The sequence below is a fragment of the Castor canadensis genome, chromosome X (genome assembly GCF_047511655.1).
Source record: "Castor canadensis chromosome X, mCasCan1.hap1v2, whole genome shotgun sequence".
In the NCBI taxonomy this organism is placed as follows: domain Eukaryota; kingdom Metazoa; phylum Chordata; class Mammalia; order Rodentia; family Castoridae; genus Castor; species Castor canadensis.
The window spans coordinates 47,421,182-47,565,360 of NC_133405.1; the positions used below are offsets into that span (position 1 = coordinate 47,421,182).

The following is a 144,179-nucleotide window of genomic DNA, read 5'->3' on the forward strand; positions in this document are numbered from 1 at the left end:
GTTTTTCAAATTAAATTACTTTTGTTATGTAAAAATTTGCCTTGATCATAGCAAATAAGATTTTGCAAATAAAAGCTTTCTCTGAAAGTACCTTAAAGACTAGAGTATATCATTCAATTCAATGTTCAATTGTGTATGTTACTGTAAATTGCTTAAGGAAGGAGGACTGGGATTACAGACTTCTTTAAATATCATTGCTGGTATTGAACCAGGTCCACAGATACACTTATTTCTCCCAAATCCCACCTGCCTGGTGTTGTTTCTGCTACTATTCTCCTAGCTCAGAGAATTAGTGTTTACCAAGATGCTCAAGCTAAGAACCTGGGCATAATCTTACACTTCTTTCTCTCATTGCCTGTTTCCCCACCTCCACTCCCCCCTCCTACCTCCCTCTCTCTCAAAAGCCCATTCTATCCTCCCATTATGGTTTAAGTTAGCTATACTATTTTAATAACTTCCCAACACATCTGCCTGCTTCCACTCGGTTTTTTCATGTATCCAAATCATATATTTATGGAGCTGTTAATATACCACGTGGAGATGAGTAAAACCTCATTTATCCAGAGGTGAGTGTTTCAGCTAACCCAGTCTTTCAAATTATGGCCTCAAACACCTATGAAAAAAGGTATTCAGAAACCCCAAGTAGTGATTCCAAACCTTGTGCTATACAAAGGCTCAGGCTGTCATTCAGGCATTTACTGGCTTCTGATTTCAAATAATTTCACTAACTTAGTTTATACAGTCTGCAGCAGGTTTAGGTGCAGGAAGTTTCAAACTTGTGGAGTTCTGCTAAAGAGCATTTAAAGTTTTGCTACTCAAAGTATGGATTACAGACCAACAACGTCTGATCAATCTCCCAGGAGCTTATTAGAAATTCAGAATCTCATATGCTATATTAGAGCTTCTGAATCAGAATGAACATTTTAACAAGGTCCCCAGCTAACTTGTAGACACACTAAAGATTTAGATGTACTGATTTGAAGCAAATGAAATATTTGAAAATTAAACTACAACAAACTGGGGGTAATTAATCATATTTGCATTCAGACCCACATAGGCATCTTTTAAAAATAACCTGTTAATAAATTTGAGATGACTGTATTGATGTTTTTTAAGAAGTTTATATGAGGACATGTTCATTAAAATTTTCTAGGCTGTCATTGAGAACTAGGATGTCAGTTGGAATTATAGGTAGAAAGGGAAATTGCCATTAATCATCACCAAACTATCTATACTTTTTTCCTGTGTCTGAGTGTTTCAATTCATGAGATTTTGTTTACATGGAAATGAGTTGAGAACTACTGGGTAGTGATTTCAAAAATTAAAAGATAGATAGGGGGAGAAGGAATGTTTCTAGTACTCCAATTGTCTCTGTAAATATATTTTTCCTGGTGACCTGGGAACAATGTATATTTTTAAGGTAATACAACCTGAGTTCTACTAAATTTACAAATGCTCAAAAAACACACCCTTCTTAAGTTAGAGACTCTCATATAAATATTATTTACTGTCACTGTTAAAATTAGCTTATGTTTTGACTGTCACAGGAGTGTATAATATAAAGTCTGATGCTTAAGCTAAAGAATATTAAATGATAATAGCAGGAAGTAATAAAATTTATAAGTGGCATGGAATTCCTCTTCTTGATGTATACTCAAGAGAATCTAAAACATGCATCTACAGAAAGACTTGTGTGTGAATGTGTATAGCAGTATTATTCATAATGGCCAAAAATTGGACTATCCCCAGGGTTCATGAATTATTGAATAGACAACCAAATGTGGAATATCCATACAATGGAATATTACTGAGCAACATCAAGGAATGCATTACTGATATTGCTACAATATAGATGAAACTTGAATTATGCTAAGGGGAAGCCAGTCAGGAAAGGCCATGAATTGTACAATTGTATTTATATGAAATGTCCAGCATAGGCAAATCTATAGAGACAGAAAGCAGATTGGTGATTGTGTGGGGCATGGCTGGGAATGGGAACAGGAATTGACTTCCAATGCACTTGGTGGAATGTTTTGGGATAATGGAATGATCTAAAACTGGATTATGATCATAGTTGTACAACTCTAAATGTTTGCTAAATATCATCCAGCTGTACATTTACAATGAGCAAATTGTTACAGAGATTATACTTTAATATAGCTGTTAATTTAAAAAGTTTAAAATGCTTTCCCAAAAGAACCCCCACAAAACTTGAAATAAAATTAACTCTCTAAGAATATAGTCATCATACTCATCCTCCTGGGATTTTGTCACATAAGACTTGTATACATCTACTCAGGAGGTGGAGACAGGAGGATCTGGCTTGAGGCCAGCCCAAACTGAAACAAAACAATACAAATAAACAAAAACAAATGTTATAAAGACACTATCTTCAGATGGTAGAGTGGCTCAAGTGGTAGAGCAAAGGTCCTGAGATCAAACACCCGTACCACCAAAAAATAAAAAGGTAAAAGACATGTACAGCTGGTTTGATAATTATGGTTCTGAGGTGCTCTAGGCATCTGTGTATTCTTCATGTTTGACAAAAGAAAGAGATGCACTTAACTCATTAACATCATCCTAACAATCCTACTGCCAAACAGATAACTGGAGGAAAACTCATGCCATGGATAGTATGACCCTATATTTTATTACTGATCAACTTCATTATTTACTTTAATGACATAAAATAATTCATGATCAGTTCCCTAGAACCAAATGGCAGCACTTCCTTTCTATATAATGTTATATGAAGATATATATCGTACTAAAAGTTTTAATTCTCTTTGGTATTACAGGGTTTGAACTCAGGGCTTTGCACTTACTTGGCATGTACTCTACCACTTGAGCCACACCTCTTGCCCTAAACTTTTGATTTTTATTGATCAAATACATCAATGACCATTTACATCCAATTATTTTTACCTCTCAAACACAAGAATATTATGTATATGAACAGTTAGCATATCCTAGCTAAATTAAACACCAGATGTAAACTTTAATTGGAATATTTTATTTACATTTTATATTTAAAGAGAATCAATACAAATTGGGACATATTTACAGCATTTCAAATCAGTGTACAAGAATGCAATGGTTTCATTCTGCAGTCAACAAACAAAAATACTTGTCTGTTCTACTTTTTTCTAAATTCTGCTAGAATTTGCACTGGAAACAAAACTAAAAGAGAAGCCACATAGAATACAAATAAAGTGCATTTTTAAATAGCTCTATTTAACTTTGGTGGATGAAGCTTCAAACTTTATATTAAGGCACCTGGAATTCTCCCCCCCACCCCAATTCTTTTTCAAACACCAAGAAAATGCATTCACAAAATTATAGCTACATGGACAGAATTTTAGTTTAATGTAATTTTAGCCCACTTGGGCCAAATGTAAACTCAATTTTCAAAGTCAACTTTGGAAAACATTTTCTACAGACAAATTTTACAGAACATTTTCTGTAGACTAATTCATACACAAAGATCAATTACCAATTTTTGTGATTTCCTTTGTCTTTACCATTTGCAAATGGTATGGCAGTTTATATCCTGTGCTTTTGAAAATCTCACAAGTTTGAGAAATAGTTGTACAGTATTTTTCTGAGAAAACTTTTTGTCTATAATCTTGTGTTAAATCGGTGTCACTAATATACCAATATCAATCAATTCAGTCCACAGTCTCTGATAAACTATGCTCAACACTCATATGAGTACATTTAGCCTAATTTTAAAAAGAAGAGAAAGTTAAAATGAATATTTTGCTTTATTTTGTTCTATCAACTTAATGTAGTTTAAGTAGACATTTCATGAAGTACTAATCTAAGTTTGCATTGCTTTTTACATTATAATTCCAGATCAATATAAGCACCTGGAGAAAAACCCTGACACATATAGCCCAAGCTAAAATAGTATTATTTTTAATTAAAATACTACTATAAAATAAATCGATTCCAGCTACTCCACATTTTAAAAGCAACATGTTTTATAAGAAAGTTGTTATAAATGAAAAGCCATGACTACTTGAAGATAGTTTTGAATGTTTAAAAATGTTGCCATCACTATTGAGAGGAAACTTGCCTATGAAAAACATTGTAATGAGTTTGTGGAAAAAAGTTAATAGGTTAACTATTTAAGCCATTTAACTATAGTTTAATATTAGTCATCTCAGCACTTTCAGTATCATTCTTATTTTATTAAGTTTACCCAGTTCATTAAGTAAAGTAGGCCCTGATTGGCAGACCCGTTATTACTATAGTTCCAAGGTTTCTATTGACACAGATTTTATGATTTAATTTCTCGAACAGCAGTGTCTTGATCAGGAATTTCATCTTCTTCAAAGGTTGGGTTGTCAACATGAGGAACGACATCCACTGCCACAGAACTTGCTTCATGGTTTACCAGCTGTAGATTTTCATCTTTAAAAAGAAACGGTAATTTTAGGATGATTTCACCTTTCTCTCATTTAAGACAACATTCACCATTCATTTCCAAGAAGTTTCTTACTTAATTCTATTATTCTGTTGTTATTACACTCACTGTCTGTTCTTTAATAATCATGTGATTATTGGTATGTTCTACAAAAAGTATGTATGGCATTATACTGATTTATGATTACTTTTTTTTGATTCATGGATGTGTGCTTATGTCCACTTAGATTTTAGCCCTCTTATAAGCAAATTTACATCTTTTACTTCTCTACACTAAATATGACAGTTCTTTTTTTTTTGGTGGCACTAGGGTTTGAACTCAGGACCTCATGCTTGCTAGGCAGGCACTCTACAACTTGAGCCACTCCGCCACTCCTAAATATAACAATTCTTATACCTGGCTGCACATTGCTATCACCAGGGCACTTTCAACATTACCAGTGCTTCTTTATACACATAAACTAATATAGATTGACAGACTTAAAAAAATCAACCAGTAAGTTGAGGGTGCCCCAAATGGAACATAAACAGTAACAAATGAACCTAATTATATCATAAATGAAATATATAACCATCCTAAAGAGCGTGGGTTAAGAAAAGAACTAAACCCAAATAACTTTGTAAAACAGAAAGATTTTACTTTATCCTATAAGGCTAAAAAGAATTGTATATTAGTTAGTGAAATTGTTTTGAACAGGGGTATGAGTTAGTAGCACTGAATCTATTTTATTTGCATTGTTGAATCGAACAATTAAATGTTTATACTTTGGATAACCAAAGCCTTTCTCCCTTCACTGTCAGAAAAATGAGTTAAAAGTTAACGAAAGGGGAAGTCTAGAATAAATCCTGTGGTGTTTGGATTGGAATCATATGCACTGGTATGACCTCACTGTTTTTCATGTGTGTGTGTGTGTGTGTGTGTGTGTGTGTGACAGAGAGACAGCGAGAGAGAGAGAGAGAGAGAGAGAGAGAGAGAGAGAGAGAGACAGAGAGACAGAGAGAAAATATTTGTGTGACTAAGTACATATTTTTCTTAGCCTCGTTCTTTGAAAAGGCTGATAGCAATGACATCCCAGTAGGAATAAATGCCTAGTGCCCAGATCTTGGTTTTGATATAAAATTCTCCAATAAAGGCTCCCTGAATAAGTGGCTGATTTTAGGATAGGGTTATAAGTATAACCTGAATTCTAACTTAAGGGCCATCAAACTACAGTCCACCAAGCCAAACCCACAGCTAAGAGTGGTTTTCATGTTTTTAAAAGGTTGAAATACAAACCAATCCCTCCCCCCAAGAATACATAAAAGAATATGTAACAGAGGCAGAGACTTATGGCCTTTAAAGCCTAAAATATTCACTATCTGACCCTTTATAGAAAAAATTTTGCCAATCCCAGTCCTAGAATATCTTGTGGTGTCAGAAAGTAAAGAAGAATATCTCAATGACAATTTGAGCAATAGAAAAAATCATGAGAATGATATAAAATGGAAGAAATATCTATAATCTCATACTACTATAAATAAATAATTGAATACATGACTATAAAATGAATAGCTCTTCCTTACAGTAGAAGGTTAATTAATAAATGTGGAAAGAATGAAAGAAATAGAAAAATCACTATTTGGCAAACACTTCAGAATTCTAACATGAAGCATCAATGCTTGCTAAAATTGGCAGGTAAAGGATCATGAGAAATAAGACATATGCCTAGTCTCCAAATGTCTTTCCATAAGATATTTAATAATTACAAAGGGAAAATAATAACTTTAAATGTAGAAATTTGGCAGGTCTACTCTTGACCAAGAGAGCAAAGTTAAAATCCTTCATAGTAAGGTAAGAACATTGCATACTTCATAATACGGCTATTGAGAAGGATGCAAGGGCTGGTGGAGTGGCTGGAGCAGTAAGAGCACCTGACTAGCAAGCATGAGGCCCTGAATTCAAACCTCAGTACTGACAGAAAAAAAAAACCTAATTAGAGAAGGATGCACCATCTTTTCTCTGCTATTCTTACCAGAAATGGGCAATGAATTTAACCACCAGAAAATAGCAGACAGGCCTAAACAGAGGGACATTCTACAAAATAACTGATAGGTAGTCTTCAAAAGTGTCAGTATCACAAAGTCTGAGGAACTATTTCAGATTGGAGATTAAGGAGACATGACAGTTGAATGAAATGTGGAATCTCGTAACATAAAAAGGATCTGTTTTGGAGAAATTTGAATAAAGTTCATAGTTAATATTTTATTATTTAATTTCTTGAATATGATCATTGCATATGGTTATATGAGATATTAACATTTGTAGAAACTGGGCAAAGGGTACTTTGAAATACTATTTTTGGAACATTCTATCAGTCAATCTGAAATTATTTCAAAGCTAAAGTTAAAAAATACCTGTTTGGGGGTTCCATTCCTCATGGATTCTGACTTAATTGCTTTGAGGTAGAGCCTGGCATCAGTAATGTTGAAAATTTCTCCAAGTGATTCTGACACACAGTCAGGGTTGATAACTAGGGGCCTTGTTTAATAGTTCTCAAAATGTGGTCCCTGGACCAGCACTATCAGTGTCACCTTGAAACTTCCTAGAAACACACATTTTTGTGCCCCACTCCAGATCCGCTAAATCAGCAACTCTGATGTTGGTTCCTGTTTATTGAACCTTCCAGGTGAGTTGATGAGTGCTTAAATTTGAAGATCAGTATTCTGATAGAGCTTATCCCAGTGATGTGACACATAGACATGAACTAATTGTTGTGTCTACAAGTTATGCAAATCAAGTATCACTGTAAGAATCACTGGCTAATATGCAAGATCCCCAAACTAGTAATATAAAATCATAGACAAAATTGAATCTCTTCTAAGTGGTCATTTATTCATTATTCTCTATCTTCACTGACTTTTATTACCACATAATTATGGGAACACAAGATCATGTGCAGCAAAAACAATGATCACTAGTATAGGTAGAATAATCCACAGATAATTAAGGTTCTTGTGACTACCTTATATTCAAAGAAATGTCTAGTGATTAGATTACAAGAAATACAAAGCTTCTTTTATATGGTTCTGTTCCCCATGACATCTTCAGAAATGGTATCTGTGGCCCTGATAGTCCTAGGGAGGGCAAAAGTTATGTCAGAGGAAGCTGAAACTTTCACAAATGAGGATTAAGAAAAAAATTTTCAAACCAAAAAAACATGGGGAAGTTTGAGGTTACAGAAAGGGAAAAGGATTTTAATAGTGGTTTTGTTTTTACAGGGAAAAAGTAACAAAATTCCCTAAAATTGCTCCAAATTCACATGAGTTCTGAAAGTAATATATCCAATTTTAGTTTCTAGCAATTTATTCATTTCATGACAAGTAATCAACAGGTGGCAGCATATACATTCTTAATTCCAGTTTCCTGTCTGCAAAAGATGGGTTCTTGAGAAGTTGGACATGAATCAAGCTTTTGTAAATAAAATTCTATTTTATCATCTTAGGACTCTTTTATTTTACTTTCTGATATTTCTTCAGTAAACAATGGCTTTTAGAAAAGTTTGAAGTTTCTCCTTAGCCTTGGTAAATAATTAGTAAGCCAAACATATAAATGGGTATTCTTTTGTGACTAATCCCCACTCCTGATGCATTTCATCTATTTCAGATACAATACACATTAAGGCAGTGGTGCATCATTCATGGCATCATTTTAAGTAGAAAATAGCTGAAATGTTTTAATGGATGAATGGAACAACTGCTAAAAAGCAGGAGTCCATGGAAGGACGCATATTTCACAGTGGATCGTTTGTGTGGCACTCATTGCTGTTCAGTGTGGTGCTTACTTGCTGACTGCACATGTTCCTCCAGAGGCGGTTCATCTGCTCCCTGAACCGAAGCATATCCAGATGATGCAGTCTCACTGCGATTATCCTCTTCATGGGGAGAGGCACTATTGGATGTGTCATTGGATGCAGGGACTTGTAAAGACACCGATCCATCTTCAACATCCACCTTTGGAAAGCATTTGAACAAATCAAGACTCTCAAAGTACATGCTTTTCTTTAATATCATTATAAAGTTTCTTCACCTGTGACTCATTAGAACAATGTTTCTTAACCTTTTCAACCTATTATCCCAGAAGGGTGTGGTAGTTCATGCCTGTAATCCCAGCACTTGGGAGGCTGAGGCAGACGGATTTCATGTTTGAAGTCAGCCTGAGACATATAACAAGACCCTGTCTCAAAACAAAACAAAACAACAATTCAAAAACTCTATAATCTCTTTTGATGCCCACAAAAATCTCTTGCTGGCCCCAGTGAGAGCAGTTAGAGCAGTGATTGGGTCCATCAATGGGCTGCATATCTGCTATGTTCATTTGGGTGATACTGTCAACTCGTCACATAATGCCTGCTATGAGGTAGGCACTCAGAAATATGTGTCATGCTGTTCCATAGGAGGATTGAGAATCATTGTTGTCTCTGTATCTGTGCAAGTCATGAAGAGTTGAGTTTGATATCTGTTTTATCTTAAAATAAGTTGGTTTTCATATGCCCAATATAAAATTATAATTCAATATGTATTATGCTTTCTCAAAGTATATATTCCCATTTAACTACAAGATTGTCACTAGGAAAACAGTAAAAACAAAAAGGGAGGTGACAAGTTGGCAGTTTATATGGTCACCACTTAATTCTGACCAAATAATAAGTACCTTTAAGGAGACGGAGGGAGAAAGAAGGAAAATGGAGATGGTCCAAGACAGTACTTTACTGTGTCTATGGTATAATATGTCTAGTTTTAGGTATAAACTGTAAGTCTGGCACATTAAATAGCTAGAAAAAATAAGGATGTTATTTTATTTTCCTGAATGTCCAGGTATATAAATAACACACTGCTTAAGTTCCTTCATATAAATAATATGACAATGTTTACCTCAATTCCCAAAGCTTTGAGAATGTCACATTTGCACATGGGGCAAGTCCTGTGTTCTAACAGCCATGGGTCAACACATGTCTTATGGAAAATATGGCTAATGAAAGAGGAAACACATAATTTAGTTCTCAGATGTGAAACAGCAACAACACTTGCCTGTTATATAGTAGCATGTTACCCCATAACATAACTTAGTCTTTGAATGGATGCCTCTTTTTCTTTTAAATGTATCAATAATACAAATAAGTCACAAAAACAAATCTTGGAAATTTCATAATGAAGTACTTTTAAATATAGAAACCTCATTGCTGTAGCTGTATTTTCAGGGCTAGTAGAGTGGCTTAAGTGATAGAGCATCTGCCCTGCAAGCACAAGACACTGAGTTCAAAGACCAGTTCCATCAAAAAAATTCTCAGTGTTCTACCATGGTGAAGATGTTGGTGCTTACTTGGCCACTTACCTAAACACAAATATTTTCAGTACTTGCTACTTGAAAATAGTTAAGATACCACCTGACTTAAGGCTGTTCAGTATTTCAAATGTAACACATTTGAAATTGTCAATTCCCTAACTCCAAAATGTATAATCTTTCTCAATAACACGCTATAATGTAGTACTGAGTACAACACAATACTGATGCTTTAGGCAATGTGATATGTTCCAAGAACACCACTACTTAAAATCTAAAAGACATACTGTTAAGATTATTAAGAATAGTTGGGCATGGTAATGTACATGTATAATTCCAGCTACACAGGAGGTGGAGATGGGAGGATCGTGGTTCAAGGCCAGCCCAGGCAAAAAAGGTAGTGAGACCCTGTTTCAAAAAACAAACTGGGCATGGTGGTACATTTCTGTAATCCCAGATACTTGGGAGGTAGAGGTAGGAAGATCATGGTCTGAAGCTGGCCCCAAGTGAAAAGCGTAGGACCCTACCTAAAAAATAAGCTAAAGTAAAAAGGATTGGGGGCATGGCTCAAATAGTAGAGTGCTTACCTAGCAAGTGCAAGGTCCAATACCACCAAAAAAGTGTTAAGGATAACCTTCAGGAGAAGCGAACTAAAAAACTAGGATGAAGACTTCCAAATAGGTACTCATTAAGTATATTGTATTTTTTTCTCATTGGGATTGTTAGAATTAGTTTAAATCAATCCTGTTACCTTTATATATGTAGTTCTGCTGGCAAGGTTCTCAGTTTTCTACAGAGTTAGCATAGTACAAGTTGTACTGGTTATGGAATCTATACAATTAAGCTTTTAACAATTTTTGTGTGAATAAAACAGTATTCTATATTTAAATGAAAATAAGTTCAATATAGACATTTTATCAACATCAATTTGGAAACATTCAAAATAGTTTCCCCCATCATCATAGTTTTTGTGAGCCATCTATCTTTATTGATGATATAAAAGAAAATCCAACTTACTTGCAGGTTAAGATGCGCACCAAATCATTTGGTTTATATAGTTCAATACACACAGCACAACTATCTCCATCAGGGCCAATTTCCTATAAGCAAATAGTTAATATTACTCTCTGCTAGAGAAGAAGAAATAAACTTTGGAGAAAGCATAAATTCCTGTAGAAGGAGGAGCATCTTGTTTCTAAGTGACTGTGTAGCTGTAAAATTTTAGTAGGTGATGTAACTTTATTTAGAATTTTAAAAGATAAATGAATCCAGTCAACAAAAAGGGGAAAATATAAAAGAGAATCATTTAGCACTGACTTAAATTCCTTTTCCTGATTTTAGAATTCATGAAATGTCATTGGTACAAGTTCTATAGCTAAGTTTTCCCATTTTAAAAAATCAAGGCATAATTCACATACAATAAAATTCACTCTTAATGTACAATTATGCATGTTTTAAAAACCTAGATAGCAACTTAACCCCCACCATAATTAAGGTATACAATAGTGCCATTTCCTCAACTGTCTTCCACACCCTTTTGGTAGTTAACACTTCCTCTCACTCTCACTGCCAGGACATTCCTTTGTGTTTTGTGTTCCTATAGTTTTGGCTTTTCCAGAATGCCATATAAATGCACTGTCTAACCTTTGAGTGTCACTTCTTTCACTTAACATAATGTATTTGGGGTTTACCCATATTGTTGTATCTGTCAGTAGGGTTCCCTCACCATTTTATTACTAAGTAGTATTCCATCATAGGGATGTACCACAGTTTATCTGTTCACTAGGTGAAGAGAATTCATGTTCTTTCAAGTTTTGGGGAATTACTAATAAAGCTGCATGAACAACTGTTTTATGAGAAGATAGGGGTTTGCTACCCTTTATTGTAAATATCTAGTATGGTAAGTGTACTTTTAATTTCATAAGGAATTGCCAAACTATTTGTCAAAGAGGCTATGCCATGTCGTGTGAGTTCCAATTGCTCCACATATTGGCCAAGTCTTAGTGTTTCCAGGTGTATTAATTTTAGTCATTCTAACCAATGCCTAGTGGCATCTCATTATGGTTTTAATTTTGCATTTGCCTAATGACCAATGATGCTGAGCATATTTTTATGTGCTTATCATCCATATATTTTCTTTGAAGTGTTTGTTATGTGTGTATTTTTTATTGTTTTCATACTATTCAGTTGAGAGCTCTTTATATTTTCTGGGTATGGACCTTTAAGAAATAATGTGATTTGCAAATATTTCCTCACAGTACGTAGTTTGTCTTTTTCTTCTCTTAACATTTTTTTTTAAAAAAACAGAAATCCTTAATTTTGACAGTCAAATTTTTTTCATTTTTTTCTGTTATGGACTTATTTTTGGTGTTATATTTTAAAAATATTTGTGTATTCCACAGCATGAAGTTATTTTTCTTCAAAGTCGTCTTCTAAAAGTTTCATATTTCTAGGTTTTATATTTAAGCCTCTCATTCATTTGGAGTTAATTTTTACATATGGTATGGAGAATGGATCTTGGTTTTTTTTTTCATATAGATATTCATTGTTCCATTAGGCTCTCTTTTCTTAGTTCAAGACCTCTTCTTTAATTGCTTCAACTTCTTGCTTCCCTTGTGACATCTCCTACTGTACCATAGTCAAGTCTCCCTCTTCCTCCATCTTATAAAGACATTGTGATTACATTTAGGACCTATCTGGATAATCAAGGGTAATCACCCTATCTAAATTTCTTTAACTTTCCATATTTGCAAAGTCCTTTCTTTCAGGCAAGGGATTACAACCTAGATATCTTTGGGGGCCATTATTAAGCCTACTTCCAGCATCAAATAGATTGTTAAAAAGCCAAAAAGGTTTATAACTGCCAGAGAAAATGAGAAGCATATCAGAAGGATATTTAGTTTGAACAATGGCTTGGTAGTATTGCCTTAAAACAACTAGCATTTAAAAGTAATAAAAGCACCTTGTCTCCTTGTTTCAGTGTGCGTAGCTGAAGTCTTCCAATAGCTTTTTTAGCATCTGCCTTTAGTTGTCTCTGTAAGAGAAAAAAAAGCAGGTATTAGAAAATGCATTTTTAAAAGAAACATAGAGAAAAAGGTAGAGTATCTTTAATATTATGATTATTATAATTATTAATTATTAATGATAAATATTTATCAGGTAAAAGTCAATGTATAAATGAATTTTAAAAGATAAAATTTAATAAACCATAGTAAATATCCCATTTACTTGATTAACAGGCAGCATTTTTCAAATTACAGAAACTTTTACTTACTGTGTTTCCCTGCTTTCTTAAATAGCATTTTTGGGACCATAATGGTAAAGCTATATGTTTCTATTCCAAATGTACTCAAATGCTATGAATTTCAAAGCAATTTTCCTATTTTTAAGCTCTTTTGCAGTTTTTTAAAAAAATGTATCCTGTTTGGTGGAAAGTGCACAGGATTTGGATTCAAATGAAGCTAGACTCAAAATCTAATTTTGTCACCTACTAAAGGAATCACTCTAGACAAGTTAGTATTTTTCCATACATGCACATATTCTACTTTGATCAAATTCATCCCTCTATGGCTTTTTCTTATCCCCTGTCCCTCTCTCCCCTTTTTATAGTTTTAGTAGGTTTAAATATGCTATTTTCACACATAACTAAAATGTACTTCAATCATATTCACCCCCTCCCATTAACCTCTCCTTTCCATTTCCTCTCCACAAATGGTCCTACTTTTATATTCATGTCATTTTTTTAAGATCTACATTCCACACATGAGAGAAAATGTGATATTTGTCTATCTGAGTCTGGCAATTTTGCTTGACATGATGACCTCCAGTTCCATCCATTTTCCTGCAAATGACATAATTTCATTCTTCTTTATGGATTAATATTTTCCTATCTCCAATATTCTTTATTCATTCATTGATTGTGGGCACACAGATATATTCCATAGTTTGGCTATTGTGAATAGTCTTGCTATAAACAGGGTGCGCAGGTGTCTATCATATGCAAATCATTTAATTCTTTGAGCTTATTAACTCATCTATAAAGTGAGGAAAATATCAATCTTTACAATAATTGATATCAGGAAAAATTACTTTTTATCACTACCATTGACTAATAAGGAGGATGGGTTCTGAGAGTAGTTGAATTTTTTTTTGTTTCACCTAGCATATATTTTGATGAGTCTGGATATTCAGAGTGAAGGCCAAGGCTCATTCAGGGAACAGGGATTAAGACATGTATAATTGAATTAGAAGTGAAGTTGAGGTATGGGAGGAACCTATAGGGAAAGAAAGATTACAGGAAGAATTATTGAGAGACTGTCCTTCTTCTTATGTGGCATGCACTAGCTAGAGGAAAAAAATCCCAGGTGGTATGAGATGCTTGATGTTAACTTGGTGTAATACTGTAAAATAAAATCAACTTTTCCTTTCACAAAAGGCTATTACATTTAACAATGCATCAAGTGAATATAATATATGTGTAAATTGAAGTAGAGGCTAGGTTTCACACCTGGATGGATGCTGGAAAGATAGCATGTATAGCGTGGCAAAATGATAAGAAACCTTATTTTGAACTGGAAAATGATGGACTTACCCGAAAATCAGTAAAAAGTAGGTGCTCAGAACCAGAAGTAATTGTCAGAATGTCAATAGCTTCCTCATTTCTCTTTATGTATCCCACTTCCTAGCAGGGTCCCCAGCTGACATAATGCAAGCAAAATATCTCATATAGTTCCTGGCATACAGCAAACTCTCATTAAAATGTTCACTAAATAAAAAATTAATATTCATTAATGGGTAATCATAACGTGTGTATATTATGTGTGTGTGTGTATGTGTGTGTGTGTGTGTGTGTGTGTGTAAGTAAATGTTTTTGGATGGGAGTAATCCATACTATAGATATATAAGAAATCTTCTTAATGCCCAAAGTTGTCTCCTATATATCATTTTGTGAAAAGTATTTGGCTTAAAGATAAGTAAAATTACTAGCCAAACTATTTGCTATCTCAGGAAATGCAAAAATCTCTCAGATTATTACCTGAACAGCAAATATAGCTTAATAAAAATAGTTAATGAGTACCTAGAGTATAAGAAGGAAAGAGATGCTAATGAAAGTTCTTTTGTTCTTGTTTTGGGACTTATGAGTTAAAAGGGTGATTCTATGATCAGTCTCTTCTTATTAACGTAAATATCTTCCCTTCTATTTTGTTACTTGCATTGTAAATACAGAGTGATGGTAAACAGAGGACACCTAGCCCAACACCTAATCTGACAGATAAGAAAACTGATGTCCAAAGAGGAGAAAATGTTTTGAACAAAATATCAGAGTTGGTTAGTGTCAACTCCAGTGAAGCCCAGTGTTACATCAAGGCAGCCTGTGGCTTGGCACAGGAAGCTACTACTATGATGCCCTTATATTTATACAGTTGTTATACAGTGTTATACAGTTTTAAAGATCTTTTAAAATTTGAGACAGGGTCTTGCTATGTAGCCCAGGCTGGCCATGAACTCACCATCATCCTGTGTCAGCCTCCCAAATGCTGGGATTAAAGATGTGTGCCATCATGCCTTGCTTTAAAAAATCTTTTGTTTTGCAGTGGAGGGGGGGGCAGTGCTAGGCAAACACTACCATTTGAGCTATGCCTCCAGCCATAAAAATTATTTTTGATATCCATTATTTCATTTAATCCTCATGACAACCCTCCAAAAGAGGTAATGCCTCTACTTGAAGATGAACAAATGGAAGTTTAGGAAATTACAATAACTTGTTCAAAAGCGCATGCAACCTCTAAATGATAGAGCTGTTATTGGAACTCTGATGTTCATACCCCAAGAGTTCATTATAGTATAAACGTTCATGACTCAGCTACCTTTTGCTGATTTGCCAGTTTCTCAAGTCTATGGGCAATCAAACCATGGCAGTCCTTTCAGTGAACAACCAGGACCCACCCCACAGGGTCCTCTTGGTCCTGGCAAAGATTTTCAGAGTTTACTACTTTCATGTCACATACGTTATGAGCTACTCAGACATGTGAGGAGAAAAATACATGCAAGAAAAAACAAAGTCAACAAGGGAAAATGGGGAGGAAGGGAAAACAGTAGTGTACTTGGTAATATGTCTTTAACAGTAATTTTGCAATTAGTCTTTAAAGCACTTCCAATTTAGGTTTAAGAAATAAGCTCTATAAACCAATTGGGGGAAATGCACTCATAAGGAAGTGATGCTTCTCTACGGTGTTTACTTGACTAAGTCCATATAGTCTGGTTTCTCATTCTAAAATGTTCAATACAATACAAATGCCTAAATCTCTAGTGCTAATGCTTAGCAATTTATTAGGAATGAATGACAAATATGCAACATCCTTAGTTATAGCTAAGATTGTAATGCAAATTAATTTGAATGTGAAAAACTATAATTTTGTTGTAATTATCTTCTTCCTTTGAGAATATAAGTAATGCTAAAAATGAAACAGACTGTGGAAAAAATAATGTATGTCTGCTAAAAATGGATCATATAAATGAAAATAGACTAAAAATTAATTTGAAGTATAGGCTCAATGGCAAACTTTGTATTAATCACTAAGTCTATTCCCAAGAAAACCGCAGAATTTACATTAAGACCAATGTTAAAAATGGTGGTGGTAAGGGAAAATACACAAAACATAAAGGCAAAATCCAAGATACTAAAAGACACTAAAAAACAAGAGACTTGATTATAAGGGATATCTAAAGATTTGCAATATTTAAAGACAATATGCACCAATTCAAATGGTAATTTATACTTTATTCCTTAAAATCAGAACCTGAAGAACATATCTACATAGTCATAAAAATTACATTGGAGACTTCCAATGTCTTGGCACCATATCAAAATTCCCTTCTATGCTATAAATTCTAGTAGCACATTTTTCCAACCTATATCATGTTCTGCAACTGTGTTACTCATTTGTTTTTCTCTCCTATTGGATTATGAGTAGTTGAGAGCCTTAGTATTTTTAAAACAATTCCCATAGTAGCTAGTAGTGCTTAAAGAATGTTTTCTGAATTTAGAAAATATAAACAGGCTTTCATTGTTTTTTCATTCAAGACACTTCTCAGTTTAACTTACTAAAAGCCTCTATTCCAGTAAATTTGAGAAAAGAAAGGTTTAAAAAGCATTTACTGTCCCTTACCATATATTAGGTTCAACCCTAAGATTTTTACATGTGTCATCATGTGTAATCATTAACAACCTTGTGAAATAGGTATTTTAATATCCAAGTTTTTATAGACAAGGAAAGTAAGGTTCTGAAGCTTGACTAAAGTCCAGGCAGCTGGTTAGTTGTAGGGCTGTGATTCAATTAAACTTCAGGTTATATCTGACTTTAAAGCCCAAGATCTCTTTACTACAATATACTGCCTCCATTGTGTAATAGCAAAGAAGTCTTTAAAAGGTTTCACATTTCTTGTGAAGATAAATGAAAAAAATAAAGGGGGAACCCCTCAAAGTCAGCTTTTATCCAATATTAAAATTGTTTTTAAATTACTTATTGTGATTTGGGAAAAAATTTAAAACAGGTGTATTATACCAATAGTCTCTCCCCTCTTCCTCATTAATCCCAGTGATACCTGTCTAAGAATGTTTGGCATTAGAACTGAAGGCTGATTTAAAAAATTGTTGTGATCTGAATATGAAATGTTCCCAACAGGTTCATGTATTAAAGTTCCCAGTTAGTGGCACTCTTTGGGGGGAGTTGGGGCCTAATTGGAGGAAGTGGGTTACTGAGGAATGGGTCCTTGAGGGTATCTTGTCACTAGTCCCTTCCTATTTCTCTCTTGACTTCCTGTCTGCTGTGAGGTGAAGAGCTGTCCTCTGCCACATGCTCCCACCACTGTGATGCTCTGCCTAAGCATATGGAGCCAAGTGACCAGAACTGAGCCCTTGAAACCTTGAGCCAAAGTATTTCCTCTTTTAAGTTGTTCTCTCAGGTATTTTGGTCACAACAATGAGAAAAGTAACCAATACAAAAACACTGGTTGTTGGCCAGTTTGCTTAACAGAAGCTAACTGTCACTGCTCTGACTAATCAAAAGCTTCAACACTCTAGTTACTTAAGAGCTCAGTCACACAGTTTCTTTTATTATGAGTGGAATTTTTTGGAACTGAAAATGAAAAGTCAGACCAATTCTTATTGTTTATTACAATGTTCAATTTAAAAATTACAGTGAATGCAAAGATATTCTACTTAGCTCATTTGTATATTTATATCCAATTAGGATATAAAATATATGTTTCATTCTGGTGATTTGTCAGCCTGGTTTTTGGTCACAGGACATTTAGCTTACAGCTTAACTAAAATGCACATGAATAACATTACGTTGTAGTCAAACCTAATTACTTCATGGGGGCAGTATATGCAAAAGCAAGAAAGGAGGGGGGTAGGTAGAAGAAGCAAACTAGATTTTTCTACAATTAAATCACTGCCTTTTTATTTATTTATTTATTTATTTATTTTAATTTTTTTTTCATTTTTCTTTTATTATTCATATGTGCATACAAGGCTTGGTTCATTTCTCCCCCCTGCCCCCACCCCCTCCCTTACCACCCACTCCACCCCCTCCCACTCCCCCCCCTCAATACCCAGCAGAAACTATTTTGCCCTTATCTCTAATTTTGTTGTAGAGAGAGTATAAGCAATAATAGGAAGAAACAAGAGGTTTTGCTGGTTGAGATAAGGATAGCTATACAGGGCATTGACTCACATTGATTTCCTGTGCGTGGGTGTTACCTTCTAGGTTAATTCTTTTTGATCTAACCTTTTCTCTAGTTCCTGGTCCCCTTTTCCTATTGGCCTCAGTTGCTTTAAGGTATCTGCTTTAGTTTCTCTGCATTAAGGGCAACAAATGCTAGCTAGTTTTTTAGGTGTCTTACCTATCCTCACCCCTCCCTTGTGTGCTCTCGCTTTTATCATGTGCAAAACACTTTCATAAGTTTGTCTCAGAGGTTTTTAAAACAAGATACTTAAATTCAAGAATTATAGTAAGAGGATTCTTTCCCTCATATATAGTGCCATGAATAAAGTAATGTCTGAGCTATGTGACAATTGAAGTATATGAAAACATGAAAGAAATCTGTCTCATTCAATAAAAACATGAATACATCAATAAAAGTACTCTTGCAGTTAAGAGGAGGTGCAGGTTATAAAACAGCTGCTATAAATCTATAGAACCTCAAGATGGGCATAAAAGGGGTACAACCATTTTCATAAAGATAATTGTCAAGAGCAATGCAGGAAAATGCACTGCAAGGAAGAACTGTGTGAAACAGGTAATTTGACTGTAGATAGAGTTACTAAGATTACAACTTTTCTCCTCTAAATGCTTGTATAGGGTATTTTGTCACAGTGACAGAAAGCTGGCTAAAATATTAACATAGTGAGACCTTGTCTCAAAAAAAGTAATCAGTGATATAAATGTAAAATTAGAGTAAGCAAATGTATTAAAAATTCTGAGACTCAGTATTTGAGTTTGCTTCTGACCAGTGAGAAAGTCAGAAGAAAGACTGTAAAGCTCAGTTCACTTAGGCAGGTATTTACTTAATCTGCTCTATGTAAGAGCCAAAATTCTCATAGTTTTATAAAAGGCCCTGAACAATTCTCAAATTTAGGCAAGGTATGCAAACATACCACCTACAAATGTATATATGTTGATAATGGTACAAGATGCAGATACCTGATGAATCTTCCAGTTAATTTCATGTAATTCTGGAGTAGATAAAACTTAATGTAACTAAATATTCCAGATAACTTTTAATAATATTATAAGCTCAATGATGAATTTTATGATATTAATGTAGCATAGCCCTTCCTCATCTGAGAGCACAGAGTAGTGCTCTTTTGGGCAGCAAACTACAGGGACATGTGTGGACCCAACAATGAAGCCAGGTGAATATCATCTATCTTGATTGTTGTTTGAAAGAAACCTTGACAAGCTGGTACAACATGGTTCATTGCTCCATGTGTATATAATAATATCGTTAATCACCAACATAAAGAACACTTTGAGAGCCACATTCCCAGGGTTGGCTAAAGGCCCAATTGTGGTGACCTTTGGGTCATGCAAGAAGTAAGTAACTATTTCTGCTGTTACCACTTTTCTCACAATCCATCCCCTTGCCCCTGGTAAAGACCCTTTTACAATAACACCATCAGTTAGCGCAGTAAGCATTAGTACAATGTTTATATTTAATTACTATAGTTAGGACAATATCCATATTTATGTATAATATAAATATATTTATGGTTATATATATGTAGTATTCATTGAGTAAAGTATTTATAGATACATGTTACTCATTTATTCTCTTGACCTATGGCCACTTGAATTTTGTGATAAACTTGTGCAGAGCTCTTTAAAATAGTAATGAACTAAGTCATTTTCCTCAGGCCAGCCACTATCCATTGGGATTACATCCAGAGGAAGTTTTAGTTGAATTTCCCAATACATTTGTACTATATGATTTATTTATATAAGGTACTTGAATCTTACCAGCAATACCAGTATTATACCATAGTATGGCTATGATATAGTTTGGTTTAATTACAAAATGAATCAGGAAGTATCACAGAAGTGTTTATTAAACCTTCCTAGAAGAATTACCCCTGTTATTTCTAGGTTTCTTGTTACTTGGGGACAAATAATTTATCTCAGTTCACATTATTATACAGTTACAAGTTCCCATTAACTGTTTCACAGCAAGGTCATCTCCTTTCCTTGGGCAGTACATGGGGTATTGGTTCTATTCCTACTAGGTAGTCTTGTTTTTTTTATTAGTAATAATTATACAATTAATATTAATTGAACAAAATGTAATGAGTTTCATTATGACATTTCCATATATGCATATAATGTACTTTCCCTCTTCCCTTCCCACGTCCCTAATAGTCTCCTTTTATTTTCATGTCCTCTCTTGTTTTTGTGAGTCTGGTAGTCTTACTTTGGTCCATCCTTTGGTCAAGACCAGTCAGCAATCAGTAATATAGGTTACAATCCCTCCTCAATTTCCATAAAATTGGGAATCTGTATATGTCTCAAGGATTCTCTCCCTGAATTTCCACATCTTATAAATGGAAGGCTACTACCCATGGCTACTTTTAAGTAAAATTATTTTTTAAGTAAAATTATTAACAGACCCCGTTGTGTCAGAGTTTATATGCTTAGTCCCATTTTTGAGTCCTAGAATTCTGTAGCATTATGTGTTAGGTCTGTTTGACCATTTTATCAAAGCTTTATTATCTTTTCAAATGGATTTCCTTCTTCCCCCCTACTCCTGGAAGATAATTCATTCCAATCTGTCTATTTTATTGAATATATCTTTTTCTTTCTTAGAGTCACTGCTAATTAAAAGTAAGTTCTGCTTTTCTCACTATACCTGGGTCAGTCTTTATTTCACCTAGAGCCCATTTTTGTTTTACTGGACAGTGTTTAATCTAGTACATGACTTGCTATTGAGTATCAACTGCTTGAATACATGTACTGTATCCCAAAAATGTTGAGTACTTCATGCTAGAGTCAAGTGTTATAGTACACTCCCACACGTCATTTAGTTTGAGTGCCATAAGCATTCCCATAATATTCTTTGTCTCAGGTTACGGTTGTTCTCAGTGGGGACATTAATCCAATTTATAATGCCTAATAAATTATTTTCATTCATAGCCTGCTGTCACTGTTTATCCTGTTTAAAATTTCTCCACCCACAGAAACAGGGATGATGTGTATTCTTAGATATCTTCAATGACAGGTCAAGTCCATTACATCTGGGGGCTTATATGAGCAGTCATTAAAACATATGGTTACACAGTTTTCAGTATGCTTGACATTATATATTATGCATCATAATCCTCAGAAGAAATTTTTGGGTAATTATTTCCCCCAATATTTTAATTAAGGAGAGTTTCCACAACTCAGCTTCATCACCATTTTACCAGTAAAATGCAGATGACGCAGCTAAATGTCCAGTGATAGTTATAAACATCACTTATGTTTGAAAAATAATCATATGTTATGAAAATTAAGTATATAAATGGCCTTACAGCACTCCCAAATATTTAAAAGCAAAAGGAATTACAGGCTATATATTTAATCTTTTTGTCCCAAATGGATAAAGTGATATAATCCACTAAAGAGTAAAAGATGTCCTTTAAAAGTTTCTCTAATAGATTAGAAGTTTTAAGTCATTCTTGAAAAATTCTACAGAGGTTAATTTTCATAAAATATATTACAAACTGTGACAATTACTTAAATGATGAGATCAGAGCTAAATGTCCAATGAAGCTTGTGCAACACTAACATTCTTTATAAACCTATTATTTGCTGACAGAGTCTATAGATTTACTATAGCACTTAGAATACAGAAATGTATGTTCTAATGTGAATATATACAAATGAAACACTCTTGTCCTTGTAACTATAATCTTTGAACTAGTTAGTCATACTAGATGGCAATTTCTTCCCAACCTCAGAGATAAAGACAGCATGATACACAAATGTCAAATATTAACACACTGTGAAGCTATTGAGTGGCCTGGCATAGGAATTCTAAACATCTTTTGATCACAGTTAGTAACAGAGTGAACCTGCCACCAATGTGATAAGCAGTTTCTTTGAGGAGGAGGACAGAGTCAATTAACTTTAAACACTGAGATAAAATCCTCATTTATTATAATATGCCAGTCTCTAATCTTTTATTGAGTTTTTATAATAAAATTTCAATTTTCCATCTATTCCTTAATCCAGTTAACTTTCTTGCTATATAGAAATCCTCACTGTTCCTCTCTCTCCCAAATAAATTGGGTTTCTCTTTGCTTTATGAAGAGTAAATGAAGTGGCCAGAGATCCACTGCCTCTTGAGAAACTTCTCCGTATTTAAAAAAATATTCTATTCTATATTGTCTCTACTATAAGATCATCTGAAAGCATTAACTCTCTACTGAACATTCTGGAGAAGTGGAACACCATTCTGTTGTGTTGAGAATATTTGAAGGGAGGAGGAGGTCCTGGTAGCATGGACCAGGGCAGAAGCAATGGAAGTAGTACAAAATAATCAGATTCTGCAAATATAATGAATGTAGAACCAATAGGATATATTGATGGAAGTTATGTGGGAAGTAAGAAAAAAGAAGAATAAAGAATAATTCAATATTCTTGGACAGGGCTCAAGAAAAATTCTTTTGAAAATGGGTACAATAATGGCATATTTTTGTCTTGATGGGAAAGATCTAGAGGAAAGGGAGGCATTGCTAAAAATAGGAGAGTGAGAGAGAAAATTACTAGAGAGATGTTCTTGAGTATACAAAAAACAAAAAGAATTCTGTACACTAGGGAAAGAATTGGCCATCACAAGGGAACAGTTCAACCATAGTAACAGTACAAGGCAGAGGAGTAGAATATAGACTCAGATGCAGATAGATAGATAGGTAGATGTGAAAGCCCTCTTTGGATAGCTTCAATTTTTCAGTGGAATAAGATACAAGTTGACAGTAGAGTTTGAGGAGGAGTCTGAAGTTTAGGGAACTTGTATAATTAATAATCTAGGAAAGTAGGAGAGTAAATAGCTAAGAAAACATAGTACAATTAATGGGCAGCATTAAGGGTCCACTCTGAGACTGTGGTCATGAATTTAAAGTGCGATCAGTATAGCTATAAATTTTTCCCCTGCTAATTCAGTTATGCAAGGTTCAGGCACAAAGTTACTAGAGAAGTAAGATCTAACCAGAGCTGGATTTTGCCAGCAAGTATATCCAGCCTCCCATATCCATAGTTTCTGCATGCATGAATTCAATTAATCTTGGATTGAAAATATTCAGAATAAAAATCTCCTCAACATGTACAAGCTTTTTTCTTGCAATTTATCCCCCACACAATACAGTGTAAGAACTACTGACATAACATTTACATTGTATTAGGTATTGTAAGTTATCTAGAGATTATTTAAAGTGTCTGGGAAGATTATATAGGTTATATGCAAAAGCCATACCATTTTATATAGTGAACTTGTGCATCTGCAGATTTTGATATCCATGGGGGAGATTCTGGAACAATCCCCCATGGATACTGAAGGAATGACTATAACAAAGAGAGTGAAGGGTCAAGAGCATGGAAGATATATGTATAAGAGTGGCCATGGAATTTAAGCCAACTAAGAGAAGTGAGGATATTGTGGGGTTAGAGGTATGAGGTTGGTGAGGGATAGTTTAAAGATGTCAGGATCAATGCTACAGAATTATAGGTACATCCCTGTTCAATAATGCTTTGGTGGTTTTGCTCTATTATTTAGAAACTTTGTACCTTTTAATAGATGAGTGTTAAAATATAACAGAAATTTTTAATATGTGAGTTAGCTTAGCACTACATCATGTGCAATTAGATCTTTAAACCTGCCTTGTCATGAAATTCAGCCTAGTCTCTTTTCTCAACCCAAACATGCAAATACATACACAAGTAAAACAAGAATGGTTACTTTTGGGCAGTGACAATAGTTACTTTGTTATATTGGTTTTTTATGAAGGTTACTTCCTCAGTACTTTCTAATTTCTGAATTTTCTTTATTAAGTATGAAATGCTTTTATAATTTAGGAAAATGTTTATTTAAAATAACATATGTATTTACACCTATTTATAATTAAGTGCTGGCCATACTCCCAAATGAGGTTGTTAAAGACTTAATCAGGTAGAATTAAATTTCTTGACAAATGATAGAAAATAAAAGATTTGAGAAGATGGAAGATGACATACTTTTTAAAATGATTATATTTCATAAAACATATGCCTCAGATCTTTGTCTAGCAACTACAGTATTTTAAAATGCAAGATAATGAAATTATAATTGAAATAGTAAAAATAATTTAAAATTGGAAGAAAGGAGAATTACAGACCTGCTTCCTGCTTTGAGCTCTTGCATTCCGTAATCTTCGAGCAGAATAAAAGATAAAATACCCCACAGTTGCTGCCGTAATAATAAAAAAGGACACAGACACGAAGAAAATTGAATAGTGGTTCACCCAAGGACCATGTTTTTTCCCTACTTCGATGACCATTGTTACTTGTATGCCTCTTTGAATAGAATGAAGAATTTTTGTTCCTTTCAGATTGCCAATCATGATTGCAACAATGTCTCCTGCACCTATAAAAGAAAATAATGAATTCAGTTTTAGTTTGGTATTTTTGTATAAAATTCAATAGCCAAAAATGATTCAAAATGAGACAAAAGAAGGCTATGCTTTCATTCAATTCACATTTATCAAACACCTGCTATCAGGGATATAAACATGCATGAGACTTGGTTACTGATTCTAAGGATATCATAGTTTAGCAAGGAAGTTATTTTATACAATAGATACCTCCCTCATCTTCAGATTAATTACCTGTAATTCAACAGTATTGCCTTTGGAGTCTACTTTGCATCTTATGTGAAGGCTTGCTTAATGACAAATAGTCCCCTGGCTGGTAGAAAATAGAGCTCACATACTAAGGAATCTGAGATTTGGGAAGTAGAAAAACATTTAACTATATACTTTCCAATTTATAAGGTGACAGATAATCATATGCACTCACTACTAACATGTATAAGTATTTACATATCAGGATAGTAATCTGAGACAAATAATGTTTATAAACCCAAATGTACAACCTATGCATATGTCCATGATGTGCCATTTTTCCATACCATCAAAAGCAATATAAAAGTTGTTCAAGCTATTTGGCAAGAGGAAGGGGACCCATGAAGGGAGAGGGTGGCTAAGAAAGGGGAGTGGGGGTGAATACGATCAAAGTATATTATAAAACATGTATGAAAATGTCATAATGAAACCTATTATTTTGTAGAATTAACATATGCTAATAAAATTAAGGAAAAAAAGGAAAAGGTGTCCAAGGTCTTCTAAGGTTTTGCATGGACCTGATTATATTAGCAATGAAGATAGCACATAGAATTGATAGAAATGAATGTTTCTGGCTGGGGATATAGAGCTCAGTGGTAGAGTACTTGCTTAGTATGTGAAAGGCTCTTCTTGGTACGATTCCTAGCACTCCAAACAAACAAACAAAAGATATTTATGTTTCTATTCAGCACCAATTATGGATAAGCCTGAAATTAAACTACTCTTATTACTACAGGCCCAATATTTATAATAACCTGTCTCTACTCCCAAATATATGTTTTGTTGGAAAAGGACAAACATTATCTTTGCCAATGTTCTGAGAATAACATGTTCATTGCATTACAATGGTTATCAAGGTTTATATTCCTCCTAGTTTATATTACCTGAGATCAATAATCTTAAGCCAAAAAATAAAGTTCTTTGAATGTTAAGGTATTGCCAACCACAGAAATCTTTCACTGATACTAGGTTAAGGTACTAGTCTAGGTTAATGATCAAACTCCAATCTGGAATAAACAACCACACACAAACAAGACTCTAAAAAAGACCTTTAGACTAGAATTTAAACATGAAAGTACAATACTAAAGTAGTATTCATACTTTATATGATCAAATTAAGGGTATAAACCTTAAATGGCTATGTGTATTATAGAATTTTTACACAAGTAATTCCTGAAATTTATACTTCCCAGTAGCCAAAGTCTTCAAAAGATCAGGGCACACAGAAATACCTCACAGTACACTAGTTATGACCCTCTCTTTATTTGAAGTTATTAATTCAAATATATATTTAAAGGATATCACTACAGATCCTTAAAGTTCGAAAAGACACTATTTTTAGATGTTATGGCAATTTAGTTAAACTTTTTTATAACTCTACTGACTAATGCATGATCACTCATTCTGATAGAGGTTAGTGACTCACTCTGTTCTCATTTACATGGGGAAAATCTCAAAAGCAATGGGAAATGGAGTGTGAAATAAAGATACCTTCTGGTGTGTCTTCCAAAATGAATATATGACCCAAATATACCTTATGGGGAGAACTGGTAAGAGAATGGCTCTTTTCTCTATTTGTGGGCATTAAATTTCTAGATATGACACTAAAACCACAGACATTGTCTTTTCTCTATAAGCCACTCTTAGAAAAAAAAGTCTAGTTATAAAGGTTTGATTTAATTATATAACCTAGCATTTATTTCTGATGTTGTATCCTGTATAATAATTGAAAACATAGTAATTTTAAAAATCAGGCTTTGGAACATATTGTATCTTAAAGATTTCTATTAAAATCACAGATATGGCCTTCTAATATGGTTTTGACTAATGGAAATAAGTTTTTATTGTTTTAGAAGATAGAAGTGGGTGGGTGGCTCAGGAACATACTGTCTATTGTGGTCACATGGAGATTAAACCAAGGAAAGTCAAGAAATGTACATTGTTTCCATATCAGGAACAATGCTGTGTTTCATTTCCCACAATCCATATTCATACATGCTATATGTAGTCTCACAATAAAAATCACCAGATAAGCTTTCTATTCCTATAAAAGACTTATTTCTAAGTGGTAGTATATATCGCCTCCTCCTTAAACCCTTGCAGCTATCTAAAACCTGCTCCACTTTCAGTGTTCCTAATCACAATTAATGGCATCACAATCCTTCTGGTCACCTACTTTTTTACACACAGAATCATGTTTGAGTCTCTGCTGTTCACCTAGCCAATCATATAGATCCTACTTACTTTCTTGCTATCTACCATTATCAGATCCTTCTTTCTACTCCTGTTGTGTTAGTAAAGACCTTCATAATTCCCTTGCCTAAACTATTTTCAGTAACCTCCTAATTGGTCACCCCATATCCAGCATCCTTGAAGTTAAGTTTATCCAGTATCCTTAAAGTATAGTATTTTTAATGAAATCCTTTTAAAGTTTCAACAGAGTTCACTTTCCAGTTTGCCTTTTGCCATCACTTGATTGGATCATGTCTTGTCCTTGTTCAGAAATCTCCAGTGGTTCATTGTTACTCATTAAAGTCTGACTCTTTGACCTAGAATGTCAAGCTTTGTATGATCTGGTCTCAACTGCTTTTTCCAGTTTGATGTACCTTTACTACATCCCCACCTCATGAATCCTATGATTCAGCCACATGTGATTGACTATTGTCATTTACTATTCATTAACACTTTCTTTTTTCCTCCTACTCCCTCAGTCTAACATGGCCTATATCTGCTCTGACATTCCCCCCTTTTTTGCTTGTCTATTACTCAAGATCCAGTTCAAATGTTGTGGCTAGATCATCTTCCCAAGTTCCAAGTGAGGAAGCAACTGCTCACTCTTTGTTCCCCTATCACTTGACTTTTAACCCCTATCTAGTACTTTATTTTGCTTTGTACTTCAGTCATCATGCTTTACTCCCTCTCTAAATTAAGAACCATTTTAAGGGAAGAGGGAATCCCTTAATTAACTACAGTAATGCCTTCCTTTATGTGGTATTGTCAGGAAATTAGATGTTTCACGTAAGTAAAATTTACACGTGACAGCTTTATGCAAATAGTTAATTTTAACAATTTTTATGCAAGCAAAATTTTAATAACAAAGATACTATTTTTAACATGATCAAATATACTTGGCTAAGTCTGTATCTTTAAAAATCTATGTAGCCCAATAGTACAATCAGTTTTGTATGGAATATTTCTCAAAGCAACAGAAACTACATTTAAACACACAAAGAAAAAATATTTAAAGAGAATCTGTAAGTTTTATTTTATTTCTGCACAAAAGTGTATTTTATGCTGATTAAATATTTACAAGTACTTTTCCATTACAAAAATAACATATGTTCCTAATAGAGTTAATGACTGGGTTAATCTTTTACTCCAATTTGATTGATTTATAACCTAACTCTTACAACCATAAAAATGTTTTATTTGTATTAAGAGGTTACCAATTTGTGCAAAATGCTAAAAATATATTTCAAAGAAAAACTAGCAACACATTTTTATAATATAGTCTGATAGTTTTATTGATTGTGAAGTCTATTCTATTAAAAACTGATGATTGCTTTTATGTTGCCTATATACAAAATAGCAGCAGACCACTGGTACAAGCTCTTTTCTCTTTTGTTGAGACAGGGAATTAGTCCAGGTTGGCCTCAAACTTGCTATGTAGCCCAATCTAGCCTCAAATTCATGATCTCCTACTTCCATCTCTCAAGTGCTGGGATTAGAGATGTGTACCACTATGCCCAGCTTATGATACATGCTGTGGATTTTGAAGCACAGCTTCATAAGGACACTTAGACTTTGACCTGCATTCTAAAAAACATAGCATAAGAAAACCACCCCAAACTGTTTGGTTAATTCCATTATATTCTTAATATGTGGAACCCTTTTTTTTAACTGTTGTGCTGGGTGGGGGTACATTGTAGCATTTACAAAAGTTCTTACAATATATCAAATATATCATACTTGAACTCTTGTTCCAGTGGACCACTGTATGGATGTTTTTTATTCTATGAAGTGCTATAATAACTAATAATTTTGGATAGACATTTAAAAAATAATCTAATACTGCCATTATTTTCATAACTAGGATATACTGATTATGATTTATTGTCAGTGGATCATCTTTATAAGCCATTATTTAACATAGTAGTAATATTATTTGTCTCCAAACTGTTGAAATTTTTCACCAACATCATGCATCTTTGAAGCTGGAACTGACCTTAAGGAACATTCAGTGTGACTCATTTTTGAATTCTCACATTGGGCAATTTTCCTTGAGGGAGAAAGATTCTCACTAACTTGTTGCTTCTAGCAGCAGCTCTTCTCTCTAATTTTATGCTTTTAATCTGCTATTGACTCAGAAAAGACAATCAAGCTTGGGTCTACAGAAAGAGTAAAATGGGCTTCTACAGTGAGCTTGAGAGGGCTTCAGTACAAGTACCCTTACACATTTATAATGGTTGCTCAGTGACATTTTTGTTTACTTCCTGAATTGTGGCTATGTTCTGGATAACTGAGGTTGTTTGGTAAGATTTAGCTATAAATCAGGCCCTTTGCATATTTAATCCTCACATCAATCTTGTAAAATAAGCATTGCTATTGTCCCCATTAAAGATAAAATTGGCTAACTGGCCTAGGATAATACAAGCTAGTAAGTGCTAGAACTGGTATTTGAACCCCAGATAGTTTGACTCTGGTGCCTCTGCTTTTCATTGCTATTTTATATTAGCTCTTTATCTTTGTTTGACTTTAAAATTGAAATTAAATAGGTACATGCAGGAGTGCAGTGGTAGAAGTTTAAAACCAGCTCTCAAGGTCAGTGGAAGCCACAGTTTGTAGTATATAACAATTTCTATGGTGGTAAATTCTCCCACCACGGGCATACAAATGTGGAGTTGGGAAGAAATGGTTCAAGTGACTTAAGCAATCTAGCTCCAACTCACTACTGGACACTACTGAGTCAAACTCAACTTATGTATATAAGTTCTAATAAATTCAAAATTTAACTTATAACAAATTTACTTTGCTTATTCTTTTCACTTAGTCATATCTACTTTTGGAGCCAAAGACTGTGTACAATTTCAACTTGTTTTTCTACTTACTATTCTGCTGAAAACCACAAAGTAAGATATGTATCCTGAAACATCAAAGAAGAACAGATTTCTTTTTGTGGAACATATTCCCCTGTCCCCTTTATGTGGTACTGGGATTTGATTTGAACGTAAGGTGTCATGAATGCTAGACAAGCACTAAGCCACACTCTAGCCCCCTAAAACCTTTTCATGATTACTGTGTGTATGTGTCTCTGTTGCTAAAGCAGACCTTGCTGAATTTTCTTCATTCTTAAGCTTTTCTATGACCTTAAAATATTTGAGATGGCTGTTATAATGCTTGATCTAAACCTTTCAAATTAAAAATAGTGACTTTGTAAAGTGATCTTTCTTTTTTTTTCTTTGGTGGTACTGGAGTTTGAACTCAGGGTCTCACATTTGTTAGGCAGGTTCTCTTCCACTTGAGCTACTCCACCAGCCCTTTTTTTGTGTTGGGTATTTTCGAGATAGGTTCTTGAGAACTGTTTGCCTGGGCTGGCCTCAAACTGCAATCCTCCCAATCTCTGCCTCCTGAGGAACTAGGATTAAGGGCATGAGCCACTGGCACCCAGATCTTTTCTTTATCTCTCTCTTTTTTTGTGGTGCTAGGGATTAAATCCAGGGTTTTGTACATGCTAGGCAAGTGGTCTACCATTGAAGTACATTCTCAGCCCTGTATGTGATTTTTTTTTTGCTCATAGCAATCATTTATTTGTACTTCCAAATACAATAATTGTCTCAAAGTAAGCCTTTTGGTAAAACATAATATAAAGAGGGGATTACAAAAAGCTATTCCGTACATGTCTGCAATATAGGTCACTGATGTGAGCATAAGAACATGACAGCTATTCTGTAAGTGATCTTTTTAAAGGATCACAAAACATTTGGTATGTGAAGTGAGCCAGTTATTATAAGCAATATAGATACAGTCATATTCAGAATTTATACTGAATATTTAGCCTTCCTGACTTGCAATGTACTGGGGGAAACTGAAGGCAACATTTAAAACATACACATACAAAGGCTAGAAACTGTTTTTACTTTAAACAAGACTTGGAAAATGTGCAGGACAGCATTTTTCAAAGGGAACACTAAAAATATAATCTTTGGTCCATTTGAAAGACTGCAATTGATCGTTGATGAGGGTACTTCAGAGCCTCAAGAAGAAAAGTCCAATTAACAGATAACAAACCTATATCACTGAATCTATGCCATTTGTTGCATAATTTTGCTTATCAGTGTGTTCTCTTAGAATAGAACATATTAAAAGGAAATCGTTTTATCATAGTCTGTAAAAGTATTGCTATTTCTTCAAAACATTCTTACAGTTGATCTTTAAAATCAATTTCAATATACCAATTTACATACTCTTGTACAAGTTCTATTCTAGGTCTATACACTTTTCTATTTGAAGCCTCACTGTAACAGCTATCTCCTTTGGAAAGTGCCATGCCAAATATCAGTTACATAGCTCAGATGATTAAATCAATGCCAATAAAATAATGACTACAGTTCAGTTAACCTTCTGGTGGACCAGTTATTCAGAAAACAAACAGTATTCCTAACCTCATTCTAAGTATTTTTGGAGTATCTACACACATGCTAGGCTGTGGTGCTACAGAAAAGAATAAAACGTAGTCCCTGTCCTCTATGCATCTGTGAATATATTCCATAGATTAGTTATTTACCATTAGAAAGAATATGATGTGAGCCAGTGAAATAAATTTTGCATATTTATTATCATGGCTAGTAGTAGAAAAATAATTTCCAAATCACTTGCCAAAATGATACATGATTAGTGGAATGTCTTCCTATATAAAAAATAAAATTTATTTTTCTTCAGTGTCCAATATTTATTAAATAACATTTTTGCATACCATGCTACTTTACTGATTTTATTTTTATTATTATTGTGCTGGGGGTACATTGTGACATTTACAAAAGTTCTTACAACATATCATTGTTGAATTCACCCCCTCCATCATTCTTCTTTATTCCCCCTTCCCCCATTCTGGAATAGTTTCAATAGGTCTCATTTTTGTATTTTCATACATGTGTAGACAGTATTTGTACCATATTCATCCTCCTATACCCTCTCCCCACATCCTCCCCCATCCTGTTACTACGCCCCCCCTCCGACAGGACCTGTTCTGCCCTCCTGTTCTCCGTTTTTGTAAAAAGCAAAAAAAAAAATGACATTTTTATTTGTTTGAGACAGTTATACGGGAAGTTTCCTTGTGACATTTCCATGTACATATGTATTATAACCTGAATTGGTTCATCCCCTCTATTTTTCTCTTTTCTACCTTACTCCCCTTCTTATTGTAATTTTAACAGGTTTAAAAGTTCTATGTTCATTCTTGTATAGGCAGTACATTAACCATATTCACCTTCTTCCTTCTTTTATTCTCCCTCTGTTGTATGTGACCCCCCCCTTAGTGTGACCCGTTTTTCATAAGACTGCTTGTATTTGTATTAGGTCTATATTCTACACAGGAGAGAAAACATGTGGCCTTTGGCTGTCTGAACCTAGCTAACTTCACTTAAGATGATATTCTCCAATTCCATCCATTTACCTGCAAATGACAAAATTTCATTATTCTTTATGGCTGAATAAAATTCCATTATATGTAAATACCACATTTTCTTAATCCATTCATCAGTAGTTGGGCATCTTGGCTGTTTCCATAGCCTGGCTATTGTGAATAATGCTGCAATAAACATGGGTGTGCAGGTGCCTTTATTGTAACCTGACTTACATTCCTTTGGGTATATATCCATAGGAGTGGTATTGCTGGATCATATGGCAGATCTATTTTTAGTTAAAATAACAAATTTCTTTGTACTTGTTTTGATAGTTTTCAAGTTGGTAATACTCTTCATTTAAATACTGGCTGGGAGTATTTAAAGGGAGCTGGGAGTAGTAGCTCACATGTGTAACCACAGCTACTTGGGAGGTAGAAGCAGGAGAATCATGAGTTCTAGGCCAGCCTGGGCAAAGGTAGGGAGACCCTTTCTCAAAAAAACCAAAAAATACAAACAAAAACTGGCAGTATTTAGTAGCACTTCAGGCCCTGGGTTTAATCCTAGTACTTCAAAACGAACAAAAAAGCAAGCAAACAAACAAACGAAACCTGGCAAGGGGAAGTAGCATAATGTAGCAAAAATAATAATGAAGTGAGAATCAGAAGATTGAGTTGCAGCTTCTGCCTGAAGGAGACAGTTGTTCTAGGTTTCTAAGATTCTATAATCAAATCTGGCAAAGGAACATAATTATATTCTTCAATCCTTATGGAATCTTCTAATTGACTATTAACTTCATTCTGCTTTCTAAAAAAAAACAGCAGCCATTTCAAAGAAAAAAGTCTTTAATTTGTCAGCAATGTCTGATGAAGAAAACTGACCACTAATTGTCAACAAACCATTAATGGCCTAAACCCTGATCACAGAACAACTATCATTTTAGTATTTCATCTCTCTGAATATGTACTGTGCTTCAAAGAAGACTGTGAGACCATTTACACCCTTTTCCTTTCTAGACAGTTAGGCTAATTTATCAAGACAACTATAGAAATTCTTCTTAAAGGCCTATCTGACTTACAGAAATAAACAGTTTATTCATATGCTAATGTGTTATATCTGATAAATACATATTCAGAGATGAATAACAAAAAAGCTGTCATTTTTATAATTGCTTTTTATAGTTAGTATTCACAATGTATAGAAATTTGATATAGGATCATGCTGGTGGCCAACCCCTTTCATTTTTTCAAAAAGCTAATTAAATTATGGTTTTGATATAACCTTATTTATTTGTGAAGATGAATTCATTGAACAAATTTTTATTGAGTACCAACCATGTAGTAAGTTCTATGCTTCTGGACCTTTTCTCCTTGCTTTTAATATCAACATGTGCCAAAATGTAAAATAAATTCTAAAACATTTTACAACATGTGAAATATTCTAAGTGTAATGATAGCATACTCACAGCACCTTGGCATTCAAACACAAAGCACAGGTAGATGAGGAAAGTACCTCTTTCAACCACTATTCTACTTTTAATATTGGGAAAGAAGAAGTATTCATAGTGAGTGACTTGTAAGAAATAAGGGCAACTGAAGGTCAAAAATAGTTACTCTAAAACTAAGCTCTCATCCCGCACTGCCCAGACATCCTGATAATACAATAGAGTCAGCACTTGGTAATTCACTGATATCTAGAATGAACAAGACCTAAATGTGAAGAGTTCCAACATAACAAACATTTCCACAATTAGAAAAATGTGGAACCAACGCAGGTAGACTTTTGAATGTTCATTTTGTTAACAGTAGCATTCAAATATTCAGTTTTTCCTTCTACAGCCCAAACTCTTTGGGCAGCGCAGGATGGCCAACTCTTTCAAAGAGGGATACCAAAGCTCCTAAGACCAAGAACCAAAAAGGTACTTCCATTACATGCTTGTAATACTAGCTACTCAGGAGGTGGAGACAAGATGATTGTGATTTAAGGCCAGCCTGGGCAAACTCATCAAGAGTCTATCTCAAAAACAAGCTGGTCATTGTGGCACATGCCTGTGGTCCCAGGTACTCAGGCGGTGGATGTAGAAGGATAACCATCTAGACCTTCCCAGGAAAAAGTGTGAGACAACTAAAAAGCAAAAGAACTGGGAATGTGGCTCAAGTGGCAGAATACTTGCCTGGAAACACAAGGCCCTGAATTCAATCTCCAGTATAGTAAATATGAAATCATGCTCCTAACTAGCCTTTAGTTAAAACCTAGTCTCTTGCAGAATAGACAAAGTACAGGTAAGCTGTTGTTCAAAGCAATGTTTTTAATGTTTTTTTACATAAAAAAATATATAAATCATCTTTTGGGGTTTGAAGAGGATGGTTTCAGGAAAGGCAACCAAATGCACTTTTTATCATTACCATCTTTTAAGCTAACAAATGAAACAGAGGCATATAAGCCACGTACAGTATAGCAAGTTGCCTTTCTGTCCTGCACTCCCAAATATTTCTATGTAGTTTCTGATGTAACTACTACATCAGGGAATGGATCACAAACTTGAGATAGCAGAAAAAGTCTCTTGCAGATAGAGTCTTCAGGAAGCAGCATATTAAAGGGAAATAGAAGCAACTCTGTTGAAAAGGTCAGATAATTTTTGCACATGTCACACTTAATGGTAAACAACTCTTGGAATTGTGAAAAATGTCTAGTCCTTCCTGAACTATTCTGATCTCCACTAGTGGTTATGTTTAGCATATCATCAAGAACTAGATCAGTAATTCTTCAATTTTCTGGTCTCAGGACCCTTTCACAACTCTTTAAAGTTATTGAAGACCTCAAAGAACTTTTGCTTATGTTGATTTTTCTATTGGTATTTGCCACAGTAGAAATTAATACTGAGGAATTTTTAAAATATTGATTGATTCTTTTTTGGTGGTACTGGGGTTTGAATTCAGGGCTTAGCTCTTGGGTAGTCAGGCACCCTATCAATTGAGACTCCAGTCCATGATCCATTCATTTAAAAATAACCATAAAAATAAGTAAGTATATTTCCCCAAAAATGAATTGTGGGTTACTGAGTTAGGTAGCTCTTCCAAATGGTTACTTTTACAAGGTCATATAATATCAAAAAATAAATCTGTTATAGTATCAACATTGATGTCATCAGAAAAGTGTAAGTATAGGAAGTTATCAAGCTTACATGATTGATAAAAGTTTTTCAAAATTCTAATTTTTGCCTGAAAACTTAAATCATATCATTGGCAACAAATACCATCAGTTATTTTCCTTGAAATGACAGGCTCACTTTTCATCTTCAAGAAAAGGGCTTAAGTTTGAATAACCATTGTTTGTCAGTAGGTCTTCAAGTTAAAAGGAGTTGTTTGAAGAAAGCAGTTCAGATGACAGCTGTTACATAAGTGCCTTTCCTTCAGACAAACATTTCATGTGTTGCAGAGGTGCTTTATGCCTGTTTCACATTTCAGCACACAGAAATATACATGTAAGTTGTGAAGGGTAGAGATTCAATAAATTATCTCATATTGATTCATCAGGGACATTCTTGTGTGAAACTGGCATTTTCTTTTTTCTATAATCCGTGAAGGGAAAAGAATATAAGTAACACAATTTGTTGTCCTTGTCTTAATGTGTTTTAAGATACCAGAAGTTTTGCTTGCACACCATGGCTTTAACATCATCTGTGTAAATATCAACATAGTGAATCAGGTAAACACTGTCTAAGAATTATTATGAAAGTACTTTTGACCTCGTAGGCCATGGAGAGACTCTCAGGGACCAGCAGTCCCAAGATTGTATTTTGAGAACTTTGGGTGAGATCAATGGTCCTCAAATTTTAATATGCAAGAGAATTGCTTGGGAGACTTGTTAAAACTTTGAGCTAGCTCCCTGAGCCCCATTTGTTAACTATGTCTGGGGTGAGGTGTGGAAACTACAGGTTTAACAAGTTCTGTGGGTTATTTTGCTGCATCTGGTCGATGGAACATACTTTGAGAAATACCGAGTTGGTGTTTGACTGATGTTAAGGTCAAGTAGTTTCAAGAAAGTGGTCCTGTCACTCTACCCAGAACAATACCAAAATTTTACCATGCATAGAAAAACTCTGTTAATACAATTATTTTGTCTCTTAATATATAGAAGCTTGAAAATCAGTCATGAAAGAGTCCCATTTCTTTCATGTTATTACACATCTCCATTGTCACCAGTATCACCTAAATTGCCATCAACAACCTTCTAACTGCTCTCACGGCTTCCAGAGAAAAAATACTCAGATTATTCTGAGTTTTTCAGCTTTATTTCACCTACAAAATAAAGTTCAACTTCCTTTTATAAGCTCCTGACCCATCTTGGTTAGATGTCCCAATTTACACTATGTAGTGCAGACTTCCCCTGAAGTTATCTGGTATACTCCTGCTTCACTAAACTATAAACTTCTTCAAGTTAGGGACTGAGTCTTTCATCATTGTATCTACAGCATCTAGCAGAGTAACTGGTATATAACACATGTCAAGTAAATGTTTCATGAATGTAACTTTTTTTGATGATGAATGTAATTTTAAGCACACTAATCCATTTACCCATGATTTCATTTTCTGCAGTTTTAATTTTCTGTAGTCCGAAAATATTGGATGGAAAATTTCAGAAATAAATGATTTATAAAATTTAAGTGATTTGTATTACAATATGTAGTAACAGTTGTTCTATTACTAGCTATTGCTGTTTATCTTTTATTGTGCCCAATTTATAAATTAAATTTAATCATATCTGTGTATCAAGAAACCATAGGATATATGGGGTTAAGTACTATTCATTGTTTCAGGCAACAGTGGAACATATCCCTTGAGTATGGGGGATGGCTACTGTATGCTATATTTAGTGATAATTTGAATCTTAATTCAATATAAAAAACAAATTTATCCTTTAAAGATAATTATAGTGAACAGAATGTAAGGTATATAGACTCCCTATGTACAAAGATGGCATATCTAGACAGGTCATGTCTGCACCCAGCAAGGACATGTGATGTATACGAAGTTAAAACCTAATCCTACTCTATAGATCTTGAGTTTAGTGTGGCGTTTACTATCACAGGCCTGATTCTGTTGAAATGATCATACTGCCAGTGCTCCTCTAATGGTGGCAATAATCTCCTTCCAACTTGGGGCTTGGCTACATCTCAGTTTCAGACTAATGTTCAGGTGATAGGAAACTGCCATTTTAGTCCTAAATTCAAGTTAAAATACTGTTATTCTTGTTTACTAGGAGACTGATGGTTATGGAACTTAGGTACAGAGAGCATAAAAGAAAGCCCTTGAAGCACGTGGAATAGGTTAAGTCTCTATACAACCTTAAATAGTGTTGATACTGAGGAAAAGAGAATAAGACTGTCACAAGACATATATGTTATTTAATTAATAAATAGGATATTCTTTAATTACATTAAATTTTTATGCTAACATTTTTATTGTCATAGTTTTTGTTTTATAGTGGCAAGGTTTCGAGAAACTAAATTCAGCATTTTCTATTGCTACTTATTAATGTTTTCTGGAAGAATGCTAGTCAGTAAACTCTACAGCATCAATGTATTCAATCCTTTGGGATAATAAATTGTGCAATATCCAGAGCTGTTCACAATCTGATAAGAACAGTTGATGGAACAGAGTGAAGCAACTACTAACAAAATATATACAAAGGCTAAAAATAATCAGAAAAATATTATTTGCTGCACAGTAAAAACAGTAAAACTGGGAGACAGGTTTCAGGGAAAGAAAACTTATACACATGAACATTTAAAATTGTGGCGATCCTTCTGTTCTCATATCCATCAGCTGTTTTTCTATATTATGATGTGACTTGGGAGGGGAATTCCACTGAACAAATTGTTGCTGTATCCAGGGAAAACACATGGGCACAAAATTAGGTCATAGTCTAGACTTACAATGAAATTGGCCTCCACCAATTGCCACTCTACTCTCAATCTTTCACCCAGGTGGAATTAGTACAAGAATGCACAGAAGATATATACACTCTCTACCTTAAATGCTACCTAACTCTAGACACTGTCAATTTTTTTGGCAATACTGGGGTTTGTTCTTGGGGCCTCATGCTTGCTAGGCAAGTAGAACCATGCTCCTAGGCCTTTTTGCTTTGTTTTCCAAAAGGGTCTCACGCTTTACTCCTGGGATAGCCTTGGCCCACAATTCTCCTACCTAAGTCTCCCATGTATCTGGGACTACAGGTATGTGCCATAGCACCTGACCCTACACAATGCCATTTTTGTATGGATCTGAAAGTTACATAAATTGGTTTTTGAGAGACAGACTGTGTTAGTTAGCTTTGTATAGCTGTGACAAAACACCTGATATTAAAAAAAATTAAAGGGGGAAAGGTTTGTTTTGGCTAATAGTTCAGTCTTCAGGCAAATGGTCACTTGGCCTGAATGCTTTGGGCCTGTGCCAAGGCAGAATATTATGGTGGGTAGCACATGGTGGAACAAAGCTACTCATTTCATGGTTAACTGGAAGCAATGAGATACAGGAGGAAGGGCCAAGAAACCAATATCCCCTTCAAGGACATGTCCCAGTGACCTTACTTCCTTCCACTAGACCCCACCTCCTGAAGGTCCCATTTCCCAATAGGCCACAGACTGGAGACCAAGCCTTCAACACATGAGCCCTTGGGAGACATTCCATATCCAAACTATAAAAGGCAAAAATATTATTAGCAAGACAAAATGCAATACAGCCTGCTCATTCTTCTCATCTTACCACAGCACTTCTCATCTAGCACAGTGCTGGTCATAAAACTTTGATTTTGGAACCTCTTTTTTTATACATTCTCTTCAGGAATAGTTTTTAATAGGAGATTAGGTTGGAAATTGCATTTATCATTAAAGTTAGGAAGAGTATATAGGGAGATAGGTTATATAGGTATATAGGTATATAGGTTCATTTTGACCTGGCCACAGGAACCCAAATGTACAAATGCTCCAGAAGTCCAACTAGTATTCCATTAGGTATCCAAATTGAAGACAAGGAGTATGTGGAATACCTCTTCATGACTTTTGGGTATCCTAAAAATTCATAATCAAGAACATTATACACCTGAGTATATTAAACTTTACCTGTATAAAGTATCAAAGAAGCTAGCTTCTGCACTATGGCCCATGCATTAATAATTAAAAAACACAAACCTATGTCACATATGTTTTTATCTTTTCACAATAAATTGCTTCTGAAAGTCAATAAAGAGAATAAATATCACCTGTAGATCTGTACTTTGAAACTAAAATAGCCTGATATACAAGATACAAACATACAACTAAGTGTTTGTCATCACAATTTAAAACATCCTGTTCTTAGTGAGGTTTAATCACTCCCTGACATTGACAAGACTTTGATTCGGTTACATTAAGAGGCTAGTATACAAACGAAACAAAAACAAACCTCAAAAACAGAGAGATGGGAGAAGTTGTCAAGTACATTTGACAATTTCAAATTATATTTCAGAGCTGGGTGCCAGTGGCTCACACATGTAATCCTAGCTACTCAGGAGGCAGAGATCAGGAGGATCGCAGTTTGAAGCCAGCCTGGGCAAATAGTTCTGAGAGACCCTATTTTGAAAAACCCTTCACAAAAATAGGGCTGGTGGAGTGGCTCAAGATGAAGGCCCTGAGTTCAAGCCCTAGTATCACACACAAAAAAAATAACCCCCCCAAAACATTACATTTCAGATGCTTAAGTATTTAGAGATAAAAGGGGTTTTACAGATAAATAAATTCAGAAAAATAATGCATTAAACAAAATTAAGCAGGGTTTCTTTAGCATATTAAAGACTCTGAGAAATGCCACAGTGATATACATTTCTAGTCTCAAGACTGGGCTATAGATGAGGGTGAGAAGGAACTGAAGCCATCCTTTATATACCAAGATGTACACTAGTTACCTATATTATCTAACTTATCCCTCATAATAACCTAATAAGGTAGATACAATTATCTTTCTCCCTTTCTACAGGGGAAAAGATTAAAGAGATTAATTTGGCAAAGGTTACAAAGCTATTCCATAATGTAGATGGTATTCATATAAAAATCCATCTGAGTCCTAAATCCCCTCTCTTTACACTGTGTCAGCAAAAGGACCATAGCCATTTCCATTTTGTTACAGCACAAAATCTTTTTCCTCTCTTTTTATTAGCATATATTCATTGAACAAAATGGTTTCATTGTGATATTTCCACACATGCATAAAATGCACTTTGATCAAATTCAACCTCTCTATTACTTATTAGACCACAATGATTTTAAGGTATTGCTGTTTCTTAAAATGAAAGGACACAGAAGAGAAAGAAGACAAGATAGTTGCTTCTATTTCTTGATTATGTGATTTTTTTCCCTGCATTTCTCAGGAATTGCACAGCAAAAATATCAATATGGATGTCACAGTACTTTTCTGCTTCTACATATAAAACAATTGCACATTTCAATCTTTGGTAGTGAATGGCTATAATAATCAAAGAAGAGTATCATGTTTAGTAGTAATAAAGTTGTTAGCAAAAAGTTTAAGAGAACTAACATTCTCTAATTGCTTGCACTATGCCAAACACTTAATTTACAACATAATGAGAAGCAGCCATTATTATGCCTCTTTTTATGAACAAGATAAACAAGGTCCAGGTTACCAACCTGCCCAATATCATGTTTTTATTCATTGGTAGAGCTGGAATTCAAGCCAAGCAATCTGAATCAAGGGCACCTGTTCTTGCTTTGTAATATGCAACCTCCCAATTTCAAATAGAACACACTCACCTTTGGTGTAATAGATTGAAACAAAAATAGAATAATCATGGAACTCTCCTTACAATCAAATGATAATCTGTTGGCTTTTAATTACATTACTCAAGGTACGCCAATTCCCTTGTCTTAGCCAGTTCAACCAAAAGGCATCAGCTAGATAGGAGCAGCAAAAAGGGAGGGGATTTAGGGGCTATGACCAGGGAGGTGAGTGCTGAATTTATACTACCCAGTTTCAGTCTATCTTATACATCTTTCCCTCTCGTCAAAATGAAACGGTGGTGGTGGAAAACAAGAATTTGATGGAAATACCCTCATGAAAAATACTTTCAAATAGTATTAGATATAGCTTGCTTACATATCTATGAAAGAAAACCTCACTCAAAATAAACACTTTCCTAGTTCTCATCCAAATGGCTGTTGAAATCCTCTAAAATGAGAAAAGATGTACTTGAAAATCTATCAATGGTTAGCTAATCACAAATCAAAGTGAAGATGTATCTGCAAAACTTTTAGAAACATTACAAATGCTATTAAAATAAACTAACATATTCTGAAATAATCACAGATTAGGAACACAAAGTAGAAACCTTCAGGTGAAACATGTGGAAAAGGTGAAGTAGAAACCTTGGGCAACATGACAAAGAAATGGAGTAAGTTGAGAAAGCTCTGTAAACCAGCATGGTAGGGAGTAATACCTTACAGTGCTATCATTATGAACAATAACCACAATAGAAACATTCGCGGGTTATGTTTCAAAAATTTATTTGTAAGCTAATTGTTTGGAACGAGAGGCAATACATTTTCCTTCCCATAGTAATATTGCTAAATGGTGTTTAGATTTCCAAAAGAGCCCACAGATTATTGCATGTGAAAATGCTTTGAGGATTAAAACTATGAAGCAAAGAGAAATTATTATTTAGCCCAAATCTGTAATAAAATTTTTCAGAAAACAGTATCACTATACTATCTAAAGCAAAACAAACAAAAACATTAAAAATTTTTCTTGAATACTTGAGCATGAGAAAATGTATATTGATTTTAGTTTTATTTTTTTATTATTATTGTTGTACTGGGGGTACATTGTGACATTTACCAAAGTGCTTATAATAGAAAATGTATATTTAATCAGGATGATTACATGACTGATTGGAGGTTTTTGTTAAGATTATGAGAGTGAGTTATAAACACATTCAAGGTCATTAGATATTGAGAGCACTGGCTTATTATAATGTTTAATGTCATTTCAAAAGAAGTAGAATCATATGGAAGGAAACATTTTTGAAAAGAAAAAAGGAGGAAGGGAACAGAATGTGTATGTATGTGGGTGTGTGGGGGTATAGGTGTACATGCAAAGGTACCTAAGGTAGTATTAACCAAGTTATGCAAGGCAGAGTAAGGGTGTAGAAAGGTAGGACATATAAAGCATTTTAAGAGGAAAAATAAGTGGTACCAAAGCAACCCTTGAATTTGATGGTTTCATATATGAACCAGAGTTTCATATAGCAGAATGTAATTTCAAGGGAAATTAACAAGTAATTCAAGTTTAATGAGCTTAAATGTTTTATATGACATTAATAAAGTGTAAAATAAGAACACCACAATTCCCCTCTGTTCCTATTCTAACAAGATTTCTTCCCCTTTTCTAGAGTGACAAAAGATATCATCATCAGAGAATCTAGTGTCTCATGGGTGAATTTTATCAATATATTGGATTCTTCATACTAGGCTGTTAAATTTAGCTCTAGTCTTGAAAGTATTGAATAGAATAGATAGTAAAGGGTACTACTGAGATTAAGCAGGCCTTTTCTGGGAAGAAAACAAAAATACAAAGAAAGGGGAGATATGTGTGTTTTTATGTGTGTGAAAAGAGGATAAAAAGAAAAGATACACAATAGTGATGCAATGGATTAAGAGAAAAGAAACTTTCCATTTTAAAACAGAAAGACTGAATCCTTAAAATTCTTTAGTGTTGAAGGCCCATCTTACGTATGAAGAAACCAATTAATGTTAACCAGAAAGGATTGTGCTAACAATCGTCTACATTATATGTAATCAAAAGACTAAATGAATTCTTAAATTCTCTCAATCTGTAAACTGTCTCTATGATCAGATATGCTTCGATCCTGTTGTTACTATAGTGACATTATTAACTCTCCCTTTAGGGTTTATCAACACTATTGTATTATTTGAGGTTTTAAATTTTTTTCTGATTATAAAAGTAAACTATATTCATACTAGGAAATTCAGAAAATAAAGAAATAACAATAAAGAGAAAAACAGTCATCTGTAATTTCACCAACAATGTTAATATTATGGTGTATTTTCTTTTTAAAAACTAGCAGATTGTTAGTTGCAGGCAGCCTTAAGCTATTTCCCATTTTGTCTGAAATGAAAAGTTAATGTCTAGAGATAACCATGAAACACACATCAACGAGTTCTACTATCATCATCTTTCAAAAAAGGTCAAAATAAATGGGGTTAACTCAAAAGTCATGCATTGGTACCTGACTTGATAATTCAAGTGTTAAAACCAAGTAATTCACAACTACAATCTGAGTCTCATAACCTCCATCAAGTCTGGTTTCCCATGGCTCAGCACGGATCACCAAACTTTCTCTCCCTAGGAAATCAATACTGTAGTAAGCCTATTGGTAAATTCAAGCAGTAACTATATACCATGGTGTATAGAAGGGTATATATTCACTTGAAAAAAACCCAAAAGAACAGGAAATGAAATAATAACAAAGAGCTTTTTTGTAGAGCTCCAAGGTGAGTGTTGTATTTGCAAAGTATGACAACTCTGAACTGTTTTAGTATTGGCACCAAGATATTCACAGACTCACCTATAGTATATAATATCTCCTCTGTAGTGTGGCCCCAGACCAGTGAGCAAGACTGTTTCTGTGGGTGACTGGGCTCCTAGCATATGCTATTAGAGGTTATTCCCTCAGGAGACAAAGTTGATAATTGTGCTGGATCAAAACTTTTTCACTTTGGGATGTGAGGCTGTCTTCTGGTTTGGTACTATTCTCTTTTCTGAGCTGGCTACACACATTTTCACTTTGTGAAAATTTACTGTGCCATAAACTAATGATGATTTTAATTTTTTGCCATACTAGAGTTTGAACTCAGGGCTTTGTGCTTGCTAAATAGGCACTCTATAACTTAAGCCATGCCTCCAGCCCTTTTTGCTCTGGTTGTTTTTGAGATAGGGTCTTGTTTCTTGCCCAAGCTGGCCTGGACCCGGATCCTCTTGTTTTATGCTTTCCACAGTAGCTGGGATGAAATGTGTGTGTCACTGCACCCAGCTATTGATTGAGATGGGTTCTCACTAACATTTTTCCCAGACTGGCCTTGAACTGCAATCCTACCAATCTCTGCCTCCTGAGCAGCTAGAATTATAGGCATGAGCCAATGGCACTAGTTGCCATGATAATTTTTTGAAAACCCACTTTAGTCAATGAGGTGCAAGTTACCAAGCAATAGGGAAACTGGAGGCAAAACTCAATTTTGAAAAAGATAGGAGCTATGGGAATATTGTGAGAGAACAGGAACTAAAGCACAAATGTTGATTAAATCCTTCAAAAGATCAAGACAACAGGTAATCCATAAGAGTTTAGACCAGACCACATTTATGGCTAGTAAATATAGTAGGTATATTTTAATGCAAATTTCTGTGGAGTATATTTTTGTTTTAAATGTCCCAATTCATAGCCCTCCCCATCAGACTATTGTACTTCCTTTCTGCTAGCTAATGGAAGACAGTTTCGGTCACCAACCTCTAGTTAATGGTCATGAACTCCAAATACAAAAGCACCCTTTTTCTAATTTTAATTAGATACAGAACACTTACAATAAAAAGTATTGGGATATAGTATTTATGGTATATAAGTACAGTTTTAAAAATTATATACACACATACACACATACAAGCAAAAGAAGAAATGACAAAACATTAAAATGCTAAAAACGCGTATATCTACAGGTTTGTAGATCTTTTAATTCTTCTGTATTTTCTTAATACTACATTAATACTCGTGAAAACTTAACCATTATGATAAGTAAAATACAAATCTATGCCTATGCATAGAAAAAGAGACAGAAAGAATATAATCTCTGTATTGTGGAATTATGGGTAACTTTAAAATTATTATTATACTTTTCTATATTTTACAATTTTTCCACAACCAGTATAATTAACTTTATAATTATACAGTGATTGAGAAAATGTTCTTGGTACTGACTTTTCTTTCCTCCATTGAAGACTCAGAACAACGACAAAAAGATGGGGACAACAGATTAAACATAACATTCTCTATGTAATAACACACATCTTCCAGAGACTAAAAGGAAAAAATGTTCTTTATGTGCTTAAAAAACAATTTGCTAATTAACCTATATTCCCTTTTTTTTAAAAAAAGGATTTTTTTATGTTATGAAATTCAATATTTGCCAACACATTTCAAGAAAGCATTTTAATTGGAGACGTGAATGCTGGTATAAGTTTTTAAACCATCAAAAACAGGACAGGGAAAACTCAATGTAAAAACTCTAAAAATACATTTGTCACTGTTTCCTTGCTACCTAGATCATTCTGCTATTAAAAATCTATATACCTGAGTGTGGTACACTCTGGTACACGCCTGTAATCCTGGCACTTGGGAAGCTGAGGCTGGAGGATCATGAGTTCCAGGTCAATCTGGGCTTCATATTGAGACTGTGTCTTAAAAATTGAGACAAAAATCCATACAACTTGTCCTGATGGTGATCACTATAGAAATTAGGGAACCCATCATCTTGAAGTATTCATATATTCTTATTGTATGTTCTTCTTACTTCTACCAGACTCTCCATTCCTTAACAGGGCAGGGACTTTACCTTAATTATTTTGTGTACTCAGACAAGAAGCACAGTACATAGCCATAGCTGAGAGTAGACCCTTGATAAATTCTTGGTACTCTTCCTGAGATACTATTTAGTGAGTCTGCTGACTCTCTGGCATTAGAACTCTTGGGTGTTTAAGGCAACTTAATAAGCATTTCTAGAGCACATCTGGCACAAAGGTTCCTATGAGGAATCTGAAGATGAACAAAACATTAAAATGATTACAATCCAGTAGGAAGGTAAAATATGTAAATGAATAACTCCCAAAAAATGCAGAAAGTACTAAAAGAGATGAACTGCTATGAGAACAAAAAGAATATTTTGTTTTGGGTGTGAGCCGGAGTGGGAAGAGGAAAAGAAAGAATTGTATAGAAACACCACATTGTACCCCATAAATGTATATAACCATTATGTGTTAATAAAAAAACTTAAATTTTAGAAAAGAGAAAAGACAGTTTTCAAAGATTAGGAAGCATTTGTATTGGATTCTGAAGGATAGGTGGGTTTTTAACCAGCAGAGCTGGATAGAAGTGGATATACAGGTAACAGCAGAAGTACAAGCAAACAAATGAGAATGGGAAAGGATAGAGAATGTGTAGGACTCAACCTGAGAGAAGAGGGATATAAAGCTTTGAAAGTAGTTTGGGACCAGATTATTAAGAGTGTTGTATGCCATAGTGAGCAATATAGTCTAAAATTTATAGTAATAGCATCTGTGTGATCAGAATGTGTTCCGGAGGCAACATGGAGGAAGACCAATAAGGAAGCTAAGTATTATTTGCCATGTGAAGACACAGGAACTGAAAGCAGGCTAATAATAGTTGCAAGGGAGAAGGGAACATATGTGAGAGTATTTAAAGTGATAGAATCAACTATGGGAGGCCAGGCATAGTGGCTCATGCCTGTAATCCTAGCTACCTGGTGGGTAGAGATGGAGGATTATGGTTTGAGGCCAGCTCCAGCAAAAATATTACCAAGACTCCATCTCAATCAATAAGCCAGGTGTGGTGGTTTGCACCTGTCATTCCAGCTATGAGGCAGACATGAGTAGGACTGGGGCCCGGCAAAAACATAGAACACCCTACCTGAAAAAATAACTAAGGTATAAAAGGGCAGGCGGTATGGCTCAAGTGGCAGTGTGACTGCTTAGCAAGTGCAAGACCCTGAGGTCAAACCCCAGTACTTAAAAAAAAAGAGTCAACTAGATGGGGCAGCTAGAGGGGGAAAAAGGTGAGCTTGGGATGCAAAGGAAAAGAATTGCTAGATGATGAATTAATGAAATAGCAGCGATAACTCAAAAATGAGGAGAAAAGCAAGAAACTGGAAGAGTTTTGAAGGAGTGGTCAACAATGTGAAATACAGTTCTGAAGAGATGACAAGAAGGATGCATCTGGAAATGGATTTGGGAATGGTATTTTACATAGGTAAATCATCACCACCCAATTCTGTTTTCAATCTCTTTCTCTACCTCAAAAAGGTTGTATTCAAAGTCAATGTCCTACCTAAAAAAGAATAAAAACTAAATGTAAAAGAGTTGAAAAGGGTTTGGGATGGTGATAGAGCGATTGCAAAATTCCTTGTGAATTGAAAGAAGATTGGTAGCTTGAGAGACAAGAAAGGAATAACAAACTTGAGGGCCAAAAGATCTTTTCCTTGTCAAAAAAATTCAGCCTATTCACCCTATTCCTAAAGAGTTCAAGTTAAGATTTTGGGTAATGTGGACTTTGAAGTACTGTAGACTCTTCGTTTTGAACTTATGTTGGTCAAACATAGGATTCAATTTTCATTTTGTAAAATACATTAGGTAGCTTAACTGTGATTAAAAAGATAATAGTAACTTCCTATATGCCCAACACTTTGTTCAACATTTTATTTTATCTACATTGTCTTATTTAATCCTAGTAACCTTATGAGGCAAGTTTATGGCCTTATTACATAGGAGAAAACTGAGAGAGGTAAAATATGTGGCCTAAGCGTTTAAAAATAATAGTGGCAGAGTCCAACCTTTTAACTAATATGCTCTACTGTCTTTTAACCATGTATACAAGAAACTGGTTTATATATCAAACTGTATCCCATTAGAGAACACCGAATCATTAACGTACACTGCTTTGTTCATTCGCTTTCTTTTTACAACCCTCAGGAATGATGCTTCCTCTGTCACCTCCTTGCCTATGTTTCAAGTTCTTATAAATGTGTGTCATAGATTATGAAGGTTGTAGCTCTGCAGGGGTCTTTCAATAAATTCATGTCTGCACATGTTGACTCAAGGACAATTGTACAAGCAAGTACATACACCACTTCAACCTGCAGGCTGTGCTCAATTAGACAGTAGGCAAGGCTTAGATCCATCTGCTAGGAGAAAGAACAGTTAGTTGTGCAATAGTGAGAGCAATCCAGAAAGCATGCTTAAGGTGGCTCATTGTGACAATCTACACTCTAGAAGGTTTTAGTGCTTACTCTGCTTTGGCTGCTTCTTATCTGATTTTCATATTTAAGATAGGGACTCTAAATAGGAATTAAACTCTGACACCAAAATTTCCTACTAATTTTCTCCCAGGTTTCTGGTTTCATTTGATTGGAATATGTATAGCCAGAGATTCCAAGGCACACTGTTAATAAACATCTATCATTTGTAGTTATTTATCTGTGTGAATCAGGTTTTTCTGGATACTTTGCAACCAAAATAAAATGTAGGCACAAATTGCATGAACTGAAGCTAGGCTACAAATATCTTTTGTGAAATTTTGGTATATAGCCTCGTTTTCCTAATTGATAGCTTTTATAAAGTGGAGTTTCTCTCTACCAAACAAAAAATTTAAAGCAACTGTTCTAAACCAATAGTTTCTATTACTTGAAACAAGTGTATCTTCATGGTCACAGGATTGTGGTAAGTGAACGTGTGGACACTCAGCACAAACTCCAACAAAAGACAAACAATTCAAGCGCAGGCCCCTATGAGAGTGGGTGAAGAGAGATTTTGTAAACAAACAAACAAAAGACAGCAATGGCTTTTCCGCATTTGGTGGCTTTTCCGCATTTGGTGGCCACCATGTAGTTCATGGCAATGTATAATGAATGAATCAACATTAAACCTCAGTCCTACCTCTCTGTCACTATAATCCAAGATAAATTTTTGACCACATATTAAAAGGAAGTCCTAGGGTTACTCTCAGGAGTGGGTAACGCAAACAACACAGAACTTTGCAAACAAATATTTAATAACATACACGAATGAAATGCAAACTGATTTCCCCCTATGTTGAAAAGTAGTCTCTCCAGGAATTTAAGGGAGAAATGTGACTTTTTTTTTTTTTTACCTAAGTACAGCTTGCTTTTTTGGCTAGTTAGCTTAATGGCAGTATTTGCTGCAGCCATCATCTTGGCTAATAATAAATTTTTAAAGTATCAAAATACCTTTCTAAATGTAGTGTAAGTGAACAGTATTTAGGGCTTTATTCCTATATGATATCCTGAAACACAATAGCCATAATTTGATTCCCAGTGTATTTGTGACTTCATATTGATAGTTAAATAACCATACATTTGTGCATTAATTTTTTGCATCTTGTTAGCATTGACCTATTATAATAACATATATATAATCCTTTATAATCACAGCAACATAAATATTATCTCCATCTTATTATTTCCATGGGGAAACTGAGACTCGGTGAAGTTAAAATAATCTGACCAAGGTCACAAATGTTTTGAATGATAAATCCAGAATTTGATCCTTAATCTTGACTACAAAGCTTGTGCATTTCCACTCAATAAATGCTAAGATGTATGTAGAATGCCTAGCACACAGTAGGAGCTCAACAAAAGTTGATTTTAGTGTCCCCTAAAACTATCAGATAAATGTCCTTAACAGAAGTACAATGGAAATGGTTTAAGTAGGGACGCTCTAATTAATGAATAATCTTCAAATATAAATCATTCATGCAAATGAATCTCATTTGGAAGAGACAAAGTCAAACCCTTGTATTTAGCCAACTGAAATGTAAAGACTAACATTTACTAAGCCTTATTATTCATTATTACTGGCCTTTAGAAACTAATTTCATTCTATTCAATGCATTATCAACCAAGAGAGATACAGCTTGCTACTTTAATCAATATGCTAAATCTAAGAATCACTGCATTTTGCAGCTGGGAGGGATCTTAGAGTTCATCTAGTTCACTTTTATCTCTGCATGCTCTGCCAACTTGGCATCCACTCTGCACACCTATATACTAGCATTTGACATAGAACTTGTGCAAGGTCACAAAGCTGATAGAAGCAAAGTAGGGGCTAAAAGAACTCCATTCTCTGGAGTTCCAGTTCAGTGCCCTTTCCATTATGCCACTCACCACTCAACATAAGTGTTCTCTAGGCAGGGCCAGTCATACTGCTTTAAGAAAAACACAAAACCTCTCATTAAATAGGGAGATTCATTTCTGCAGCGACTGAGTCCTACAAGACTAACCCGTATCTGCTAACCTTTACTTACACCATCCTGGACTCTTTAAGGCTTTATTTCATTTTACCCCCAAGGCAAACCTGTGGATAAGTTCCCTCTTATTATCCCTTCATATCTGACTGGCGAGGGCACTCAGGCTCCAAGACTTCAAATAAGTTACCCAAGGTCACAGGACTAGTAAGCAATGGAGCAGAAATTTGAGTCAAGGTCTGACTAGAGGCGGGGCTCATAACAACAACTACATACTGCTATTACAGGTCTCCTCTTTCTTCTCCCCCAATTCTTTTCTTTGTCCTTCAGGTCCTAAGATCACTATATGCATATGATATGGGGGTACCTACTCACAACTGAGGAGGTTTCTGGAAGGATAACGGAAGGAGGAAAACAGTAACCAGCTCAGCAAATTTAAGAACTACCTGGACTACTTTTGCAAAGTCTAGGCCTTTGCTACATTCATGCGTAATAAATTTCTTTCTTTTTCAGTAAGGATAATAACCTATTTGAGAACCCAATGACCTCAATCAGATTTTTCAGAGGCAAACAAAAACACTGATACCAATCACTTGGACCTGAGACCACTGGGCAGAGAAGAACCCAAGAGCTAAGCAAAGTTTATACCAAAATTGCAGTGAGGTTAACAGGGTACAGTAACACAATCTTGCACCTGATACCCAGGAAACATGGAGAGAAAAACGGGAAGAGGAGGGAAAAATCGGTTTTTATGCAGCAAAGAGTGAGAACGAGATTTCCAGACCATCTTCTTGCCAGTCTTTTAAAAGCCAATGCCCCCACCCCCACCCCCCAGACCCTCCACCCTGGTAATCGAAGACAAGGCACCCTTGTGAAACACCAGGAAAAGGCGACGCAAAAAGCCCTAGCAGTCCTGGATTTGCCAGCTTCTGCACTCAGTTTGTCTTACCCTTTTCCACCAGAGAGGCAAATTTTGAAGGATTTTTTTTTCTGCCCAACCCCCAAACCTGGAACATCTCGGTGGAGGACCTTGCCCCACTCAGTGGGGGCAGAAAGAAAAGGCACCCATTTTCCTTAGGAGCAAGGGGATAGAGAGAAGAGGGCACTGAGGAAAATAAGAGAAACTGGCCCTGACGGAGGTTTGAAGGGGCGCAATTTAGTAGCGGCACTCACCCGGGTGAGACATGGGGATGACCTCATTGCGGGTCCCCGGGAAGTTAAAGATGACGGCTCCAGACGCCCCTCTCTCATAAGCCAGATGGATCTTGTCTGCGAAGGTGCAGCCCCCGCCGCGCTGGATAAGGGCCAACCAGGAGACTTGCACAGTGCTTCCCCAAACCGTGGGCACCGTGAAATTGGTGTGCGGGTTACAGGCATTGAGCGCCCCGGGCCCGTCGGGCGGTACCAGGACCCCGGCCACAGGTTCCAGTGGCGAGTCCTGGCCGTACACGCCCTCCTCGCTCAGCTCCCACACAGTGCGGTTCACTCCGGTGTGCGGAACCCGCCAGGACACGTTGAGGTACGCGGTCCACACTGCTTCGGCCCCCCGCGAAGCGGGGGCAAGCGGACTGAGAGCCAGTAGGAAGCACCAGGCCAGCATTCGCGAGGAGCCACAGCCACCGCGGCTGGAGACCCCGACCCCGGGCGGCGGCCCCATGGCGCGCGCGCTCCGCGGTGCCCTACGGCCTCTGGCGCGCGCCCTGGCGCCGGTGGGCCGACCCCGGCCTGGACCAGGTGCGTGCCAGGTGGGCTCGGAGCCGGCGCGCGGGGAGCGAGCTTGGAGCCCAGAGGCACCGAGCGTCCGGAGAGAGGTCGCCGCAGACGCCGCTCCGGAAAGCGCCAGTCCTCCAGGCTAGGGCAGCTGCCGCGTTGGGCTCAGGGGCTTCAGCGTGAAGCTCCGCCCAACCGACTGGGGGTAGAGGTGGCGGGGAGGGAGGAAAGGACACTGCGGGATCCGCCTCTTAAAAGGATGGGAAGGCATTACAGTAGGTTCTGGGGTTGTGTGGCCAGGTGTGTCACGTCATTCCATGAAAAATGCACAGGCGAGGAACTGTAGACTCCAAGATCATCCAGCCTTTCTGGTTGGATTGGAGTCCGTTTGGAATTCCAAGAATACCTCGTCCCCTCCTGTCATTTGTCTAAAGGGCATCTCTTGCTTACAGTGGGAGAATGTGAAAGTACTTTTGAAAAGCAGCAGAGGCAAAGCGTCTGAGTTGTAGAGGAGAGACTTTGGGGAGGTGGGTGGTGCTGGGGGCAGGGAGTGTTTTACTGATTTCTCCAGTAAAAGTACAGGAAAAGGTATGTCATTAGCTTTTTTTTTTTTCCTAAACTGACGCCAAATGGCACCTTTCCCTTTTCCTGCTCCCAATAAGCGTCACAAGTATATGCGGTTTCTTCCTACCCTTATCCCAGGCTGAATAATATACTGCATCAGATGCCTCTTGCAAGTAATCTGGGTTCTCACAAAAGAATGACTATTTACATACACCTCAAAACCAATCCTTCTTTCTTTACCTTCCACAAACCAGGTTTAACCAAACGAATATTCCTGCACCATTCATGGCCTTAACTACATTTCCTTTCTCCATTTCCAACCAAGCCTGACCCACGTGGGCAATTCACCCATGCTACTATTGCATTACTTATTTTTGCTTAAATGTGTAATTTCTGTCTGTCCTGTCAATGGTTACATTTACTAGGCACTCTGTACATTGAAGTAAACTGAATACATCTGGTGTCTGGCAGTTACTAATAACTTGACCTTGAGAGACTGACTTCTTTGTGCCTTAGTTTCCTCCTTCTCTGTAAAGTGGAGATGATAAAAGTGCTTACCTCAGAGTTGTTCAGATGTTTAAATGAGTTCATACTTGTAAAACACTTAGGACAGTTCTTACCAGAATGTAAAACTTACGTTAAGCACTATTATTTTTAACAGGTTCAAGACAATACGAAAATAATCTTAAAGTTGTTACCTTGAGGCAATAATCAGAGAAAATGATGTTTAAGATGTCCAGTCTTAACCACTTTTTTGATTCAAAGAAATATACTCTACTTTATCCAGGCTAACACTTGTTAAATTCCCAATCACTCACTCCCCTCCATCTGTGGTCCTGCATTTACTTAACATTATTCCCAAAGATTAAGCATGGAACAATTCTGTACTTAATATTCTTATGGCCTATGAGAAACCTAGAGGAAAATTATTGCTCTATACCAAACAGCAACTAGAATATAAATAAATGGATAATTTTGTGAAACATGAACCCTGGATATTAATAGAAAGAGATTTTAGGAGTTCATGGGAAGTAGGTATATGAGGCCAGGAGAACAGTACCCCCAAATATTGGTGATATTAATCTTTGAGATTTAAGTTACCAAGAAGAAAACAAATGAGTAGGACCAGTTATCTTTAGGAAATGGTACAATTCCGGAAATTGTCTGGAATTTGTTGGTGAAGAGCACTCAAAAAATTCAAACAGTACTATTACTTAAATGAAAAGCAAATATGACAAAATGATAACTAAAATGCGGAATCTAGATAGTTGGAATATAGATGCTTATTAAACATTTTTCAAATTTCCCTTATATTTTATACTTTTTGTAATGAGTTTAAAATTGCAAATTTATGCAGAATCCAGTGGAACAAATTAATTATATGATTAGATCTAGGTTTAAATAGATCATCTAGATTGTATGAGGGCAGGATGGGTGATAGAGAAATTAGTGGGGAGGTTGACATCCCCTGATCTCTTCTGGAGTTCTAGCCCAATTTTCGAATGGAGGAATCAGACTACTATAGCTTGATGACATGAATTATTAAAATCATCCAATGAACTCCCCTTGTTCTGAGTTCATCCTCACCAAGCAACCTTCTTATTATCATTTAGCTCCTCATGTAAATATGCCTATAGGGAGATAAAGCACTAATCAGTAAACACTAGTATCTGGTCCATTTGGAAGTTATACTTCTCATTATAAATTAATAAACTGGCATTCTGGCTTATGTATTGGTCTCTTGTGAATTTGGTTAACTCTGAGTCAGTTCCCAGGAGCCCAGTCTTTGGTTATACTACCAATCAGATTTCAAAGCTAAGAACCAGATTGTAGATCATGATTACATCAAAGTCTTTCTTCTCTGGGTAACTTGCTGGCTTTCCCTACCATATCCTCTTGTCTTACTGTGAGATATTTTTGAACGACAGTAGAAGCTTTGCTACTAAGGGCCAGGTTTGTTGATCAGGGGTATTCTGCATTCATCTAGAAATGCAGAATCATGGGTCCACCCCAGACCAACTGAATCAGAACCTGCGTTTTAACAGGGTTCCCAGGTGATGTGTATACACATATCAGTTTGAGAAGCCTTGGAGTAGACTAGGGTAGTCCTGACAGACAGCCCGCAAATGGCCTTTGCTTGAACACTTCCAGTGGTGGAGCTCACCGCCTCACAAACCATTGAGCCCTGAGCAGCACTATGTTTGTTTTTCTTGTTGGAATGTTCATGTAAATGTAGTTTGACCTTGCTCCAGTCCCTCCTCTTCCTCCCACTCCCCACTTCTGACTCCAGGCTCTCAGAGTGTCCATGCTACTACTCCCTGGTTATATTAGTTTCCTTGTACCACACCTCACCTGATTCTTGACAAAACAAATTTACTAGTCCTAAATATATTCTCTCATGGCAGTACTCTCTCTAAGGCTGGTAATAGCTGCAGTTCATTGAACATTTACTATGTGTTTTACATACTTATCTCACATAATCCTCACCATCATCTATTATTAACCCCACTTTTGCAGATGAGAAGAAAGGCTCAGGGAGATCTAGCAACCTGTCTAAGTTCATAGCTAGAAACAGAAGCAGAATTCCAATGCAGTTCTGACTCTAAGTATTAATAGCTGATAAGGACTCTCTAGGTTCCCTCTTGAGAGTGGCATGCACATTTTAGCATTGCTTTATACCAAAGAAAGTTCAAGTGAGATATTTCTTGTATGCATTTCAAGCACTGTGACCATTGAGAGAGATATATTTGGGCCAGGAGCCTTTTTGAATTCCTCAAATCCTACCACAAAGGCCAACCCGGCCAAATATTTGAATCAGCAATACCAAACTGGAATGGCCCTGAGCAGTGCACTATCTGATGATGAACTGATAAACAGAGCAGCATCCTGCAGGAACAACAATGGGGCGCCACTGTGGCAGATTAAGTTTCCTATCACATTGAGTTTCTGCAGACGTGTAGAGATGGACGATAGTGTTCAGCCTTTAATATGTCTGAAAAAATGAGACATCGCACCTGGATTCTTACCATTACATAAATGACAAAGCACAATCTGGGACAACTAGAGCCCTGGCATCTCAGTGATGCTGTGGCCACACAACTCGACAACACAGATGAACAGAATGTATAGAGAAAGGGATGTCAATAAATTTCCAGGCAGCTGGTAGAGGGGAAGGAAGAAGAAAATGGTGAGAGTGTGGACAGAAGGAGCAGTCAAACAAAACAAAATGACAAAATGTAACACCCTAGCTTTCTTCCAAATGATATAATATCACTTGCAAATGCAGAAAAACCTGTCAGCTGACATTGGCGTACAGCCATTAGAAAATGGGATTTAAAAAACGCTTTCATGCATCCAAAGAGAGGACAGAGTTTCAGAGAGGAGCTTACACATAGTAGACATGCTGTATCTGAAAATAAGGACAGTCTTCTTATATCCAGCATTGATAACTAAAATTGAGAGCCAATGATGGGCCGGATACTTTATACCTGTAAGTGTTATATGCTATAGCTTGCAGAAGAAGAAACAGGCCTGGGTCAAGTAACTTGTCAAGCTCACCCATGGTAACCAAATGGCAGAATTGGAATTTGACCCCATGTCTAAGTATAAAATTACACTCTTCCTTTTTTTTATCACTTTCCACCCTATATGATACTGTGCTCAAAAATAAATGTAAAAGAGAGGTGGAATAAAGACTTATATTTATTGTGAACCTACTATGTGTTAGGCACTTTGTGAGAATTAATTATATCCTTTGGTTATCACAACAGACAATAATATCATATTATAATTTCCATTTTCAAATGAGGAAAATGAGGTACAGAAAGGTGAAGTATCTTCTTGAAGGTTACACAGCTCGTGAGTGGTAGAGTTGGAATTTCCACAAAGGTATGTATGACTCCCAGTTGCATGCTATTTTCATTCTGTTCTACTAGCTCCTGATATACAGAAAGTATAAAGAATGGGTGCTTTCCAGCCATATTCAGTGACACATTTTAATATACTAAGAACCCCTTCACCAGAGTGCCCTGATGTCCTGCTGAGCAGGCCCAGAAATCCCAGATAACAGAAACTGTGAGAGCACATCTAGTCAAGTGCTGGATAATTATTTATAAATTTCTACACATTCTACTGTACAAGCTCATTCACATAAGTGTGTGGAGAGGGGTGCCTAAACACGTGTTACATGTGGAAAGGCTATTTTGTGCTCACTGTTGGAAAACTGGCATAGCAAGTATATATTGCTGGAGGATATTGCAGAAAACTTGAGCTACATTGTGTGTACTTGGTTGCAACTGGGGAATCAGATTAGCTATGGTGAGTTTAGGGGGGTGATTAAGAGGATCACAGATTGCTGAAGAGAGAGTTAGCATGGGGAAGAGGTCAAGGTATAGGGGCGAGGAGTGGCCTGTAGGGAAAGTTGGGCAGAAGAGGCACTGAAAGGAGCTTTCCTATTCACTGTGGTATCAGGGAGACCTACTTGGGAAACTCAGGTGGTCTCCTGTACTCTGCTCTCATTCCTTTTCTGATTTCCAGAAAGAATTAAATCTATGACCATAGGAGGATTTATATGTGTGTTAGGAAAACAAAGAAAAACAATTACTTGGGGAAAATAGGTGAGGAAAATGCTTTTAATGAATCGTGTCCTACAAAAATGACCACATATTTGAGGTGTATTTCATATCCAACCATCAGATCCCAATGTACCACTTTGTAGTCTAGATGCACAGAACTCATTCTAGTCTCTTTTGTTTGTAACTTTGCCATCGACTGGTTATTTGATATCAAGGAAGTCTCGATTTCTTCTTAACTAAATTAAGGATGCTAATAATAAGGAATTGAAAAGATGTATTTTGAACCACTTGATATTTTATTAGATTAAAGCCTAACAAATCAGAAAGTCCAGTTATATCCTCCTTAGCTACAGGAATGCATTCTGAGAAATGCATCCTTATGCATTCATCATGGTGTAGACATCATAGCACATACTTACATGATGGTCTAGCCTACTACAAACCTAGGCTACATGATATAGCCTACTGCTTCTAGACTACAAGCTGTACAGCAAGTTACTGTACTGAATATCGTGGTCAGTTGTAACATAATGAAAAACATTTGTGTACCTAAACCTATTTAAACAGAAAAGGTACAGTAAATTTATGATACAAAAGATTTAAAAAATGGTATGCCTGTATAGGCCACTTAGTATGAATGGAGTTTGTAGGAATAGAAGCTTCTCAGGGTTAGTCTTTGAGTGAGGGGTGAATGATTGTGAAGGCCAAGAACATTCCATACACTCCTATAGACTTTATAAACACCATACACAAGCTATACTAAGTTTACAAAGTATTTTTCTTTCTTCAATAATAAATTAACCTTAAAAAATTTAATTTCAATGTTGCTCTCCCACCTCCATCCTTTCCTTTCCCAGAGGTTCTTCTGTTCTAAGAAATTAAGGACTCTGATAGCAGATTGGAAATTCAGAACAGAAAAGCTCCACTATGCTGCCAGAAACTGCACTGTGGGTAATCAGAGGTTGGGCACTTTTTCGCTTATGAGCTTTTGGAGACTATTCATATAAAAGACTATTTGTTCCTGGACAAGCACTCATTACCAAAGAAGCCTTTAAAAATAGGGAGGATTTTTGTTTTCCATTCTCTCTTTGTAAAAAAGAAAAGAGAAAGACAGAGAAACACTTGCTCTGCTTTTTAGATAAAAGAACTAACTTGCTTAAAAATAAATTAGCCTCAGCTTATTGTATCTTTTTTACTTTATACACTTTATTTGTAATTTTTTTACTTTTTTGAAATAACACTTAGCTTAAAACACAAACATATTGTACAGCATCTACAAAATATTCTTTTTTGTATCCTTATTCTATAAGCTTTTTCCTATTTAAAATTTTTTGTGTTTTCTTTCAATTTTTTTTTATTAAAAACTAAGACGCAAATACACACATTAGCCTAGGCCTAGACAGTGTCAGGATCACCAGTTCCACTGTCTTCCACCTCCTCATTTGTCCCCTAGAAGGTCCTCAGGGGCAATAACACACATGGAGCTGTCATGTCCTATGATAGCAATGCTGCCTTCTGGAACATCTCTTGACCAACCTGCCTGAGGCTCTTCCTAAGGAGGCATCACTTTTTTCAGAAACATGTCTACGGTGGTTTGCTTGGTTTGTTTCTTTTTTTTAAAATCACAGATTTTCTTGTAAGAGGATAATATGCCATGAACATTCCTTCTTTTAATGAAAACCATTTGGTGTTGGGGTTTATGTTTGCAAACTTCCTAAGGAGCTATATGAGGCCTGCAAAAGTTTCTGCTAAACCCGTCACTGAAATGTTTTGGAAGTTCTTTTTCTTCTCTTGCATTTTCTTCTTCTTTTACTTCTTCAGCTATGTATTCACTAGGAATATGTAGGAACTTTTTTCCAGCTCCATTACAATCTTATGGAACTACCATCATATATGTGATCTATCATTGACCAAAATATCATTGTGTGGCACATGATTCTATATGTAAAATAAATATGTATGATCTTTCCACTACCTAGGACAAATGGTTGAAGAGCCATCAAACTTTGTATACTTGGTAGGCATGAATAAGACCAGTTTAGTAAACCAAGGAGGATTTAGGTTCTTAAAAAATGTGCAGGGACAACAAATTTTTAACCTACAAACAGAATGGGATTCCTTTCCAAATTTACTTCCATTTAATAATTCCTACTAATACAGAAAGCCTCTGGAAAAGCAGTTTAAGAATAAATATCCAGAACTGGAGCTCTATATCAGTGGTAGGGTGCTTGCCTAGCAAGCACCATGCCCTGGGTTGATCACCAGCACCACAAAAACAAACAAAAGAGAATAAACATCCTGTCATTTACTGTGATCAAGTGGGATTTATCCATGGGGTGAAGGATGGTTCAACATATGCAAATCAGTAAGTGTGGTATACCACATTAATAGAATGAAGAATAAAATGATATGATCATCTCAATAGATGCAGAAAAAGCATTTGACAAAATTCAATGTCCTTCATGATTAAAAACTCAACCAATAAGGCACAGAATTATAATAAAGGCCATTTGTGAAAAGTTCTTTTCATACTCAGTGGTGAAAATTTGAAAGACTTTTCTCTAAGATCAGGAATAAGACAAGGATGCTCACTCTCACCACTTCAGTTCAACATAGTACTAGAAGTCCTAGCCAGAGATACTAGATAAGAAAGAAAAAAAACATTCAAACAGGAAAGGAGGAAGTGAGCATGACAGCATGACAAGAAGTTTGTGCCAACATGACCTTATACATAGAAAACCCTGAACATGCCACCAAAAAACCTGTTAGGACTGATAAATTCATTAAGGCTGTAGAATATAAAATCAACTTATATGAACCAGTAGTTTTTCTATGCATTAGCAAGGGACGAACTGAAAAAGAAATTAAGAAAATCATCGTATTTACAAAATATCAAAAATAAATAAAATAGGGGTAAATTTAATAAAAGAGGTAAATAAAAGAAATTGAAACAACACAAATAAATGGAAAGATATCCTGTATTCATAGATAGAAAGAATTAATATTATCAAAATGTCCATATAGCCTAGCCAAAGAAATTTACAGATTCAGTGCAATGCCTATCAAAAATTTCAATGTCTATTCCTCACAGAAATAGAAAAAATTCTAAAATTCATATGGAAATACAGGGGTCCCAAATAACCAAAGCAAATTTGAGCAAAAAGGACAGTTGGAGGAATCAACCTGTTGGATTTTAATATATATTACAGAGCTATAGTAATCAAAATAGGATGGTACTGTCATAAAAACAGACACATTGACCAATGGAATAAGATAGAGTAGCTCAGAAATCAACATACACAACTATGGCCAGTTGATTTTTAACAACAGTGTCAAGAACATATACTGGGAAAAGAACAATCTTTTCAATGCACATTGTTGGGAAAACTGCACATCCACATGCCTAAGAGTACCCCTTATGTAAGAATCAACTCAAAATGGATTAAATACTTAAACCTAAGAACTGAATTTGTAAAAACGAAACAAAACAAAAGACTACTAGAAGGGAACATAGTGGATAAGTTCTATGACATTGGTATGGGCAATGAGTCTGAGCCCAAAAGCACAGGCAGTGGAAGCAAAAATAGACAAACGGGTTTGCATCAAGCTAAAAAGTTTCTGCACAGCAAAGAAAACAATTAACAGAGTGAGGAGACAACTTCAGAGTGGAAGAAAGTGTTTGCAAATCACACTTCACATAAGGAGCTAATATCCAAAATATGCATGGAACTCAAACAACAAGAAAACAAATAACCCACTAAAATAGGCAAAGGAACTGACTAGACATACAAATGGCCAACAGACATCATGAAAAAAATGCTCAAAATCACTAATCATCAGACAAATGCAAATCAAAACCACATCGAGCTACCATTTCCTTCCCGTTAGATTAGCTAAAAAGGTGAAAGATAAGTGTTGGCAATGATGTGGAGAAAAAGGAATCCTTGTTGTGAGCATGAATGTAAATTAGTCCAGCCATTATGGAAAACACTATGGACATGCTTCAAAAACTTATAAATAGAACTACCATAACATCCAGCAGTCTCACTACTGGGCATATACCCAAAGAACATGAAATCAGTGTTGAAAAGATGTCTGCACTCCCCTGCTCATTGAAGCACTGCTCACAATAACCAAAATATGAAAACAATCAAAGTGGCCAAAAATGGATGGTTGGATAACAAAAATGTGGCACATGCACACAATGGAATACTATTCAGCCTTAAAATAGGGAATGCTGTCATTTTTTACAACATAGATGAACTTAGGGAGCATTATAGTAAGTGAAATGAACTAGGCATAAAGGAACAGGCACCGCATTATCTTATATGTGGAAGCTAAAAAGTCAAACCATAAAAGTAGAGAGGAGAATGGTGATTTCCAGGGACTGGGAGTGGGGGGAAGTGTGGGTAGGGAAAGAGAGGTGTTAGCCAAAGGGTACAAAGTTTCACTTATACAGGATGAATAGTTTCTGAAGATCTATTACATGGGATAGTGGTTATAGTTAATAAAAAATGTATTGTATATTTCAAAATAGGTAAAAGAATGGATTTTAAATGCTCTCACTATAAAGAGATGTTCAATATTTGAGGTGATGGGTATGTTAACTAGAGTGATTTGACTATTCTACAATGTATACAGGTATTGAAACATTACATTGTAGTCCATAAATCTACATAATTATTACTAGTCAATTAAAAATAAAATAGAACTTTACATACATAAACATTCAATTTTGGGAAAAAGTTAAAGGCTCAAAAATAAATAAACTTCCTTGTGTGGTAGTGTGTAATCACAAGCACCTATTGAGGCTAAGATTTGCCTGTTAGAAACTAAAGTCTTCATGGGTGTGGGCAAAGGCAGCCTTTGTAATCCAAGGGGCAAAGTCGCAAATTCACAGCTGCCAACTATATGCATTAGGATTAGCTGCAGCTGCCCAGGGCTCAAAATTCATCAATAACTCGGAGTAAACAAGTATCTGGCAATAAGTGACCAGGTGCTAGCACATAGTTGAGACAATTTAAATTGGCTAGCTTGCTACTCATGATCCGAACAATAATTAAGTTTTGTCACCACAGAATTAAACAGATGTTATGGTTGCGTTGGTAGAAGGAAACAGGCAAGGGACAAGCAGAACCTTAACAACAGGCTATGTTAAGGCTTCAAAATTATTTCACTTTTGATTTCACCAGAAATTATACAGTATAAAGTACAGGAGATTTAATGGGGGAAAACACTAGTAAGAATAGAAAAAGAAAAATTGCTCAGATGTATTGGACCACAGCTCACCCTGGCATCCACATAGCCCTTAGCTGACAATAGTCCAATTATTAGATATACTTTTTCCTTTTTCTTTTTTTGGTCTCTGTGTAACTTTGGGTACAGATTGTATCACAATACCTTATGTTCTTCATAGTAAGCTAATTCCGACACAGAAAGCACTGCTTAATATTCTGGATGTTGTCAACTCTAGAATCACAGAAAGCCTTTTACCAGAGGCAGTGAAGTGGTTCAGCAATGTTTGCTTTACGTGGGAAAAAAAAGAGGGCAGACATTGAAAGCTTGAAGCTCTTATTTGTTTGAAGAAGTGTCTCATTAAGTTTACCTTCAATGATCCCACCAGTTCATTAAATGTCATTGTTTTTCTTAGTTGATGGCTGAGGTGTTCAGAGATCTGACAAGAACATGTTTGGGCCCTCCGCAATGTTTGGGGCACACAGCACTTTGCTAGTTTTCGGGTCTTCTATTTGGTTGATTCAAAATGGAATGAAAACTTTTCAGCACACACATTCCAGGAAGCAGGCTAACAGTGCTTTCAACATGCGCCACATGCGGTATTTTAGGCAGAGGTTTTCAAGTTCCAACACAGAGGCAACAAGTCTCTTGCTTCAGAGGAGCATTCCATTTGCTTTTCAACAGAATCTTTCCTTTGTCACTCACTCCAAGTTGTGTTAGGTAACAGTGACCAGGCAAACATTAGTGAACATTTGATAAAACAAATATTGCTGGAACAAATATGCTAGACTAATCAGTATACAAAATTAGGAATAAACATTTTTTGCAATGACACTCCGGGCTGCCTGATGTACAAAATTGTATGCAATGATCATCTCTGGCCATACAAGAATTATAATTTTCTATTTTGGAGTTTCGGTGATCTTAAAGAAAGTCTGCCCATTCTCTAAAAAAATTAGAATAAGAAACATTTTTAAAGTTCCTACTGTTTACAAAGTGCTATGATAGTTGCTGTGGCGATAAAATGATGAATGCAAGGCTCCTCCATTAAATAACTCAGTCTACCATAGGTAAATTGTGTCAAGAAAGATTTTGTGTGCCCTCTTTTTGTTTTGGCTTACATGCATCTGGATTTCCAATACATGCTTTAATTGAAAGTAGTCTAGTGTAAATTATCTACTAATGGAGAATAATATTATTTTTTCTTAAACTATTGTAAATAACCTTCTAATTGATCCTGTCTACAAGCTCTCTTCCATTCCATCTTATAGCCAGATTATACTTTCAAAAACCTAGTTATGATTATGTTACTTCTTATTGTATACTTAATAAAATATAAATCTCTTGACTTGGAATTCTAAGACTTGAACAATCTAGGTTGATCTGACCACTGCTTCTTCTCTCTCTCTCTCTCTCTCTCTTTCTGTATCGGATTGAACCCATGGTCTCCTACATGTTAAGCAAACATTCTACTACTGAGCTATATCCCCAGTTTCTACTGTATCTTGTACACATACTTGTATTATATCTGCCACTTTTCATACTATGCTGTATTTATTTACTTACATATCTAACTCCTTCATTAGTCACAGCTACTTCAGAGGGGGACCATATATCTTTCTTGTATCCCCAGGTCTTACTCTAATATATTAGAATATATTTGAGGGCAAAAATGGATGGCAACAACTCAAGGGCAGGTGCGTATAGTCTAGCTGGTATTTTTTTCACTGTTTTTGGTAATGTGTAATTTACATAAAGTAAAACACACCCATTTTAGTGTACAATTTTATAAGTTTTAACATATACAGTCACTTAATCACCATGACAATCAAGATATAAAACAGTTTCATCATCTCAAAACTCACACTTGCTATGCCTTTATAGTACAATCTTCCTCCTACTCCTAACTCTGGCAGCCATTCATCTTTTTCTTTCCTTATGATTTTACCTCTTCCAGGATATCATATAAATGGAATCATTCGGTGTGTAGCCTCTTGTGTTTGACTTCTTTTACATAGCAGAATGCATTTGAGATCTGTCTGTGTTATTACATTGGCATGGCATTTAAACAAAAGAGTGGTCAGAGAGACGAGTGCTGCAAGGAGTACAAAGTCCTGCATGAGTATAGAGATAGGAATGTTTGCCTCTGACTCAAGGAATTAAGAGATGTTTCATGGAGAAAGTAAGATCTGAGCAGGGCTTCAGGGGTAAGGTGGGGTTTGAGCGGTATATAGGATGAGAGAAGGTGATGGATACAGTATGAACAAAAGCTCAGAGTGGGGTTTCAATTTGTCTAGAGCACAAGGCGAGGAGTAGTGGAAGATTGGAGAGGAAAGGTAGGTTAGGGCTTTGTTGACCTTGAACACTGTATTTAGGAGTCGGTCTTAACTCATGAGGCAGTAGAAAGCTCTTTTTTTGAGGAGAGTAATAGTTTTGCCTGCAGGTAATTCAGCTGCCCTGCTGGAGTTGAAGTAGACTGCTCTGTATCTGAGTGAATATACAATTGTTACTCTTTTTTTTAACTGTTGTGATGTGTGGGGGTACATTGTGGCATTTACAAAAGTTCTTACAATATACCAAATATACTTAAGGCAGCAAACTACTTACTCTAAATATATCCAAAGCATACCAAGGACATAAGCTATCTGCATTATGGGTACTTGCTAGAAAGTGCATTCATGAACAGACTAAATCTAACACCTGCCCAAAACTCTCTTAACTCTTCATTCATTTGTATTCTCTCAACTATCCCTAAAGTGAAGGTATCAGAAGACCAAGTATTGTTTCTGGATTCTGTTTTCCTAGCCCTCCACAGAAACATCTTCACTGGGGTAAGAGTTAATGTTAGGACATTTGTTTTAGCAGATAGACAATTGTAAAACTCCCAGTTGAACAACATTCCTTTCTTTTGAAATACCATTTTATCCACTGATATTACCCAAATTCCTATGTAAAAAAATCCACTCATATTTTGGATGCTTCTTTTTCCAGATTATATGACACAAATAGGCATTTCACCAAGGAGGATATGCGAATGGAAAATAGATACATGGAAATATGTTCAATATAATTTAGCCATTAAGAATATATGAAATAAAATCATAATGTGAGACCACTGCATACCTAACAGAATGGCTAAAATTAACACCAAAAAGTAATGCCAAATGATGGTGAGTATGTGAAAGAACTGGATTATATATACATTTTTGGTGGAATGTAGAATGGTCTATCCAATATTGAAAATAGCCTGGCAGTTTCTTATGAAGCTAAACATGAAAATAAACCAAACATATGACTCATCGATTTTAGTCATGGGCCTTTATCTCAGATAAATGAAAAATTACATTAATAACAAACCATTCACAAATTGTCATAGCTTCTTTTTCATAGCAAGATATGGAAACAACTCAAATATCCTTTAATGAGTGGGTAGTAAAACAGACTAAGGTCAATCCATGCCATGGCATGTCATTCAGGAAAGGAAAGGAACTATTAATACATGTCATAATCAAAATGAATCTCCAGAGAATTATACTGAGTGGACAAAGTAAACCCAAAGGTCATATATGATTGCATTTATATAACTTTTTTTCAGATAGAGTCTTCTATGTAGACCAGGGTGGTCTTAAACTTGTGATCTTCCTGCCTCGGCCTTTTTTTTGAGGGGGGGTTGATACTGGGGTTTAAACTCAGGGCTCCATGCTCTCTAGGCAGGAGCTCTACCACTTGAGCCACTCTGCAACCCCTGCCTCAGCCTTCTGAGTGCTGGGATTACAGGTGTGAGCCACCATGCCTGTCCTAAATAACATTTTTGAAATGACAAAATTATACTAATGGAGAACAGATTAGTGGCTGCCCAGACTTAAAAGGGGTTGTGAAGTGGAGGGGCATGTAGCTATAAAAGTATAAGACAAAAGAGCCCTTTAGAAATGAAATTATTCTGCATCTGCACTGTGGTGCTGGTCACATGAACATACATGTCTGATAAAATTTCATAGAACATTCAAATGAGTGATGTAAAACTAGTGAAATCCAAGTAAGGTGGGTGGATTGTATCAATGCCAATTTCCTGGTCATGATATTATACTGTCATTATGCAAGGTGATACCACTGAGGAAAATTAGGTGAAAGAGTACACAGGATCTATTTCCTAAAGTTGCATGTGAACCTGCAGTGTCTCAAAATAAGTTTACAAAGAGGAATATATGTTGGTTATGAAAATGTACACTATATTGTTTGAGGAATTTGAATGATTTCTTATGACATAAAAAGGACAAACAATAAAAATCACTGTGTCTAGTTTTAACTTTGCTACCTACCAGAATACGTAGAACCCAAACAGGGGCACTACTTCTATTTCTGCAATAGTGGTTCTTTGCCATTTTGAGTTCAGAGATACCTCTGAAAAGTTGATAAAACCTATGTGCAGAATAAATGAACACACACAGTTTGGTGCACAGTTTCAGGGAGCTTTATGGACCTCATGAAGCTTATCCAATGAACCCATGTTAACATTTAGCTACTATTCAATATGGTAGCCAATGGCCTCATTTGGCTATTCAGAATCAAATAAAATTACAAATTCAGTTTTTTTCAGTCACATTACTACATTAAAATCACTCAATAGCTGCAAGGGGTTGTAGCTACATATTAGATACAGAGATAGTATTTTGAATCACTCCAAAATATTTTATTGAACAGAATTGCTCCAGAACCTTCAGGATAAGATTTGCTTTTTTTTTAAAATCAGCTCCATGTACTTACAATTTCAAGAATACTTCAAATGCATAAAGACTCCATATGGCCCATGTATACATTCCTCAAGGAGACCTGTCTAAGGTCCCCTCTTCAGATGATTTTGTTTTTATCCGTCAATGTCTTATTTTGCACTGAGTTTAAGTGAGGGGCTCATTTCAATCCTCTTTGAATGAGGTAGCCTATAGAGCTCTGTTTTATGCAGTGCTTGGGGGGTCAAATCTAGGTCCTTGTGCATGTCAGGCAAGTGCTTTACCATTGAGCAATGTTCTCACCCTCTAGATCCCATTTATTAAAAAATAATTTCAATTATATACAATGAGAGAAGAGCACAGGCTTAGCACTTGTTAATAGAAATAGTTGTTTCAATTGCATAAAGTGTTTTTGGAGGAGAATCTGGTCAGAACATATAATTAGGGGACAGTCAAGAGTCAGGCTTACCTATACAATACCAAAACAATTTGCTAAAAATAGAATATTCAGTTGATTTGTTTAGCTAGTATTTTTTATTTATTTTAGTGTCACAAATTTGTATGATACTAATGGTGGCAATGGGTTATTAAAATAGAAGGAGGAGAACAGCGAGATTTTAATTGCTGTGACAGGAAAATAAATAGCTGAATTGAGTAACCGTTTAGATGTGTAGGCAGAAAAAAGGTGGAGAAAGTGTAAGAGAACTTGTGTCTTCCATTAAGTAGCTTCATTGTTCACTAGAATTTGTCAATTGTTTTGGAATAGAACACATTCATGCTTAAACTGGTAGTAATTTACCAAAGCTCAGATGATTTTCCTGTTAGGAGAATTATACTCTTAAATTATAAACAACATCCTTGCCTTTCTGGCTTTTTCTTTTAGTTTTGAGATCAACTTTTTTTCTTTTACAAGAGTCATATCTCAATTACAGATACCAGTAGATGGGAAGCAGTGATACAGATAATACAACAGAGCAGATAATTAAAAAGTTACTTGGAGTTGGCTTTGAAATGCACTTTCTAGCACCTTCTCATTGTATATTCTATACAGGCATTCCCTTCAGACTTGTGAAAGGTGAGTGAAGTACACTGAGTGACCAAAGTTACCTTGAGATTTAAATAAACACTGCCAGTAGACTAGCCACATGCACATAATTTAAGTAATGGCATAATTTAGCATGTTTATATTTTGTATAATACCTACTCCCATGAGCATGTAGCCATAAAACTATGTACTCACTGGTCTTACTCGTTCTGGGAAATTATTCACATCTTTAAGATGCCTGGCTTTAAAATAATCAGTTGGATTGATTTTTGTTTTATTCAAATCTATTTGGCTGACCTTAGCTAACTGAGTGTTTGGTGTTCTCTTAATTGAAAAAGTTGCCATATGTTGTCAGAAGACATTGGAAATTTCATTTCAGATGCCAATATGTCAAGTTATCATTTAAATATACTTGAGACAAGTACCCAGGTGTTTAGATTGGTCATAAAAATGCTCAACATGCCCTCTGCTGGGCCTTTCTTTCATAAAGTTGGAACAAAAACAAAAACACTGTGTCATCTGGCTGTGTACTGGGTTGAGAAAAGGAATACCACTATAGCTATGAATAAACCCAAACATGAATTTGCACACCCTTGTGGCATGGGTAAGTCTGGCTCACTTGTTTCAAAAGGAAGATTTAAAATACCATGTAGGCCCAAATGAACTAAAAGTTTGTTATGCACTTAGGAATTACTCTGTGTTTTATGAAACAAGATGATCTTATTGTCAGATGGTTTCTCTGTAAATATGTAAACCAAATAATTCTACCATCGACAAGAGGATGTCTGTGAAGGGCTATTAATTCATCTTTGCAGAATTAGCAAAGACGTATTTCCACTACCATTTAGAAGGGTATCTAAGGCCTACCCTATAAATGAACACATATTACTATAAATTAAATGGATGTTTTGCTTATGGAGGAGAATGAGGAATTAGATTCTGTGTTCTCTTTCTTTTTTTGTCTGCAGTGTTGGGGATTGAGCCTAGGGCCTTGCATATGCTACGCAAGCACGCTACTGTTCTTTCAATGTTTTCTGTAGTAAAAAATTATTTACAAGTTTGTCATGGATCAAAATATTTTTCAAAGTTCTATATGGTAAAGGAGCAAATATCCAGCAAGTATCTTCCCAACAACTTCCTTCACAATTAAATGAGGTGGTATAGAGCTCAGTAGTTTAAACTGTATTCATGCTTAAACAACACACATATTCCTGCTTTTAGCTTCAGAAGAGGCAAATCATGAAACTAGAAAGAACCTAGAGGCTATTATTTTATATTCCCCTCAGACCAAATGACATTCAAAAAATGTAACTGGTCAGAATATAATTACCTATTTTCTTTATGGACATCTCTCTAAGGCAACCAGATCAGCTTTTAATATTCCTTAGAGTCAAAAAAAGTTTTGATTTTTATCAAAGTGAAAATTCTTCTAGACTCATTTCAATCAATTCTGTCGATTAAGTCATAGTTCTCTGCATTTCCTAAAATCTCATTCTCAACTGCTTACTTCATTTTAACAATAAATATTAGCAGATGCAAATGTAGTACTTAGAGTACTAGACATTTTCCTTTCACTGTGTATTAATCTTTGCTATTTTTACTTTGGTTATGAATGTTAGTGGTCTGTCTGGGGTGAAACTGACTCAGGGACAGGAAAGAAAACCATATTGAGGGAATTGGGATTATTCACTCTTGCATATTTCAGTACAACATGAAATATTATTCTCATAAATCAGAATACAATTTCTGTAGTCATTAAATTTATCTGAAAGTAAATTTACAGCAGTGGGGTTTTGCTTATTTTTTTCTTGCCATTTTATTTGGCAGAAGGCAAGAGGCTTGGGTTACCTTCTATTCTGAGTAATATTTTCTTTCTTTACCGTGCAAATAGGGTATGCTACAGTTTGGATGTTGAGTGTCTCCCACTAATACTTTGATCATTCACAGAGTGAAGATTAATGGGCTGTGGATATTTACTTTTTCAGAGAAGCATTAGTATGATATCCAAAATTTTGTTCAATTTCTACAAATGAACAATGGGGGTATTCTTTCACATTTAATTTTTTTCCATTGTCCAAGCATTCAGAATAAAGACAATAAAATTCTACATTCACAATGGCATTATTTTACAAATACAGCAATACTTTACCAAATCAGAGTTGCTTGAAGTTGGAGAGTTCTGTAATTGGAATTAAAGAATATAGTAATATTTCATTATTTTGGAGAAGGGCTAGGACTCATTCTATGCTGAACGGAAATTTATATTGTATATAAGTGCCACACTGGGAAGTTACCTTGTACAAGAGAATAAATATTTCTAATATGTTAGAAAGTATTCATTTGCAAAAAAGCAATTGGACAATAAATTCAAACAATTTACATTGTTCTTTGAAGCAGATTTCTGTATTTTATTTCATTAGCTTTCAGTATTTTCATTACTCTTATTATAAATGTCTGAAAATAATCATTTTATGTATTTTTAAAAGCATCTGCTATAGTTCAGAGACCTGCTGTCAGGTAGGCCTTCCTCTTAAACTTTTAGCAAAATATAAACAAAGAATTAGGAGGATTGGGGTTCAAGGTTGGCCCAGCGGGGAGGAAAAAAAGCCAAACTAAAACAAAACCCTTCCGCATTATTAGTTTCAGGTATACAATAACAGAAATGAGTTGCTACTAAAATGATGCCCAAGAGAAGCCCTGCTTGATCTGCTTTAATAAATAGGTGAAGATTGTTTACAGGAAACAGTAGCTTCCATATACTGCTTCCAAAGTGTTTCTGTTTCTGACGGTCTTTAATCATCTCCTAACTCCTTTATGTGCTAACCTCCCCCACTGCATTTTAAACTTGAGCACTGATGAGAATTAATGAGGTTTTTTAATACTGTGCCCAAATTCCCATAGTGTGATGCACATCACTACATCGACAATAACTTACTGACACAGATATGTACAAGAGTAACATTAACTTCACAGTATTTTACTGTGAAACAAGATCTGAACTGCAATCTGGCTCCTTTACTCTGTGACCCTCTGTGGGTATAAGCAGTCTGTGTAGCTATGTGAATCACTGGTAGTAATCTAGGCAGTTCCTATTGCCAGAGCTTTATATAGAAGCAGCATAACAAAGAAGTCACGTCCCTGACTGCCAGCTGAAGATGAGACACTAAATAACTGTAGGGAGAGCAGATAGGGATAAAAAGACCACTCTGTTAGTAGCTGGCAAAGCGTCCTTCAGTGGAGGAACCCCAACATTTCTGGTGTCATCACACTCAAATGGCTTAAGGACAGAATTGAGAAGTAGGTAATATTTGTTTGTGGGAGAGGGAAGATACTGGATGCTGTCCCTTTCAGCCTCACCCATTCTCTTTTTGTGGAGCTGGGGATGGAACCCACAGCCTCACACAGGCTAGGAAAATGCTCTACCACTGAGTACCAGCCCTTCACTCATTCGTTTTCATAGTCCGATTTATCCATTAAGCAATGAGGACCTACTCTGAGTCAGTCATTGTGCCAAGTGCTAGATTTACCAAGACAAATGAAACAAGGTCTCTGGATTTTCAGAAGTCTAGTACTGCTTGCAGATCACACCTTACCCAATCTATTTTCACACTCAGGTTGCTATCAATGAATTAATTCCTGCTATGGTAACTGTAGTAAGGTCATGAAGTTACTTTTCCCAGTACCATGGCCTTTTAAACAGGGACTGAAAGACCTTTATGTATGTATGTATACATATATAAATCATTGTGGTATTTCCATACACTCATATAATAATATTTGATCATATTTACTCCTTCTATTACTTTCTTATTGCACTTTCCCCAAACCCTGCTCTTAAAAAAAATCTTCCTTGCAATTTTTAAATTGAGTTTCATTATGACCTTTCCATACATTCACACAATGTACTTCATTCATATTGTCTATTCCTCACCCTCTTCCCCCTCCCACCTCTTGCTGCTTCTCCCTCCTCCAATAGTTCACATGCATTTTTCCTTAGCTCTACATTAAGCATGGAAGAGAAAACATGATATTTGTTTCTCAGTCTGGTTTATTTTGCTTAACATGGAAATTTCTAGTTCCATTCTTTTTCCTGCAAATGACATATTTCTTTATTGCTGAATAATACTCCATTGTGTATATATACCACATTTTCTTTATCCATGCATTGGTTGATGGGCACCTAGGCTGATTCCATATTTTGGCTATGGTGAATAGTGCTGCTATACACATGGATATGCGGGTATCTCTGTTGTATGCTGACTCACATTCTTTCAGATATATGACCAGGAGTGGCAGGATCATATGATAGTTCTATTTTTAGTTTTTTTTTTTTGAAGAACCTTTGTACTTATTTCCATAATGGCTGTACTAATTTACATTCCCACCCAACAATGTATGAGGACTCCTTCCTCCCCACCCTGTATATCATCACCAGCATTTATTGTTGTTTGTTTTCTTGAGATAGCCATTCTGACTGGAGTGAGATAGAATCCCAGTGTCATTTTGGTTTGCGTTTCCTTTATGCGTAAGGATATGGAGCGCTTCTTCATGTGTTGGTTGGACATTTGTACTTCTTTGGAGAACTGTCTATTCAATTCATTTGCCTGTTTACCAATTGGATTGTTTGTTCTCTTGGTGTCTGCGTACTCTGGATATTAATCTGTTGTCTCATGACTAGTTTGCAAAGATCATTTCCATTCTGTAGTTTGTCTCTTTATTCTGATAATTGTTTTCTTTGGTGTGCAGAAGCCTTTTGATTTGATATAACCCCATTTGTCAATTCTTGTACATATTTTCCAAGCAGTTGGAGTCCTATTTAAAAGTCCTTCCCTATTCTATATCTTCAAATGTTTTTTCTGAAGTAGCTTAAAAGTTGCAGGTTTTACATTAAGGTCTTTGATCTATTTTTTAATGTTTTCCTTAGTATATAATAGTTGTGCAGGGGGTTTTGTTGTGACATTTCCATATATGCATACAATGTACACCAGGTTCCAATGTTCCATATTCATACATGTGTAGAGAATACATCAACCATATTCACTCTCCTTTACCCTTTTCATTTACCCTCTTCCTCGTACTAGTGCCCTTCCCTTAATAGACCTGTTTTACATTCCTGTCCTCCATTGTTTAAGGCTTCCCCCATTCCCTATAGGTTACTCGGGATTGTTTTGGCTATTCTGGGGTCTTCTGTGCTTTTTTGTGAACTTTAGGATTGATTTCCTTATATCTGTGAAGAATGGTATTTGAATTTTGATGGGGATTGCATTGAGTTTGCAGATCATTTTCAGTAGTATAGTCATTTTCACAGTATTAATTCTGCTGATCCATGAACATGGATGGTCTTTCTATCTTGTAGTGTCTTCTTTAAATTTTTTCTTCGAGGTTTTATACTTTCATTGTTGATGTCTTTCACTTTGTTAAGTTTCTTCCTAGGAATTTTATTTTTTTGAGGCTATTATGAATGGGACTATTTTCCTGATTTCTTTTTCAGCCTGTTTGTTATTGGTTTACAGAAAAGATACTGATTTTTGTATCTTGATTTTGTATACTGCTACTTTGCTGAAATTATTTATCAGACCTAAGAATTTTAAAAACCAAACGAATGCTACTTTAATAATGAATAGCAGTTTAGACAGCATATCAGTAGGGAGGAGAATTTTAGTGGGTAGGTTGATTCCTGGCCTCACCCTGAAGTCATATTACACAAGTTCCAAATCCTTCTCCAAGACAAACATATAAAATAAAGTCATTCAGGAACTAAAGGTGTAGCTCAGTGGTGGATTGCTTGCCTGGCATGTACAAGGCTTTTGTTTGATCACTAGTACCACAGACACACAAAGGTAAAGTCATTCTCAAAAAGTTGAGGGAGTGTCCCTTGCCCTATCAATAAAAAAGAGAAAATTAGTGGTGAAAACATTGAAATTTAAATTCTACCATTGGTTAAAAAATTCAAGACAATACTACTTATTGGGCACTGACTGGATATGGAAACAGCCAAGATGCCCCACTACCAACAAATGGATTAAGAAAATGTGGTATTTATACACAATGGAATTTTACTCAGCTATGAAGAAGAATGAAATCTTATCATTGACAAGTAAATTAATGGAACTGGAGAACAACATCTTAAATGAAGTTAGCCAGAAGGCCAAAAATTGCATGCTCTCTCTCATATGTGGATTATAGACCCAAAACAAATGCAGTAATATTATTGGACATGGGTCACACACTAAGGGGAGAACATGTACAGGAGGAATAGGGAAAGGAAAGGAAACCTAAAACTTGAATGTGGTTGATATGCTCACTGTAGAGGAATGAATATAGTAATCTTAAACTGGCAGAGGCCACTATGGGAAGGGGGCCAGGAAGTAGTGAAGAGGTCTGGTAGAGATGAACTAGTGTGGGTTGCAATTCACAAGTGCATGGAAGCAAAGCTAAGAATCTCTCTGTATAGCTATCTTTATCCCAAACTAGCAAAAATGCTATGTCTTTCTTATTATCTCTTATGTTTTCTCTTCAACAAAATCAGAGAAGAGGGTGGAACAGGATCTGCCTGGAAGTGGGAGGTTGGGGATGGGGGATGGAGGGAAGGTGGCACAAACAATGAATACACATGTAAGTAAATGTAAAAACAATAAAATAAAAGGAGAAAGAAAAAAGTGAATAAATAGAAAACAGCTTCAAGTAGCAAAGACTGTAACTCCTACATTGGTCAGGAGAACACAACTAAGAACAATGTTTGAAAGTGAGAGGTAGGATTTGAAAAATAATTGGAAAAACTTGAGTTGGGCAGTCATGAAGTGAACTGCTTTGGGAGATGATGTGTTCCCTGACACTTAAGTGCTGGAGTAGTCAATAACTAGATAGCCACCAGACAAGGCTTCCACTGTAGGGACTCTTGAACTCCATGGATTCTTTTATGTTTAGTCTATGAACATTTTAGTCTACGATAATTAGGACTCCAGGAAGGATACACACGAATACATGAGAACACATAAAATAGTCAGAAAAGAAAATTGGTATAACCTAAACAATGCATGTAAGTTTGAAAAGGTGTCAAGTAAAGGAGAGATCAGGGCAAACTATTAGTTAAAAGACTTCTCATAGGACATAAAATTTACCCTAGATTTTAAAGTGATGAAGAGACATAGGTAGATGAAGAAGAGACTAATCCAAGATGGGGAACTCCACCAGCATCATTTTACTACTACCATAGTTTTCAGTGTCTACAATAGAATAAAGTTTGTATGAAGTGGGTTTTTCTCTTTCTGCAATGCAAGGCCCTCACACATGCTAAACACATACTCTACCACTGAGGTACAACCCTGGCCCCACATAGTGCTTTCTTTACATATATTACTGTATCTCAATTAAGCTTCACAACCACTCTATAAAGTAATGCTCCTAATATTTCCATTTTATTGATGAAATGATTAGAGATGAGAAGACTGAAACTCACAGAGGTTAAGTAAGTTGCCCAAGATCACCCAAGTAGAAAACAAGTAGCAGGTCTGTGATTGAAATCTAGGTCCATCTTGCTACAAAGCCTAAATCACTGCTACCTCCTCCTATGCTTCATGCTTAAGGACTCAGAGAGAGAACTACTAGAACTACAAAATACAAACGTTGGGAGTGCAATATCTGACAGACAGTTGGTCCTCAGTAAATATTTGTTGAGCGAATAAGTAAAACCTTCAGTTTTTAGATTTAAAAAGATACATTTTTTTCTTTTATTCTCATGTTAGAAAATCCCATTGTCAGCCAGAACTTGCTCTCCCTACGAGATTTCCTCCTGGCAGTTGGTTGCAGAGGTAGCCTAGACCCAGTCTATGATAAGTAAACAAGAATGAATTGCACCCCAGGGCCTTATACTCCAGGGTTTCTCTTCACCTGTTGGCCTCCCCGGTGGCATAAGTATCTGTGGTAATATGCACTGCGTTAGAGCCCTAGGAATTCTCTAACCTGCCCGTGTGGAGGCAATGGCCTGCAGCTTGAGAAAATGATGTGTTCTTGGTGAAATGGTTAAACTATACATCTTCCTTTAACCAAAATGTGGTTTCCTCCTCTTTCCATCTGAGTTCAGTTCAAAAAAGTCCTTACAAAGCCTGTTGATAAACATGGCCCTTTTTGCATATCCTGGATTTTTGACAAGACTCATTTTCTAAGAACATTTACCTGCCTGTATGGTTGAAATGGTAGTAAATTTCTCAGGATTAACCACTATAGACTCAAACCGCAGTTAATGTTGCTATATATATAAGTTACTGAGCATTAGATATTGGCTGCATCCAGTGTGAAGCTAAAAACATCAGTTGAAAAATTATTTCTGAAAGTTGTTATTTGGTACATGGTGACATTTTTAGAGTTAAAATAATGTAAAACATTCTACAGTCCTCCTCCTCTGCTGAATTGACTGCTTTGAGGTAAAGAACTCAATTTACATTTCCATTTAAAAACTAAAAATAAACACAAGTAAATGTACATCCCATTTAATTCAATTCTGGAATGCAGGGAATCTAGGCATGTAGTGATTGCAATTTTACATCCTAAGGCCTTGACTAAGTTTCTACCAGTTTTTGCTAAAATCCGAATCGTCTCTTTGCAGAGATAGGTAATTACCATTAGTCATAACAGACAGATTATTTTCCAGAATATTTGATTTATTAAAATGGCCCAAAGAATTTTGCCATGTGTTCATTCTTTATAATGATTTCCTATTTTTTATGCAGCATCCTCCAGATATCCAGCTAACACTCAAGTCAAGGACCAACTTGCACCTGGATTAAGGCTATAAAGCTGTTCCATTTGAAACCTTGGGACATATTAGTTTTGTATTCAGCTCATTCAGCACCTACTACCTTCTACCATACCCTCCCCTCCCTCTGTGCCAGCATTAACATCTCCTTCCTTCTTATGATCTACAATTGCAGTTCTAGGAGCAAACCCTTCTACTTTAAATCCTTTCATATTTTCATCGCTAACCCACTCATCGCTGACCTGCTCACAAACTTCAAGAGTGCCTGCTCTCTTGTGAGTAATTCTCTTACGTTTTACATACACTGACAGCTTTTTGCAGTGATAAGTCAAGTCCTGTACTTGTCTGAGACAACTTTATTCCAGACTTTCATTTGAAATCTTTACTCTCATGCCACCTGACTCCATGTTCATTTCCTCTTTAGTTACTACCTCAAATGGAAGCTTAATTTGGCTAATGTTCTGAAGTGCTCCAACTGTTTATTACTTTTCTTCTACTATTCTCCTCTAACCTCATGAATAAAACCTAGGCTTCTTGGAGACTCATTCTCTACCACTCTCCCACAATAATTGAAGGCATTGTCATTTGAATTATAGCCATCTCTCCCCCTCCTCCCCCCGCAATATGGCCATCTCAAGCCCTTCTCTAAGGCCAATGCTCTGGCATCAATGTCATTCAACTTCAGAGGTTTTACCTCCATTCTACCTTAGTTACTCTAGTTCCATGGCCATACTCTGCATATTATCATCATCATGGTATGCTCATCCTCTGAAATCTTAACAGAAACACCTCACTTTCCCAATGTGTGAGCCATAATGCTCTCACTTTCACATACCTAGAACCGATCTTTGACTTCACTATTATCATCTTCTATAACTTGAGCATCCATGTTGATAACACTCCTAACACGCAGACCTCACAATCTTTTCAGCCCTAATAATCTTAACATTTCTTATAGGGCTTTCATATTCTGCCTCCTATAAGTTGTATAAATACTGGTTCCCCCTACTACATTTGCCTTCTTGAAGGCAATAATAATGTTTTGTACCATTTTTGTCAGGCCCCGCATAGTATATGCTCACTAGAGAGGTAGTAGTGTGTACTGACTAAAAGCATGGATTCCAGAATCAGAATATTAGGTTTCAAACTTCAGATTTAAATCTTACTAGTTCTATGACCATGGTGGAAGTTAGCCAACTTCTCTGTGCCCTAGGTCCCTTATATATGAAATGGAGATGCTAACACTAGTACTTCCTGTTGTTGACATTACTACACTTAGAAGAATGCTTGCCCCATGGACAATAGTCAATTGACTATTATCAATTACCTTCACAAAGAAGGAAAAAGAGATTTTCACAGGTGCAATATTGAGAAATTAAGAGCTCCAATTATTATGAGTGATGATGATGAGAAACAGTCATTTAAAATAGAAATGGAAAGCAAGTGCATTTTAAAGCAGGTTTTCATTTATCTATCTATAACTTGTTCTTTCCACTGAAATGTCAATGTATTGATTATTGCTATAGATTAGTTTATTTGACCACAGGGTGTCACTAGCATTGCATATGCAGTAATTAGATAGGTCATGCTGAGAATATGTACTATTAAATATTTGGATTAAATATGATATACATCTGGAACTCTAAAAATTTACCAGTTACTTTACTGTTAAACAAAGCAGGTCCTGGGCATAGGTGGACTAAATTGTGGTTTACATGATGTGATGAGGGACATTCTCAAATACCATTTCCTCCAATTCACTCTTTCACAGTCTGCCAAAGGTCCTGATATTTTACTAGTTATAAATCTATTTTTCCCTAGATGCATATTATTTCCAGGTGCCACAATTAAAACACCCCCAGGCTGCTTTATCAAAATAGCTCATGAATATCTTAATGATTTTCTAAATGGGTAGAAGATAGGCTTTATAAGTTTAGATGGAAATGGATCTAATGTAGTTACATGAAGTCCTTGCTGCCTAGGCAAAAAAAGCTTGAATGATGAAGGAAGGGTGGCTGGGGTGAGAGCACTTAGAAACCAAGGATTGCTGAAAAGAGAGGGAGAGAGCACTAAAAAGCATTGGCCTATTTCGTACAGTCTTGCCCAGGCTTTTGTTCTGTGTGTAGTCATACACACACACACACTCTCTCTCTCTCTCTGCTAATAATTGTCAGTAATTCTGGGGGGAATCAATGTCCTAGCATCAAATCATAATAAATGAAATATTGAAAGTTTAGGAGGAAGAGGACAAGAGTTAAGGAAAGAATGTGTTAATGAAGAAAAAGCATGTGTTTAGATACGTCCAAAACATTCCCAATTCCTTGCTTTTAAAATGAAGAAAAAATGTACTTGAAAGGGTTCACAGTGAATCTATTCCCTTTTCTTTTTTTCTGCAAAATCAGTGTCTAGAGGTATTATGCCTTTTTTTCTTTATAAATATATATATTTTATGCAGTTATATTTCTATGTACCTGTACCCAGGGGAGGTAGGTTGCATATGGGTATTTGTGGGAAAAGTATGAGAGAGGCACTAAAATCTTAACTGAAAGCAAGTTATACAAAGACTTATACTGTTTACAGGGATTTATGAATTCTAAGCATAGCTGAGTTATTTCCTAGACCTATACACAGCATGTTATATAATTGTTAGAACATTTCATAGTTCTGCTAGCTTTGAAAATAACTGTCATTTAAAATTTATCTTGTGGTTGTCAAATATTTTGCTTATAAAACCAGGGAGCCCAGTTTGGAGGCTTTTGCCTATGCTTTTTTATTTTCTATCTAGCTCTGAATTTCTTATTCTTTACTATTCACTATGGTACTTCATCTTGCTCTTAATAAACAATTTTCCTAATTTTTCATGATGCTTTTAAATTTTGTTTGCCTTACAACTCAACACTCAACTTGGAGTGATTTGTAAAAGCAATGAAAACTTTAAATTGTTATACCCAGGGCACCAATAAAATTATATTTGAAAAACAAGAAAAAGAATTGTCCCTTTTACCTCTTTTTTCTATATATCACTGTTTTCCCCCAAGTTGACAGTGAATTATTGGACCATATTCCACAATGGTGAACATATCTATATCTACACACATACATATATTTATATTCTACCTTACAAATAAAAGCAACAAGATTCAAAAGCCTTACTTAAGTCCTGAAACTTGATAAAGAATATTTCCCATAAACTTCTATCAAACAACATATTTAGTGAGACCACTTTTTATTAATTCCAGGAACAGGTTACAGATGCAAATTATTACTGGTATTGTAAGTAGAATAAAACCTTTGGACAGAATTAAGAGATATACTTATTATAAAACAAAGACGAAATTTTGTAGAGAAAATCATCAATTATATTGAAAATCTTAGGGAATTAGTGGGCAAGCTATTAAAATTAATAGGAATTCAGTAAAGTGGCCAAATATGAGATTAGTATTTAAAGTTTCTTTGTGTATCAGCAATAATTGTTCACGGAAGTATTATTTAGTACTTAAAAGAGCAGCACCGAAAATAATCCATTAATAGAGGAGTGATTAAGTAAATTATGTGTGTACTCTGCAGAACATTATGCAATAATTAACAGTCAATAATGAATTAGATTAAAATCTAAATTTACTGACATGGAGATAAGTAATTCCTATAGTGAGTGGCTAAAGCAAGATACAGAATAAATTCATTAATGTTAAAAACAAGACACTAAATAACTACATGCATTTTCTATAGGTATAATGTGAAAATGAATAGAAAAACTCTGAAAGGTTACATACTGAATGATTAATAACAGTTAATCATTGAAAGGGAATAGCATTGGTATTGGTAGTCAAGGGAGGGAACTTTATATCTTTAATATTCTTATGAGAAAATATTCATTTACTACTTGTACCAGTAAAAGTAAAAACAATTTCAAAATGGCATAGTTAATTTCACTTAACCTTGTCCGTCTTTTCATATGTACACTGCAATTCCTTTTCAGTTTCTTAAACGTTTGTTTATTCAACAGGCTAGTGGAGACCTTGAGAGTGCTCTGCACAAGGAATACAATGGCCAGTATGATGGTTATGGGCTCTATCTTCCTGGAATTTACAATCTCGTGGGAGAGGATAGGTAATAAGCAAATAACAAGTGATCACACATTAAAAGAGATTTAAACCTGAGCAGTAAGTTTGATGGAAAATAATGTGGGTATGGTTGAGGAAGACCTCTTAGAAGAAGAGACATTTACTTTTTATTTTTAGGGATCATTAATAATACAAGGGAGTTGTATTGTAACAATTTCAAAGACGTGTATGGTGTACTTTGAACAAGTTCACCCCCTCCATTATATTCCTTTAGACTCCTCTTTCCAGGATTTGGTGCGTTTCATAACGCTATCTTCATAAATACACATGTAATCTCTTCACCCGCAGTGTGCTCTCTTATCCCCCTCTCCATCCTACTGATATCCTCCATATCCCCCTCTTATATTCATGTCCCACTTTCATTATTATTATTATTGTTATCATTTTAATGAGCAAAAACATGATATTTGGCTTCTTGAGCTTGGCTTATTTCACTCAATATGATAATCTGCGGTTCCACCCATTTTCCTGCAAATGACAATTTTATTCTAGAAGGGACATTTAAACTGGGATTTGGAGTAATGGTGATGATAGGGAGGAAAGTAAGCAAAAAGTGTCTTATGCAGAGAAAACTTCCTGTGTTTGATAAATTATCAGGTCAGTGTGGTTGAAGTATTGTGAGGAAGAGGGAGGAATGGATTGCTAAATTGGAGAGGTAGGCAAAGGTAAGTAATGCAAATTCTTCCAAACACAGTATAGTTTAGACTTTATTTGAATAATAATGGAAAATCACGGGGCGGGGAGCTTCAAGAAGATAAGTGATGTGACTGACCCATATTTATACATAACTCTGGCTTCAGTAGAAAATATATGGGGTAGGTAGCAAGAGTAATGTAGAAGCAGGGAGCCCAGTCTGGAGGCTATTTGCAGTTGTCAGTATGAGAGATGGTAGTAGCCTGCACTAGACTGGTGGTAGTAAACATCCTGGAGGCAAAAAATAGGAAGGAGAAATGACTCAGGCAGAGGGTACAGCAAGTACAGAAGCTTGCACACATTTTTCTTAGTTAAGAAACAGAAAGAAACCCAGAGTTGCTGAGGTCAAAAATGTAGGGGAGAAGGACATATGACAAGACCTAACCAGTGCCTTGTAGGCTTGGGCACTAAGCCTAAATTTGGGGACAGGATCATTCTAGTTGCTCTATGGGAGGAAGACTCTGTAGAGGTGCAAGGTGGGAGGCTGTGATCTAGCTGAGAGATGATGTTGACTTGGGCTTGGATGGAAACAGCAGAGTTGGTGAAAGAAGATAGATGTAAGGACTACTTGGAGGAAGATTCACTGTGTCTTTATTTTTATTTGGACGTAGAAGTGTAAATGAGGGAGGTATCAAAGTATTTTATTCAGGCTCTAGGACTGGAAAGAGTTTGGTGGAGTTGAGAGACTGAAAGGAAGCCAGTGTGGATAGAGGTCAGTGAGTGGGGGAGGGGACAGTATGAAGATCTAAGGTCAGGGTGGTGGGCAGGAGTTGGGTGACTCAGTGGAAAGAAGGATGTGGAAAGAAGTTTCAATTTACCCTATCATGAGAAGCCACAGTGGGATTTTAAACAGCTGAGATTTATCTTTTCTAAAAAGACACTTTGGCTGCAGGATGGGCATAGGGCTTGGGAGGGGGACAAGAGGAGCAGGGAGATCAACTAGCAATGTGTTCTAGAGGCTTAAGACAGAGAGATGATGTCTTGAGGAGGTATGAAATTAGACAGATTTGAGGTTTGTTTGAGGTGGAATTGATCAGTTTGGTTGAATTAAGTTCTTTATGTACATATCTGAGTCCAAGTCTCAGTGGAGAGATTTTAGTATCTTCTCACTTCATTTATGTAGTATAGTTTTATTCCTCCTTTCATTTCCAGAAAAACATTTGCATAAAGCATGTGACTTTGCCACTCTGATTACACCCTTCATTTCCATGCATGTAGTTGGTCTGGAATTGGTAAGCACTGGGGATTCTGAAATGCTGCAAACCTCACCCTGTAATCTACTTCATTGGACACAGTCAAAAAGATAAAAAGGAAGAAATTTGCCAAATTTTATCCTTCCCAAATTATTGACTTTGCTGACAGAAACTATATTCAAATACAGGCATTTAGTAAGGCAATTTACCTACAAATAGCACATTTAAATTTCAAAAAACTGTTTGCTCAGCAAGCCAGTACTTAAATGTTTGGAATTTTCTGCTTGGACAGCTTAGAAGAGCTGGCTTTTCTGGCATATCTGGGATAGAACTGGAAGGCTGTCTCTGAAGCATTTGGAAAGTGTTGTTAAGCAGTTGTGTACTTACTCAAGGGCAAGGTAAGCATATCCTTCTATTTCCAACCCCATCAAAAAGCCAAGTCAAAATGTACATCTATTTGGGAAAGTTTGAACTAAAAATTTACCTCCAAGAATGAAGGAGGTTCTGTTCTATTCCTCCTCAGTGGGCTCTCCCCTCAGACTTAAGCTATCCCCTTCAGGAAAGGAGAACTGCTAGCTGGGAGGCCGTAAATACACTGCGCACAGGAATAAGGGCATTCTGTACTTAAATCATGGAGCCACAAGAAGAAAGGAATGCAAAAGCACCCCTCAGAATTTTTGGGAACCTTGAAGACAGCCTATAGAGAATGAAGGACAGGAATGTAGAACAGATCATGTTCAGGGAAGGGCACTAGTGGGAGGGGAGGGTAAATGAACAGGGTAATGGAGGGTGAATATGGTTGATGTATTTTCTACACATGTACAAATATGGAGCATTGAAACTTGTTGAAGCCATTTTAAGAAGGGAGAGGGAGAAAGAAAGAATAATGGAGGGATGAACCAAACTGGGGTACATTGTATGCATATATGGAAATGTCACAATGAAACCCCCTGTACAACTATTATATACTAATAAAAACATTAAATAAATATACAAAGATATCAGGGAAGAGAATGTATTTGCACACCAGTTAGGGAGTAGGCAAAGTGGATTATAACTGAGAAACAAGTGGCCCCTGATATCGAGGACCTGGCCTTGCACTTTCAGTTGGAACTTGGTGTATTCTTGTTGGACATAAACCATTTCATGGAATAGTAGCTAATGCTGCTTCTCTAATAAGAAGGTCATTCTGTGACCAGGATGGATCAAAACATAAGCAACTTACTGAAATCATGTCTGAACACAAACAAAATATGAACAGTTGGTCTACACCACAAAAAATGATCAAATATCCCCTCTCCTGGCTATGAATGACTATTGCTTCTTTACCAATTACAACTTTAGTTTACAGCTAGTCTTCATCACTTATAAAAATTAATTTAGAAACAATCACAGAATTTGCCCCCCTTCCTGACAGCATCCAATTCAGAACAAAGCCTACCTTTTAGGGGAGCTACCTTTTCTCAATTTACCCAGGAATTTCCTGATTTTAAAAATAGAAAGTTCCACATCCTGGAAAGTCCCTTAAGTTCAACGAAAGTTGATTGTTGGGCAACAGCCTACTCCCTTAAATCCTCCCCCAAATTACCTAAAGTGAGCCTAATCTTACTGATATGTTCCATGGCTTCCAATGGTGCCTATTTTCTTTGCTGCAACAAGTAATAAACTTTTTAAACAACTTTTTAGACCACAAGTCTGTGGCTAGTTGTCTTAGGCTAGAGGGCATTGACATTAGTAAGAAGTGAAGGGACACAACACTGTGGAAGGACTGGTCAGGCCTAGCATGGGAAAATGGGCTTGAAGGAATGAAGAAGCAGGGGGAGCCAGGGAAAAGTGGAAGGGTACACGGACCAGAAGTAGACTGCAGTTTCCTGACAAGGTAGTTTTTAGGGGTGATAAAACATGAGGTGATATAAGGTGAAGCCAGGTAAGAATGTGAGTTGTTACCCCTATCCTTTATGTTAAAACAAAATAAAACACTAATGAAAGACAGCAATGACAAACACTATTTTGGCTTTTGTTATAAAATAGTCTTCCCTTCTGACAAGGGATTAATAACCAGAATATACAGGGAGCTCATAAAACTAAATCCCCCAAAATCAATGACTCAATGAGTAAATGGGCAAATGACCTGAACAGAGCTTTTCCAAAGAAGTCCAAATGTCCAAAAAACACATGAAGAAATGTTCAACATCCCTGGCCATAAAGGAAATGCAAATCAAAACCACACTAAGATTCCACCTTACTCTTGTTAGAATGGCTATCATCAAGAACACAAACAACACTAAATATTGGCGAGGATGTGGGCGAAAAGGAACCCTCATACACTGCTGGTGGGAATGTAAATTAGTGCAACCACTATGGAAAACAGTATGGAGGCTCCTCAAAAACCTAAAAATAGAATTGCCATATGATCCAGCAATACCATTCCTAGGGATATACCCAAAGAAATGCAAGTCAGGTTTCAAAAAGAAACCTGTACTCCCATGTTTATTGCAGGATTATTCACAATAGCTAAGCTATGGAAACAGCCAAGATGCCCCACTACTGGTGAATGGATTAAGAAAATGTGGCATTCATATGGAATGGAATTTTACTCAGCCACAAAGAAGAATGGAATTTTGCCATTTGCAGGTAAATGGATGGAACTGGAGAACATCATTTTAAGTGAAGTTGGCAGGTTCAGAAAGCCAAAAGTCACATATTTACTTTCATATGTGGAATATAGACCTAATACAATTACAAACAATATTATGAAAAACAGGTCATGCTAAGGGGTCATGTTTTTCATATTATGAAAAACAGAGGAGGGTAAAAGAAGGAAGTTAAGATGGTGAGTATGGTTGATGTACTTTCTATAGAAAAATAAATACAGAGTTTTTAAACCTGTTGAAATCATCATAAGAAGGGGACTGAGACTGAAAGGAGAAAAATAGAGGAGATGAATGAATTCAGGTTATAATACATATACACATGGAAATGTCACAATGAAACTCCCGGTATCTTATACAAACAGAAATGTCTTTTTTCAAAAACAGAGAACAGGAAGGCAAAACAGGTCTTGTTTGGGAGGGTTGGTATCAGTGGGAGGGGAAGGATATAAGGAAAGGGTGAAGGAGAGTAAATATGGTGGAAATAATGCGTACTCATGTAAGAAAATGGAAAAATGAGACATACTGAAAGTATGCCAGGAACAGGGGGAGGTGGGATAAAGGAGAATTATGGGGGAGTTGAACTCAACTATGATGTATTATAAAAACATTGGTAAATGTCACAATGTATCCGAGTAAAACAAAAATTTAAAAAGATAAAAACAACAACAAAAAAATGAGTAAAGAATAAGAGGGCCTCACCTCAGTTCACCATTTAATTGGGGGCAGGTAGTTAATGTCCAGGAAAATAAAATTCAATATTATTGTTATAAAAATAGAGGCTGATCATATTATTTTCATGTCCACACTTGTTTAATTATATTTGTAACCTGTATCATAGAATAGTTTTTATATAATAGAAATTTCTAGAAGGAAGAAATGCAATGATATACTAGTTGACAGTTCTAATAATTGCAAAGCTAGTTATAATTTTCATTCTTTGAGGTTGAGATCATTCACTGTTCAAGCACACTATCAAGGGTTTTAATGTGTTGCCCATGCTGGCCTTGAGCTCATGATTTTCCTGCCCTCAGTCTTCTGAGTGCTGGGATTGCAGTATGAATCACCATCAGCTATCCTTTTCAATGTGCCTTATTTATTTATTTATTTATTATGGAATCTAACTATGTTTCCTCAAAATCACCATTCTCCTGCCTCAGCCTCCTCAGTATCTGGGATTGCAGGTGTGTATCATCATGCTTGGCTTAATGCACTGATTTCAAAACAGGGCAATGCTATAACTTAAAAAATGTTTTTGGTTATGTGTCTTTGATTATATTGGAGGTATATATTGAATATTAAGTCTAACTTCCTTCTTTAAAACTCTTTTCCTATCCATACATTCAAATGATGGTCCACATGCCTTTGGGAAGGATTTACTGTGAATGACCTTTGGGTAATATTTTAAATTCAGTACTGAAGTGTCTACACAGTACCAGGTGTTGGCTCCTGCTGTAGATTGCAACACAAGCTTTGAAAACAGGACTACTATTTAGTTTGTTACTGTCTGCTTTAAAACTAGCATGAGAGTGAATAAGGAGAACATGATTGTGCATGCTAAAGGGTCTCTAAGTTTAAATACAAAAGAAGTAGCTTGCTTAAAAAGCTTTAATTTTCAATTTTCAACAGAAGGCTGAATGGCTTTCTACAAATTAAAAGTCACTTGTAAAAATACATGAACATTCATGAAATGCTTGTAGCTTAAAAAATATAAAGGTGATGTCCAAGATATATTTAAAAAGATATCAAGTAGAGGTTTGATGCATTCACAATATTTTTATGCTGTTGAAAGGCCATTTTACCTGTTTTTAATACCCAGAGGAACAAGCAGCTTGCTTTTCAAACATTAGTAATAAACTGCTCTGTTCTAGGTATATAACCTGAAATGTTCTAAGCACTCTACTATTCTTAACACAAATTTGATTTTCTCATTTTTATAATTCTGAAGTCTCTTTCATTTACATTAATTTTATTACAGGGTGAATTTAGTAGTGATAACACCAGTTATCAAAATACTGTATTCATTTACCAACAACTTTTTCCTGGTTTGAAAATATTACCTCCCCCTCTTTGGATAATCTGGAGTAAAAAATACATACACGCATATTATAGAAAGCTTGGGTCGGAAGTCTGCTTCTTCACTGGCTTAAAAACTCATTAATTTGGAAGTGACAATTTTTACAAAATGAGATGTAATAAAACCATTAATTCCCAGAAGTAAATTTCTTTACAAAGTGAATAAATTAGATGATTCTGTGTACTTAAGAATAGATAAGAATTACAGTGTTACCCTATTTGTGACATGCCCATTTCAATGTCTAACAATCTTGGAGAGCAGTTTTTCATTAGTTCCTGAAGTACATTCAAATCTTACATGCATACAGTAGAATCAAATTGTTATTTCTATAACATTTTATATACTTCCAATAGGTAGTTACTTAATTTTCATAAGGAATCAGTTTTCCAGCTCCACATACTTGAATATATACCATCCTTTTGCAGGAGGAAATGAAATTGCAAGTCCCAATAATGATGAAATTAAAATACAATTTTTACCTCTAAGATAAAGGCACAGCTTATTCAAAAGCGGTTATACAATGCACCCTGAGAAAAACTAATAGAGCTAAGAAAATCTGAAAGTAAATAGGAATCTCTCCATGAATTGCTATTGTCCTTGGATAAATTAACTTAAAATATCAGATAATAATAAAGTAATTCCAAGTAGTGCCAGGCAAGAAAACCTCAAGTAAAATTGTTTTATAACTTCATTGTCAGATACTAAAGTAATTCTAGATGGAAATACTTATTAAGTTAAACAAAAATATTAATCCTCCTTGGGAATCAACAATTACTTACCAAAATTTGCCATCTGTATTGTTTGGTTGCCTTTCTCTGGAGCATTGTAGATCACAACAGCCTCAGCATTTCTTCGACCCGCTATTTGAATTTTTTCAGAAAATGTACAATTACCTCTTTCTATCAGTGCAATCCAGGGCTTCTTAGTATTAGTAAACTCAGTGTTGTAGTCACAAGCTTGGTAGTTATTATTCGTAGGGATGCTCACCACTCCCATGGCATTAGCCACTGGAGAGGCTAGTCCATAAACACCACATTCACATGTGTCTGTTACGGTGTAGTTGCTGCTTTCATTGTAGTAAGTCACAGTCACACAGGCTTTTATTGAAAAAGATGATATACTTTTAAGTAAAAAGGTAACAGTTGCAAGGAGCTGAAAAAAGCTGTACTTACTCCTCTGGTTCATTGCTCGTTCATTTAAGCATAAAACTTAAGATGTCTGCTGAAATTTCCAACTATCGGTCACCATTGTCCAACTCACGTCCCCGCTAAACAGAAGTTTGAAATTTCAGTTGCAGGCAGGTAACTGATCTCACCTCTAGCAACTTAAGCTCTGAATACATCAGCTCTTTTTCACTTTATTTATCAACATTCCTCCTTGCCTATCCCTCCTCCAACTGTACACACAGATATAGTCTACTTCACTAGACTATGTTAGTAATAAATAACACTATCCACTTTATTCTACATGTCAACTTAGCAGGATTGGATGACTTCCTGCAGTGAATTTTTTTCTTACTGTTTCAGCTAATGTACTTTCATAAACACGGAGTGGATTGGAATGAGGAACTGGACTCTTGGGAATCCCACGTGACAAGACTGAAAGTCACCTCTCAGAATATCTAAAACACTAAACTGGTTTTCCAAGCCCTGCTAAAATGTGCTATCAACCCGTTCAGCTGGGAGTAAGTTAAAATCCACAATTTTAATTGGTATGGCATTAGCAGAAAGGATTTTTATCATCTTTTCGTCTCTAATTTCTTTGTGATTTTTTTTTCTTAACAGGCTCCCCAAGGAATATCCTTTGTTACCTTGTTTACTCATTAGGAAGTAAATATATTTCAGTGGCTAGAGATCTTTTCCAAGTACAATGCAAATATTTGCTGATTGATACCTCTGAATAGCAACATTCCACTAATCTCCCCCACAGGTTATACTCTAAAAAAGCCTGTTGAGAGGTTTAATTGTTAACATTTAAGTTTAATTTAAAATTTTGACATTTATAATTTTTAGTTGTAGTTCTTCCAAATGTATAGACAGCTTTATTTCATTGCCTTCTTTATTTTAAGCTCTGCTTCTAATCAAGAGTACACTGGACACTAGGAGCAGTTGGACACATTGCTGGAGGGTTAAATAGTCTGGGCAATTTGCTGGGGTGAAGAGATTACAATGGGTGGGAAGGGCTGCTGAAGTAATAGATGAATGAGCAATAAGGCAAACAGAGATATCAGGAGTCTCATTGAGCCAAGAGTCAGCAATCTAGACAAACAGGCATCAGGCTGTTCAAGAAGTAGAAAGTCACCAGGTCAAAAGGAAGTCAGGTACAGTGGTAGTCCAAAGTCCAAGGCAAGTAGTTTGGAATCAGAAGACTATGGGAGTTTAGGGGACAGGACAATAGAAAATAGGAGACACTGTTGATAGAGATATCAACATAGTCACTTCTTCCCCTTCTTGTCTGTTCTTAGGCATCAAAGGCATTGCCATGAACTCTGCAGGTGGGAGTTAACAGTTAATACCACTCTCAACAAAGGGGAGTAGTTCTAGGAACCAGCTATAGAATCTACTGAACAAATTTCAACAGATGCATAATACAAATATAAACCTTCCTATCATATCATAACTGCCAATTATTCACCTGGGTACTCCTTAACAGTACCTGGTATTCGTAGCACCTCACACAGCAATCATTTAATGATTCATTTAATTGAACAAAAAAGTTTAAAGGCCTTTTGTATTCATTCATGGCCTATTTAAGACTAAACACGTATAGTTTATTACTTCGCTATATTAGCATTACAATTTTTATATGCTAATAGACAAAGGAAGTTATCATATTGAAAAGAAAAATGAAGTTGTTCTTATTATAAATATTATTGTCAAAAATTAGCCTGCTCATTGCTGATGAACAGTCATCTGTGATAAGTATCCAACAATCAAATAACTGCTGAAGTCCCAGAAATTTGGTCTAAACTTTCTACCAGTTACTAAACTGCTCCCAAAAAAGTAATGAAAAAAGTTTAAAAACAGATTTGTGAGAAGTTAGCTAAATCCAATAGAAGTTGGATTTTGTTAAAATACTACTTTCAAAACTTCACATTATATTTCTGGACAAGTCACATCATTATGCCTTAAAAAGGACAACTTTCCCATAACATTTTGTGGTGGAGCTGATATGCTAAAGAGAATTTCTCTAAACTGTTCTGTCAAATTGCTCTCAGGTTGAAGTGCATGACTTTATATGGTAGCCAGCATCTTACAACTCTTATATAAGTTCTTTTATGTTTTTCAAGAGAATCATAACTTGAAAAGATAATTTTAAATTGCTTTTAAAACTTTGCAGTTAAGTAAAATTAGTCTTGGAATAATAAATACCCATCCATGCAGTTTTAACTCTTAGGTAATTTGCTGGACGGTTTGTGGTTTATATGCTTATTTGGTGTTTTCACAGTTTTGATTGTGGTACACCTGCATTAGAATCCCTTGGAAGCTTATTAAAATGAAGATTCCTGGCTCTGTCCCTTCATTATCCTGAGTCAGAATCTGAAGGAATACAGGAATTTTCATTTTATATAAGCTGTCCAGATAATTCTTATGTACTGTCAAGCTTCAGAACTTTTGATTACACAATTTGTATGACTGCTAGTAACTGAATCTACTTCTGGTTTTGACAAATTAGTTGTCATTTTATTTCAATCTCACTGTTTCAACTTCCAACCTATAAAGGTTTTATGTTTATTTGTACTTCAGGTGGTACTGTGAATATTTACAAAGTTTCTTACAAATCAAAATTTCAACAAATGCAAACTGCAACAACTAATATCATATCTTTGTAAAAATAAAAACTTCTCTGGGCCCTTTTATTTATTTGTACAGTAAGAGTTTGGACTAGGATTTATTTAGAAGGTTCTTTCCAGATCTGATATGATAAAACTGTATGAAAATGAAAGGTGTGTGGAAATTACCAGTTTCTAACATTTCCTCTCCATTAGTGCAATGAATGATAAAGCTGCATTAAGTACATAAAGTTGTAGCACCTAATAAGAGTTAAGTGCAAAGAATTGTGGGAAGTTTGAGCTCTAATAGAACTAACAAATACTTGAAACAGTACTGTATACCAATGCTTCTCAAACTTGTCTGCATATTAGAATTACCCTGGGAGCTTTTAACTGTTTTTTTTTACTCAGGTTGCACCCCAATCAGAAACTAAGTGATGAGTCTCAGGAGATACCAATACATAGCCAAGTTTGAGATTCACTGTTATATAATAGTTTCATGTTATTTCAGGTATATTGATTACTTCTGCTTGATAGTCAGTACCTTAATAAAAGTACTTAGTACCCTTAAAATCTGCATTTTAACTGAACAACAAAATCTGGACTTTAATGTTACCTTCAAATTTTATGTTGAATATATTCATCTCTCTCAATCTTATTTGTCACCCAGCTGTTCTTGTTGCCTCTTGCATGAATAGGATACAAGTTTGACTTCTGTTCAGAGACTCAAAATAATGATGGCTTAAATACGACAGAAGTTTATTTAAATAGGAAGCACAAAGCTGGTACAGTGGCTCCACAGACAGGGACCTAGGCTCCTACTAGCGGGTGGCTCTGCCATCCCTAGGGTGTTGCTCTTCTCTGCAGGATCCAAGATGTGCCACCCACCACTCGATACACATTCTAGGTTGCAGAAACAGGGGAAAAGAAGGGACTATTCCCTCCCAACATCTGTGAGAATGGTTCATAAATGTTTTTTATCATGTATGCTTACTCCCATAGGTCAAAACTTAGTTATAAAGCCATACGTAGGCTCAAAAGAAGCAGGGAAAAGTATTCCTTATTCTAGGCAGCTGTGTGCCTGGCCAAAAAATTCTACTACTGTAGAAGAGAACAAGCATTGGGGAAATCAAGCATCTTTGCCAACATCCTCATAATCTACTCTCCTTCCAACAGACAGCAACCATTCTAAAATATGAATGGAAGCAGAACATATACTGGCCATAAGTCACTAAATAACTTCCCAGTGCTTTAAATATACCAAATAAAGTTCCTACCATGGCTTCTAAGGCTTTGTATAGTTTACAATTGCCTCCTCTATTTGCCTGTCTAATCTTGTATGCCACTTTTTTTTTTCCGGCAGTACTGGGGTTTGAACTCAAGTCCTCATGCTTGCTAGACAGGCACTGTACCACATAAGCCACTCTGTCACCTGTTTTGTATTGGGTATTTTCAAAGTAGGGTCTTGCAAACTATTTGTTGGGGTTGGCTTTGAGCCATGATACTCAATACTCCTGGTATCTTCCCCCTCAGTAGTGAGGACTACACGCATGAGCCAATGGCACCCAGCTTGTATGCCACTTTTTATACTCATCATACCATTCATTTCAATTTCCCAAACTTACCTTCTGTTGCCAAGTCTTTTGTACCTCACTTCCTCAAGAAAAACTTTCCTAGTACCCTTCTCCATTGCTAAAAAGTGCTAAGCTGTAAGATAGTTCAGTGGTACAGTGCTTGCCTAGCATGCACAAGGTGCTAGTGCTGGGTTTGAACCCCAGCACCACAAATAAATAAAAAATAAAAGCAGTGATATAATCCACATACCTTCATTCATGACATTTATCTCACTTATTTGGGTAATTAATTTGAATGTTTTTCTCCACCATACTACTGTAGGTTCCATAAAAGTAGGGGCCATGTTTGATTTTGTATTTGCTCCTGCTGCTAACCCAGTAACCCAGTGTTTGCTACAGACTGGACACTCAAATATTTGGATCTATGGTACAATAATTCAGCTCATTATTTTATGAACCTGAGAATTTAGAGCTTGTCTCATAGTGACCTAAAATGCTAATATTTTATTATAATTATTCAAGCATTTTACTTTGTGCTCAAGTTATACTTTAAAGAAACAGAGTTTGGAATATAAAGCTTGGCCTTAAAATTTCATTTTCTTGACTGTTTTACATTAAGTCACTTAGTCTTTTACTCTTTTATTTTTCCATCTACAAGATAAGTATTAGCATCTTGTTATGGACAACTGGTAGATCTTAAGCTAGTAGGAGTCAGATATAGTAACCTTGGAAGAGCATCAGAGATATTCAAGTTGTTTAAAAATTATTGCTTTACTTTTCACTGAAATGTGCATATGAATTTTAAAAGCTAATATATTGTAGTTTTCTGTTTTGAAGACATATACATATGTGTATGAATATACATGTAAAGTACTGGAATAAACTAGGAATTACCTTAGCAGTAAAAACAACTTGGACTAAGATTTCAATGTTTATTGTTTGGCCACATTAAACTGCTATAAGTGATAATGTTTTAGTTAACTTTGGAATGTTCTTAATAGAAAACAACATTTTCATGAAACATGAAAATAACTCAAAGACATTTTTGGTAGTCTATACTAATAGACCAAAAGAATCATAGAACTGGATGGAACCACTATTTTGCAAACTTTACAAATAAGGAAACAGGGCAAGGGACAGAGTAGTTGCTATCTTTAAATCTGTACACACACAAACATGGGATAATATGATGAATTGTATGACTTGAATAAAGAGAAAGTCTTATATCTAGTTTTTCTTTTGTGGAGATGTGATACAAAGTCAAAATACAATCTCAAATAAACTAAAAAACCTAACATAACCCTAAATCTCATTTTTACCTATTTTCAAACATTTTCTTTAAAAGTGCTTAACTAAAAACAGTTGATTACTGAAACAATTGGCATTAATTAATATATACTTCACCTCTCATCAATTTACCCACAAATTCTTCCATAGCAATATTTAACAGAGAAAAAGAAAGTAAACATACCTGAAAAGGTTATTAATGAAAAAGCACCCAGCTCAATTACAAACCACACAAATGACTTTAGAAAAATAAGAGCCGAGTTACAATTTATGGTCTGTGTCAAATATTTTTAGTATCACCAAGTATAAATTTCAAATTTCTTAAAAATTCCCTTTTTAATATGGATAGAATGAATATAGACTAATTCCAACAAGAAATAAAAAATATATAAAAGAAAATGTGATCCTTCAGTGAGACTGGTCCTCCAGAAGACTATCTGGTATTTTATAATTTACTTTTTGATTTGTTCACATGAAGATGAAATCATGTTAGTTTATTTGTGTTGTTTTGGAATTAATGAACATGTATTATCACTTGAAGATAAATTCTCCTGACTGTAGTTTGCTACTTTTCCTAGGAAACTGCTATAGTATCTGCCCATTTTTGCAAGAACCAGAAATGTGGACACAGACGTTTAACTCCAAAGTTGGATAGACACATTAGTAAAACATAAAATAAACTTCCAAGTGAAATTATTTTAATGATATCTTTTTTTTTGGTGGGACTGAGGTTTGAACTCAGGGCTTTGTGCCTTCAAAGCAAGCACTCTGCCACTTGAGACAACTTCTGGGTGAAGTTGTCTTTAAAACTTCTAAAATTAGAAAACAGTTCTTATTTTCCATACAACATAGGAACAGAAATTATACCTGTGTATAGTTTTGGTATCTTTGCCTATACTTTTCAGTAAACAGTTATTTCAGTGATGCCCCCAACAATGGTGTGGTATTAAAAGTTATAATAGCTTAACACAAAAGTTTACATCCCGTTTGGTAAATAACAGTCTTCAAACACACATGGAAAAATTATCTCGGATCATTTAGCAAGTACAAATATAGCCCCACAAAATGGAGAAAAGCATCAAATACATTAAAAATGAGGCAGGAGACCAAAAAAGTTATTACATTTTAACTTCTTTATTAATACATTTCAATTTTAATATAAGAAGGACTCACAAATTTAAGTAACAGTTACAAAGAATAAAAATTGAACACCTTTATGAACAAACTACAGTATGTCTTGAAGTTCAGAGGCTCCCAATACATTAAAAATGTATGGTATATGAAGTCACATAATTATAGGGCTACAAAGAAAGCCCTAAAAGCTTAACTATAATGAGATTCATCTTAACAAGAATAATCTTCATTATCACTTGATAGTTGCTTTAGCTCATCTAACAAACCACACAGATTTCCAAATGGCTTCCAAATGTAGAGTGGCCATTTACATTGATAATGAAGTATGCAGACAACCGGAATGAAATTAATTTCCTAGGTACTGTTTTTTACTTTCAATATGAGTACTTAAGATATTAATATGAGATAAAGTTTCACTGTCTAAACTCACATTACATATACTGAAACTACAAATGAATAAAGACTATTCAATGAATGCTGTAGTCTCACACTGGTAAAATATTTATTAATTCAAAGCATATGAAATCACAATATGGTGCGATTTTAAGACACACTTTAAGACAATTCAGCACTCATTTTATAGCTGGCCAAAGTTAAAAGACTGGGGACAAGTGGACCATTATAATCCATGTGTACTTTTGGAAATGACAGAAACTACTTTGGTTGTGAGAAATGAAAGTTGATCACTTTAGAAGAATGAGAACTTAACCTTCAAATAGTCAATTCCAAATTTACCATTATATGTGCATAAAATTGGAAGGATGTTAAATCTCCATGAAAAGTTACTCTTGTAAGTCATAATGCCTTACACTGAGATTTTAGAACAAAATTACACCTCAAAAAAGGAACAATGAACATTAGTTATTACAAGCCATGTAGATGTAAGCTAATTTTTGATACACAAAATTGTTTTGATGAGCTTTTCAACAGTGAATCTAATATGAAGTATTTAGAACCAAATATAAGATAAACATAAAACCACTTTAGAGCTCATGTAATACTCTTGCTGTAAACAGTTATTGAAAAAAACAATAAAATATCTTGCAGTGTCTTATTTATAACATAATGATTTAGTTGGCTAATTTTTAAGAAATATTCTTCGGAGTATAAATTTTCTGCAAACAGACTTCCACTTTGTTGTCACCCAAATTACAGATATCCAAGATACCGATGATATGCTCTCTATCCAGTTCAGCTGCTGCTTTTATAATATCACCTAAAAATAAAAAGCAGATGGTAAGTACTGTAAAATAGTTAAATATTTACTTGGACATAGAATCACATAACCTGATGATTTTTTCTTACAATATTAGCAATGTTGCACATCTTTTTCTTCCATCCAATTCATCATATGCATTTACCAAACTTAGGACATAGCAACTTCTCCGGGTAAATATGAACACATCAAACAGATGCTACCAATAAATAGCAAGACATGGTACTCCAAAGACATATTTAGGTTCTTGTTTTTGCTTTGTTTTTGGTGGAGTAATAAAAATCTATGTATTTTCAAGGTCATATATGAGGTTTCAAATAGTTTATTGTTACACTTCAAAGAAGGGCAAAGATTAGCTTTTCTATTTTGAAATTCAATTATCATTTTTTGGTAAAATTTGGAAGTCATGAAGCAAAACAACACAGATCTACCTTGTATGTTATACATGTACATATATGCAGATGATTATGTGTATGCATATAAATATATGGGTACATGTAATTGAGACTTCTTTTAAGTTTATTTCCTTTGAAGTGGCTTTATTTTTTATTTATTTATTTATTTATTTTTTAACTCACAGCTTCCAAATTTTATTTTATTTTATTTTATTTTTTTCATTTTTCTTTTATTATTCATATGTGCATACAAGGCTTGGTTCATTTCTCCCCCCTGCCCCCACCCCCTCCCTTACCACCCACTCCACCCCCTCCCGCTCCACCCCCTCAATACCCAGCAGAAACTATTTTGCCCTTATCTCTAATTTTGTTGTAGAGAGAGTATAAGCAATAATAGGAAGGAACAAGGGGTTTTGCTGGTTGAGATAAGGATAGCTATACAGGGCATTGACTCACATTGATTTCCTGTGCGTGGGTGTTACCTTCTAGGTTAATTCTTTTTGATCTAACCTTTTCTCTAGTTCCTGGTCCCCTTTTCCTATTGGCCTCAGTTGCTTTTAAGGTATCTGCTTTAGTTTCTCTGCATTAAGGGCAACAAATGCTAGCTGGCTTTATCAAGTAAGATAGCTCACTCTCATGAAGCCTTATCAAAAATGGATCAGGTGAAAGACATCAGTAAAAATAGCAGAGTAGGGAACTCCAGGACTCTGTCTCTCCACAAAGCATCTTATAAGTTGGCAAAACTCTCAGAATCAATACTTGCAAATTCTGGAACCAGAAAAATACTTAGAAAAAGACAGATGGAGAAATAAACTGCCGTCCTGTGGGAAGAACGTGCTGTGGTGTTTTAAACTGCTTGCTTACCACCCTTCACTCCCCAGATAATTGGCAACCATGAAGATGGCAGCATACACTCATGGTGGAGGTTGCTTATACCAAAGAGAGCAATGCAGTACTTAATCTAAAAAATGTGGCTATGTGTGTTGACCTGTCTGACAGATGCAAGGACTTACTTTTGTTTCACCTAGTTTGGAGAATTCTCACAGCTAGGTGGCTTTTCCCCCAGGCTTTTGTTGAAAGTGTATAAAGCAAAAGGATTGGCCAGTGAAACTCACTAGGGTATAACACTGGGACAAGCAATAGACAGACCAAAATCAAGGACAGAAAGTGGCTGGGAAAATGGATATGTAAGGGAATAAGGACTTTTAAAAGCTCTTGTGCACACTTGGGAATCAATAAAGCTATATGCAAACCCAGGGCTTGCTACCTGCTCAGAAAAAGCCTGAGAAAACTCTGATCATTCACCTCTGGCTGACTATCAGGCTCTTAGCAAGCAGGAAGTGAAGGCTAAGGCAGAGTTATAAATAGCCTGGCTAAATGCTGAAGAAGTGCTATGGCACTTCAAAAACTAGGAAAATATATGTTCTTTGCTTTCTTCATTCTCTTGGCTCCTGGTGTTTAATGAAACACTGTCAAAATACTAGCCAATTACTAAGTGAATGGATCATAGGTTTCAGTGGCTACATATGACAAAGATTTATTCTAAATATGAGAAAATGAAATCACCTACAGGATAAGTAACAAGCAAAGTCACATGATGATTCTAATCCAGACAGTATAGCTTCAAGGTATACATTTTTCACCTCTTATGCTGCACTTACATCTCTACAAAATGATGCTTAAATCTAGAAGTAGATCTAGGTTCTGTGGAGCCCGAAGGTATGGTATTTAGAAGCTTTTTAAATAAAAAATGCAAAATACATAATACCAAATGAGCCTTGGAAGGGACCTATGCAAGCTTAGGCTTCATTAGCTTCACAGTAAATCCTTCTCTGTTGAACACATCTAAAACTCTAATGAATGATTTAAAATTGTTCAAGTTCAATAAAACACAATGAATATCACAACAACTGCTAGTACTATATAATTTTCTTCTTTGATGGTGGTGGACTTTAATCCAGATGTTTTGGAAAGATTTTAAAACCTTCAGAATTGATGCTAACAGCAACATCCCAAACATGAATACTTGTAATTGCTATCATGTACTGACTTTTACAAATAATGACTTCCATGTCACCCACAACATAAAATCTAAGTCTTCTCTTCAAGTGACTCTGCCAGTTACGTAATACATTTTGCAAACAATAAACTCTCTATGTCTCATTTCGCTTATCTAGTACTGACATCAGAGTGTTTTGAGGATTAAGTACACATGAAGCCCCTAGAATGGTGGCTAATTCGTAGCAAGCACTACTCAAATATTAGCAGTGATCAAGAAAACCTGTTATGAAATTAGGATATTATTTATATCACAAAAAGTCTTTTAAAAGGACTACAGTTTTTACCTCTAAAATAAGCTTTTGTTCATTTCACTTTAAACTGTTAGAATTGTAAGAATTATATATTTGTAGGAACAATCAAAATTTACACAGTGAGTGTCACAAAGGAAACTCTGTGTTCTTACTCTGTTTCCTATTTTTGATTACAAGGGAAGAGAAACTGTTCTGGCCTCCCTTATAGCTAGGTTGGTGTCCTGTAACTAAATTATGTCAAATGAAAATATAAGTGGGAGTGATGTGTTATTTTGGTCCAAGATAACTAAAAACTATTGTCTTCTTCATCTCTTTCTTCCTTTGTCTTGACAATCCCATAAACCATTTTCTCCTGCTGAGGCACCAACAAAAGGGATACACACTGGGTTCCTAGGAAAAAAGTTACTGGTTGATTGTATCACACTTGAGCAAGAGATAAGTTTCTATGGTGTTAAGTCACTGTGACCTTTGAGTTGCTTTGTAACTATAGTACAGTCCAAACTATCTTGTAATATAGTATGGCATTCCTATCTCTGAAAAGAGTATGAGAAACCCTGATTACCTAGACAACAAATGTGTGAAAATTCTTCCATATTACGCTATACTTCTGAAATGTTTATCAATATAAATGTTAATGTAATGCTTTCAAGGGGATAGAAGACATATGTATCCTTATACTTCATAATTAAATATAATACCAAGAAGGACTTCATATCAGTAACCATTACTCAAAAGTGACTTGGTATAAATGGCTAATCATTCGGAAAAATATAAAGCTGGATCCCTATCTCACTGCTACACAAATAAATTCCAAATGTATTAAAATTCTGAGTTGTAAAAATGAAGCCATATCAATAACAAATGCTCCCTCTAAAATATTAAAAGATGTATAAAGGACTTGAGTGGACATTACTTTAAAGAAGATATACAAATAGCCAATAAGCACATAAAAAGCTTAACATCATTAGTGACTAGCAAAGTACAAAAGAAAACCACAATGAGATACCACCACACACCCATTGGGATGGACTTTATCAAAACTAAACAAAACAAAGCTACTAAAAGTAACACATGTTGGTAAGGATGTGGAGAAAGTGGAATCCTCATGCATTGCTGGTGGACATGTAAAATAGTGTAGTTGCTATGAAAAACATTGGCTGTACATCAAAAAGTTAAACATACGATTACAATATACTCCAGTGATTCCACTCCAAGGTATTTATATTCCCCAAAGATTTGAAAGCAGTGATTCAAGCAGTACACAGATGTTCATAACATAATTATTTACAATAGCCAGAACATGGAAACAAGGGCCAGGCATAGTGATACACATCTATAATCCCAGATACTTGGGAGGTAGAGATAGGAAAAATGCTATCTGAGGGTGGCCTAGGCATAAAAGCAGAAAACCCTATCTGGAAAATAACTAAAGTAAAAAAAGGACAGGAGGTGTGGCTCAAGTGGTAGTGGTAGAGCACTTGTCTAGCAAGTGCAAGGGCCTGAGTTCAATCCCCAGTACCAACAAAATAAAACAAAAGAAATAAAACAAACCAAGTGTGGTGCTTCATCCCTGTAATCCCAGGTACTTAGGAGGTGGAGGTACAGGGTCAAGATCTGAGGCTAGACTAGACAAAAACATGAGAACCTAGCTGAAAAGCAAGCTAAAAGCAAAAGAACTGGGGCATGGCTCAAGTGGCAGAGTACCTGCTTCACAAACAGGAGGTCCGGAGTTCAATCTCCAGTATCTCAAAAAGAAAAGAAGAGAAAGAAAAGAAGTCAAATTTCTATTAATAGATGAATGGGTAAACAAAATATAAGACGATGGAATATTGTTCAGAAATTAAAAAGAATAGAATTGATAAAATTATAACATAAACGAACCCTGACAATATCATCGATGTAGGGTTAAGTGAAATAAGCCAGACACAAGAGGATAAATATTGTATGATTTTATTTACATGAAATACGTAAATTAGGCAAATTCATTGAGAAAGTAGAACAGCAGTTACTAGAGGGTGTGGAGAAGTGGGAATGGGAATTACTGTATAATGGGCATAGGGTTTCTGTTTGGGTTGATGGAACAGTTCCAGTAATAGATAGTGGTGATGACTGCCCAATATTGTGACTATACTTAATGTCATGAATAGACATTTGAAAATAGTTGAAATGGCAAATTTTTGTGTTATGAATATTTGATCAAAATAAATATATATGAGCAAAAATAAAAGAGCTATAAAAGTGCCAGAAATAAACAGAGTGAGTTTAGCAAAAAGAGCCTTGGACTGATGATGCCTTTCTGAGTGTGAGATAAAATGAACAGCCACAAAATAAAAGATGATTTACTTAAGTACATAAAAATAAAATTACTTAACGTATCAAACTGAATAAATGTCAAACTGGGTTAATGTATTTGTAACACAAAGTGTTAATATTTATGAAGTGATAACCTATAAATGAATTAATAAGAAAAAGAACACTCACAGGCAAGTGGAAAAAATAAAACTAGCATTTAAACTTCTAGAAAGTTCATAGAAATAAAAATATAATTGTCTAATGAATATGAAAATTTTTTTCCTTCTTTAAGAATGTTTTAATATAAAAAAATTCAGAAATACAAAGGAATAAAGATGTACAATGAACCTATATATGCCAAGATTAAGAACTGTAACTTAGTCAGGTGCTGGTGGCTCACACCAGTAATTCTAGTTACCCAGGAGGCAAAGATCAGGAAGATCATGGTTGGAAGCCAGACTGGGTAAATAGTTCCCAAGACCCTATCTTGAAAATACCCAAAACAAAAAAGACTGGTGGAGTGGTTCAAGTGGCATAGTGCCTGCCTAGCAAGCATGAGGCCCTGAGTCCAAACCCCAGTACTGCCAAAAAAAGAACTGTAATTATCAGGACTTGTGCATATTGATAATTGATTCTTCTATTGATTCTTCTTTCCTTCCTTTCCTTTCTCATATTCTGTTTTCTTCCTTTTCCCATCTCTTACTTCTAAATTTTTAAAAGTAAAGCTCCAGACATTATTTCTTTTATGCCTACATACTTCATATGCTTTGCTAATTAAAAAATTTACATGCTTTTTTACATTAACCACATTGCCAATATTATCCATAATAAACTAACAATAATTCATTTACTATTCAGCCCGGTATGGCCCGAAATGTGTCCCCTTCCAAATTCAATGTTGGAGCCCTACCCCCAATGTGACTGTATTGGGGGGTTACATTGAGCTAGGAACTTTACTGAGGTAATTATAGTTACCTTCAGTATTTGCGGGGGTTGATTCCATCCTCCCCACTGCCCTGTAGATACCAAAATTTAAGCATGAAAAGATTATGAAGCTCAGATATTAAGAAATGCAAATCGAAATAGTTCTATACTACTTTTTACCTATCAGTATGCAAAAGATTAATAAGATCGATTATACCTAGTGTTTACAAGGTTGTGAATGAAATGGCTTTCTTGTTTTGGGAGAATAATTCGACAATAATCTACACACAATATTCTAGATGTAGACACTTTTTGAGTCAGTGACTTCTCTTCAGGGACTTGTCTTAAAGATGTAGTTGTATAAATGTAGGAACAATTTATGTACACACTCATACATATACATGGATACATGTTGCAGTACTAGTTGATAATAGAAAAAATTGGAAGCAACCTTAAAGTCCATCTGTAAGGGACTGGTTAAGTAAATTCTGGTATAGCCATATAGTGGAATGCTTTTTAGCTATTAAAAAGAATCGGGTAAGTTGAGTTCAGATGGCTCTTTCCTGTAATCTTAGCTCCTTGGGAGGATCATGGTTTGAGGCCAGCCAGGGCAAACAGTTCATGAGACCCCATCTCAATGAATAGCCTGTTACCCCAAGCTATGTGGGAAATTGAGACTGGGGGAATTGTGTTTCCAGGCCAGTGTGGGCAAAAAAAAAGTTTGTAAGACCCCATCTCGATGGAAAAAAGCTGGACTTGGTGGCATTTGCCTGTCATCTCATCTATGGTGGGAAGCGTAAAATAGGATTGTGGTCCAGGCCAGCCTGGAGATCTTATCTCCAAAATAACCAGAGCAAAAAAGGGCCACAGGCATTACTCAAGAGGTAGATAGCCTGCCTAGCAATAATGAAGCTCTGAGAGCCCTCGTACTACCAAAAAAAAAAAAAAATGAGGTACCCTTCTCTATACTAATATGAAAAATGTCCAAGATATACTGTCAGATGGAAAAAGCTGGTTAAAGTACCATAAGCTTATAAAATTTAATTTGTGTATATTTCTTTGATACAGAGAAATATAATATATACTGTTATATAAAAATAATTTCTTACAATATTAAAAGATACTGGTTATCTCCAAAGAGTGGGTTGGTGGGCAGGGTTGACCTGAGAAGGCAAGGAGGGAAACCTTCACTTTTACTCAGGATCTATCTGTACTGTTTGAAATTTTAAGTGATTCACATGTATAGATTTTGTAATTAAAACAAAAATAGCTCATAAAAATGTTTAAAAGATGATATCTGTGTTATACAATGAGCAACTGTATTATGCTACTGTATATTGCACCCTAGAATCATCAAAGATATAGAAAAGTTTGGAATCAGACAAGTCTGGGTTTAAATTCTACCTTTTACCATGCTGCTGAGTCCCTCTGTCAGTCTAGCTATCAATAAATAGGGGGAAACAGTCATCACAGGTTCTTATTAGGATTGTTTGAAAGGCACATAAGAGGCACAGGCACAATGATTGGCACAAAGTTAAATGAACGCTATCATTATTATTAATGCTATATCATGAAAAACATGGTACTCAAAACGAATCCTTTTGATTTTGGTTACTATTTCACTTTCTTCCTTATCGATTCTTGACCTTTATGTACAAATATTAACTACTTTGGCAGACTCGTACCAGGTATTTTTCATGTGACCATGTTAACAACTACTGGAAGAATATTGGCACTAGCAACAAGCAGATAGCTGAGAACTCTGACCTGACATTTTTATATCAATAACAGTATGTACATATAGCAGAAGGCATGAGTCAAAGTCGATATTAAATGAAATAAGAATATGAGTACACAAATATTTAAACTACATGTTAGGACACTAATTAAGAAATTTGGGAAAACTGAAAGCCTAAAGGAGATGTAATGTAAGAAGTAACACTGCAAGTCAACTAATATATCATCTCTAAAATGGACTATGGAAAAAAAAACTTCATCTCTTACAAAATTAGATACTCAAGTTCAGTTTGCATAATCATTACTGTTGAGTTACTTCATCAGGTAGAGCTCATAAAACTCATTCAAAAACAATATACAGTCAAGAATTTCATCACCTTAGAAAAACCCACCACAAACTCCCAAGATAATGAAAGTAATAAAAGGATTTATAAAATGCTCTTTTAAATGTTTTATATTGATAAGCTCAGTGAAAACTGCTAGAAACTTTACCACATGCTTAGGAAATACCAGTGACAACAGAAAGTAGAGAGGATAATTATAGTTGGACAGATACTTTAAAGATATGCACAAATAACTTAAAGTTTGATATATTATGCAGCCCCATAAACACCTGGTTGAAGAGTTTCCGTACTGGTATTACATAGACTCCTAGCACCCCTTAGGGAATTTACTGCATAGCACTCGAATAACTAAATATTTATAAGAGAAAACAACTGTACTGTAGTTTATTGTGGAGGTATCACGATTTTAGGTAAAAAAAAAAACCAACCCAACTGTCTTAAATGAGTTAAAGAGGAGAAAGATTAGAATTAATTGCACTGCTCCATGTGCATCTCACTTAGGTCTGATGAAATAATTACACTTCAAAGTGTATTATAAAAAGTATTCTTAATGCCTGCCTGGAATAGAAACAAGCTGTTCAGTTTATTTAAAAGAATATTCTCATTTATAAGTCTTGAGGTACATTTACCAATATAAGCATTTAATTAAACTACATTAAGTTTTAAGGCTATAACTCATCACATAAGCTGTCAAAGGGAAAAGGTTAAGATTGTTTATAATATTTTTTCTGAATGAAAAGACCATTGACACTGTCTTACCTGCCAGTGCTTTGGGACCTGGCAAATTTTCATTGACATTTACTTCCCGTGGATATACACAGCTGTAATTCATGCAGGTCAAAAGTGTGTCTATTTGAGATGTTCGGACATCTTCTGGAGAATACATGGGTAGGAATGCAACATCAATTGCTATTTCATGATTCAGACCTGTTGAAGAAAGATCACATTATTAAAGGTTCTATTGGTAAATATATGGTGCTAATGAGACCAAGTTTGCTGGTTTGATGTTAACATGTGCCAAATATCTTGAGACCTGGAAAAACCTGTTTACAAACTGGAGTCTGGAGTCAGATTTGCAAACAATTTATGAATACATGCCATTGGCTGAAATAGTAGGCACTCTAGTGTAACCTATCACCATAGCCAGAAATAACAATTCAAAATGTTTCCCCTAGTGATGAAAGATTATGTCTTACTATCCAGAGAACATCCTGGTCACGTAAGTTATCATTTGTTTCCACATACACAATACAAAGTTCACATACTCCTCATTGCGGCTAATAAAAAGTTCCAGTAAAAAAAGGCAAAGGGGGTACAGCCAAGATGAATCCTGACTTTTGATTACTGTGTCTTTATGTGGGTCAATGTCAGGTAGGATGGATAAAAGAAAGACTTCTCAGAGAAAGGCAGGAGTTTGAGGTGGGGACTAAAGGATGAGTGGCATTTAAGTAAACACAGGAGGGCACTTTAAGCATGGAAGGGAGTAGCACAAACTACTGGAGTGAAGGTAAACAATCACAGAGCACAGTTTTAAAACTATGAACTCTACTTGGTATTCCAATCTAGAAGTCCAGAAGTTATCCTTAACCTTTTTACCTTTTCTGAATATCTGATCACCTAGATTCTATATCCTTAATATTTCTCCTATTCATTGCTCACAGTTATTCTTTTTTTTTTTTTTTGGAGTACTGAAGTTTGAAATCAGGACCTCGTGCTTGCTAAGCAGGTCTTCTACCACTCCTCCAGTCCTTTTTTGTGATGGGTTTTTTGAGATAGGGTCTTGGGAACTATTTGCCCATGGCTGGCTTTGAATAGCCAACCTTCTGATTTCTGCCTCCTGAGTAGCTAGGATTACAGGTGTGAGCCACCAGTGCTCAGCTGCTTACAGTGATTCTTAATACTGAGTATGAGCCAGGAATGGGTAAGCAAACTCCTCGCTGCAAATTGATCCAAAAATGCAAATTCTTTGCCTTTTACGAACAAATGATACCAAATCCCACAGCTTTAATTTAACATAATTAAGGGCCAATTAAAACTTTTTAAAGGATTACTAATATTTGGTAGTCATAAACTAAAAACATTCTTAAACATGTTATCTAGAATTTCCTGAGGACTCAAATTAAATATTGTAAGAAATGTAGCTACCCTACATTTAGCAATACTGCAAAGCTCCTCTGAATGTGTACGTGAAAGAATCTTATTTCCTTGAGTCTGAGTCTAAATTTAACTCTAAGATACACCATTAATTTAATAACAGTTTTTATGAAAAGTAAACACAGAATTAAATGTACCCACTGACCATACAATACATTCTAATTTATACATGTATAAAGAAAATACGCCTTAGAATTTTTATCATTGCGTCATTGATGTTATTTTGAGTTGCTTTCTAAATTATAAAATACCATGAGTTTAGCTTCAACATTATCAGTGAAATTAGAGTTGTTTGATTAAAGCTAGAATTCAGAGTATAAATGTGTCAGTAAACAGGCCTCAGGGCTTCTGTACTTGCTGTTCCTATACCTAGAACATTCTTTCCTCCAGATAACCATGTGGCTTGCTCCTTTACCTCTATCAGTTTTCTGGTGAAATACTACTTTTTTCAGGGAGACCTCTGCTGACCACTCTATTTAAAATTTAACCGTTTCCCACTACAGCACTCCTCAGCACTCTTGTTCTATCTTCTATCACCAGCTCACTCTAATACAAGCTCTTTAAGGGAATGAATTTTATATTTTATCTTTATTAATATAACTTTAGCACTTAGAATATTACTGGGCAAACAGTAGTTGCTCAGTAAATATTGATCGAGTAAATAAGCATACATTTGTGTATTTTGCCTATTATTTTCCAGCACCATACTTGAAGATACTTGTACATTAGCATTCAAATATAAATTCATTCAATTTCCATTTGCCATACTGTACAAACCCAGAAACAATGGCTATGATGTAAGAAGAGCTGTTAAAACAACTTTTTCTAAATTTGCTGTGAAAAGATTTTTTTGACAGAATTTGTTTATATGGTTCATTCTCTTCTATCTCTTTAAATGACAATGTACTATTTTAATAGCACTAATTGTGACATCAAGGTAGTTTAGTATGATATAGTTATACTGAAATAATAAGGTTTTACTTATTTTGACGTTTTTCTCCTAATAAAGCAGTTAAATAGATCAGCATAATTCTTGTCTTCCTTATTAGCCTGCTGGGTTGTGGACCAATTATTCATATGTACTCCAGAGGTATGCCCCCTTCCTTGTTGAAAGTCTACATGAACAATTAGCTGAGTAGTGCTGGGTTCTCTTATCTCTGGTTCCCTTACCAATTAATGCTATTATTGGGGTTTATCTCTCTAAATTTCTAGAAGACAAATGTATGGCCTTCTGAGACACAGGAAAGACTGGCTCAATTATATTTCTAAATGTCTGTGTCAAACGTGAATTTAAGAGAGGACTCAAACTTTGATTGTCATAAGATTTAATGAGTAACTGTTAGTAGAACCAATGAAATACTATTAACATCTCTAAGTCCAATCAAAGTTTTGAAAAGTGTATGCTCATATTTAAGGCAAAAATTATTCTTAAAATTTGGAGACTGACCAAAAGATTTCAAGTTTTGTACCTGGACTACAGGCAATGAAAATTTAGTTTGTTACTTCCTGTCAATTTATTCTCTTTAAAGTGTGTGATCTTACATGGCAGGCAATGTCTTGAGGTTTTAGTAAGTATTGTCTATTAATTTGATGTGAGTGAGATGAAATAACAAATATTTTAAGACAAGAACCAGTACTTCTGGAAAAGGTTTCTGATGTTGCCACAGGACTCAATTGTTTGTTGAGAGACATTAAAACTGTGGAAAGGAAGACTAACAATTCTATTTATTGTTTTCAATAATAATAATTCACCCTATACCAGTCAGAAGTAGTGACCAAGTAACAAGTTATGGTCTGAATAAACTTTCTAAGAATAAGGCAGGTCAAAATTGTTGAGTCCTCTAAATATTAGCAAAATACTGCAGAGAGATAATAAACCACTAGAAGATAGAATCAGTGTAAGTTAGAAAATCTTTGAGTTAGAACTTCAAATAGCATACAGATTTTTATGTCTATATTGGGTTTTGCAGTCTTAACCAAGAATAGGGGCCTAGAACAAGGACCAGAAAATTTCGAACTAGGGATCAAATCTAGCTTGTGCCTAGATTTGTATATCCCATGAGCTAAGAATGATTTCTACATATTTAAATGATTAAAAAATAAAAAGCATTATGTTTTGTGGTGCGATATGAAATTCAAATTTGCACTTTTATTACAACACAACCATGCACACATCCATTTATACATCATCTATGGCTGCTGTCACACTAAAAGAGCTGAGCTGAGTACAGCTGGAACAAAATTGTATAGCATGCACAATCTCAAACATTTACTACCCAGCTCTTTACAGAATAAGCTTTGCCCCCTTGTAAGGACACACTTAAAGTCATCTTTCAGTTTCAGATTTTATCTTTTAACAAAACATTATTAATAAAGAATTTAATTTTCTCTTCTACATTCACTGCTCATGTCCATGCTTAAAATATATAGATCATTGCTTGATCTTGTAACACAACTTGGTTCATACTATCCTAAAGGACATGAGAAATTTACCACTTTCATATTTGATAATCAGCTCTCATTTTAACCAGTATCAGCAGAGAATATCTAAACTTCAAATATTACTTATTCTATCAGAACTGATGGACAGGATGTATTCTTTACAGTGGCATCTGTGTGGCAATAAATCTCCCTTACAAAGGGCAGGAGATTGAATTGACTTGCTTGTTTAGTGTATACCATAATTCCAAGTAGTGTGAGTAGGCCAGCCTCACACAATTTTGATAGGCTACTCCCTCCCACCAGTGTTAAATGAGAATCAATAGACCCAGTACTATATACTTTAGATGTATATATTTTATCTTATCCCTATTATATATGTTGAATCATCAGAGAGCAGAGTGCATAGACTATAAAATAATATAATGAAAATACACTCCTTTATAGACATATCTTAAGATATGGCTTATGATTATAATATTTGTGCATATTATAAGGTTGATGCAGCAATCAACTATCTCAATGATATTTTTATACTTTTGAAAAAGAAAACTGTAGTTAAAGACATAAACTTATTTATTCCCCCGTGCTATTTATATAATGATTTCATATGTATGTTCAGATTTGAATTTTGTTTGCAGAAAAAAAACTAACAGGAATTCTATATTTGAGTGTTTGTTTTCTGTGCAACCAAGTATGCTTCGAAACTCAAGAGACCTGATTTTTTAATCATGGTCTGTGTTCTACTTGTCCAGAGGGTAAGAGTAGAAAATATCCAAGTTTCTTTTAGCCCTAAAATTGAATACATAATCACCAAAAAAACTAGCAAAAATCCCCCTTCCCCTTCCTTCCAAATAGCTCAAGGAAAATTATTGCCAAATAGTAGTAATTTGGTTATTTGCAAGAACCTAGTAACACCTACTTTTTTGCTTCTTTTAAAATGTTTTGTTTCATTCACAAAGGGCTTGTTTTTAGTCTTTTAACTCTGTAAAAGATCCTTGAAAACAGGTAGGACAGAAAATTCATATAAAAATAGCAAACTTCTAACATGGATTAATTAGATCTGGTGAGCAGAATGATAATTTTGTCTTCTTCACATTTGATTTGCTTTGGCTGACTCATAGCCAAAGCCACACATTTACAATTACATATAAGGCAGGTGATATGTCTTAGTCAATCTGTTATAATGGATCAACAGAATGTTAAAAGGAAGAAAAGCATCCAATTTTTGTGTTTCTAGTTGAACTCATTTCCATGATTACTTTTTGTGATACTCGGGAAATACTGCTATAATTTTTATTTCCTACATATAAAACTAAGATTGATAAACTATATAGATTTTACACATACACATATACACACGTAGGTACATATTTATGTGTGAGGAGGTAGGGAAGAAGGCATGAGAGAAAATAAAGGGGAAAAAGAATCTTGATTCTTTTGATAAAAGTCAAGGCAATTTACTAGTACTACAAATATAAAAACCCATAAACTTCACTTTTCAAAGCATTAAATTAATGTGCTTATGATTTTTCCTCATTGCTTCATTTCGAGGTAGCAAAACCTGGTGCTAAGATCTTGCTATGAAACACAAATAAAAAGTGTTTAGTGACTAGGGATTATTTTGGCTAAGATTTTATTTTAGAATTGTTTGTGTCCATTTTTTATTTATTAGAAACAAACAAAAATAAATCCAAGTTTCCAAGTGTTTTTACTTCTTTAAATTTCTGTAAGTTCTATAGCTACCTCTTAGTTTTGAACAACCTCTTAGTTTTGAGCACTTCTCAGACAAGGTTAGTTTTCTTAACTACTTTCTGTTCAACCTGAGTTATCTGAGCAATTCTATTTTCCTCAGAGTTTAAACAGACCTCTTTAAGTAGGAGCTTCTCTTGATCAATACCCCATTTTCTCTTTAACTTATATTTTATCCTTTAACAGTTTGCTCGCACTAAGAAGCAGGGACTCCGGACAAAAAAGTGGTGGTTATGAGAGAACAGAATCAGTCTTAGAGGCACAGTAGTTAGCTAGTCAAAGGTGAAGAAAGTTCCTTTAGTTCCCATTCTTCTCTCCCCAAATACTTTCCAAGGACTTGCCAGTGTTGAAAAGCTTACAATCAGAGCTTCATTTATTCCAGAATTAATGCCCTACTTCTTTGAGGGAAACAGAAACTCCCCCTTGGGCTTAGTTTGTATGTGTCTTAATTTTTAAAAGTAAAATAGTATCTATATTTAAAATATGTTAAATTAGTAATGTTCAAAGAGAAGAACAATTAACTTACCTAGAATGGTCACTTCAAAATGTCCAAGGCTCAGGGCACTCCTAAATTCGTCAAGTTTTGGAGGCTTTCCTTCTGGTGGTATGTATTTTGCAGGCTGGGAATTATACTGCTGAGTAAGAAACTTTCGGTGTTCAAAATTAAATTTCCGTGGAATACTTTCAGCGTAAACACGGCTGTATTGTAGGTGGTCTACTAAGTCAAATCTTTTATCTCTCCACAGTTGACTTTCCCACCTGTCAGTTAAGGTTCTTCTGGCCTTTCGTATGATACTAACACTTGTAACTTCTCGACCTGTTAGAGACACAATGAGACAAGCAAAACTGGCTTATAAACTAGTTGAGTAAAAGCATTCACTATTTTACAAAGTACAGATTAATGAAGACTGCTTAAGAAACTTTAAAAATCAATCATCTACAAAATGCAAAATGAATATCTAAAAGATAGCTCTTATTAATATGAGGGAAGAACTAAATTCACTTTCAGTATCAACTTTTACTTCAAAATATCAACTGATGCTATTTCCTCTGATTTTGGCGTTATAAAGATTTACAATATCCTCTTTATTTCACTAAGAAATCTTTTATTCTTGTCATTAATTTTGTGTGATATCTTCGTTATACTTTTTCTGTATTTTCCAAATCCTCTTAAATAAATATATATTCCTTATATACTCAGTGATAGAGTAAAGTCAAATCAGATTTATGACAATGGTACTGCTAGAGATCACTCATTCTTGGTGGAATTTGAGCTTAAAGTAAAATTTTGTTAATCTCTGTTCAAAGTAGCCTAACAGATACACTGTTTTTCTTGGATACCTCTTTTCTTCAAAAGGGCCATTTATTTTTTTCATTTTCTAAAATTTTTATTAGCATATTATTATTTTATTGGGGGTACATTGTAAAATTTACAAAAGTGCTTACAATGTATCTTAGATTTGCCCCTCTATCATTCAAAGGACCATTTACTTATCTTTTCTTTTTTTTTTTTGGTGCTGGGATCGAACCCAGGGCCTCACGCATGCTAGGCAAGCGCTGTACCACCGAGCTACATCCCAGCCCAGGACCATTTACTTATTACATCTGATACTCCTTTCAGATATAAATAATGTAAAACAAAGAGGTAAATAAATTGAGATGAAAGACCTCCTCAAATCTTTTTCTTTCTTTTTTTGGGTGATACCAGGGGTTTGAAATCAGGGCCTTGTGCTTGCCAGAAAGTGCTCTACTACTGGAGCCATGCCCCCAGTCCATTTGCTTTTTAGGTTTTTCAGATGGGGTCTATGTTTTTGCCCAGGCCAGCCTTGGACCTTGATCCTCCTACCTCTGCCTCCCAAGTGCTGAAATTACAGGTGTATGCCCCATCATGCCTGGCTTGTTTTTGAGATAGAATCTTGCTAACTTTTGCCCAGGCTGGCCTCAAACTATAATCCTATTTTACAAGTGTGTGTCTTCACATATGCCCCACCTCTTTGATTCTTAACTTTTCTCTGTACATGGGTCAATGTATCATCTATGTATAACTTATCTAACATGCTTAGTTCCTAAGGTAGAGTATAATTTATCCATTACACATTATGACATTTTATTCAACAAATAATTATTGAGTGCCTAATATGTTCAGACACTGTGCTAAGGAATTTAGTAAAAATAATATTTAAAATGAATAACTCATCTTAGCAACTAAAGATATGTGGTAAAATCAGAAAAAAATGGAGGCAGGAACAAGACTCTTGTGTTTAGTTCTACTAGCTAATGCAAGCTATCAGCTCTCCTTTTCTTTACTTGGCAGTATGTGAATTTGAACTCAGGACTTCACACTTGGTAGGCAGGTGCTCTACAACTCCTGCCCTTTTTGCTCTAGTAACTTTGGAGAAAGAGTCTCACTTTTTGATCATGTTGTCATGGACCATGATCCTCCTATTTTAGGCTTCACACTGTAGCTGGGATGATAGGAGTGCACCATGCCCAGCTATTGGTTGTGATGGGGTCTCAAAGCTTTGTTTTTAAAAAAATTTTTCCAGGCTGATCTTGACCCATGATCTTACCAATCTCAACCTCCCAAATCTAGGATTTTAGAGGTGAGTCACTGACACCTGGCTATCAACTCCTTTTAAGTTTGCCAAGCTTTCCAAGTTGCTTCCTTGCAAGTTGCCTAATTCCTGGTGTTGATTCTTATACTAGCATAAGAATCCCTGCTGAGGCAGAAGGCGACTTCAACAGCAAGGTTTCAATATGGTTAATATACCACTTCTACTTTTCAGATTGTATTCCATATTCCTAGACTAACCATACTGCATGGCTTCTTAAGACCAGCTGCAGACTTTATGAAAACTTATTACAAGGTAAAAAATGAGTTGTAAGGGAAGATGAAGAAATTAAATATACACTTCTTCCTCAGTAATCTAAACCACTGCAACATCACAAGAGTTTTTAAAGCTCAAAATCCAGCTGATAAACGTACTTAACTTCTTATAATAATGCTTGATAATACAAGGGATAATTTAATCACACATGAAAAGGAAAGAAAGGAATAAATCAAATTAAAGAAAAAGCTGAAGAGTTAAAAGGACTAAACAGAGTATTGGGAAATGAACTCATTTTTATCTTCTAGAAATATACCTTCTCTATCCAAGCTAATAAAAGTACACATTTAGAACAGTAATAAGAAACTATTGCAATGACCCAAATCATATTGAACACTCTTAAATGCTTTGCTCTAGAATACTATGTGAAAAAGTTATATGGTATTCTGATTCTTTAAAAAATTAAATACTTTTATCTACTTTATAGAAAAATATCATGTGATTGACCTTGTCAGGAATAGAGTTAGAATTTTTTCTATATATATTTCATTTGATTATTAATATTAAGGACTACCAAGATATAAATGCTTTTATGAAAAATTCCTCTAAAATTATGCTTTATTTTTATTTTAGAAACTTGGGATTATAATTATCTTCAATTATATTTTCATAATTAATAAACACAAATGGCTATGAAATCAATACAGAAGGTATTGTCAATTTTTGCTTGTGAACAGCAACATTTCAAAGGAAATTAGGAAAAAGACTAAATATATTTAGAGTTCAGGTTGATCTAGAAAAAGATGAAAAATCATGAGCTAGAATTCTTGTTTTAGCTCGATTACTGCTAAAATTATTATATGAAATGAGTTTTTAAGCCTTATCATATCTAAAGTGCAAGTCAATTGCACAGCAAAATTTTATATATATATTAACGTTTTACTAGTATATGATAGTTACCTGTTGTGACATTTTCATACATATATTTTATAATTATCACTAGTCTTTTAATTATCCATTTTACCTTTTCTAGTGAGATTGATTTTGTTTTAATGAAGAAAAATTTAAGTAGGTGAGTACATTTATGTTGTGAAGTAAGAAAGCACAGTACAAATTATGTATATAGGTGTGATGATTTTTTTTCTTCACAAAATGTACTTTGAGCAGCATTTCATTATGTGTTTAAAAGAAGTGGGCAGGGGTATATGGAGGTATGTGGGAAGAAGAGGAGCTATTTACTTTGCCTCTTCCCCCTTGACTCCACTGACCCCATGTGGTTGAAGGTCTACAAAGCTAGACAAGAACAGGATATTCCAGTTAGTGATAAGGTCTATGCGTGGTAACACATATATAAAGGGCTTTTTAAGGGATTGTGTAAGTCAGAGGCTACCTGTAATCCTGTAATGTCTTGTGATCTTGGTTGTACTATTCTTGGTTATTAACTTTTAAATGTATGACTTATCTACTTATCTGAGTTACTACATATAAAGGACACAATATTAAACTTTGCAAAATACCTAGCACAAATCAAACCATGTTAACTGTATGTTAACAAAATGAATGCCTTTTGAATTTATAGACAGAAAAATGCTAAGATATCATGAAATATATCTGAGGATATGTTAGTGACCAGGTTGAGAAATATAATTAAATCACTAACTGCAGTAAGTTTTCTAGTATATGAATACACTACATTTTATATATAATAAATAACATACACAATAATCTTAAGTTAATTTTTAGTTTTTAAATTTTGCCTATTATAAACAATGTTTTTAGCGCCGGCAGAGTGGCTCAAGTGGTAGAGTGCCTCCCTAGCAAGTGTGAAGCTCTGAGTTCATACCCCAGTACCACAAAAAAGCCCCAAACCAAAAAAACCCCATGTTTTAATAGACATCTTAGAACGTATCTATCTGTGTGGTCAACATGTAGGTGAAATCCCTAAGTCACAGGGTATACAATGCATTTATAACAAATTAGGTATTGCCAAATTGCTCTCAAAATGTAGCACATTTACCTATGAAAGGGGAGGCATGACAATTTCTCTCCGATATACACATATATTTGTTTATATTATAGAAAAAAATGGAAAGATATGACATTAATGAATAAAAAGTTATTCCATGGTAGGAGCGGAAGAATAGGATGTAGGAGACAGGAATAGGAAATAAAGTTCCTCAAATATGTATTTTTTGGTATATTTAACTTGGGAACTATGTTAATAACAAGAAAGATTAACAATCGGGGTGACTATGATTAAAGTACATTTTATGCATGTATGGAAATGCCATGATGAAACTCCTTCCTATGTATACTTAATATATGCCAAAAATGAAACAAGTGAAAATAGTTAACCCCAAAACAAATGTTTATTTAAAGAAAGTAATATGTAAGCATCATAATAATATCTACCTAGTTAACAGTAGAAGTAAACAGGAAGGAATATTACAAGTGACTAAACTATAATAATTTAACATCACAGGTCTAATGGATGTGTATCTGAAGTATCTGCAAGCCAAATAAAAAATCCTTAAGATCATTATTCTGAGACTGTTTCTATATGTAATGGATGTTATGGCATATATATAAAGTGTCCCCCCAAAAGGCTCGTGTGTCGAAGGCTTGGTTTCCAGCAGGTGGAGCCAATCATTGAGAGATGATTGGACCCCAATGTCTCTTACTTAAGCAGTGGATTAATCCCTTAATGGCTTCATAATCTGATAGCATTATTGGGAGATGGTGGAAAAGGGGGAGGAATACCCTGGAAGATGGTTTTTTTGTTCTAGGTGGTCCCTTACTACATGTTTCTGCTTCATAGCTGCCATGAAGTGAGCAGCTCTTTTTCTTCATGCCCTTTCCACTATGATGTTCTTTAGGTCTAAAAGCAAAAGCATGGATGTAAATCTCTGAAACTGAGCTAAACTAAATCCTTCCTCCTTTTAAATTGTTTCCCTTAGAGGTTCAACGTATATTACATGTATATGTATGAAGATAGCACAATAAAACGCACCAAGAACTGTTTGAAAATTTGGGGAAAAGGAAAGGGGCTAAGGGAATAAAATGTTTCTCTTTGGTATTCTGTCACAGTGACAAAAAGTGACTAATATAGTAAGTTAATGCAAATAAGTTACTATGTGATACTCGATCACCTGTAAGGTTTTTCATAGCCAGGATTCTTGCAGTAGAAAAACATCCTCTCCTATTTTTAATCTAAGTGAACATTATTTAGTATAGAAATATAAATGTGAAATCATAACATATGTTGTCTCAACTAACCAGCCAAATAATAACCAACCCATCAAACAAGCACATTTTCTAGTTCTATCCACTGCAAATGCTTAGAGATAATGATGAGGCCAGTATAAATGAGCATTTATAATGCTCCAACTATATTCTCCAATGATAAGAGATAATGATAAGATAATGATAAGAAATAGCTGATTCAATGTCTGGGGCGAGAAATGCTCAAAATGAACCTGGAAATATGATGTCAAACCAGATAGCAAAAGAAACCCAAAAAACCTATCATTCATTAGTAGGGTCATATCAAAAGCACTCTTAAGCAAAACTGAACAGTTTCCTATCAAAGGGGATTGTATGAGCAGCAATGAGAGTGATAATCACAATAGGTAAAATATATTAAATATGCATAGATCCATGAGTTCATAATATTAAAAACACTAAAACAAACAATAACCAACTTGTCATCTTTGGAGGATGCTAGAAATCCAACTCATTGTATTGAAAACTGAAAAGAGAAGTATGAAGCATCCATCTCATCCATACTGAACGAACTACATACAGTAGACCCTTGGTATCTGTGGGTATGTGGTTCCAAGGAGACCACCATTGAGGAAAACCCGCAAATGCTCAGGATGCATAGAATTCAGTAACGCATTTGCTTGATTCATTTTTCCTATAATGCCACCCAACTTCCACTAAAGACACTGCCTTTTGAAAAATCTAAAATTTTAACTTTATCACTTAAGTACATTAACTTTTCCTTCACTTTTTGGGCATATTTGTTTTTTAGAGGCATATTGTCACAAAATTAGGGTCAGGGAAATACTCAGCAGATCAAAAGACAGTTGAGATAACATGGAACTGACTTAGAGCTTCTCTAAATCAACTGAGCTGCATAATGTGTGTATTAAAATTTTGTTTATGAAATTTCTTTTGATTTTTTAAATCATTTTTGACTGCATTTAGTTAAAACCATGTGTAATAAATCTGAAAATAATAAATAATAATAGATAATCAAATAATAGATGAAATTTCTCCTTATAGAGTTTTTTCTGTTAATAAATAAAGAAGGAATGAAATGATCATTTTGCAACCCCTCATGAATTAATGAACTGAAGCATTTATCATTAGTAGCTAGCAATATTATCAAGAAACAACAAAACCTTATGTGTCTAGAAAAATGGCAGAGCAAAGCTCTTGTCCCCCAACAGAAAGATTGAAAAATATGCAGAAATAATCAGAACTGAGTTTGTCAGAAACCTGGAGAGGAATCAAAGGTTCAGAGTGACCAAGTGAATACTAAATCAGAAAAATGGCAACTTAAAAATAGTTGGAAATCTTTGTAGCATTTTTAATTCGTTTCTCTATGCCTTCCCTGGAGTGCCTGTAATCTTGAAGAAGGCAGCCTGGGTTCCCATTGAGGGATCCTGGTCCTGGTTCTGGAGGAAGCAAAGCAGATTTTACTCACAAATTATTTTTGTAGGTCTGTTCTAACCTGTCTGGGTATGCCTGAAGTACGGACGCAGATTCTGGCCTCTGTTTTACCTAACTTGGAACTTATTTAGGCTAAAAAAGCAGTAGGTATGGCTTGAAAACATCGTAAAATGGACAAACAACCCACAAAGACCTGGGGCAGAAGACTGCTGTTGAGACATAAAATTAACTGCCTAAAGCCATGGAGGAAAAGCCAGATAGAAGTTTTGGTTGGGAAATTGGAACATTCAAAAACATCCAAGTTATCCTGGGGACTTCAGAAAGCCAAGGGTAGGACCAGTTTAGTTGCATACTTAGAAAAGACCAAAGACCTTAAGTTTTTACCTTAGGCTATTCTCTAGGCTCAGTGTCTAGCTAAATGTTGAAGGGGGGCCGGATCACAAAACCAATCTACAAAGAGCAGGAGAGATAGTATTTTTATTTTTGTTTTCTGTTGTTCCAGGAAATGTGTGTCAGAACAATAGCTGACCATAAGCTAAGGAACAGAAACTTCAGTGACTACACACAAGTAATAGTCTCTGCAAAAAATTGGGGAAAGTCACTAGACAAAGGGACAACTACAACTTTCAACAATTAAAAATCCTCAGCAAACCCTGAGAGAGGAATAAACGGATTTTCAGAGTTACCACATTATAATATAGCAATCTCCAGTCTTCAGCAAGAAATAAAAGGTGTATGAAGAAGTGGCTCATGCCTGTAATCCTAGCTAGTCAGGAGGCAGAGATCAGGAGGATTGTGGTTCAAAGCCAGCCGGGGCAAAACAGTTCATGAGATCCTATCTCAAAAAAATCCCATCACAAAAAAGGGCTGGTGGGCAGCTCAAGGTGTACTGAGTTCAAACCCAGTACCACAAAAAAAAAAAAAAAAGAAAAAAGAAAAAAACATTTCATTTAAAGAAACAAATAAAATCAATAGAAATACTCATTGAAGAAGTCCAGACATTGGATTTTCAATACAAACACTTTAAAACATAGTTCCATAAATGTGTGTTCAAAAGGGAGAAAGGTAAAATAGATGTTCAAAGAGCTAAAGGAAAACTTGGAAAAAGATCTAAAATAAACCAGAGAAACCATATATGAACAACATGAAAACACCATAAAGAGAAAAAAATTGTTAAAAGGAAGCAAATAGAAAATCTGGGGATAAAAATTCAATAACTGAAAAAGAAAAAAACACTAGAGGGGTTCAATAGTATTTTTGAGCAGGCAGAAAGAGAACTAGCAAACCTGAAGGTCAATTGAAAAATGGAAGAAAAGAATGAAGAAAAGTAAACAGAGCCCAGAAATGGTGGGGTAACATCAAGATGACCAACATTCATATTTATAGCAGTTTGAAGGAAAGAGAAAGACAAATAGGCAGAAGGAACAGTTGAAGAAATAATGACCTAAAACTTCCCAAATTTGATGAAAGATATCAATGTACACATCCAAAAAACTCAATGAACTACAAGAATGATAAACTCAAAGAGACTTACAATGAGATAAAGTATAATCAAGCTGACAAAAGACAGACTCATAAAAGCAGCCAGAGAGAGGCAACTTAAGTACAAAGACATTTCAATGTGTTTTATAGCAGATTTCTCATAAAAAAACATGTGGTCAAAAGTAGTGGGATGATATATTTAGCACGCCAGGGGAAAATTCCTGTCAAATAAGTATAGTATATGTAGCAAAACTTTCCTTCAAAAATGAGTGGGAAATTAAAATATCTCAAGGTGAACAGAAGCTGAGGGCTTTTGTTACCACTAAACTGAACCTGCAAGAAATGCTAAAGGGAGTGGTTCAGGTTCAAATGAAATGACACTAAGCAATAAATGAAGTTATATGAAGAAACAAAGATCTTTGGTAAATGTAACTACATGGGCAAGTACAAAAAATAGCATTATCATATTTTCAGTTTGTAACTCTATACGTTATTTTCTATGTAAAAACAAATGTGTATAAAATACATGACATATAATTAAAAATATACGTTATAGGGCAGGTAATATACACAGATATAATCTGTGAGGACAACAACATAAACTGTGGAGGGTCAAGAGAGGTGTATAGTGCACAGTTTTTTTGCTATTGAAGTTCACTTGCTATCAATTCAAACCATATTGCTATACATTTAGGATGTTAAACTTAATTCTCATGGTAACCTAAAATGAAATACAATGCCCCCGTCTATTTTCCATAACCTCCCCAAAATGCTATCAGATTATGAATCCATAAAGGGATTAATTCGATGCTTAGGTGAGAGCCCTCAGAGTCTAATCACCAACTTGTTTTCTTGCCATTGCTCTGGTTTTATTTTCCTTCTTTCACAATTCTTCAATAATTCATTTATTGAGACTCTATAAATAATATCTCTATTAGTCCCTAAATACTTGAAAATATCTTTATTTTGCTATCTTTCTCTCTCGCTTGATTGTTTACACATAAAATTCTAAAATTTCATAAAATTAAGTTGGGAATTACTTTTCAATTTTTTTTCAATATTTTCAGACATTATTTCACTGTCAAAGGCATCTACTGTTACTGGTGAGAAATCTTTCAGTTTAATTATATTTTCTTTGCAGACACATTTGTCTTTCATCTCTTATAGATTTTAAGATGTTTAAAATATCTTTGGTGATGTGCAGGTTCATTATGACATATTTTGCCTAGAAATCACTTTGATTGATCCTTCAGTTTAATGATTCATCTGTTATCTTTTTTTGATTAAAATACTTCTTTAAATATTGCTTTCTCCTGATTTTTGTTCTGTCTTCCTATAACTTTTATTAGATATAAATTGGATCTTCCCATTCTATCCACCATGCATCTCAACTTCTCTTCTACCTTTCCATATTCTTTACTACTCTCTGGTATGATTTCCTCTATTTCTGTTTCAAAATAGATGATTTTTTTTTCTTCACCTGCATTTGTTTACTCTTCATCCCATCTTCCCCTGATAAGTGTATTTTTTTCATATATGTCAGTTCATTTTCCATACTGACCTGTTCCTGGACTTGGGATTTTATTTATTCCTTGAACTTTTAAGGTACATATTTTTATAGCCTCTTTTCCATTTACTTTCTAGTTTTGGGGGTATAAATTCTTCTATGTGTTATCTGCTTACCTTGCTTTAAAGTAGTTCATTTGCTTGGGAAATTTATTGCTTTTTTAACTGGAAATTCGTTTTCTGTGGACATTATTTTCCATGGGAGTTGTAAGCATCCTAAAGAAGCTTTCCTTTAAGGAAGTTTCACACTTATTTTTGTCCGGACCTCAGGGCCTTGATTCCACTGATTTTGGACCAGATAGCAAGTGTTAATTCCTTAGCTCTATGTCCTCATTACTTGAGTCATGTGAATTGTGACACACCTCCATGCTGTAATGTCCCTCTAGGTAACTTTTTCCTACTCGTTGCCCAGGGGATACATGAAGCTCTTTGATAATTCCCCATATTGACAGGCATAATTTCTGTTTTTTCCATAACCTCTCAACTTAAAAAATATATACTTTATTTTGCAGTATTGGGGTCTGAACTCAGCGTAGGTAGGTATTCTACCATTTGAGCCATACCTCCAGCCATAACCTGCCAACTTTATATTAGTTCTTCACATGCAAAAGGCCTGTATTCTGGACTCTCCTTCCTCTGTGGTTATTTCTCCTTATGCCATGAAAATTAAGACCTGTCCAGTTCTGAAATGCCCATGAACAATTTTGGTTTTGGTTCCTGTTCACTATTAGATTTAAATTACTTTTATGTTTTTGGCATGTAGGGTTTTTGCATTCATATTATGAGCTTGGCTATATATTTATATTGTAAAGTTTCCCCCTTATTTTCCAGGTTTTTTTCAGGGTTGTTGCAGATTCCACATTCTTTTGTGACTTTTCAAGTCTGTCACATTGATTAGAAACCAATCTTTCCTTTCATTATGATCTAGCAAGCTAGTTTTAAATTTCCTTCTTTCTCTAGTCTAAGACTCAATAAATTCCACTCTTTTACTTCAGTTAGCAAGTGGGTACTCAACTCAGAAATAAACAAAAGTCTTCTCCAACACAGTATGGAACAGAAGAGAAAGATGAAATTAATTTCAAATAATCACTGCCTAGAAGATTAAGTAAAAAAATTAACACAGTGCCTGGGACATAAATGTTTAATAAATGGCTGGACCTATTTTTATACAAATGTGGGAAGTACCATATTTATTTTCAGTAGGTAAAACAGTAGTGATAATCTAAGTGGATACTAATATGAAAATCTTTGTGAAGTTTAATCACCAAGATGACAAACTGAGTAATAGAAATTTCATCATTTTCTTGAAACTTCAGCAGAGAAACACGAAACCTAGAAAGAAATGGTTTTCTCCATCATTTTTAAAATTTAGAATCCAGGTAAGATCTATTTTCTGAGGAACATTTTTCAAAATTTCAGTTATACATAAGTTGGGAAAATAATTTTTTCTCCATGAGTTCCAAGATAACAATTTTTATTAAGATAATCTAAAATGCTATTATTCAGATAAGAGTCTGTCTAGAATGAGACATGTGAAATAAAAATCCATTTTAGTTAACACATAAGTCTAATAGGTAAGGTTGGTACAGACTGGACATTATTATTTGCTGTACTGGGGATTGAACTCAGGGCTTTGTATGTTAGGCAAGCCCTCTACCACTAGTGTACACCTCCAGCCCCTGGAAATTGGTATTATTTAAAGAAAGATCAAAAAGTTTTTAATGGAATTATTAAAAATATCTCACTTTCATAACATGTAACAATAAACAAAAAACATATCAAATAGTTTGGAAAAGAGCCAGGCATGGTTGTGCAAACCGGTAATCCAAGTTACGCAGGAGGATGGGAACTTTGAGGCCAGCTGGGGCAAAGTGGGGTAAGACCATATCTCAAAAACAAAATATAAACAAAAGACCTGGGGGGCATAGCTCAAGTGGTAGAGCATTTGCATAGCATGTGTGAAGACCTGGGTTCAATCTCCAGCACTGCCAAAAAAATTAAAAAGTTTCATTGAGACATCAAATGCCAGACAGTATAGAACAAAAATGACAGCATTATCTCTGTCTAGGTGGAGAGAATGAAAACAAAATAAAACTACACTAAAACCAAGATAGAAGTAAAATGCTAAAAATCTAATTCAGAGAGATGATCCCATATAGAGTCTGATTGCAACCAAATCTCTTCAAGTGTACCCTAACAGAAGTAAATTGTATTATGAAATCACTTCAGAAATGAACCAAAAGTTCAAACCAGTCAATTTAATAGCAAAGAAAGAAAGGATATAAGACTTATTTTTAAAGTTTATTAATAGTTACTATCAAATAAAATTAGACTTCCTACTTGATTACTTTCCTGTTAACTAAAAAGTATGTATTTTCAGGGATGTGCTACTTCACAGAGAAACAACCTAAGTATGTTTATTGTTATTCTCACTTTTAAAATTTATTATTAACACATTTATTGTGACAAATGATGTGCACTTGATATAGATATTTCATGTTTTAAAAAGGGAAGATTAACACAAAAATGCCAATAAAAGTCACTTTTGAAGTAAAAGACAATGATATTCTACACATAGAAAAATTGCTTGTTTTATATTGACAGTGTGAGAGCACCTCCAAATGGGTGATAGGATGCTTGCTGCTAAGTTTGAAGCAATTTCTTTTGTTAACAAGGAAAATATGTTGTCAGCTTTTTAAGGAACTATAATTTATAACAAATACTCACATACTGAAAAAAGCCAGCAAACACTGTTGGGCAGAATTCAAATATCTAACATTTGAATTTCCTAGCAATGTTAATAGTACAACACAGAATCACATGGTAAAATTGCCAATTTAAGGACTTTTCTGCTTCCAGAAATTGCTATTTCTTGTGATGTCACCCATAAGAACAGTCTAAAGTATACTAGTCATATATACATACAAATACTTTAATTGGAAGATTACCTCATTGTTAGCAGCACACACTCATAATATGGCTGCAGTCACACATAAGACTGTCTGATGAGATTGTGACCACTTTTCTTATACATACAATTGTCCTGGTTCCTGAAGGTATCAACCTTAACCTTCAGCAGTGCTTGTTATTTTTTTCTCCTTTCTACTTGAAGTTAATGTTTTCCTCTAAGCAACAGAATCTATGTTGATGTTTAAGCTCTTTTAAAAATACATTTTACGATTTTAATTTGTGTAGTACTGGAAATTGAATTCAGGGCTTTGTGCTTACTAGGTGAGTGCTCTACTAATTGAGTGATACCCCCAGCTTTCTTTTTACCATTTTAATCCATGACTGCTGTTCAGATAGCTTAACAACATCTTTAAAAATATTTTAAATAGTTTAATTGACATAATTATACATGTCAATGAGGCACAATGCAATGTTTCAATACATGTATACATACAATGTGTAATGATCAGATCAGGTAAATGGGATATCTATCACATCACACATTTACCATTTGTGTTGACACCATTCAAATTTTTCTCTACTGGATTTTATGAAATATACACCTAAATATCAACCACAGTTACACTGCTGTGCTGTAGGACATCAGAAATTATTCCTCCTATTGATTGTATCCTTGTACCATTCTCTCTCTACCTTCCACCCCTATTCTTAGCCTCTAGTAACCACTATTACAGTTACTTTCCCTTTTGGGATGATATCTAACAGTACTTTTGACAATGATCTAAACCAATAAAAAGCACTTATATTTTACTAGTAGCAGGTATGACACAACATATCAAATAATAATCTGTATATAATAGTATTGTATAAAGTTTCACAAATAATAAACAACAGCAACATACGCTGGAGGGTGATTGACGTGCCTGGCTTATTTCCTTTTGTTTGTGCAGAAGCTTCTGGCTGAGGCACAGCAACTCTTCAAAGGATAAAAATAAGATAACCAACAGTTATAAAAAAGAGACTTGACTGGAAAGAAAAACCTAATTGGTTCTATTCAGAATTCATTTTAAGCCAATAAATTTAGAAAATATACAGGTTAAATTTCTTGAAGTGATGCATTAAAATACACATGTAATTATGGAAAATATCCATATATAATATAATTCAAACATTGCAGTATATTTCAATTTTCTTTGAAGGAGTATTCCATAAAAGGGGACATTTAACCTTATTAAGTATCAACTAATGAGCAAGTACTTTCATTTTCTATGATGGGAATTTAAAAATTAGTACAATGGCTTAATTTTCATGTTTTCTTTGGTCAACAACTCTGGAAAACAACCTTGCCTATTTCTCAAACTTCATTTCATGTCCTTTTGTTAGTTCCATACTGCTTCAGACCTTCTTGCTTTTCTTTCTGAGTAAAATAGTCTTTTGCCCCTTTTCTTCTGCCTGGTTAATTCCCACCCACCCTTCAAAATTTAGCTCAATAATTATTTCCTAACAAGAAACCTTCCCTAATCTATCAAGTATAACTGCTCCTAGTAGGTGCTGGTATAATACCACAAATAAACAAACTATCATAGTATGCATCATACTGCATTGAAATTATACGTTTTTAAATGAGATAGCTACAAGGAAAAATTAAAAAAATAGAAAACAAAAAACCCCAAAAAACCAAATTACAGGTTTTTTAAGTTTGTACCTTCTACAAGATTAAGCTTTCTATAAAAGTATAGGCTTTGTTTTATTTGGTTTTGTGCCTTCATATAATAGCTGCTCAATAACTAAGCATTTTGTTTTGAAGCTAAAAAGAGTAACGCTTTCATAAGGAAATATCTCCATCTGATGGGTTTTAGTAATAATACTGCAATGAGTTTTATTTTTTTACTATTGTTGTATTTCCAAAGTTAAAGGCATAAAGTGAAGCAAAATGTCATGTAATAGAATGCCACATCATATTTCTCAACTTATTAATAGAATTTTCTTATATATAATAGTATTATTATCTTTGATAGCTATTAATGAAGTAAAGACAGTAGTATCCATGAAACATGGAAGCACCATTTAACTGTAAAATTCTGACAAATAAGAACATACTTTATACTTATAGTTTTAATTTTTCAGTTATTGAAAAATAATTTTCTACAAATTAGTAAACATATAAGCTTTAAGAGAAATCTAAATAACTAAAAATAGTTAAGTTACATGTATTTTGAGATCCTTAAGTAGCATGTAAATGCTTTTTTAAAAGTGTCATCATAAAGTGATTTTATTTCTGTTCTTTAAGCCACCTAGTTTGTTGTACTCTGTTCTAGAAATCCTAGCAAACTAATATATATTTTGTTACTGGGAATTGTGAAAACAAATACCTAAAAATGTGGAAGTGGCTTTGATATTAGATATTGAGTCAAAGCTGAAAGAATTTTGAAGGGCATAATAGAAAAGGTCTAGATTTTCTTGATAATAGTGTAGAAATATGAATTTTAAAGGAGAATTTGGTGAGGGCTTAGAAAGAAAAGAGAATTGTAAAGAAAGCTTCTGTCATTTTAGACAATACATATATTGTCATGAACAGAAATGCAGTTAGAAATAGGATTATAAAATGTGTTTCTGGTGAGGCTTCAGACAGAAATGAGACATGTACTGGTAGAAAGGTGATTCTTCTTACACAGTGGCAGAGGGCTTAGTTAAATTGGACTCTGGGTAGAAAGCTGAACTTGTAAGTGATAAAGCTGAGGAAATTTCTAAGCAAAGTGTTGAAGGCATGGCCTAGTTTCTACTTCTTATTTATAATAAAACAGAAGGAGAGAGATCAATTGATGGGGGATTACTTAGCAAAAAGGAATGTGAAGATCTAGAAAACTGTCAGCCTATCAATATTGCAAAAAATGAGAAAATTAGCACTGGAGGGATCACCAGAGTTATGTCTAGGGAATAATTTGCACAGATTCGCCTATGGATCCAATCAACTATCAAAGCAGGATGGCTGCCAGCATGGACTATAGAGGATATAGAAATGATGAAATGAAGGATGGTTGTCAGACTTCTGAGATTCTACACACAGGAAATTAGTTGACAGAAATACTTGGCTGTAAATATGTGTTATTTTTCAAGAAAGGGGAAGAATGACCTTGTTAGTAGGGCTATCTCCTTGGTTCCAGAGGGCAGGACCACCTTTTCAATTTCAGAGGATGGGACCATGTCTTTGGATCCAGAGTGTGGGACCACATGCACAGCTGAGTGAATGGGGTACCTTAGTGGGACTGGAGACATAGCACAAGCAGAGAGAATAATTCTGAAGACTTGAAAATCTAGTGGAAATTTCTCTGCTAGGGTTTGGAATTGCTTGTGACTTACGACTCCTTTTTTCTTTCCAGTTTTTCTCTTTTTGAAATGGGACTGTTTATCCTATTCCTGTCCCACGATTGTATTTTAGACAGATAAGTTGTCAGTTTTCATGGGTTTACAGATGGAGAATTTTGCCCTCAGCTGTATCACCCATAAGATTTAGAAAATTTTTAGGTAAGATTCTGGACTAGAGTTCATATTGCTATAGGTTAAGACTTTTGAAGATGTTGTGGTGGAATATATATTTAGATGGGAGAAGGACATGGATTTTGGGGGGCCAGCAGGCACACTGTTAAGGAATGAATTGTGTATCCCCCACAAATTTGTATGATGAAGTCCTAATGCTGAGTACCTCAGAATGTGCCCTTATTTGGAAACAGGTAATTGCAGATATGACTGATTATGTTAAGATAAGCTCATATAGGAGTAGGGTGGTTCGGTAATTCAGTATGACTGATACCTTTATAAAAGGGGTAAATTTGGGCACAGACATGCATACAGGGAGAACTCCACGAGAAGGTGAAGGCAGAGATGGGTTTGATGCTTCTGTAAGTTAAGGAATGCCAAAGATTACCAGCAAACTAGCAGAAGTGAGAGGGAAAGCATGAATGCTTTGCATATATGTAATGCAAGCAACTTACGGTTTAGCACATGTGCCTTGAAGAATTCTTCTTTTCCTGCTGGGACTCGAACTTGTAGACGGAGTTTGAAAACATTGAGAATTTATAGGCCTGTCATCTTGATGCTGTTTACCATCTCTTTCCTGACTATGACTTTCTCCTGTAGCTGCTTGAGATGTTGAGGGTTGGCTATCATTCTGAAATCAACAATTTAGAGAAAACATTTAAGAACTGTACAAAAATTATTTCTCGTTTTAAAAGACTCTATAATTTTAGTTTGCCCATTTTTTCATAATTTTAAGAGTTAGACTTTGCAATTGGTACATTGTTTTTATAAAGATGACTAAGTCTAATATATTTTGTATTAAATATTTTAGGAGGAAGATAAAAATTTTATTATAGTAGTATAAATGAAAAGTTGGATTATTTATTTCCATATAAATAGAAATCCTAGAAATAGTTTTTATAAAGATAACTCATGGGAAAAATCAACTTGTTTTGATTTTGCCTAGATTCCAGAACTAGCCTCTTTTACTAGACCATTTATCCTACAAGAGTTATTGCTATCTCTTATAGAACCTGGGTAAGTCTGCCATGCCAGATATAGAGGTAAAAACTTCCTGAGGAAGCTTTCTTGTTATTGTGTCCTGCACAAAAGTAAAGAAAATGATTTAGCCATATATACCATTTGTAAATTTAAGATATTCATGACAGGCTTGAATTATACAGAAAATAAGGACAAAGTCTGATGGCCTTGGAAAATGTCAGAGGTTGTGACCATTACCAGTACCTGTCCAAAAATAAATCACAGAAAAAGGAAAAAGGAAACAACAACAACAACAACAAAACTAAAAAATTTTTTTCTCTTAGGTTTACATCATTAAGAGTCAATACATAATATTTAAGGTACTAATTGCAATCATGATCACAGTGCTTCCAGAGCACTACTAGTTCACTGGCACCATACCCGAGGTGTTTCTGAGGCTGAGGCACTTTCAGTTGCACAGTTATGGCGGGCATACTTTACAACAGTAATTATCCCTTGAACTGCAATACGCTTTTGTTCTCTATACTGCAAGTTTTCAATCACCTTCCTCACTTCACTCACAGCTGTCAAGAGGGACTCAACTGCAAAAGAATTATTCCAAAGAAATGATAAGTTTTAAAAAAAATTTAATCAGCATATATTCATTGTATGGGGGGGATTTTGTTGTGACACTTCTGAATAGCCTTACATTATACATTGGTCAGAATGCCCCCTCCATCTTCCCCCCAACCCTGCACCATCCCACTTAAAGCAATTACAAGAGGTTTTATCATTCTGTTTCCTTTATGTATATGAAGTCCATTGACCCTATTCCTTCATCTTCATCTCTTTCATTTATGTGAAAACTTATGGATACAGAAAAGCAGTTTAAGAGGGAATTTCATAGCAATAAATGTCTACATCAAGAATAGAAGCATTTCAAATGTGTACCCTAACAATACATTTTAAAGACCCAGAAAAGCAAGAGCAAATGAAACATAAAATTATTAAAAGGAAAGAAATAACAAAATCAGAAATAAGTGATGTAGAGACAAAAAAATTCAAAAGATCAATAAAACAAAAAGTTTTTAAAAAGATAAATAATGTTGCCAAACCTTTAGCTAGACTAAAGAACTGAAATGATAAAAAAATAAGAATTAGATTTGCAATGTAATTTCATAACATGAAATTATAAACTTGCAATATTAACATAAATGTGAGACTTTGTGCTTATATTTGGCATCCTCTTGTATAATTTTTGTAATATAGTTAAAATACATTTATTGGTTAAATTGCGATATAGGCTTCTAGTCTGAAATCTTCACTTGCAATAGAAATTTTGCATGCTGATTATAATTTATGTGTATTTCAAACGATAATGAGTTGCTTGCTCACTGCATAGAAAAACATTCTAGTTATTTCAGCCATATTGCTCACATTAGGACATATAAGAGGATGCCAATATTTAGATGATGACAGGTCAGCATTTCAATGTTTATTTTTCTCCAAACCATGCAACTATCTCATAGTTTTTTTATAAAGGACATATTGATACTAAACTTTTCAGCTGTCATATAGTAATTCTACTTTAATTAGTGTTAGGTCTCTCATCAATAACCTCAATTCCAAATTCAGCATCACATTTATTTTGATAACATTTTTATTTAAAGGTAGTACTCAATTATTTTATTACATACACTATATATGTATATATATATATACACATATACACACACACACATATATATATATATATACATATATATAGTGTGTATACACACATTTATCAACCCACAAGAGTAGCACAATCTAGTTGTCAATTATCTGTATATCAAATTGCCTAGTGTCTTTTTAGAAATCTAGTCTTTCTATGTAATGTCACAAGCTGAGATTTACCAAAGTCAGATCTCATATCAATGACATTAAATCAAGAATTATCTCTAGTTAGTCATCTTCTACATTCTCTTTTCTTTTAAGAGGCACTGTGTGTGTACTAGATCTACATTAAGACAAAACTACTGCCAGTGAGTAATGTGACTCTTTAGCTTAGTCCTGTAAAATAAAGATGACTAAATGAAATAATATATTACTATAAGCATAAAATATAAATATATCATGATGTGACTGGCAATTACATCAGTACCTTTCACATGATGACTATACTTGGAAAATGTCTCTGGAACTGGTGGATAGGGGTAGTATCCACCAATAACTGCATTCACTTCCTCAGAATCAGTTTTCGTTTTAATCCACTGAATAAAGTTTTTAACCTTGGCATCACAGGCATAAGACTGGCCTCTTTGGCCTCCTTTCAGAAAGAGTAAAATGCGCGCCGAGAGAGAGAGAGAGAGAGAGAGAGAGAGAGAGAGAGAGAGAGAGAGAGAGAGAGATATCACTGTAATAATTTGTATGATTGTATGGACTTTTTATATAAAAGCTTAATATTAAAAGTCTTTCATATCAAAAGAAAAAAAAGTCAAGTTCACTTATTCACTATGTGGCACTATCTAAAGACAGTAAACAAATCCTAAGATAATCAGACATATTAGAACTTATATAGGCTAAAAACTACAGGGGAAAGAATTAAAAAAACCTTGTTTTTCTAACTGCCTAGATGGTTGGCATCCTCTGAAAAAAAGCTGACTTTTGGATTGTTTAACTTGGAAGTATGACATCTGTAAGAACTAAACTGCCAGTGAATATAGCTCAGCATTTAAAATTCATGTTCTGATGGCATACTAAAGAGTGGCATATTTAATCATACATTTTTAATATTTATAAAATAAGGTACTGACAAAATGTATTATTTCCTAGAAATATTCTTTTGAAAAATTTGTTAATTTCCAACATGGTAGCATTCTAATAAATACCTCATTCTACACTATTCCCTCATTCTCTCATTTGGATACTTTATTGGTTTTGGAGGGAACAGAAAAAAATAATGTTAGTCACCCCTCAGTTTCTATGGAGGACTGGTTCCAGAATTCTTGTAGATATCAAAATCTGCAGATGCTCAAGTCCCTTATAAAAAATGTCATATTTGCATGTGAACAATATACACCCTCATGTATATCTTAAATCACCTTTAGATTGCTTATAACACTTAATACGATGAAAATGTAATGTAAATAATTCTTATATTATATTGCTTAGGGAATAATGAGAAAAAAGTTGTGCATGTTCAGCACAGATATAATTTTTTCAAGTATTTTTGATCCAATGTTGGTTAAATTTATGGATGTGGAACTCACAGATACAGAGGGCTGACGTTACTTGTAGACAAATAGTAAGACTTCTTTATACAAGTAATATGTAAGATGTTGGTGGCAAAATTTAACACAAATATTTTGTTTCATTTAGGACAATTTAAAAATAACATTAGCTGAATCCATACTCTAGTGCTGGGCCTAATAGTCTTAAATCTAGCAAGTAATTTGGGGTTCTCTACATTCCATATCAAGCAGGAAATAAAGGTAATCAAAGGAAATAAACACAATTCTCCAATGAGCCACAAAGTCATTTCTTCAATCAGAAGTAATCTAGAAGAGGTATATTTCATCAGCCAAATATTCCTTGCTAAAAATTTTATATTGATAAAGAGGTCAAAATAAAGCTATCTTGTAGTTGAATGTTATAATTTAAAAGGTGATGTGTGATAAACAGTTCTAGTGAAAAGACAATATACTATACTTTCAATAAAGTAATATAAAAAGAAATTACTCACTAGTAATAAACACTCGACTTTCATTTGTAGTGGTAAGGTAAAGCAGTTTAGGTACTTGGGTGTCATTTCTGACAACTTTCAACTGTGTACACACAAAATGTGTCACTGTAGAAAATGAAAACACTTAAGAAATTACTTTTGTTTTTCAAGGAGTACATATCAAGATCAAGATTTAGTCATTAAAATATCATTAATCCAACATTATTTCTTATTTTAACTTATTACATGTCCAAATAACATTTTATAAACCAATAAATAAATAAATGCAAAATTTTTGTAATCACACAAAAATAGGTCCTCATTTAAGAATAAAACTTTCTCCAGAGCATAACTATAAATTTATTTGCTGTATCTCCTCTTACTAGTTCTTTATTCTGTAGCAATGTAAATAAAGAAAACCTGTTCCAATCCTAAGACTGGTTTTAACTTGTATTGCTTTCCTTATTTTAAAAACTGTACAAACATATGAATATTAATGGCTAAAGGTGCTGATATATTAGTATTAAAGAAACCTCTAAAATCTGTTAGAATAGTAGATATTCTATAATGTGCTTTTGCCACAGTGAAATTAAAATAAATAAATCTCTTATTCTAATTTAATGGCCATTAGAAACTTGCCACCAGAAAACACTTAGACCTGATAAAAAAAAACTTTCAGGAAATTAGCAGGATAAAAAATCAACATACAAAAATCAGTAGCTTTACTTTTATTGGGATTTGAACTGCTCAGGGCCTTGAACTTGCTAGGCAAGCACTCTACCACTTAAGCATGCCTTCAGCCCTCAGTAGCTTTCCTGTGTAACAATGAACACACTGAGAAAGAAATCAGAAAAATGATCCTGTTACAACAGTCTCAATAAAATCCCTAGGAATAAACCTAACCAAGGAGGTAAAAGACTTCTATAAAGAAAACTATAAAACACTAGAGAAAGAAAATGAAGAAGACACCAGAAGATAGAAAGACCTGCCATATTCATAGGGTGGCAGATTTAAGATTGTAAAAACCATGGCCATATTACTGAAAGTAATCTACAGATTCAATGCAGTCTCCTTTAAAACTCCAATGACATTCTTCACAGAACAAGAAAAAAAATCCTGAAATCCATATGGAATCACAAAAGACCCTGAATATCCGCTCCAATCTTGAGCCAAAAGAGTGATGCTGGAAGTGTTGCGATACCTGATTTCAAATTATACTACAAAGACCTAGTATCCAAAGCAGAATGGTAATGGCACAAAAAGACACAGACCAATGAAAGAGAAAATAGGACCCAGAAATAACCCACACAGCTACAGCCATCTGATTCTTGATAAAAATGCCAAAAACATACATTGAATTGGAATTCTATCTCACCCCAATCAGAATGGCTATCATTAAGAAAATAAAAAGCAGCAAATGTTGGCAAGGATGCGGGAGTGAGGGGATAACCCTTATACACTACTGATGGGAACATAAAGTAGTGTGGTCACTGTGGAAATCAGTATGGAGGCTCCTCAAAAAACTAAAAATAGAACTGTCATATAATTCAGCTATACCACTCCTGAGTATAAACAAAGGAATTAAAGTCAGTATATAATAGAGATACCTTTATAACCATGTTTATTACAGCACTATTCACAATAGCCAATCTACAGAATCTACCTAGATACCCATTAACAGATAAACAGAAAAAGAAAATGTGGTATATATATATACATAAGAGTATTACTGAGTTATAAAGAACAAAATCCTGTCATTTGTAGAGAAATGGATGGACCATGTTAAATGAAATAAGCCAGACTCAGAAAGGCAAATATCACATATTTTCTCTCATATGTGGAATCTAGATTTAAAAGAAGACATGAAAGTAGAAGGGGGACTATTTTGGAAGAAGGGCACTAGCAGGAGTTGGGGTGGGGACAAGACAGAGAAATGAAGGGTGAATATGATCCAAGTATGTTCTGTACATATATAAAAATGTCATAATGAGACCCATTATTTTGTATGATTAATATATGCCAATGTATGAGAATAGTATAATGAAACCTATGAAAAACTGTTTAAAAGGGGTGGAAGAGAAGTAGCTGGGTATGTTGGTTTATGCCTGTAGTCCCCAGATTGAGGAGGCATAAGTGGGAGGATCACAGTAGGAAGCTGGCTAGGCAAAAAGTAAGACTCTGTCTGAAAAGTAACTTCAACACAGTATCTGAAGCAACTTCAGGGTTGGGGGGCATGACTTAAGTGGTGAGGCCCTGAGTTCAAACCTCAGCAGTGCCAAAAAAAAGGGTGGGGAGGAAGCAGAGGGTTAAGAAAGCACAATAGAGGGGGTGAATTTGATCAAAGTACATTGTACACATGTATGGAAATATCACAGTGAAACTCCTTTGTATAATTAATTTATGCTAATAAAAAATCTGAGAGTCAGATCTAGTATATTTTGTTTGACATCCAGGAAATAATGTTTTTGGATGCACTTTCACCTGAAAATTTATAATAAAATCAACTCTCTAAAAGGTAACTGAGAGCAGAAAAATAAATCATATAAGCATATGATATAAAACAAATTATATATCAGCTTCCCCTTAGTTCTTCACTTTCCTTAATCAAAAAAAGTTGTATTACTAAATGATAGAGATATTCCAGACAGACTCTTAAGACATGCCTCCCCGCATAGGCTGCAGCCTTAATACTCACCATACATTTAATGATTTTTTTCCTTTAAAGATGAAAATAGTAAATTATTATCAACTATTGTATTAGAATAAATTTCACCAAGGTCCATACATATTTTTTTTAGCAAGATACATTTCACATTTTGTATGGATGCTTGGCAACGTTTCTGTGAGAAATCCTTACCCAAAACTTACATTAAACAGCTACGTATTTTTAACATAGCTACATATTGAAGATGGATTGGCTATAAAACCCTCCCAAAATAAGGTAATGAAAATATCACCTGAGTCTTTTATTGTCAATCATTTATGCCCCAAGAGAAGTTATATGGGAGCATATAGCCCATTGGCCTTGAATGTCCATGGCATGGTTATAGATAAAATTCTCTTTCCTGAAAAGTTGGCATGAGATTCTGTTCAGATCATTAAAAATTTTTATTTCAGAAGCCAAGGGTAGAATCTAATGAAGCAGAAGTGTGTACAACTGTTTTGCATGGAGGATAACAGGGCAGTAGAAGAGCACTGGATTTGGTCTCTAGATCGCCTAGTAGTCTATAATTTCTCCTTAATGTTGGTTAAAAGATTATTAGTAGTAAATATTGGGAATTTCCCCAATGTTGGCAAGCAAAAATAACAAAACAGCATACCATATTTAAAATAGCTTTATGCTCTGAATTTGAGTAAGGAAATAGTCACTGAAATTGTTGAAAAGTATTAAATATATTTCCTATCATGATAGATCTGAAACTAGCCTCCTATATTTTCAAATAAACACATTTAGTGGAAAAATACCTTTATATTCAAATGAATGCAGAGGAAAAGTCAATGCTAAAGTAAGCAGAACACTGATAAGCTGGTATAACACACCAACCTAATATCAAATGCAATCATACTTGCCATGTCATAATTTAATTACACAGTCTGCCCATTCTTTAGTAATTAATGCCATGTTAGTAAAGTCTTTGATGTCTTTAATGAGACTACTTAGTTAACTTCTAAATGGATATACAGTAAACTGACTACCCATGTTTGCTTTAGCTTTACTGAATCTTAAGCTTTTCTATGTGTGAAATTCTAACAATGAGAATTGATAAGACCACCTATTTTCTGAAAAACTGGCTTCAATTCCAAGATAGTTCTTGGATAGACAACCACCAGGTGGTTAATATCTGTAATACTAAATATGTTACAAATACAGAAAAAATTTAAGCATGCTCTCTGACTTCTTGAGTTTGCTAACTCATTATAATGCCACTTCTATAAGTCAGCTTATTCTATTAATTTTAAAGTTAATATTCCTACTTTCAAAAATAAAAATAAAAACATTAAGAATTGAGTACTTGGATAAATATTTTCAAAGATCTCTGGCTGAGATGTAGAAAACAGTTCCACTATGAATGGTTGTTCTGAAGTCCCATCAGTAATGTGAATCCAGCGGTAAGACCAAAAATCTTCACGGTTTTCTGTATGGATAGAATATTAAAAATAAATGAGGGCAGTGGATTATATGCATACAAACACAAGACTATTTACTTTTTGTTATTTTCAAATTTAAAAGCTTACCTTTCTTTTTTGATCGCTGGACCCTTCCTACAAAAGATAACACACCAATCACATCACAGATATGATTTTCTGGCATATTGTCCAGTTCTGATCTAAAAAAGCAAGATTATAAAATTGATGTTGTATCTTTAAACAGTGAAAAAGGCATTCTATATTAATGTTTATGAAAATTTTTATCTGCATAATTACTACACTTTAACTTAAGGTAGATTTTGTGAAAATTATAATGTGTTAATTTTTAGTAACTAATGTTTGAAAATTAATATTTAAGACATTTGACAAGGAATTATTTTACCTTGTGACAAATCGGTGATTTAGTTTTGGCAGTCTCCATTCTGGCTTCACCTGATTTTCTGGAATGATAACTATATTAGTTGAAGGATTTCGAAGATTCAGGCAGATTTCTGAAAAACAAATATATTATCTTAATGTGGTATTTAATCTGTACTAAATATACATGTGCACAAATTATACAGCAAACTGTATAAATAGACTGAATATTTTTGATCCCACCATCAAATGTAAGAACTAGACCATTATTAATGGTCTTCTTCTCCTTCCTTATAATGTTGACTTCTCTCCCCATGAAAGTTCAACCATACCTTGAATTTCGTGTTGTATCATTTCCTTAAGAAGAGGTTTTATCATTTATGTATTTTTGCCCAAACAAAATACTGGTTGGTTTTGTTTTAAAACATTGTTTGAATGGAATTATACCATACAGAGTATTCTGGGACTACTTTTTTCACTCAACATTATATTGCTAAAATTTATTCATGTAGCAGACTATTTCATTTCCACAACTGAACACTATTCCACTTTGATAAAATACTACAATTTATCTATCCATTATTGTGTTGGTCAATATCTGGATTATTTTCAGGTTTTGTTTATATAAACAAGGATGCTATGAACATTTTTGTATGTCTTTCTGTGCACAGAATTTTTTAAGGTACTATACCTAGAAATGGAAACCCAGGATTGTTCTATATGTAAACATTCAACTCCATAGGATAATATCAAGTTATTCTAAGTAATGAACCTATTTTATATTTCTTCCAGTAATGCCTAAGAGTTCCCACTAATATAAATCTTCTCTAAATTGTGGTAGTATAGAATTTATTTTTTCTTAAGCTAGTGGTAAGACAATTTGTTGTGGTCTTATTTTGCATTCCCTTATTACTAATTATGTTGAACCACATTTCATATATTTATGGTTCATACATGCTTTTTCTTTTGTGAAATGCCTATTTGTGCCCTTTGTTCATTTTTATGTTCGATTATCTTTCTCTTATATACTTGTAGGAGTTATTTATATATTGGATATCAATTCTTTGTTGATTTTGTAGATGCAAATGTCTTCACCAAGCTTGTGACACATTTTAAAATTCTTTTAATGGGCATAAATTCCAATCTGTAATGTAGTTAAGTTTATATTAACATTTCTTTTTCAGCTTACTATTTCTTGTATCTTATCCAAAAAGTCCTTCCTTATTCTAAGGTCAAACCCTGGGTTACTTTTTATTTTTTTAAATTTATTTTTATACATATTCATATATATCTAATATATATATATGTATATATATATAATGATTCCAAATGACTCTCCCTGTGGCTTCTTTTCTTTTCTTTTATTATTCATATGTGCATACAAGGCTTGGGTCATTTCTCCCCCCTGCCCCCACCCCCTCCCTTACCACCCACCCCGCCCCCTCCCTCTCCCCCCTACCCCCTCAATACCCAGCAGAAACTATTTTGCCCTTATTTCTAATTTTGTTGTAGAGAGAGTATAAGCAATAATAGGAAGGAACAAGGGTTTTTGCTGGTTGAGATAAGGATAGCTATATAGGGCATAGACTCACATTGATTTCCTGTGCGTGGGTGTTACCTTCTAGGTTAATTCTTTTTGATCTAACCTTTCCTCTAGTTCCTGGTCCCCTTTTCCTATTGGCCTCAGTTGCCTGGGTTACTTTTTAGAAATTCTTTTGTAAGACCTTCAGAAACTTGGCTGGATGCAGTAGTTCACACCTGTAATACTAGCTACTGGGAAGGCGGAGATCACAGTCTGAGGCCAGCCCAGGCAAAAGAGTTAGCAGCCCCCACCCCATCTCAGCTAGTAGTTGGGCATGGTGGTGTATGTCTCTCATCTCAGCTACATGGAAACATAAATAAGCATTATGGTCCAGGTCAGACTGGGTAAAATGTGAGACTCTATCTCACAAATAACTAAAACACAGAGCACTTGAAGTGTGGCTCAAGTAGAAGAGTGCCTGCCTAGCAAGCACAATCCCTGAGTTCAATCACCAACACTGACAAAAAACCCAAAAAACATCTTCTAAAAATTTTGTCTTTCATAGTTAAGTATTTACTATATCTGAAATTGATTTTCACATGGTATGAGACAGGAATATGTCATTTTATCTTGTATATAATATTTACTTTAACAAATATATGAATGGTTCCTCTTTCTTTGATGATCTGCATAGTACATCTATCATATACCAAAATGCTGTATGTTTAAGGCTTTATCTAGTGTTTGGATTGTGATGCACTTGTTAATGTGTCTATACTTGAACCAATACTTCATGTCATAAACACTCTGGCTATATAATTCTTGATATCTACAGGCTAAGTTCTCACTTCCTCTTTATCTCCCAATTTTTTATCTTTAGAAATACTTGACTATTCTTGGCAGTTATGTGCATCCATGTGAATTTGGAATCAGCTTGCCAGTTCTGGAAAAAATCTAATAGAATGACACTGAATCTTTATTTATGAAATTGATGATGAACTCCTTCTTGTGAATATGAGAGATTTCTCCATTTATTTAGGGCTTTCTTAATATCTTTCAATAATCTGTCATAATCATCTCCAAGCAGGTCTTACATCTGTTCTGTTAGATTTATTTCTAGACACCTTATTATTATCATTATTGTTGGCAATATAAATGTCATTTAAATGCTCTTTAAATTATGATTTCTAACTTTATTATCAGAATGAATAAAATAACTTGACTTTTTCTATAATGATCTTATAGCTAGTGTTATGACTATCTTGTTTTTAATACTTTGTATTATTATGAATTTTATGTGAATATAACTTACAATAATGAGAGCTTTGTGCTTTTCTTTAAAATAATTATACTAATGCATTTTTGTCTTCTCACACTGGCCAGGACAGTCAATACATTAAATAGAAATAGTAATAAGAGATATCCATATTCCCCAGTTTAAAAAAATTTTAATTAACACATATTAATTGTAAATATTAATGGGGCTCACTTATATTTCCATACATGCATACAGCAAGCATTCATGCTTCTTCCACCATCCCCTGGCACCCTTCCCAGTCCCTAGTAGTCACTATTCGGCTTTCAGTTTGACCTTTTTTTTTTCAGTTTCCGTATGGAGGAGAACATGTGATACTTGTTTCTCTGTGTCTAGCTTATTCACTTAGCATGATGCATTTATTTTTATCCGGCTGATAGATCTCTGACCGTGCCCCAGAGAAAGGGCACGAGGCAAAGAAACAAGTCCCCAATAAACCAACACAGTGAAAACCCAGCTCCAAAGCAGGATGGCTAGTGGGCCACAGAGCTGATCTCCGGAACCTGAGGACAAGCCACACCTCACTGAGGGAGGAGCTGGCTAAGCAGCTGCCACTGAAAGACAGGAAAAAAACTGGCAAGGCTCCTCAACCACCTGGTGAGACTAAGACAGAACTTCTGCTTAAATACCAACACCAGGACTGGATGCTAAAGAGTAACACCAGAACTACTAAGACTGAAATTCTATTCTTCCAGAACCTAGAATTTTTTTTATGTATTTGTTTGTTTGTTTTGTTCCCTGCTTGTCCACCACCTCTCCCTGTTGATTTCTTTGGTTCTCTCTCTCTTTTTTTCTTTTTCTTTCTTTGTTTTATTAGTTTTACTACTGTAAGTTAGCTAATATTAAATTACAGACCAGGGACAGAAACAGTACCAAGTGGAGCGATGGGAAGACAAAAAAGGGATGGAAACAATTCTCTCCCCCAAAATAAATTAATACAGGATTCAGAGAGAAATGCAGAAAATGGACATCACATTCCAGACTCCAGCAAAACAAAGATAAACTATTCCAAGGAACCCAACGAAGCCCACAAGAACACTCTGAAAGAAGAAATCCTGCAAGTAATCATGAGAATTTCATGGAGTTGTTACTAGACATGGTCAACCAAAATGTACAGGAGGCACTCAAGAAATTACAAGAGAACAAAAATAAAGAATATGAGAAGACACAAAAACAAATAAATGAACTCATAGGAGCCCTAAATAAATACCAAAGTGAAACAGAGAACACCATAGAGAGATAAATGAATTAAGGATGAAAATTGACAATATTAAAGAGGAAGTGACCCATGATATGGAAAACTTCAGAAAAAAGAATGAAACAGAAATACAAAACACAAAGGAAGGCCACTCCAGCAGACTAAAATAAGCAGAAGACAGAATCTCAGAACTTAAAGATGAAATGGAAATTAAAGAAAAAGCTGAAGAGCAATTAGTCCAGCAACTCAAGACCTATGAAAGGAATATGCAAGAACTCACCAACTCCATCAAAAGACCAAACCTGACAATTACAGGCATTGAAGAAGGAGAAGAGGTGCAAGCAAAAGAAATTCATAATATATTCAACAAAATAATAACAGATAATTTCCCAAATCTAGAGAAAACTATGCCCATGCAGGTACAGGAAGCCTCCAGGACACCAAACAGACTTGACCAAAATAGAACTACCCCATGACAAATTATCATTAAAACAACAAACACGGAGAATAGAGAAAGAATATTGAAGGCCGTAAGAGAGAAAAAACAAATAACATACAAAGGTAAACCCATCAAAGTCACATCAGATTTCTCAACGGAAACCTTAAAAGCAAGAAGAGCATGGAGTGAGGTCTTCCAGGCATTGAATGAAAATAACTTCAACCTTAGGACACTCTACCCACAACAACTATCATTCAAAATAGATGGCACAATAAAAGTTTTCCATGATAAGCAGAAACTAAAACAATATATGACCACCAAGCCACCACTACAAGAGATTCTTCAAGGAATTCTGCACACAGAAACTGAAAGCAAACAAAACCATGAAAGGGCAGGCAGTACCAAAGGAGAAGAAAAGGCACAAAAGTAGAGAGTAACATTGATTCAGCTGCACACAATCAAACCCTTAAACAACAAAGACAACTAAATGACAGGAATCACCACATACCTATCAATACTAACACTGAATGTTAACGGACCTAACTCCCCCATCAAAAGACACCATTTGGCAAACTGCATTAAAAAGGAAGATCCAACAATCTGTTGCTTACAAGAGACCCTCTCATTGACAAAAACAAGCACTGGCTTAGGGTGAAAGGCTGGAAGAAGATTTACCAAGCCAATGGTCCCCCAAAAGAGGCAAGACTAGCAATACTTATCTTGGACAAAGTAGACTTCAAACTTACATTGATCAAACAAGATAAAGAAGGACACTCCATACTAATAAAAGGGGAAACACACCAAAAGGAAATAACAATTACCAACCTATATGCATCCAATGTCAATGCATCAAATTTCATCAAACATACTCTGAAGGACCTAAAAACATATATAGCCTCCAACACAGTGGTAGTGGGAGACTTTAATACCCCTCTATCACCAGTAGATAGGTCATCCAAACAAAAAATCAATAAAGAAATTCTAGAACTAAATCACACCATAGATCAACTGGACCTAGCTGATGTCTACAGAATGTTTCATTCAACTTCTGCACAACATACATTCTTCTTAGCAGCCCATGGAACCTTCTCCAAAATTGATCATATCTTAGGGCACAAAGCAAGCCTCAGCAAATACAACAAAACAGAAATAATCTCATGCATTCTATCTGATCACAGTGCATTAAAACTAGAACTCAACAATAAAAGAACAGTAAAACATGCAAACAATTGGAAGCTGAACAACACATTGCTTAATGATCAATGGATCAGTGATGAAATAAAAGAGGAAATTAAAAGGTTCCTGGAAGTTAAAGAAAATGAAAACATGACCTACTTGAACCTATGGGACACAGCAAAGGCAGTCCTGAGAGGAAAGTTTATAGCCATGAGTGTATATATTAAAAGGACAGAAAGATCTCAAATCAATGACCTAATGCTACATCTCAAACTCCTAGAAAAACAAGAACAAGCAAATCCCCAAACAAGCAGAAGGAGAGAAATAATAAAAATAAGGGCTGAAATCAATGAAATAGAAACAAAAATAAAAACCATACAAAGAATCAATGAAACAAAAAGTTGGTTCTTTGAAAAACTATAGAAGATTGACAGACCCCTGGCAAACCTGACTAAAACGAGGAGAGAAAAAATCCAAATCAGTAAAATCAGAAATGCAAAAGGGGAGATAACATCAAACACCAGAAATCCAGGGAATCATCAGAGACTACTTTGAGACACTATATTCTAATAAATTTGAAAATCTTGAAGAAATGGACAGATTTCTAGATACTTAAGACCATGTAAAATTGAACCAAGAGGACATTAATCACCTGAATAGATCTATAACACAAAATGAAATTGAAGCAGCAATCAAGAGTCTTCCAAAAAAGAAAAGTCGAGGACCTGATGGATTCTCTCCTGCATTCTATCAGACATTTAAAGAAGAATGAATATCAACCCTCTTTAAA

General features: G+C 35.0%; 2 protein-coding genes across 5 annotated transcripts in view; both read right to left on the reverse strand.

Annotated features, from left to right (window-relative positions):
• Positions 1 to 2,992: 2,992 nt before the first annotated feature.
• On the reverse strand, positions 2,993 to 89,678 carry Rnf128 (ring finger protein 128). Of its 2 annotated transcripts, none has more exons than XM_020167185.2 (7): positions 89,018 to 89,678; positions 24,657 to 24,904; positions 12,711 to 12,782; positions 10,766 to 10,848; positions 9,340 to 9,436; positions 8,250 to 8,418; positions 2,993 to 4,416 (listed from the first exon to the last, which is right to left on the reverse strand). In XM_020167185.2, the coding sequence occupies exons 1-7, from the start codon at positions 89,421 to 89,423 to the stop codon at positions 4,283 to 4,285; spliced, it is 1,209 nt and encodes a 402-aa protein (XP_020022774.1). In that variant the 5' UTR covers positions 89,424 to 89,678; the 3' UTR covers positions 2,993 to 4,282. The 2 variants fall into 2 exon arrangements, with proteins under 2 accessions (XP_020022774.1, XP_020022773.1); XM_020167184.2 differs by lacking the exon at positions 89,018 to 89,678 and adding an exon at positions 52,064 to 52,798.
• A 6,364-nt stretch (positions 89,679 to 96,042) lies between these two features.
• Positions 96,043 to 144,179, reverse strand: part of Radx (RPA1 related single stranded DNA binding protein, X-linked) — a 72,028-nt gene continuing 23,891 nt past the window's right edge. Inside the window, exons 4-15 of one of the 3 annotated variants that reach the window (XM_074062778.1) lie at positions 137,765 to 137,873; positions 137,470 to 137,561; positions 137,247 to 137,369; positions 133,255 to 133,359; positions 131,674 to 131,838; positions 129,972 to 130,132; positions 129,026 to 129,201; positions 125,936 to 126,009; positions 112,097 to 112,387; positions 105,985 to 106,152; positions 101,633 to 101,673; positions 97,089 to 97,221 (exon numbers count right to left, since the gene is read on the reverse strand). In XM_074062778.1, coding sequence (XP_073918879.1) covers positions 101,660 to 101,673; positions 105,985 to 106,152; positions 112,097 to 112,387; positions 125,936 to 126,009; positions 129,026 to 129,201; positions 129,972 to 130,132; positions 131,674 to 131,838; positions 133,255 to 133,359; positions 137,247 to 137,369; positions 137,470 to 137,561; positions 137,765 to 137,873 — 1,478 coding nt within the window. In that variant the 3' untranslated portion in view covers positions 97,089 to 97,221; positions 101,633 to 101,659. Of the gene's footprint in view, positions 97,222 to 101,632; positions 101,674 to 105,984; positions 106,153 to 112,096; positions 112,388 to 125,935; positions 126,010 to 129,025; positions 129,202 to 129,971; positions 130,133 to 131,673; positions 131,839 to 133,254; positions 133,360 to 137,246; positions 137,370 to 137,469; positions 137,562 to 137,764; positions 137,874 to 144,179 lie in introns of all 3 variants that reach the window. The other 2 variants (XM_074062777.1, XM_074062776.1) reach the window with 2 other exon arrangements.

Excerpts from the sequence above, each read along its gene's own strand:
- Rnf128 (XM_020167184.2), bottom strand. The coding sequence starts at position 52,547 with ATGGGGCCGCCGCCCGGGGTCGGGGTCTCCAGCCGCGGTGGCTGTGGC. Across the intron at positions 24,905-52,063 it reads CATCCCCATGTCTCACCCGG|GTGCAGGAGACATTGTTGCA; the intron begins GTGAGTGCCGCT and ends TTTCTTTTATAG. Across the intron at positions 10,849-12,710 it reads CACTGAAACAAGGAGACAAG|GAAATTGGCCCTGATGGAGA; the intron begins GTGCTTTTATTA and ends ATTTGCTTATAG.